Raw genomic sequence first — 144,179 nt, 5'->3', positions numbered from 1 at the left:
AAACCCAATATAGAAAAAGAGAGAAAGCCTAGCTGCTCTGATGAAGGGTGAGGGGGCTGGACAATGCTTCTGGTCCTCCTGGCACAGGTGGGCCCTCACTGGCCAAGTTCAACCTTCCCAGGTGATGGTTGTCCACCTTTGCCTTGATCACCTGTAGCAATCAAAGCTTCTTTACCACTAAGCTACTTCCATTTTCAGTATAGCTCAAAGCTTTTCAAATAGTCTTCTTTCCTTTGAGCCCAAATCTGCCTTCCTATCACCTCTTACCACTAGTAATAGTCATTTTCTTGGTGCTGAAGAGAGGAGACCTAGTTCCTTTCCCACTTGAGGACTTTCCTCATTTCATAATCAAGCCCCGCTGCCCCCTAAATAGGGGTTCTCAGCTCGACTCATCTGAGGAGCTTTTAAAACTCCTGATGTCCAGACTGCATTAGAAATCAATAATTCGGTATCTCTCCGGGTGGAACAAGGTAGAAGGACTTTTTAAAGTGTCTCAGGTAGATATGATGTGCAGCCCTGGCTGAGAGTGAGAGGGTGTGCCAGAACCTCCCCTGCCCAGGCAAACGCAGCCACGTCTTCTACCTGATCCTCAGTTGACACCGTTTTATAGCTTCTCACCATCCTCTTTGCTTTCTTTTCAGAGCACTGCATTGTCCGGATCCAAACAAGTCATGATAGAACAACGGTTTGTATCAGCTGTTTCTGTAGACCAACTGTAGAAACTGTTAAGTGTAGGGCTGATATACTATCAAATGCTTCCTTGCCCAAGGAAATTAAAATAAAAGGTGTCTACTGCTTCATAACTCAACCAATTAAGTCCTACCCACCTGTTTCCCCTTCCCCTGAACAGGAAAGATCAGACGAGCCCTCCTACCTTTCTCTAAGCAGGCTTGGATTTGGTGAAAGGGAGCAGCCATCACCTTCACAGCTAGTATACTTGCCCTGCCTTGGTTATAGGAGAGGTAGATGGTGTGATGGCTTTTGATGAATGACCCAAGCAACTCCACCCAAATGGCCCAGTTCTTTGGTGAGGATTCCTTGCTCCTCTTCTACCCCCAAACCTATTAGCAAACGACTGAGCTGTGCAAAACACAGGCTGTATAGGATGTCAAGTTCACCAGCCTCCAAGTGATCCCTTCTGAGTCCTCTTACCCAGAATTTCCTGAATGAAGTTAAAGTCATACAGGCCAGGAGCCAAGGAGTTTTGCTAGAGAGGGTGGGGTGGAGCTCACTTAGATGAAGCTTTGAAGTATCTCAAATCTTCCAGAGCCAATGACAATTACTTGTCTCCACCAGGCTGGAGAACACATTTCAGTGGTTCCTATCTCCATCTGTGAACTCCTCTTTATTAGGTGACTCATAGCCATTAACTCCAAGGAAGCGCAAAGGGGATAACATCTACATAACCATGGGTTTCCACCAACCGCTCCAGGCTGCCAAGCATTGTTAAGACAAACATAATAATTGCGCTGAGAGCTTCATCTCAAACTCACATGCTCCATCCTCAGCTGGGCCCTCAATTCTTCCCTATAATTATTTTATTTTTTTCTTACTTAACTCACTGTGCCATGCCCTACGTCAGTGTCTCAGAACCTCCTCCCAAAGTTCCAGTTTTCTCATCTCTAACATGGGGATAATTATAGCTTCTACCTAGTAAAGCCGTTCTGAGTATTAAATGAAAATAATGATCATATGGTTATAAACACATGATATCATAAGTACCTAATAAATGCTGTTATTATTATATTATGTATATGTTATTACATATTATATGGTGTTATTCTTATGTAACAAATAATAAAGTGACAAAATAATATTCTACTCATCTCAGGGTCAAGAGACTTTTTTTAATGCCAGCTATATGCAAGTTATCATGACGGGCACTGCGACTTTTAAAAATTAGTAAGACATAGTCTTTGTTCATCACGCAGGGAGAAAGAGGCGTCGAATTTAGAGTTGACACAACATTGTGATGTATACTCTCTGAAGATCCCAGCTCCCTTCCTCTGGATTTCCCTCATCTCATGACCGTTTCCTTCTTTGCTAAGACCAGGGCAAATCAATAGAAGCCCTTCAGTATTCCTCTTGATCTCAGAATTTCTCCAAGTGTATCAGGTTCTTGGTTTTTTTGTCCTCTTGTCCCAGAAGAGCACGTCCACTCCATTTCTCAGCCTTGGCCTTTCCCAGGCTCACTGTGGTGCCCCAGAGAGGGTTTCCCCTCAGCCTCTGCTGTAAGCTCTGAACACTGCAGCCCACAGTTTAAAACTGAGTTCTTGTTGTTGAAGAGATTAGAATAGAGTTGAAGCTATGAAAGAAAGAAAGAAAGAAAGAGGGAGGGAGGGAAAGAAGGAAGGAAAGAAAGAAAGAAAGAAAGAAAGAAAGAAAGAAAGAAAGAGAAGAGAAGGAAGGAAAGAAAGAAAGAGAAAGAGAGAAAGAAAGAAGGGAAAAAAAACCCCCAACAACCTGGAGATAGCTCGTACCAAGTGCCGTCTGTATGAGTCATGCAGGAAAAGAAAAGAGGCGCCACAACCTTCAGCAGAAGAGAACCTTTGAGCTCCAGTTAAAAAATATACTATTCCCAATAGGAATAAAGTTAACTCTCCAAAACTTTGTAATCATATTCATAACACTTTAATATCTTATAGTTTTTGTTTGTTTGTTTTTTGCGGTACGCGGGCCTCTCACTGTTGTGGCCTCTCCCGTTGCGGAGCACAGGCTCCGGACGCGCAGGCTTAGTGGCCATGGCTCACGGGCCCAGCCGCTCCATGGCATGTGGGATCCTCCCGGACCGGGGCACGAACCCGCGTCCCCTGCATCGGCAGGCGGACTCGCAACCACTGCGCCACCAGGGAAGCCCTATCTTATAGTTTTTATAAAGTAATTTCACAAAAAAATTGTTTCCTTAAGCCACTTAACTCAGTGAGGAAGGTTAAGGAATATTCTGCCTATTTTATAAATGAAAAAACTGAGGCTGAGAGAGATGGGGGTGGTTAGGAGAACTGGGTCAGCTAGTAAGTGCTGGTCCCAGGACTTTCCCCTGGGTCTTGAGACCCCCCCCACCTGCTTTTCCTCCCAGGATGTTAATATTTATTAGTTTATTATGTGCTGGAAAATTAGCATTATGTTTTCTCACCTCCACTGTACAACTCTGAAAGGTAAGTCTTACCGCCTGCATTTTAGAGATCAGGGTGACCTTGTGAGGAGGGGCTGGGGAGGGAGGGAACCTATTAAATAACTTGCCCCAAATCTCACCTCCAGGAATCTAGAGTTGGCATATAAATCCAAGCGAAAAGTGAAAACTAAGTTTAGAGGAGGTGGCAGTGACAGCAGCTAGAAATGGACGAGACAACCGTGGTTAGGTAACTTGTGTGTGTGCCCGAGACTGGGCCATAGTGCAGGATGGTGAAGGGAAGACCCTCCCCGGTAATGGCCAGAAACACACAGCTATCTTCATAAGCACTAATTTCTAAGTTATTTCTGGAAAAAAAAAAAGATTTTATGTATCCCTTGGTTTTTATTGCTCTTTATGATCACATGAGATCCAGAAATTCTTCAATGACCCCGGTGCATGGCAGTAATCTACATGTCCATTCAGACCTATCACTCACATAGATAGCCTCTGAAAAATAATATGACTTATGTTTTTCAAATAAATTCCATTTTTTGCATTACATTGGACATGTAGACATCTTTTAAAAGTACCTTAATTAATTTGAAGCTTAGGACATCAGCAAAAATCTCTTTTGAAGAAAAAAACTAAGGAAGAGGCTATGAACCAATTTAAAGAATACGTGTTCAACAAAATACATTAACAACATTCCTTATAGTGCAGCAAAGTTTAAGGCAGATACTTGACGTGGCAGCCTCTTTGGAATGTTAAGTTTTGAAATATTTTAATGGGTTGGATCTCAAAATTCTAAGGCATGACTGAATAATTTTCTACTGGGTACACTGTACTTTTATGAGGATTTCATCCATTTTTCCCTTTCTGTGTTCAGGCTGACCTGGTTGGTGACTATGACTCAGATGATTGACAGGTTGTGGTTTGAAGGCTAACAGGTATCGCTTCAGAATTCTAAGCTCCTTTGTCATGGACCATCCCTGGGGATTCCAAAGTGTTACTAGCCTTAAAGGAACTCCCCTTCCTCAATAGCCACAACTCCCAACAAGAAATGAGCCACTTCTGGTAGTGAAAATGGGACATTTCAGAAGTATCAACTAATAGTAAAACCAAGTGACAAAAACTCTCTCTGAAATGCACTCTTTGCCATATTAGGAAATGAAGCATGGGAGATAGACAAAAGCTTTGTAAGAAGTAAACTGAATTAACTTTGTAAAAAGCTTATCAACCCAAGATTTTTGTTGTTATTGCTTTTTACCAATGAAATATAGTAGAGAGGAATAACCTATATAAGGGCTGAGTATCCCACTTTGGGGGATCAGACACAGAGAAAGCAATAGTTCCTTGGCATTTTTTAATCAAGTTCGGGTCTGATCAATATTTATGAATACCTACTAAATGCCACCCTGTGTTATCAGGTATTGGGAAGTTAGTAATGCAAAGTCTTTCCCTTCAAGAAGCTTACTATCCATCTATTATCAGAGTTATTAGACAATATTACCTGCTAAGAGCTTTGCTCTGTCCTCAAAATGAATACATGAGAGGACCCAAGGATATGGGAAGGCCTCACACAAAGTCCAACATACGTACTCACTATAAACTTTCATTTGTGGTCTTATTTTTCTTAATCTGTTTCAGGTAGAGACATATTCATTTATTAATAATACTAAAAGTACAATGTGTGCATCCCAGAAAATACAACATACTTATTTTCAACTCAGAAACTTAACTCTCAAGAATAAGACACTAATTGGGATCAAAAAGAGACTGATCTAAAAAGTAAAGGGGTGCTGGGAAAATCATCAGAGGGCCAAAGTTATAGTTAATTCAAGCCAGAGATTTCCCGGATGTGGCTTAGTATCAATACACTGAATGCACAGATTGAAGAGTGTAGGAGTTTGTGCAAATAGTTTTCTAGAAAGGTTATATCATACATAAAATACTTGAACTTTTCAGATTCAAAATTCCCAAGTGGAAGAAGGACTAGGGACTTTTTTAAGGGACTAAATGACTCAACTTGACTCTCCGACTTTGTTTGATGAGTGTTCAAAAGCAAACAAACAAAACAAAACACACACACACAACCTGCCTAATTCTGTCGTTAGGTAATACAGTCAAAACATCCATGGAAGTTTCTAAAGTTGTGAATTATATCAAGTGGTGGCATGTAGAGTTTGAGACTGAATTTTCTATTCCCTTTAATTCCCCCACAGTGATGATCAGTCTTACTCCCATCACGGATATTCACATTTAGTGACTATGCCCTTTGAAAGGAAGAATCAATCAATCAATCAGTGCCTCCATAGGCACAGATGTATGTGTGGATATTTAGGTGTGAGGACTTGTGGATTTTACCTTTTAAATTCCACATCAGGATATTGTAATGAACTAATTCAATGCTTTTCAAATTTGCCTGCTTCTAAGAATCGCGAGGGGCCATGTATTAAAAGTATCAATTTCCAGCTTTCTGTCCTGAAGATTCTGATATGAGAGAAATGTAGAAATCTCTACTGTTAACAAATAGCTCCTGGTGAAATTTGTTATCAAGCAGGTGTAGGATATACCAAACGAATTGACTTATGCTGCTCTGTTTATAATATTTTATTTGTCTGACTGAGGGTTTTATTTTATTCGTTTTTATCACAGGCTTTCCCAACGACCCTTTCTTTAGTCCCCACTTCTGCTTCTCCACATTTTCCTCTCTTTGAGTCTCATCTGCTTCCTTAAATGATGGCCATGCAGCCCTATCTCAATCTTTATCCCTAACCTGAATCTCTATTCCATTTCCACTTAAACAGTCACCATCGATCACACTCCCATTAGAATCCTAACTGTCAGAGTAATAAGCGTTCATTTCAACAACTTTTAAAACCCTGGAGAGAGGAAACAATTTCATCATTTCAATAGACTTTAGGAAAATTTGAAGAAAAAAAAATAAACTTGAGGAAATGAAAATGTCTGAGGTGTGAAGTCAGGGAATATACCAAAGGAATACAACCCCAAATCTCTTGTTCACACTTCCTCCAGACTCACTTGTAAATTATTTGCACATTCCTACTTCAAAGGAGGTTATTTTCTTCTTTGGCCAAAGTTTTAAGACACTGTAGATGATACTCATGTATCCTGATCATAGCTGGCTAGATATGTGAATGTGTTACTCCCCCCTAATGTGGGACCACATGAAGAAATTTACCTATTCATTCACTTTTTTCATTCATTCAATAATTTACACAATGCAAATGCGTACTCTGTGCCCCATGCTCGTATTTGAACTAGTGAGAGGAAGACTCCACCTCCAGCTAACTCACAGTTCATCGGAAAAATAGGCATATAAACAAGTAATTATGCTACAATAAGACTATTGTATTAAGGTATATATGTAAGATGCTATGAGAACACAGAAAAATATATTGTGGGTATGGAGTGGGGTCACCTTTAGAGAGGAGATGATAATTTTTTTTGCAGTTATCTATTGCTGAGGCTATTTTTAATTGTATAAATAATAACATTAAGAAGGATAGTTTTTCACCACTTTGCACATTAACATTTTTTCTTTTCCTATGTTCCCATCCAGTCTTTTTGTCTATACGTAAATAAATATATTTATGTATATACAATATACATACATATTAGAATACATAATATATATAGGTAAATATATTTATATTTATGTGTATATAATATACGTATACTAGAATACATACATTGGAAAGTTGAAATCATAACATCTGTAATTGTGTGTTCCAAAACAGTGCATACACTTGGCTGTTTGAAACCTAAAATATGTTTTCCTATAAAAACAAAATTATTAAAGGTTGTTAGCTTTCCTGGAATAGCCTATGTAATACACATCACCCTACTGCTATACTACTGTGGTTGTACAGTGGAAGAGTAATTGTGTAGTAATTAGAAAAATATATTGTTTTTCTAATACATTTCTCTAGTAAAAAAGAAAACAATAAAATAATTTTTAAATATTTTAAAATGTATTCCAAATGCTCATTCATCCCTGAGATGGGAATTTAATAGATAGCCCATGGCCAGGTAACGGAGAGATGACAACCGAATGCTAGGGGGACGGGCAGTTCTGTTTCCCTTTGATAACATTACAGCTGGGGGTATGAGCAACGGAAACCCAGAGCTAGTGAAAGAGGGCGGGAGTACAGCTTGTTTTTCTAATTTGGAGATGGATGCTCTCCCTGTGATGGGGAAAGGCTGAGCAAGCAGATTGAGGTCAGCCTCTGGCTAATTGGGAAAACTAGCTTCCTGAAAAAGCAGGGCAGGTGTTTAGCAGAGTGGACAGAGAAAAATGAAAGCAAGTGATCGGGTCCACACTTCAGATGGTTGGCTGGCACAAAAAACTGTTTGCTTTGCCTGCCTGAGACTTGGCACCTATAGCAGGGAAAATAGAATGATTGACCGCAAGGCGTCCCCCATGCTCTGGATCCTGGACCCCAGACCCCCCGAATCTGCTGACTTGGGAAAACAGTAGCCCAAGAGTAAAGTGGCTGGACAGGAATTATCATTGCTGTCGTGGTTCCCAGGCATCTGAAAAATGGTAAGCATGGAGGTCCTGGGGGGGCACCAGTCTTCCCATTTCAAAGTTAAGTATATCTTAAGGAACTTCAGTTGTGCTATGGTATAGTTGTAAATTTGATATTTCCAATACAGAGTACATCTATGGATAGGTACTTTGGGTTTATTTTTCTGAGCTATATATGTGCAAATTTACATCATTGGCGACCAAAGCTTTAAGGTAATTAAATTAAAAGGCATCTTTTTATTCCACAAATTTCCTACTATACCAGTTTAACCATGAATCAAAAAAATATACATGAGCATATACAATGAATAATCCATTTGACCAGAATACAGAGTAAGTGAAGAAAAAAGGTGGAAAGTTAGATTGGGATTATATTGTGGATGGACATGAAGGTTTAGTAAAGAAGCTTATAAACTGATTTGGTAGGCAATACAAAGAATTTCCAATTAGACTTTGATAAAATTATAATACTAAGTCATGGTCATGGTACAAAATTCAAATAGTATGATTTCTTATTAATTCTTCCAGAAGTATTCTATACAATCACAGTTTTTTGAGCAGAGACTTGAGGTGATCAGAACTGATATTTCAGAAAGATTGCTTTAGAGGTAATGTGAAGGCTGGGTTACAAAGGAAAAGAAAGGATGGAGATTAAAGGAAGAGATCTGGCAACAGGAGAATTGACAGAACTCGGCGAGTGATTAGTAGAAGGTACCATAGAGAGTGAACAGAGCTGATTCCCAGGGTGTAAATCTATCTCAGTGAGGGTGGCGGGACTGTGCTCTCATTGGCTGACAAATGGAACACAGGAAGTGTGCCGTTTATAGATTTGTTTTTGAACTGTGGTGAATATGGGGTTACCAGTAGGGCCCTCATTCGGAAATACGAAGCAGCCCAACCTGGAACTCAGGAAGAGGCTGAGGATAGAGATGCACGTTTGCAGCTCGTTCACCTGGAGATCACAGTTGAAATCTCTGGGATGGGTCGTGTAGCATTCAAAAAAACTACTTCCCAGAAAGCAAATAAGAAGTTGAATGAAGGAAGGGGAGCCAGAGAAAGACAGAGAAGGAGAGACCAGAAATGTGGGAGGAAAACCAAGTTAGTACGTTCTCCCAAAAACCAGTAATAGACTTTCTAGGAAGGTTTATCAAATGCCACAGAAATGGCAAGGCCATTGGGTTTGCTAATAAAGGAGTCACTGGCAAACTTTGAAATAGCAATTTCAGTAGAGCAGGGTGGGTTGGAAAAAATCCAGGATGGGTTGGAAAAAGCATGGGAAGTGCAGAATTCAAAAGGGGGTTGGCAGTGAAAGCAGCAGTTTCATTTATTCATTTATTCATTCACTTATCCACTCATGCATTCATTCATTCAACAGATAAATTAATTTGTGCCTTAGCACTGGGGAGCCAGACACTGGGGATAGATCTCAGCCCCCAAGGAGCTTACTTCCTAGTGTGGACAAAAGAAATGAGTTAACAAAAAAATAAATTAATAATGCTGTGATAAGGGCAATTAAGAAGATAATTCAGAAGGACCTACTGTGTCGCACAGGGAACTATTCTCAATATCTTGTAATAACCTATAATGGAAAAGAATCTGACAAAGAGTATATATATACATGTGTAAATGAATCGCTTTGCTGTACACTTGAAACTAACACAACTATACTAACTATACTACTATGTAAATTAACTATACTTCAGTAAAAAAACAAAGAAAAACAAAAAAGAAGACAATTCAGTGAATGAGAGTGGGGTCGGTGTGGGTGTGGTAGGAAAAACTATCCCAGGATGATCAGGGGAAAGTTGAGAGAGGTGGGCTTTTTGGTTTTAATAGGAGAGACAGAGCCCATTTGTAGACTGGAAGGAAAAATCAAAGTAGAAAAAGAAAAAGTGGAAGCTAGAGTAGCAACAATTTATGGAGCAAAGTACAAGAGAAATGAGACCGTCTTAGAGTTACCACTAACTGTAACCACCACTGTAGGTCAGGAACTGCACTGGGGACCAAGCAGGCCAAGTCAAGTAATACACAGAGCTTACAACTATTTTGAAGAACAGAGATCTGAAAACACATTATTGCAGCTAAGTATAATAAGTGCTCTGATAGAAAGATGCTCTTGGTGGACTGGGGGCCTGGAGGAAGGAGAGACCAGGACTACCTATGGAGAAGGGGGAGAAGGGGGCTCGGAAAAGGCTTCCTGAAACTTGTGAGCTGAATCTCAAAAAATACCAAGTCTCTGGGAAGTAAGCTGGGTGGCAAAAGACGCTCTGGGCCGAAGAGCACCTTGCCCAGAGGCACGCAACAGCACGGCGGGTTAGAGTAAGAAGGGCAAATTTGAATGGCCAGAACATGAGATTCAAGGGTGGCAGGAGGCAGGAGAAGGAGGTGGCACACCTGAAAAGAAAAGTCAGAGAGGTGGGCAGAGGCCAGGCCACAGAGGGCCCTGTTTTGTCCCTAAGGTTGGGCTTTCCTCCTGTAGGTAATGGGACTCGTTGCGAGTCCCAGTTTAAAACAAAGCAACGACAAGGTTAGATGTTAGGTCTGAGGCCATGTTGAAAAAGGATTGGAAGAATTCCAGATGAGAGGCAAGGAAACCAATTAAGACAAGGAAAGTGGTCATCTGAATTTGAGAAACAGTTATTGGGACAGAGAGAAGGAAACTGAAAAGAGAGACTAAGTTGGTACAGTTAATGGGATTTAGCCAACTGTCTGAATGTCAGAGTGAGAAAAGTATGTCCAGAGAACCCCTGGATTCCTGGCATGGGTGACTCATGGATGGGTTGCCAATCGCAGAAACGGGAAGCGAATGTGACATAAAAGCAGGCTTGGGGTTAGGAGGATAAAGTTTGAAAGTTGTTAGGAGGACTGAAATAAACAATGTACCAAAAATGGTTGTCAAGTAACACGAGGGTCAAGTAGAAGCGTGAATGAGTAGTAAGCTCACCTGGACATCACCTAGGTTTCCCAGCAAAGTTCAAGAGAGGAGCAGAGAAGGTGAGCTTATCTTTACTCTGGAGTGAGGGATGGGAATGTGAGAATCATAGAAGGCCAAGCAGAAGGATAGCGATCAGGTACTAAGAAGGATTTGGTTGAAAGTGGTTGCCCTTGAGCTCTGTGCTGGGGGATGAGACGCAGAAGTCGGAGAAGAGCCCAGTGAGTGAACAAGAGTCAGGAACAGTGAGGGGAGTGGAAGGTGCTCTGAGCTCGAACAGCAGCTCAGTGGGAGACAAAGGGATAAGCAGCCTTGGCCACACAGAGAACTTCAGGATTTAGGATGATACAGATGGAGCACTGTCAGTTAGTTGACTTTCAGTTCACGGTGTGGCCGCATTCAGCTGCAGCTTACTTGCACTGAAGTGATGCAATAAGTTTGAGGAGCTGATGTGAAATGTGGATACTGAAGTAACTGGGTCTCCTGGTGGGAGAGGGGAGGGGCAATACTGAGGGAGCAGAGCAGTGCCCTGAGAGCCCTTCTTGTGGTTTTTGAGGCCCCGTGCCCTCAGCCCCCTCCTAGTCTCTCTCCATCCTGCCCAGGCTGTGCCCTGCCACTCTGGTCCAGCTGGCCTTCTTTCAGTTCCCTGAATGCTCTGGACTCCGTTTCACCCCAGGGCCCCTACAAATATAATTTCCTCTTCTCAGAATTTCGAACCCACTTGAGCTCCTACTCTCCCTTCCTCCACTCCAATCAGATCTCTTTTTTTTTTTTTTTTTTTTTGCGGTATGCGGGCCTCTCACTCCCGTTGCGGAGCACAGGCTCCGGAGGCGCAGGCTCAGCGGCCATGGCTCACGGGCCCAGACGCTCTGCGGCATGTGGGATCTTCCCGGATTGGGGCACGAACCCGTGTCCCCTGCATCGGCAGGCAGACTCTCAACCACTGCGCCACCAGGGAAGCCCAGATCTCATTTTGAATGTCACTTCCCCCAAGAGACTTTCCCCAAGTCCTCAGGCCGTAAGTCTGCATTAGAACCCTCTCTTAGACTTCCCCATACTACCCCGCCCTTCTCAGTACTTACCACCATTGTAACTAATTATTTCTGTCATGATTTGCTTACAGCCAATCTCTCTCTCTGATAGTCAAGCTTTCTGAGGGCAAACAGTGTATCCACCCTGTCTACCAATACAACTCCACTCCTAATAGAGTACCCAGTTATTTATTTTTATCTACCCTTGGTCCAAAGGACCGGAAACAGCACAGTACAATTGTATGGAGTATTTTGATATAAAACATTGAAACAATATTGCATTAAATGAATTTAAATTACTGGATCACCTGTCTAAATGGATGTGAAGGTAATTGATTCACTGGGTGTGGAAATAGCTAATCTCCCAAATCAAGACACTAGTTTTATATAAAAAATAGAAGAAGCTTCTACCCACCCAAAGGACTACCTTTCAGTCTTTGCTGAGGTACACCACTGACAAATCAATCTTCTTTAAATACCAGTTTCATCACAGCTCTTCTCTGCTTCAAGTTTTCTCAGACTCCCTTTCCCCTCCCTAAACAAAGCTGAGGTCCTCTGGTGACTTGTGGTGGCCCCTACAATGGGACTGAGTCCAGTTTTTTTCCTACTCAACTCAGGCAAGTTTTTCCACTCTCACATTAAACTTCTGGGCTCATTTCTCACCTCCATGACTTGGCACATGTAACTCTGGCACAAGGGTCTCTGCTGGAAGGCCCTTGCCCTTCTCCAGAACCCATCTGACACCATCCCTGCTGTTTTAGACCTGACCGCCTAGAGGAGGTCATTACTTGCCTTGCTACTGTCTCCCCCTTTGAACTGGATAGAATTTGATTATTGGAATCACAAAATAACACTTAACTGTATACAGAACTGGACGGCTCGGTATAGATTTTTGGCAGCTACGCGTATCTCAGTATCTCTTAATAGATACTAATAAATTCCTCATCGTCTAACTGAAGTGAACTGAAGCTTAAAATAACCTAAATTACTTTGTATTCTCTAAACTATGATGTTGGTCAGGTTTTCTTTTTACTGAATGTCCAAACACCTGTAAAAATCATTTGCCTCAAGAATTTCTTTTCAGCTTAAAACATTTTTGGAAAATGTATTTCAGCAGCCTTTTTTTTTTTTCTGTGGTTTTTCTTTTCTAGTCTCACGTAAGCAAATATTAGTTAATGTGGTATTGGGGGGTTGGATTCTGAACAATCTCTTCCTAGAACACAAAATCAGCACTTTACTGCTGTAAGGTTGGGTTCCCAGTCACTTACTGAAGGTCATATGGTGTTTATGAGTGAGGCCAGACTGAGGCTAGAAACTCCTGGTATTCCATGTATTTTTACAATTGACTGCACTCTCAAAACATATTAAGAAATTGCTACAAAGCATGTTTAAAGCAGTTCAGGACTTCTTCTATGACTCTCATTTAACTAAACAACTTTTTTCGATGATTTTCTTGTCTGCATATTCCATAGAGATGGAATAAAATAATATAAATGGAATAAAATGCAGGCAAGCTCTGCACTTTACCCACAGAAGGAATATTTCTCATAAAACTGAAATAGATTTCATTTTTAAATCTCTAGGAATTAAATCAGTAAAAAAGAAAGCTGAAAGTCAATCTGGCATCACAAATGCCACTTATGTGTAAAGTCCTTATATTCATGATTATCATTATATTAATACAAATATTATCATGATATATAATTTTCTATGAATAAAATGTTAATTATGTGCAGGGCTAGAATTCAAGACATACCTATTACTCTACTGGAAATAATGCAGAGATATACAGTCACCTGGAAGGATTTCTTGGAGAATTTAGAGAATTTGAGAATGTTTTCTTTAGCTGAGAAAGCTGACACTAGATCATAGTCAAAGCTTATGAATACAGTCTTTTATAACCATAAAGATATACAGTTCTTTATCCTTTAAGAAAAGGTAACATAACATTTTTCGGTTCAGTGTTCTTGCCGCAAATTAAAAAATAAAAGTGGTAACGGCAATTCTGGAATATCCAGGAAATCTGATCTCACTGATGAGAAAAACTACCCAATATGGGCACATAGAGTGAGAGAATTTTCCAGTGCAAATTCTCTGAGGTATGTGGAGTTGGGAATACCCTTATTAAAAATTCCTTTTCCAAATTGAATACAGAAAGACCTGTTTGATTGTTAGAATGTAATTGATGGGAAAAAGCAATAGTCACGATGTGGGGAATCACCCAAAGTTTTCTATAGACTCACAGGATCCAAGTAATCAGAGGCACTAATTTTGGAAGACCTGGTTCAAGTGACTTTTCCTGCTGATCCACAACAGGCATCTTTCTGTTTCGTGTTGCCTGTGCACAGTCCACATTTGAGGTTAGGGTCATCACCCACACAGAAAAGAGGCAAAAATATGTGTGCCACCTCCACCCGCTTCGGGTGGAAATGAATCTACATCAAGATACAGAATAGTCTAAACTTGCACAGTACGCCTGAGACTACAGCAGGACTCTGGCTTCAGTGGTTAGTAACCGGGAAATACAAAGACAAAAGGAGTATATCAGATTTGCTCTGTGTCACACCCCCGAGGCATAAAAGAATTGTAAAAGCCCCTGACCCCGTTTGCTCCCTGGAAGAAGATTCCCCACCCCACCATATCCCTGTGCCCCGCCAAGCTAATTTCATCCAGAGACCCTAGAACTCCTGGAGTGAAAACTTCCTGCGTGGTGATCAAGAGCAAGGATGCTGGAACCCAACAATGTTGCCACTTAAACAAAGGGTGGCCTTGGGCATGTTACCTACCCTCTGCTTGTCTCAGTTTTTTAATCTGTCAAATGGGGATAATAATAGTGCCTACATTATTAAGTGATCATGAGGATTAAATAGATTACTGCTTATAAAACACTAGAATATTACCAACCACATGGTGAGTGCTGTGTCAGCTATTAATTATTATTATTATATTAATACCAAAGCACTAGAACATTACCAAGCACATGGTAAGTGCTATATCAGCTATGAATTGTTATTATTAAATTAATACCAACCATGCCAACAGTTCTCTGGAGCGTTTCCCTCGTCTGTCTTAAACAGACATCTCCATACAGGCTCTGCATTGACCTCACCCCCACTTTATATAACTGTACTTAGTTCTCGCTTCCTCTATGTGTTTTCCTCAAAATTGGACGGCCGTTTATACCCACAGTGTGATCAGCGAATTCTCTCTCACGTAATCTGAGCTGATCGGCTCTGAGGTCCAGTCAGATTCTGGTAGGTTCTTGTCCTCACATCCTGTTTCAGTCATTGATGCTAACAATGGAATTCTAACACTGTAATTCATCTCTGCTGGGTATCACAAAAGCTTTCTGTGCATTAGTTCATTTCTTTGTGTCTTCACAATAACCCGACTCTTTTGAGTCCCACTTTGCACATGAGGAAACTAGGACGCTAAGATTTCAAGGCTTTTCACCGAAAGTGACAAGGCCTGTGACAGAGGTGGATCTGACTTGCAAGGCCTTTGCTTCCCATCTCAGCTGCACATCTGCCAACTCTTGTGGTTGCTATCCATCTCTGAAAACCTCAGACCCTGGACCATCCTCCTTGGTAAGTTCTTCACCTCTGTCAGAGCAAGGCCATTACATTTCTAGACTGAATGGGAGACAGGAAACATGGCCTATGAGCTGATCATGTTTGTCACATTTTTACACGGTTGGAAGCAAATCAAAGGAAAAATAGTACTTTGTGACATATGAAAATTATGTGAAATTAGAGTCAGTCTCCATAAATCAAGGTTATTGGAACACAGCCACGTTCATTTCTTTACGTATTGTCAATGGCTGCTTTCACAGTATCCTGGCAGAGCTGCGTAGATGTGACAGAGACCACGTGGGCCACGGAGCCGAAAATATTTACTATCCAGCCACCCCTACTCTAGACCTTTGCTCCTCACTGTGTGGTTCAGAGACCAATAGCGTCAGCATCACCATGGAGCTCATCAGAAAGGCAGAGTCTTGGTCTCCATCTCAGAATCTGAACCAGAGTCTTCATTCTAACTCAGTAATCCATCCGCACATGAAAGTTTGAGCAGCATTGGTCTAGGGAAAGGACCACGTCAAAGAGGTTTGGGGAAAGATGGTGGATTCTGAGCCTGACACGACTGTTCCAGCATTTCCTGTCTATGTAGCCTTGGGCATAACATGCGACTTAACCCTCAGGTTTCTCAGCTGTAAAGTGGATCCGAGACCATCTACCTTCAAGGATTATGTAGAGGAGCAGAGCTACTGTCTATGGTGGACCTATCCCAGTGACAGTCACATAACAAGCATTTAAGTGAAACTGAATGGTAACTCCAAAGATCATGAACCCTGGATATTTGGGGCATGTGACTTACCTAAGAGCGTCCACCGTCTTGGCTCCATGGAAACTGAGGAAACTGGCAAAATTTTTCAATGTATTTGATCAGAAGTGCAGACCAATTCAGTATGTGTCCTCCACACACATTCATATGCTGAAATCTAATCCTTATTATGTTGGTAATTGGAGGCAGGGCCTTTGGGAGTTGATTAAGTCATGAGGAAAGAGCTCTCATGGATGAGATTAGTGCCCTTTATATTATAAAAGAAGCTCCAGAGAGAGCCCTTGTCCCCTCCCCCATGCGAGGACACAAACGAAAAGATGGTCATCTCTAAACCAGGAAGAGAGTCCTCACCAGACACCAACCTTGCCAGCACCTTTATCTTGGACTTAGCTGCCTCTGGGACTATGAGAAATAAACTTCTGTTGTTTATAAACTACGAGGCATTTTTTTTATCGCAGCCCAAAAGGGCTAAGGCCGTGTATTTGATCAAAAGTGAAGACCTAATAACAATGGAAAGCTGTGAAAGAATGGGTAAGAAACTGCCTGCCTACACCCCTCATCCTCCTAATTTCCCCCACCTGGACCCTTGACCACCACCTGCAGGTTCAGTCGCACCCTAGGCTCTGGGATAACCACGTCCTTAGTCACTGTACAGGTGACCCAGCATCAGGTCAATTCTACTCAGAGACCTGCTGGCACCAGGTGTCCTACATTCAGAAACAGGGTGTCTGCTTTATGAGTCATAATCACTCCACAAATACTTAGTTGAATGGCTCCTATGTGCCAAGCAGAGGGCCTCCTGAAGACTCACATACAGCTCCTAGGAACAGGTTTTCCCCTTACAACCCAGTTGGTATTAATTTCACCTGAGAACCTGCCTTGCTAAAATGCCAAATACTCCAGTTCCTGCAAGAACAAGTCCCAGACTTGATCACCCCAGTTATTCTAGGACTGAGGTCCTCTGACACCTAGTCCAGCCAGCATCTCCTGCCAATGCTGTGACCATGTGGATCTCCACTCCCACTGCTCCCGGACTCTAGGCCTTTCCTCCTGTGGGATTTCGCCAATGCTGACCTTCTCACTCAGTGGTGGTCCCCCAGCTCTAGGCCCTCCACACCTGGCAGAAGCCTCCTCTCTGACAGAGCATTCTTCTGTATGCTTTAGTGACGATCCCTCATTCTTTTTTTTTTTTTTTTTTTTTGTGGTACGCGGGCCTCTCACTGTTGTGGCCTCTCCCATTGCGGAGCACAGGCTCCGGACACGCAGGCTCAGCGGCCATGGCTCACGGGCCCAGCCGCTCTGCGGCATGTGGGATCTTCCCGGACCGGGGCACAAACCCGTGTCCCCTGCATCGGCAGGCGGACTGTCAACCACTGTGCCACCAGGGAAGCCCAATCCCTCATTCTTTACCATGACAAGCCTAACCGGCCTGTGTAGAAACAAACCTAAGCTGATCACATCAATGGAAACTATAAAAGGAACTCTGGCTTTGTTCATTCACCTTTTTTGATCATGGGACAGTCCTATGTCCTGTGACTCATGCTGAAATGCCTTGCGTGTGCTCTTCCCTTGGCAGTCAATTTCCCCTGATTCACTGGCCACATGCTTTTTCCCCCAGGGAATAAGTAATTCAATGGATCATCTTTCTTATTTGCTGAAATATTTCTTAGATGTTGGATAGGTTACCTGGGAAAGGCCAAGTGGAGGTGTGACACAAATGAATTTCATATCAAATTAAGGCATTAGAAAAAGGAAGACAAATAATTGAATAGAGTCCTCCTTGGTATTGTTTCTATGGTACATTCAGATCACATGAAAATGTGAATCTTGTTCCCTGAAAGCGAATGCAGCTGAAAAGGTCATTAATTTCCCCCAGGACTTTTTCAGGTTTATTTTCAAGAAGGACCAGGCACTGTACCCCTCAGCTGAGGTGTGATTTTATTAACAAAAAGAATACCTACACTAATAATACTTAACATGACAATGCTTCCATTCCAGATGAAGGAGCATGCTCGGACATGCAGTCAAATGGTATTTCAATTTATTTTACAGTTGGTTTTGTTTAACTTGTTCAAACTCTGCTAAATTAAGCATTGTGGTTAATAGACTTTGGATAAACAAATCTCTAGTACCGGTTTTGTCAGTTTCTAGATCTGTAAACTTGACCCTGTTATTTCATCTGGAAAATGGGGTGATCATACCCACTTGTGAAGATTAAACATGCTAAAACAAATAAAACTTTAAGCTCAATATCGAGCATAAAATGAGTGTGCCATGAAGGTGTATAAAATACATGAATATGGCGCACCAGATATCAGAAGATGATAATAAGACCCTCCATTTCATTGACAGCTGAGCAATCTTAATCAAATCCTCTACTATCCTGTGAAGGGAGATTCTGTACCTTCAAAACAGAAATAAAATCTATATAGTATTTGGCAATATTTTCTTCATCCTGCACACAGTTGTCAAGAGAGATGTGAAATGCAAGTCCTATCCAGTCACCTCTGCCTGGGTGACCTGATACCTCCTTGGATAAGCCGGCAGCCATAACCTGTTTAGTTAACTCATATCCAACAAGGATGCCACAGATGCCCCCAGGGGGACTTCTAGTCACCTTAAAAAACCTGCCACAGAGGTGAGTAGGACAGAGGAAAGAATGGCAAAGACAGGGGAATCATTTCTATTTCAGGGTAGAGCCAAGTATGAGTCATAATCATAGAAATTTCAGATTATTGAGAGACTAATTTATCTTAATAGATTAGTCGCTCCAGAGTATGGCAATAAAGTGTGCATTTGTCATATATTATCTTTTTTGAGCATGTGAAGGGCCAGGCACTGTGTATTATCTTCATTTAATCCTCACAAAAACTCTTTGAAGTAGGTACCATTATTACCCCTCTTCATATTATCTCCACTTTTTGACAGCTTTTACAGAGGGACACAAAAATAGTTAAATGGAAAAACATACCATATTCTTGAATAAAAAGTTTCAACATCATAAATATATAGTCTTTCTTTAAAAATTATAAATTTAGGGGGCTTCCCTGGTGGCGCAGTGGTTGGGAGTCCACCTGCCAATGCAGGGGATGTGGGTTCGTGCCCCAGTCCGGGGAGATCCCACGTGCTGCGGAGCGCCTGGGCCCGTGAGCCATGGCCGCTGAGACTGCACGTCCAGAGCCTGTGCTCCGCAACGGGAGAGGCCACAACAGTGAGAGGCCCGCGTACCACAAAAAAATAATAATAATAATAAATTTAATGCACTCCCCTCCCCCAAAAACTAATCAATTTTGTTGTAAGGGGAGGGACTAGATAAGTGAATTCTTCATATGAGAAAGTAAGTAAGCAAGATTAGCTAGGAAAATTCTTGGAAAAATTAGAAGATATTATTATTAGATACTCTATCAGATATTAAACATTCTAATTGTTAAAACAATGTTTTCTTTGCAAAAGACAAAAAATCAGTAAAACAGTGTAGTAAGTCCAACCATATGTTAAAATATGTACAGAAATTTAGACGATGATAAATTCAGTTGGAGATTAATGTATTATTTAATAAGTGGTTTGCAACAACAAGGTGGCCACCTAGAAAAATAAAATAAAGAATAGAATAAAATAAAATCAGAACCCCACTTCACAGCTTAAAAGAAAATAACTTTCAGATGGATCAAATATTTGAATGTGAAAAATGAAGTCACAAAATATTCTGAAGAAAGTTGGGAGATTTTAATTTTTTAATTTCAGAATGAGAAAGCCTTTCTAAATATGATTTTTTAAATCCTATATATATATATATATATACTTGCAATTCATACAACAGACAAAAGACTATTTTTCATGTACATAAACGGTTCTTTTTTTTTTTAAATAAATTTATTTATTTATTTATTTTTGCCTGCGTTGGGTCTTCATTGCTGCATGCGGGCTTTCTCTAGTTGTGGTGAGCCGGAGCTACTCTTTGTTGCGGTGCACAGGCTTCTTATCGCAGTGGCTTCTCTTGCTGTGGAGCACGGACACTAGGCACACGGGCTTGAGTAGTTGTGGCACGTGGGCTCAGTAGCTGTGGCTCACGGGCTCTAGAGTACAGGCTCAGTAGTTGTGGCACACAGGCTTAGTTGCTCCGTGGCATGTGGGGTCTTCCCAGACCAGGGCTCGAACCCATGTCCCCTGCATTGGCAGGCAGATTCCTAACCACTGTGCCACCAGGGAAGTCCACATAAACAGTTCTTATACTTTAATAAGAAGAAATCCAACACCCAAGAGAAAATGCACAAGACTTGACATTTACAGAAAGGGAAATAAAGATGGTTCTTTAAAATGTGAAAGGATGCCCACCCTTAGTCGTGACAAGAGAACATAAAACTACTATGAGATGCTATTTTTACCCAACAGTTTCACAAAGATTTCCATGGGACACAGCACTGGCAGGCACTGCTGGTGAGAATATAAAGGGACAACCAAAATGCAGAACAATTTGGCACTGTCTATCCAACTTTCAAATACAAAGATCTTTTTACCCAACATTTCTACTTATAAAAGTACATCTTACAGAGATGTATTCCTGTGTGTGCAATGGTCCATCCACACTGCAGCATTGCCTCCCAGAGCAAAAGACTGAAAGCAGCCTAAATGTCCATCAGTAGTTAAATCATGGTCCAGCTATATAATGCAATGCTGTGTAGCCATTAAAAAATTATAATAAAGTGGATCACATGTGCTGATACGGGTCAGTTCCAAGATATTTTAATCGAAAAAATATGTAAGACTGAGGAAAGAGGCTTTGTGAAATTGAGTAACTTGCCTAAAATAACCTTGCTATTATAGGGTGGTTGGTACTAGAACCCTGTTCTTTCTCAGTACAAGGCCCTGCTTAAATGTGCACTGCTGTTTTGCTGTTGTGGAAAAGTCATGTTGTTGAGAAGATGGTGAGGTTAATGGATTACATGTCTTCTGTGCCTCTATGGATCCACTGTTTCTTTGGGCACTTTTTCAAGGACGAGGGGAGAGGGTGAGGAGTGTGGAATTGACCGTAAGACTTCGCTCTAGTTAACATTGTTTCTTGAGCAGTTTGTTAAAGCTTTCCCCTTAACATCTGTCAGACATAGTAGGACTAGCAGGGAAGGTATGGCTTATTGATTTCTCTCTGGGTCTCTGGAGCAGAATTGAAGCTGAAAGCTCTAGTATTGGAAGCTGAGGGATCTAGTATTTCCTAACCCTTGGAAAGCATTTTGTACCCTGAAGTGAGCCAAGTACTTATGGCAAATCTTTTCCATTCTGAAGGGAAAAGCCTTCAGCAAACAAGGGCATTAACAGTCTTTTAAAGATAAGTGGCAACATCACAATTCAGTTTAGGAAAGGAAATGAAGGCAGAATTCTTATCTAATTAAAACAGCCTGGGGAAAGAAAGTGGGCAAGGGGTAATTACCTAACTTGGCATTTGGCCCGGAAAAGAAAGGTATTTCTCTTCTTTCAAAAACTGTCAGGAAACTTCAAATTATAATGCTTGCTTTAGAACTGTAGGGAATTTTTCATCCCTGCATCCCATGGTGCCTGACACATTTGAATTATTTGGCCCTTGGGATGCTTCCTTTAAAAAGCAATTATTCATTTTTCTATAGATTTTCCCTCTTAAATTCTAGTTCCCTTGGTTTAGTCTTTACTGCTTTTATCAAGTGGAGGAAAACCCTATTTAGTAAAAATGTGCTGGTTTCCTAGAGATACTCAAGGGTTTTCTGGTTGTTGTGTGAGAGTTTGTTTTTACTTTAATCCGTTTGAAAGTTTCCATGACCGCATGATATAGAATGTGGTCTGTTGGGCACCTGGAAACCTGGGGTTTATTTCTGGTCTGCTATTAACCTGCTATGTGTCCCTGGGCATATCACTATACCTTGTTGGGGTTCAGTTTCTTCATCTGTAAAATGAGGATATGTGCAAAGTAAGATTAATTCTTATCAGGAATTGCAATATACAAAGTAGATGGAAGCAAAGCCTTTCTGGGAAATTAGGTGTGACCATGGAGGCTCACCCTTCCTCACCCATCCTGCATGGGCTTGAGGATGACCTTCAAATCATCTCCAAGGAATTCTAAGATTCCTGGGTAGGGGGAGATCTTGGTCAAAGGGTATTAACTTTCAGTTATAAGATGAATAAGTTCTGAGGATCTAATGTACAGCATGGTGACTATAGTTGATAATACTATATTATATACTGGAAACTTGGTTAAGAGAGTAGCTGTCGGGTGCTCTCATCACCAAGAAAACCATATGTTATCTGTATACCAAAACATCATGCTGTACACCTTAAATATACACAATTTTTATTTTTTAAAGAAGTAAATTATGATGTGGACAAGAAATCAAGTCATTTACATAAAATAATTGGTCCTGATAAAAATACATTCAGTGGATTAAAAATAAGAGTATATGAATTAAAATTGGTTTACTGTACTATTTTTTTAATGAATAAAAAATTAAAATGTCTTATTGAAAAATAATTTTATATATTGGATACTTTGAAATTTGCTAAGAGAGTAGATCTTAAGTGTTGTCACCACACACACAAAATGGTGACTATGTGAGATTATGGATGTGTTAATTAGCTTGGTGTGGTAATCATTTCACACTATATACATATACTAAATCATCCCGTTTACCTTAAATATATGCTTTTTTTTTGTCAATCATACCTCGGTAAAGCTGGGTAAAAAATGTTCATTAAAAAACTAAAACATTGTCCAGAAAAAGAAAGAAAAGAAAATTATCGGTCTTGATGGTTTCAAAAGTCCCATCAAATACAAATATTCAATAGTTCTACAATTCTATATTTGTGGGAAAAAAAGTAAATGTATAAAGGAATTCTTGAACTACCTTGCAAAATAGGTAATACTCTGCCCCCAAAATATGGAAAACAAACATGAAATGCCTGTTGTACCTTTTAGTATGTTTAAGTCCAAGCAAACATTGAAATAAAACAAATTGTTCTGTCAAGATGAACAATTAATAATAACTAACATTACTATGTGCCAGTCACTGTTCTAAGCACATCACATGTATTAGTTTATTTAATGTTCATAATAATCCTAGGTCTTATTATTATCTCCAGTTTTCAAATATAGAGCTAAAGGAAAAGAAGTGAAGTAACTTGCCCAAGATCATTTGGCTATTAAGTGGCTGAGTTGAGCTTTGAACACAGCAGTGTGATTCAAACCCTGTACACACATTTCCTTATTAAATGCAACCCACTGGAATATTAGTTCATATACAGTTTTCTTGACAGAACCAAAGAAGGATCAAATGTTGGAGCTGGAATGACTCTTAGGGATTAGTGCATCCAAATTTTTCATTTTATAAATGAGCACAATGAGACCAATTTAAGAAGGTGAAAAATAATCTCTTGGCTCAGCTGAAAGTTTTAAAGTTCCTAAAGTTTCTAAAATGATTTATATCCGAAATTATGCCCCTAAAAATTTAAACTAAAAAGTAAAATAAGTGTTAACTCAGAAAATAGCAAATAGATGCTTTAAGGCTTAAAGTAAACGATCATTAGCTTAGGAGGTTATTTACATTTTCTCATAGAGAGTTTTCCATTCACATCATCTGATTTAGCTCTAGAAAGGTACTTTGAAAGCACAGCCACATGCAGAGTTCTGCAAGGATAGTTCAGTCATCATAAAGCAAACAACTATAGTTAGGGGATAAGACATAACAGGTTGTGTGTTTCTAAGCAATTATAGTTAAAATGCCCAGGGCCAAGAATTTTTCAAGCCACCCAAGCAGTACAATAATTTTCCTGAAGTTCAAAGCCAGGAACGTATATATGAATTAAGTTCTTTCATTAAAAAAAAATGTTTGTTTTTTATCTCAAATCTCACATGTGCCCAGGTTTGAATGTTTGACATCATTGAGAACAAACCAAAGACGTACTATTTGGTTAAACCAGAGAAGCCAAGAACCAACGATGAAAGCTTCAAAAATCAAGGTATTTCTTCCTAAGAATTTATTTCAGAGCTGAAATGCAACAAGTTGAGTTTGGGGGGCTGGGATTACTTCTGTAAAATACCATGAAAGTCACTTGTTCCAGGAGAAAAGTTACATTTCATTCTGAGATGAAGCATGATGCCTATCTAGCCATTTTCTCTAGAGACCTGAACGTGTCTCAAGACAGATTCAGCAGATTTATTTCAATGTGGAAAACACAGGCAGCCTCCAAAGCATATATTAAAAATATGGCAATTGTAAAATTTCCTTCTAGGTTTCTAAATCTTCTATAATGAAAACTAGAAACCAATTAAAGCTAACGTCTTAAGACTTTATGACAACAGACGCAGTTCGGAAAACAAGAGTGCTTTTTTCAGTAACATAAAACAAACAAAAGGTTAATATTTTTGCATACGATAAACTGATTTACAAATGGATTTTTAAAACTAAAGTGCATGAATAAACATTTTAAAACACCTAAACATTCATTTGGGAGACTAGTCAACTTCCCTATAATCAAGAGAATAATACACATGCATAAACATGCGCGATGAGCACACCCGGCAGAGGGTCCTTGCTCCTCTGCCCTGCTGGTGTTTACTCATTCTAATAAGAAAGAAGAGGGGACTTCCCTGGTGGTGCGGTGGTTAAGAATCCACCTGCCAATGCAGGGGACGAGGGTTCGAGCCCTGGTCCGGGAAGATCCCACATGCCGTGGCAACAAAGAGTTAGCCCCAGCTCGCCACGACTGGAGAAAGCCCGCGCGCAGCGAGGAAGACCCAACACAGCCATAAATAAATAAAATTTAAAAAAAAATAAGTAAGAAAGAAGAAAATGTCTGGCTGGTTCATCTCAGGCACATACACTTTTTTCCTGCGATGCCCCATGCACATAATATTAAAAATTAATAAATTTGTAGACCTTTTCTCCTGTTAATCTGCCTATTTTCAGTTTATTTTCAGTTCATACACCCAGCTATGGAACCTAGGAGTGTAGAGCTAAAGTTTTTCCTCCTTTACACAGGGAAGAAGAAGGGGGAATGTAATTACATCAATAAATGTAGGCTATAATCAGTGAGTAAAAGAAAGAACATGGGTACATTTAATAGGATGAGGTTGTTTGCCCCACCCGCCGTGTTGATATCAAATCCAGGGTATGCCTTGCAGCTATGGATTTTCAGAATCATGGAAATACAGCTGCTTCTCCTCCAGCCTGCTCAGGCGCTTGGCATTTCCACCTTTAAGCTCTGGGAAGTTCTGGTGTCAATAGGAATGTTTCTCAAGAAATATAACACAGTAACACGTTGCAATCTGTTTTTGAAATGGACACAAATTACCTTATTAGATTAGCCAGTCCCAGAAAACAGGCCCCTGGGAGAGAATGAACGCCAAAATCCTTTTTTATGCTGATGGGGAGTAGGTGAGGAGAGAAGGCAGGGGTGACAAGGAAGCAGGATATGGGCACCCCAAACTGGACGAAGGGAATTGAGAGACAAATGAAGGAAAAGGCAGCGCATCAAAGGCAAATTTTCACAAGGGCTTGCACTATTCCAAACAACAGGAGCTAATTTATTTCAGTTAACATCCAGCTTACTATTAAACCCAACCCCGCACACCAGCTGGTTCCTAATAAAAGCCAGTTTAGATCTTTCGGCCATCATTCATACTGGGTCATTAATAGAAGCCTCCAGAGAAATGGAAATGAAACCAAGAATTGAATATTTACATTCATAATGTAAAATAAAATTACTTTGCCAAGTGTTTCAGCCAAGTGTTGACAGAAAGTTAAACCAGAATTCATTGGGGAATGAATTTTCTGACAAGTTTCAGATTTCAGTACCCCATGCTTTCAGGCAAAGTAGGATAAAGAGGGGTTGTACTTGGCACTAAAGCAACTCCCTCCCTTCTAGTGGAGGGTCTTTGTTCCTGTTACTAGTGACTCACTGGGTTACCTCAGTTAAGTCCCTTCCCTGTAGTGGGTCTTGGTTTCTCCATTCACCCCAGATGATCCCTGTAGAGGATCTGAGGTCCCTAGATAAGAAGTAGCATTTCAGGAAAATTTGGCATCCATAGGGTGATGAAACCTGTGACATTATTATCCAGTTCTCCTTGGAGTTATAGCCCACAAAGAACTCCTATTGTCTTCTCAAAACTAGCCCCGATAACAGCCTTGAAAGTGCAAACATCACACTTCAATAACCTCAAAACCCAGCCCTGGGTTATTAAAATTTGAAGCAGGATTTAAAGCTACCCTGTAATAACTAAACTGCCGTACTTACATAAGGCTATTTCAAAATACGTTTAATATGGATTTCCCTTTTCAACAGAGAACAATGCCAGGAAAAGGGGAACAATTGTACCACAGACACAAAATGTTCGATTTTAGTTTAACCCATGATTGCCATGCCATGGAATTCCATACACTTTCAGAAATACACTGTGGCTGCTTCTTAAGAAAGACTCATGGACTGAGTTTTGAGGTGAGCCAGATACGGGTCTTCTTCCCAATTGTCACATCTGCCTCTCTTTAATCAGGTTTCTCCTGCCCCCTTCCCCACCGCCCCCCCCCACTCCAACCCCACTATCTCGGGATGCACATCTTTTTCATTATGTGCTACGGGCACACAGGCCACAGTCACAGTCCCACGGACTAACTCCAAGAGGTCATGTGTGCTCATTGTATGAAGTTCACGACATGTGAATATTGGCACCACAATGAAAATGACACATAACTTGGGAACTCACCAAAACACTCCACATAACCAGGATTCCTCTTCTCTCTTATAGGGAGACATTTTTTTTTCTCCTCTCCTATGTGTCCACACAATGTTGTTTTTTTTGTGTGTGTGTGGTACGCGGGCCTCTCACTGCCGCGGCCTCTCCCGCTGCGGAGCACAGGCTCCGGACATGCAGGCCCAGCGGCCACGGCTCACGGTCCCAGCCGCTCCACGGCACGTGGGATCCTCCCAGACCGGGGCACGAACCCGTGTCCCCTGCATTAGCAGGCGGACTCCCAACCACTGCGCCACCAGGGAAGCCCCACACAATGTTTATAAATATTCCTTTCTCTTTGCAGAGTTCTGTTCACCTTGATAAGGTCTATTGCAGAAATTAAAGTCCCTTGCAAAGCTTTTATATCTCTCTGGTTTCAATTCATTCCACAGATTTCCCCAAATTTTATATCCCCTTTCTGATAAGGAGTTTCTCCTCCTATACTCTCCCTTCCTCTTCCACTCTTTCTTTCTGATTTACCAGGAAAATTCTTATGGGTCTCGCCCATGTGTTAAGTATTAGAAAAGGAAAAGTGCACAGCCAGAGCTCTGACTTAGAAGACAGAAAGAACAGTAAAAACTAGAGAAGGGCAGGGCTAAGAATGCCTCCTCACAGAGACCATCATTCCAGTGGCAGAACTATGGAAATGGGGGTAGAGCTAAACTGAGGGTTACAGACCACTCCTGCCTCTGACTGCCATTACCTTGTCACAAATCCTAGCAGGCAAGATGGTATAGCAGCGATCTCAGGACAACTAGAAGTGGCAGATATGAGTGTGGTCTTTCAGGCTTGTTATGCCTGTTATTGCATTCCAAACTCATGAAACCGGGGAGCAGATGTAAACCAGAAAAGGGGCAATGGAAGCTACAGGAGGAGTTGAGGGGCCAGAGCCAGACCGTGAGGCATAAGAGCAGGCAAATTCTGTTTCCAAAGGAGCACAAAGGGAGAGTGGTCTGAGGATTGAGGATGTTCTTTTGCATACATCATCTTTTACCATCTCCACTAGCTCAGAAAGTTTCCTGAGGATGACACCAAGGCCCGTCTGGGTCCCAAGACCATATCCTGCCCCTGCCCAGGGTCCACGTCTGGTTAAGTGAGTGCTGTAAGTTTATGAGGCTGTGGCCAGGGTACAAACAGAGGCCCTGAGACTTTAAATTTTGTAGGATCTTTTCTGAGAGTGAGTATTTTCTGAGAGGACCTCACAGTGTGGGCTTTGGAGTAAGGCAGGCCCAGCGCCAGTCACGGCTCTGCCACTGATTGTGTAGACTTTGGGCAAATGGAGTAAGCTTCTTATACTTCAGCTTCTTCATCTGCAAAGTGGGGTTGTGAGACTTCAATGGCAGAATGCACTGCAAACACTTAGCCTACAGCCTGGCATATAGTAAGGACTTCCTAAGCATCGTCATCACCGTTACCATTATCATATTACTAGCTTGACTATCAATTGTTTGAGTGTTGGCAGCTGAAAACATTTGTGAATGAGAGGACGACAAATACCAGGGGGTTTGGAGTTGGAAGAAACTGCAGCCCCTGGTTTCACATGACCAGCACCAGCCCTGGGGCCTTGGTCACTACTGACTCTCTCTTCTAAGTGCCACCGGAAAAGTGCCGCACTCCACGCAGCCTCCAGCCCAGGCTCTGCAGGTTCTTACTGGAGAGAGGAGTATATTTTTATAATTCAAAACTTGAGATATACGGCCTGACAAGTATACCTAAGCCTACAAGGGGGCAGTGGTACAGAATACTTCAGTCTGGTTCTAGTCATTCTAGAAAATAAGCCGAGCCAAGGGGGAGACCAAGACAGCAAAAGGACCTAGAGCCCCCTCTCCACAACTCACGTTCCTGCAGAGCCAAGGTGGCTGACACCTATTTCTACAGGACACCCTCTAGGTGAAGACACTGCCCTTAGAATGCTATTTAATAAGGGGGTGTGGGGGGGGAGGGTAATAAGTATTATCAGCCATTGGCATCTTGGGGTGAACTGTCATCAGGACCTCTAAAAAGACTCCTAATAAGATCTTAGGGGGACGTGGCAAGGACAGTAAGGGACTAGAAGTGATTTCTCAACTGAAATGCTACCTCAATGGGAGGCCCCCCAGGGCCCTGGTACGCAGAAATGGAGATGGAAAATCAGTCAAGTGAAGCCCGCGGTTGATAGTGGTTCTGATTCCTAATTTTATCTGATTCCTAATTTTATCTAAGACTGGCTTTGCCCCTGCGAATTTCGAGGCTGCAGGGCCACGAGATCTGACGTCACTTCGAAACGGCATCTCACCAGCCTGGGGTCCGGGGCCGGCACGAATGCTGCGGACGGGGACCAAGGGCTGTGACTGCATATTTTTCTCGAAATCCCCCCGGGGGCCCAGAGTTGGGCGCTCCCCTACGAGCTCATCACGTGCGCAGTCCAAGCTTTGCAAATCCAGCGGAGGCCTGTGGTGGTTTTTAGGGTTTTCTTTCTTTATGATTTCCCTTCTTGTTCTCCACAGTTGATGATTTTCTGCAGAAAAACGGCTGAGAAAAAGAACCTATTTCATTTCCAGTTCCCATCACTGCGATTTCCACATGGATGTGACGTTGAGTCCAGCTTCCGAAATGCCCAGGTGACTCAAGCGGGGACACCCCGGGGCGGGGCGCAGGAGTTTCTCGGGCGTCTGGCGAGGCGGGGCGGGGCGGGGACGGGGCGGGGCGGAGCGCATCGGGCCTCCCGCGTCTCCTGCGCCCCCTAGCGGCAGGAGACCACCGGCTTCGGGCGCCCGGCCCGCGTCACGTGCCTGGAAAGTCCCTGGATGGAAATCCCCGGCTGTCCGCGGGCGGTAAAACAGAAAGGGAAAAAAGAGAACTGGCAGTCTGCAGCCTTGGCGGCGGCCAAGTGCAGCGAGCTAGGGGCCGCGGGGGCGGAGCGGCAAGAGCGGCCGTCGGGGAAACTGCGGCGGCAGCGGCGGCGGCAGCAGAGATCCGCACCCCCGGACCGGCCCGCGAACTAACCCCGAGCAGGGCGTCCATGGGGCGCCGCCTCCACCTGGCCCCGACCCCGACCGTGACCCCAGCCGGCGGCGCACGCCTGTCCTGACCTGGACTTGGAGTTTCTGCAGAGGATCGCGTGTCCCGAAGAGGTAACCCCCGTGTCCCTGTGCCGTCTCCCCCGGGCAAGGGCTGCGGGTGCGAGTTTGGCAGCGACCCGCGGGCTGGCTCCGTCGACCTGGCCTTGGTTTTGCAGCGGTTCCAGAGGGGAGTTTGTTGGCCGTTTGTACCCGTTGTAGGTTCTGAACTGCTGAGAGTTGAGGGGGCCGCGCCAGATGTTAGGGTGACAGCCGGGATTCAAGATCCAGCCAGCTGTTTCTTGCAGATAATGCAGAGAATTTGAAAGGCAGCTGCCTGCGGGGAGAGTCGCCCCCGGGGCCGCTTGGTCGCGGGTGGTCATTGGTGCTTTGCTCTTTGGCTTGTTTTTTTTGGAATCAAGCTCTGCATGCTTACGGCTACGTAGCCCTTGCAAACTGCTGTGGCCTCTTTCCAGATTGTTGTAGCACCAGCCCGAAGGTGTGGCATGTCTCAGGGGCAGCAAAACCCAGGGGGCGGGGAGCCAGGTCAGCTCAACTTCCCGGGGACGGCTTGCAGACACTGAGAGTTAAGCAGTGTCAGAGAAGTATGCGTGTAGCAGTGGGTGGTCGGCCTGCCTTTGGGGGCTCCAGCTTAGAGCATCTGCAGACCCCTATCCCCCAGTCAGACTGTCTTTGTCAGTCGGGGTCGTCCCACATCCTGCCACCTGGCCCTTCAGGAAAGCCGTGGTATTAAGTAAGGAAGGAGCTCAGAACTTGTTGAGACCGCTTTGTTTTCAGTTCTCCCTGCCTCTGATCTTCTTTCCTTGGAAAGCTGCTCTGGTCAAGTATCTCAGGGCAGCCTTCTGAGAGAACCAGTGTTATAGGGTCTTCTGGACCACAGCCCTAATGTCCCAGAGTATTAAACAGCCAGTTACTGCTTCAGTCTTGGTGGTCTAAAGTGCTTCTTTATTTTTTTTTCCAATTCTTTGTACAATTTTTGAATTTTTGGAGGGGTACTTTCTAAAAAGTCGATATTTGTTGATAAAAAGCCAGTGAGGTAACAAACATGAAAGAAATGTTACGGGTAATATTGTATGTCTTTGCATATAAGGACATTGCAATCATAGGTCAGAAATTCTTTATCACAGGTCAGATTATTCTTTAATCTTAAGTATGGAGAAGTCCAAGTCCTAGGCAGTTGGGCAGTGGGTTTTGATTTCTTTTAAGGAGGCAATTCTGCAGGCCGTGCGAGGCTGAACCTATGAGTGAAGTGACACCGGACTATCAAATATTGACATTTGCATGTCTTGCTTATGGTTCCAGCTCTCACTATTTGAGAACTTTGCTGAAAGATCTTAGGTGAAGAAGAAGATAAAAGAAGAGTCAAAAAAGCAAAAAAGAGGCTACAACTAGCTTGTTAGAAATCTTCCTCTTGCCTGTCTGTTTCCTTGTGAGGGCAGCAGGCACTCTGCAACCACAGGAGTGGTGTTCTGAGATTAGCAAGGGGCGGGTGTTGGAAGACCGGGCTTCTCAGCAAAGCCCTGCCCCTGGATGGTGTGGGACCTACCTGAGCAGGACCAGTCCTGCAGTTGCTGTAGATGGAGACTAAGGTGGTCATGCGATTTCAAGCCGGGGAATGAGGTTGTCTTTATCTTTAGCCTCAGCATCAAGCTGATGGTCAGGCAGTAGAAGTGTGTGGTCAGGCAGTGCTTGTTGAGTGACGGATGGACAAATGAATGACATCGTGAAAGAGGCATTTGCATGCCACCAAGGGGATGTGTGTGTGATCTTTTTATCCCTTCGTTGTGTCTGTGGTCCTGCCATGATTTTGCCCAAAGCCACCTGCAAGGAATATCTGACATCAAAGCAGAGATTACCATTTGACCCAGAGAATGACTTCTTCCAGGCATCATCCAGCTATCAGATAAGGAATCCTGAGCTAAATTCACCACGAGAAGACTCCTCAGAAGCAACCTCAGAGTCTTGTAGCGGCCCGTGAGAATTTAGACCATTTTATCAATGACTTTGAGAGAGCTGAGACCCACCAGGACTGGCTTCTCTGTAATCTAGGTTTCTTCTCCCTCTTACATTGGTTTAACTTCTTTCTCAGCTAGAGGCTTGCCCCGGTAAAGAGTATGACACAAGAGTGGGATTAACAAATGCAGTGAAACTTCCTAGGGGCTCTCTTCGTGCTCTGAAAATGTCTTTGTCTTCATCTTGGAAATTAGGATGGATGGCAAGGCACCCTACTAAGGGCCAATGAATGTGAGCTGGCTCTCCACAAAGCTCTGCTCTGTAAAGATCCCACGTTACATCATTCCATCATTCCATGCTGTTGGCATGGGTTGGAGATGCTGGGGTTTGCCCCCCTCCTCTTTCATTTGTCCTGAGTGGTCCCTCTGGCTGAAACTTCTTTCCTTGTCTGCTTCCAGACTTTTATTTCTTTCCACCAGTCGATTATGCTTGAAGATTTCAGGGTGAAGACAGGGTGCAAAATCCATCTGAGTGTTGGTACCTGGAGGACGATAATAAAATTTGGTTAACGGTTGAGTTGAAGTAATACAGTTAATTCTGTAATTATATAGAATATAATTCTGTACTTCTAATAGCTGCTCTTGGAAGTATAGAATTTATTATTCTATTATCGTTATTGTTATCATTATTCTATTTTTTATTCTGATGTTGTTAAGTTCAGTGGAGAGGTTCTGAAAGACCGCTGACTGTTTGCTCTTAAAATTGCAAAACATCTTGCTGGGAATAAGCTTTTTTGTTGGTTATAAAACATTCAGTTTAACTCTTTGTATATTACAATACATTTTACAAGTATACGCTTTATAAATATTTCTTTTGGGGACTAAAGAGAAGAATCCAATCAACAGACTAGGTGGCAGCATAAAATTGCAGGATTTTTCGCAAAATATTTATTGTCTTTCCAGTATAGGGAGGGAGTGCTTGAAAGAGGTAAATCAAGACTTTGCCTAAGAGCGAGGGTTGCTTGGTGGTGCTGTTAGGAAAGGAGCCAGACTTGTCAGGACTACATTGTGCCTGTAACTGGCATTCAGGGCGCCTCAAATCCAGTGGCTGCCCCAGAGCAGCATCAGGATGGAGTGGGATTTTCAGTCGGTTACGAGGCACCATACCTGTTGCTGACAGACAGGCATGGCTCCCTGACAGATGTTACTGAAAACATGGGTTATTCCCCTCCTCCTCGTTGCCCACTCCCCGCCTTCCTTCTCTTGTTTAGACTAATCTTTAAAAGTGATGTAACTTAAAACAGTCCGGTGTGAGTTCATCTTTGGGGCCAGCTAGTATCCTGGGAGTAGAGGTGACTAAGATCTTTTGCCTACCGCTTAGGGTAATGACAAGATCAAACACTGGGGTTTCCTGCAGGCAGGTATATAGGAGTCATATCAAAGCTGAGCTAACGGCATGGGGTTTTCTTTCCCTCCTCTTCAGGTGTTGGAGAGCACCATGGGTGAGCAACTCCTTCCTCTGGCTTTGTATTTGAGCAATATGCGGAAAGCTGTGAAGATAAGAGAGAGAACTCCAGAAGATATTTTTAAACCTACCAATGGAATCATTCACCATTTTAAATCCATGCACCGGTACACGCTGGAAATGTTCAGGACTTGCCAGTTTTGTCCACAGTTTCGGGAGATCATCCACAATGCTCTCATCGACAGAAACATCCAGGCCTCCCTGGAAAGCCAGAAGAAGCTCAACTGGTGCCGAGAAGTCAGGAAGCTTGTGGCGCTGAAAACAAATGGTAAGACCTGCTTTTGTCTGGGGGCAGGGGTAGCTCCCACCGGGCTGGGTGCCCATTTATTAGAAGGTAATAGCACCAGTCCAAATCGAATCTCTTAAGGCCGCAGGTACCTTAGTATAGAGATTCTATAAGGGGCACGTAACGAAAGCAAGCTTGTTTTGTGAATATTTTAATTAAGGATATTTTCTAGTGTATGTTAGACAGCAGAGCGCACTGAGGCTTTAAGAATGCATTTCTAGACACCATGCACCTATTAAGTATATGTGTATGGTATGTATGTATGACTTCTGTATGTAATTCTTGCAACTGTTTAATCATCTGTGAAATACCCTTCCCTAGCCAGTAATGGAAATATCAAAAGGCTTTAAGTTCAAAAGGAAAGCATTGTGTGAAAACTGGTGGCGTTTCCCACTGTCATTAGAAAATGCTTGTGATGATGGCCTTACACTTCTTGAATCAGTGACACATTTTATGGGTTAACCAGTGACTGTTGTCAGCTCCTCCCTTACCTGGGTTCTGTTGCCCACAGTCCCATGATACGAACTAGAAAGATACCTGAGATTTTTAGTGCAGGTTTTAGACCTCTACTTCATGTTTTTTTGGGGATTCCTAGTACTGTACTGCATTTCTTGCTGTCTGTGACTGTCTACCCAATGGCCGTTTATGACTAGTAGGTGTTTCCTGTTCTAAGCTTTACTGTTTTGTCTTTTGTTTATTTCCTTTAAGCAAGAGTATGCACATCACAGAAACATTCGAGCATACTGTTTCATGCAGGTACAAAATTCTACTTTATAAATGTAGCGAATCATTACAAGAAGCAAGTAGGCTGCTTATATTAAGTAAGGCCTTTTTCTCAAAAGGCTCCTGGCCTTAGATCAGTGACAATCGTAAACCATCCCGATCAAAATAATATGTCGAAGGGCAAAATTAGTACATCCTTGTTGACAGTGAGATGATAAGAACATCAACTTAAATAAATTGGTACATTCACTTTGGCCATTTTTGACTTGGGTAACTTGGCACGATTGAGGGGCATGTTTTTTTCCTTTGGTTCTGGGAGTTAGCATCACCTTAACATCTTGCTTTTATTTTTGAAGCATAGATTCTTAGAAACATAGAAAGAAAACTGGGGCTATGTAGTATTTATGTTGTTCTTGGCATTAAGTCAAGTGATGCTTAGAAGTAGTTAATTATGTGAAGTCATCATCAAGGGGTTTATGTTCCTGACAGTTTGTGGTTTTAACTCTCTCCCATTTGGTTACAAAAAGACGTGGGAAAGTTGGAAAGAAGAGATTCTGCCAAATTAGAAATGTGGTGGAAAGAGAAAAACCATATTATCATGAACTAAACTGAGATTTTAGGGTTAACTTGCTCTGGTTCCTTAAGAGAAAAAATTGAATATAAAAAGTAAATACTGGTTTTGCAAAGATAGGTCATTTAAATCAAGGATTCACGCTACAAACAAAACTACAAAAGCAAGTGCATTCTGATATCATTTTCTGAGAAGTAAGGATTTTTAGGCTCAGAATCCTTTTATTTCACCACTTGAAAAAAAATTCCTTAAAATTCTGGAAAAGGAAGAAAAGATATTTAGGGGAAGGAAGGAAACAAATGACTTTTCCTCTCTGATTTTATTAGCACTTTTTTTTAAGCCTTCCCCCTATAGGAGGGCTCTACAAAGTCAATGGTCTGTTTGGGGAGGGGGTGATTCACAAGTTTGCATTTGAGGTTATGAGACTGTGGTGAATGAGGAAGGGAGTAGGTGGCATAAAATTGAAACTTCATGTGAAAAATTCCAACGTCTATTGGCTGCAGCGATTTCACTTGTATAATGAGTAGCCCTATTCCAGCTCACCCTGACCACACCCACTTGGAAAGTCCAGGGTGCACTTCGCACTTTAAATGTCTACACACCAGAACAAAAAGTACAATAGCTGTTGCTCAATTGCTAGTCAAATAACTTAGCGCTGGGGAATTCCAGATGTTACTTAGGGAATTTTATGCTGGTGCATCTCAATAAAGAACTGAAAGTAAGCACAAGAAGAAAAAAAGCCTTATCTTTGCTCTAGATTTTGCAAAGGGGAAATTTCAACAGAATGCAGTTGTTGCTACATTTCTGCCAAGACACAAGCCTTGAGCGATCTTTTTGGTTCATTGCTTTGAATGTTTATTTAGCTAGTTTTTCTAAGTGTGTAAATTGAACGGATACTGGCTGTGGATACATTTTTGAGAGGTGGTTGTTGTTTTTGTTTACAGTTGACTATAATTAAGACTTGATAAAATTTCAAATGGCTTTATTGCCCCGTAGAACAATGTAAGAACACGATTGAACTTTTCTTTATAAAAACAATTATGCACTTCCCAAAAGAGACTAAGGAGTTAACTTTTTAAATATTAAACAGACCTCCAAAATGTTTATTCTTTGGAGTTCAAAAAGCAATGCAGTCTCATGAATTGTGGATTTTAACCTATAAAAGCAGCAAAGTTGATAGAATAAGATTAGACCTATCTTTTTCTCAAAAGCCTCAAAATTCTTCAAGTGCCAGCCCTAAACACTGAATTATTTTCAAATGTAGACATCGAGGCCCTCTTTAAACTCTGAAAAAGGACTCTAATTGCTAACAGGCGGGTTCACACAAGGCATTTCTGGGGGTGGGGTGGGCAGGCAGTAGGTAATTCAGTCTTCTCACTCCCACTTTACAGACCAGGAGAGGAAGCTCCCAGGCCCCAAAGGCTGTGGTGGGATGGTCAAGTCATGTACCACTGAGTCATGGCCAGGCCGTCCCTGTCTAGTAAATGGAGCCAGACCAGCTTCCTGGTTTGAGCATGTTACCCTGGGGGTTCTCTCTCAGAGTCAGAGAGCAATAGTGCCAGCGTCTTAGCCAGAAAAGCAAGGCATGTTAGAAAGGAATGGACTTCAGAGATCATAATCCAATGTCCTCATTTCCAAAGAGGAAAAATACTCGAAGGTTAAGGAATTTCCCCCCAAGGTCACCTAAACTAGTTAGGGCAGAGCCAGGCTGGAACCAAGGGCTCCTGGCTCTCACTCCCTGATTCCTTGGCTCTGTTAGTGTCATTCATTCAAAATGAGAGTTAAAAGAATGATATGTGTTTTTTCCGTTAAAGCTGTCATCACCTTGTGAAATGTTACCAGTTGGCCCTTCGACTAAGACATTAAACCACTGGCGTTTCTCACAAGCGCTATTGGGTCCCCGCATGGTAGCCGTAAGGCTAGTTTATTCTGTAAACCCCCGCTAGGCCTTAGATGTAGGTTGCCTGAATTGGCTTCCCTTCTGTCCTCAGGTGACGGAAACTGCCTCATGCACGCTGCTTCCCAGTACATGTGGGGTGTTCAGGACACAGACTTGGTCCTGAGGAAGGCGCTCTTCAGCACCCTCAAGGAGACGGACACCCGCAACTTTAAATTCCGCTGGCAGCTGGAGTCTCTGAAGTCTCAGGAATTCGTGGAAACGGGGCTTTGCTACGATACCCGGGTATGTTGTGTTTCCTCATCTAGCATCTATTGACAGAGCTCCATGGTGGCAAAACAGTACCTTCGGCCAGTCCCTGCTCTCAAGGAGCATGTGATTTGCCGGGTCACATGAACCTGGCAAAGCAGAGTCAATGGAAAACACCAGAAACCTCCTGTGGGATGGACCTGAGGCTCTTGTCACTGCTGGGAGGCTCCAGGGCAGCAGCTTCCCAGCTGGGGAGTCATTTTTGAATGATCTTTCTGATCTCGGGCTTCCCTGTGGCGTTTTCGTTGTTTTCCAGTTTGATTGCCCTTCTCGTGCTTTACTGAGCCAGCCCATCAGATTCAGACGGGCGCCTCCCCATTTTCAGTCACAAGTTTGGGATTTTTGTGCACGTTTGGATGAGGAGCGTTGACATTATGCCTCATCAGGGATTTTTTTGAAAGCAGGTGCTGTCCCCATCCTCCCCTACTTCTGAGTTTGCCTTGTAGTGGAAAAAAGTAAGGGAAGAAAACCAAAGTGGGGACAAAAGGGTGATCGTTTAAAGGATAATTTCAAGAAAGGGTAAAAGTAAGCCGAGGGATACAAGTGATAAATTATAGACTGAAGCCAGAATTGTTTTTTAGTGCAGAGTACATTCAATGATTTCTTTTCTGTCCCCTTAGAACTGGACTGATGAATGGGACAGCCTTGTCAAAATGGCATCCACGGACGTACCAGTGGCCCGCAGTGGACTTCAGTATAATTCACTGGAAGAAATACACATATTCGTCCTTTGCAACATCCTCAGAAGGCCGATCATTGTCATTTCAGGTGAGATGCCTGCTGATGGCTTATCTGTATTTAAGTGCTTTTCAGCTTTAGTGCTTTACCTCTTAGGAAAACCCATGCTACCAAAGTTACAGGAGACCATAGTTAAATGGAATCTGATGAAAGCCACGGAGGGCCTTATCTTTTCTTTCTCTTTCCTTAAACAGACAAAATGTTGAGAAGTTTGGAATCGGGTTCCAATTTCGCTCCTTTGAAGGTGGGCGGAATTTACTTGCCTCTCCATTGGCCTGCCCAGGAATGCTACAGATACCCCATCATTCTCGGCTACGACAGCCAACACTTTGTACCCCTGGTGACCATGAAGGACAGTGGACCTGGTGAGAAAACTAAGCATCTATTCACGTTTGTACTTGCTGGTAGATACTGGTACACCCCGTTCCTCCTGAACATCAGGGTTTGCTCTTTTGCTCCTTATTGAAAGTCTCATTTAAGTATATTAGTTTTATTTAGATACAGTGTTCTGTCAGCTGTTTAGCAACAGTGATGGAATAGCAGTCATCGTAATGCGCCCCCAACTTTTTGTCTATAGTTTGGGAAGCACTTTCAGCATGTTAGTGGCAAGTAGGAGATAATGTATATTACTGCTACCATTTCTTAATTAGCCCCGTAATACAGTGCCTGGCACGGGGCAGGCAAATGTCTGGCAGGTTAGGTATTATTGTAATAGCTTAATGAGGAACTAATAAGGCACTTTACAAATGCTTTGGTACATTATTTTATTTCATTTCATCTTCACGGCATCCCTGTGGATGCAGTAACCTTATAGTACAGATGAGGCACTTGAAGCTCAGAGAAGTTAAATAACTTACCTGATGTCACAGAGATGGATGTCAGGACTCGAACCCAGGTCGATCTGGTTCTGAGTGTGGGATTTGACCAGTAAGACCTCCTGCCTCCAGGCTGCTTAATGTGCTGTGGGCGTCCTGGAAACCGTGTGGGGGTTTTTTGGTTTTTTTAAATTTTATTTATTTTTGGCCGCATTGGGTCTTCGCTGCGGTGCGCGGGCTTCTCATTGCAGTGGCTTCTCTTGTTGCGGAACACGGGCTCTAGGTGCGTGGGCTCAGTAGTTGTGGCTCATAGGCTCTAGAGCGCAAGCTCAGTAGTTGTGGCGCACGGGCTTAGTTGCTCCGCGGCATGGGAGATCTTCCCGGACCAGGGCTCGAACCCGTGTCCCCTGCATTGGCAGGCGGATTTTCATCCACTGCACCACCAGGGAAGTCCCAACCGTGTGTTTTTTATTAGAGTTTAGTACAGTTTGTTTCCCCATTTGATTTTGTGGCTAGATAATACTTTTCCCCTCTGTAATTGTATCCTTTCTGCATTTTCAAAATGTAGTTGTTATATATATGGCCTCACACATAATCTCATTTAGTAGAATCATATTTTGCTGATGTGTTATTTTTTTCCCTCAGAAATCCGAGCTGTTCCACTTGTTAACAGAGAGAGAGGAAGATTCGAAGACTTAAAAGTTCACTTTTTGACAGATCCTGAGAATGAGATGAAGGAAAAGCTCCTGAAAGAGTACCTGATGGTGATGGAAATCCCTGTTCAAGGCTGGGACCACGGCACCACCCATATAATTAACGCTGCAAAGTAAGCAGTTTGTTTTTCGCTCTATGCCTTGTCATCTTTAAGCTGCTGCTACCCCAAAGACCAACAGTAAAGTTATTTGAAGCTGGTTTCCTCCAGCGTGAAACAAGTTTAGGGGCTTGTGTGTGAGTCAGAGACCATCACTTCAGGGAGCACTAACTTGGGTTTCAAATGGGAACAAGTAATTTATCCAAAATGATTTTTCTGCATATCTGGTTGCTGAGTGTCAGCCCTGTGGCTTTAAAAAGTGCGTTCACATCGAGGATGGGCTTTGTTTTGTTTTTTTTAATTGCCCTAGTGCTAGACTAGCAAGCGAAAATTCTTAGAGACAAAACACTCATTCTCCTGGCTTCTGGGTAAGGCAGACACACCAGACGCAGACTGCGCTGTAGAATGTGTTTATGTGGCAGGCGCGTGACTTGGCCGCATGGGGCGGGGAGGAGAGACCCAGAGTACAGGTTGTACAGGTATCAAAATTTTAAACACTGGCTTGATGATAAAGAGATGCCCATTTCCTAGAACTTTGAAATGCACACGACCGAGAAGGCCTAAGAGAATCGGTTTCTCAAAGTGGAGATGAACAAATTACAGAGTCAGAAGTCAGTATGTAACGCCTGATGGTGTGTCTGCCTCTTAGTTACTGCTCGTGGCAGTTACCACTAATAGAGACCAGGTGCATGTTTAAAAGTAATAAAGTAAATTGATAAAGAAAAATACAGAACACATTACAAGGTAGTTTGTACTATAAAGTAAGCTCATCCCAAATGAATACCTTGAATAACATTTCACTAGAAATTTGGTCTCTGAGAAGTTAGAAAGTAAAAGTGACTTTTTCAAAGAGGAAGAGGGTAATTAAGTGTAGAAGCAACCCCTGAGGAGCCCTTTCTTTAGAATTATCTATAATTTGGGCTGGGCCAAAATTAATTAAATAAGACTGATTCTCAAAATAATGACGTCTTCTCAACAGTATTGGACTGTGTTACGTTAGAGGTGCAAAGTCTTCATCACAGGCTGCATTTCAGTGAATGGTTATGAAGTTATTACCACAGTCCACATTTTAAAAGTTTGCTCTATGATCTAGTGGTGTAAAGTTGTGTGTGTGTGTGTGTGTGTGTGTGTGTAGTCTCATGTTTCTTTTCCTTTTGGTCTTTAGGTTGGATGAAGCTAACTTACCCAAAGAAATAAACCTGGTAGATGATTACTTTGAACTTGTCCAGCACGAGTACAAGAAGTGGCAGGAAAACAATGAGCAGGGGCGGAGAGACACGCACCCCCAGAATCCTTTGGAACCTTCCGTCCCCCAGCTTTCTCTCATGGACATCAAATGCGAAACGCCCAACTGCCCTTTCTTCATGTCCGTGAACACCCAGCCTTTGTGCCACGAGTGCTCGGAGAGGCGGCACAAGAAACAAACCAAAGCCCCAAAGCCCAACTCCAAGCCGGGCCCTGAGGCGCTGCCCCGCCTGGTGCTCGGGGCCTCCCGGGGGGAGGCCTGGAGCCCCGAGGAGCCCGCCGGGGGTCCCCACTCAGCCCCTCCGACAGCACCCAGCCTCTTCCTGTTCAGCGAGACCACGGCCATGAAGTGTAGGAGCCCCGGCTGCCCTTTCACCCTCAACGTGCAGCACAATGGCTTCTGCGAGCGATGCCACAATGCCCGGCAGCTTCCCGCGGGCCACCCCTCAGACCCTGCGCAGCATCTCGACCCCGGCAAGTGCCGAGCCTGCCTCCAGGACGTCACCAGGACGTTTAATGGGATCTGCAGTGCTTGCTTTAAAAGGACTACAGCCGAGCCCACCCCGAACCTCAGCTCGAGCAGCCCCCTCTCCTGCCACCAGCGCTCCAAGTCTGACCCCTCACAGCTCGCGCAGAGCCTCTCTCCGCATGCCTGCCGCAGAGCCGGGCCCGAGGCTCCCTCTGGCCACCGCTCCTCGGCCGCACGGACTCCAGGGGACAGGACGGGGACAAGCAAGTGCAGGAAAGCGGGCTGCATGTACTTTGGGACTCCAGAGAACAAAGGCTTCTGCACGCTGTGTTTCATCGAGTACAGAGAAAATAAACGTGAGTGAGAGGATGGGTTTCACCCGTTTCAAAACCCCTCGTAGAAGGCAGTTTGCCCCTGAAATTCAAGAAGGGAGCCCCTTCAAGAAAGGGCTGTGGCGCTGAGTGTGCCTTGCGTGGGGGGGACAGTCACGGTGGCTCTGCCGGCACACCTGGAAGCAAAAGCACAGAACAGCATGTTCCAAAACCCGCAAGAGCCCTGTGGGTAGAGTTCAGAGGATTTGTTTTTATAAGGTCATGTGGTGTAGTGTTTGTAAGGTAGAATTTAGACGAGACTTCTTTTGAAACTCTGGCATACTAGAGAAAATTCAGAACCTGATGAGTGGTAGCTGGAAAGAGAGCGGCCTTCACTGACGTCGTAAGAGTCCATTTGTGGTTTTTGAAATCTCAAATTTGAAAGAAGGATGGGCACTTAATGTCTCTGCTTGTTCTGTTCCTGTGACCGACCAGTGCGGGCTGTTCCAAAGGGAGAGATCTGTAAAGTCAAAGATGTTTTTATTACAGTATTATTTCTGTTGGTTATTTTGCTAGGTTTCTGAAAGGTTGCTCTCGTAGGTAGAGCGCAGCTGGTCTAATCTGTATTAGGAACCTGTCTGTTTTTCCCTGACGTCAGCATCTGTCCACTTGGTGAACCGTACGTGTTACTGATGAGCCTCTGCTCTCTTGTAGATTTTGTCCCTGCCTCAGGGAAAGCCAGCCCCACGGCCTCCAGGTTCCAGAACACTGTCCCCTGCCTGGGCAGGGAATGCGGCGCCCTTGGAAGCAGTGTGTTTGAAGGATACTGTCAGAAGTGCTTCATCGAAGCTCAGAACCAGAGATTTCATGAAGCGAAAAGGACTGAAGAGCAGCTGGTGAGACATCTTGAGGGACGTCCCCCTCTCCTGTGGGCCCCGCCTCCTTGCTAGAGTGATAAGCAGGCTTTCCTCCCTGCTGAGTTCCAGGGAAAAACCAGGGGAAAAGTCAGCCTGGCCCCCAGGGCTGGAAGCGCAGCAGTTCCTATTGATTTTCATGGCCTAAGTTTACTTTAGGTTCATTTTAAGAAGCAAATAAAACCAGCCGTGGAATAAAACCCGTTAAAGCCTCCGAAAAGCCAAATGGCGATCAGAGGCTTCTTGGATTTGTAGCAGAAGTGCCGACTTTCTTAAGTAATCCCCTTATTATGAGATAGAAGGAAAAGGCAGAACGTCCCAGGTGCCTCCACTTACTGGCATATAAGAAAAGCAAACATTCATGGATAGACGCCTCTCCTGCTGGTTGGAGGGTGGTAGGGGATCTGTCTAAATGAGGGCAACTTAGTATTAATCCAGACGGAAGCGAGCTGGGCCAGCCTTTGCCGGCCTCCGTGTTAGGGATGGTGATTCCACCGGGCCTCCCTGGGGCCAGATCTGTTTTCTTGGGATGGGGAGGAAAGGTCCTTGGAGGCTCCCGTCCACAGACCGCCCGCCGTCCGCTTGGTCAGGCAGGTGCCCTTCACCACACCCAGCCCTTTGTAGAACCCACACCGTCGGATGAGATGAGATGTGGGTCCCTGAACAATGAATGTGACAGTGGTTCTCTCTGCTCTCTCCACCCAGAGGGCGAGCCAGCACAGAGACTTGCCCCGAGCCACCCAGAGCACCTCCTGGTCCAAGTGCACGCGGGCCACCTGCAGGAACATGCTGGCCTGCTGCAACCAGGAGCTGTGCATGGAGTGCCAGCACCTCGGCCAGCGCGTGGCTGCCAGCGCCCGGCGGCCCGAGCCCGTCCCTGAGGAGCCCCCCACGCAGCGCTGCCGGGCCCCCGCCTGTGAGCACTTCGGCAACGCCAAGTGCAATGGCTACTGCAACGAGTGCTTTCAGTTCAAGCAGATGTACGGCTAACCTGACCCAGGGGGCCAGCCCCGGCCCGGAGGGACCTGGAGCCTTAGCCCGCGTGGCGCTGTGCTCCCAGCGCCCCGGTGCCACCCGAGGGTCCGGCCCTGCACGGTGGGCCAGGGTGTCTCTGAGCAGGGCAAGAAAGAAGCTCTCGGTCACCGGCCTGGAATCTGAGCAAAGCGTGTGACTGGCTGCGGGTTGTGTGGGCTCCAGCCCACGCCTCTCCTTCCAAGCAGGCGGCCAGGAACCTCATGGACTCAGAACGCGTGCCAGGACTGCTGCCTCATCTTTAGAGAAAAGGGAAAAGACGCAGGTCAGGCGGGCTGGGAAACTCGGAGCCAGCCCCCCTGCCCTCCATCAGCATTTCTCCGAGATGGGGAGCTGAGGCCCACAGGCCCTGTGCCGGAAGCTCGGGAAGCTCAGGGATAACGGGCAGGCTCAAAGTGCCGGTCGTTCACGGTTTCGCCCTACCTGCCTCGTTCCTTTCCCACGGACACGGCAAAAACGTCCACAGACTGTGACGCTGAGGCTGCTGGGACTGAACAAGTCCACGGTGAAAAGCACACCAGCTGCTCTTTACAATATGCACCTTGTAAGACCCAGAATATTCTCAGTGGGCAGATGTGTAACTCTTTTGGTTATCACTGTCTTTACTTCTAAAGCTTAACTTGAACTGAGGTGAGCGTACACCTGGTTACACATATAATGGCCCCTTATGTTACATATGAGGGAATTTTGTTTGTTACGTTGCGCTGCTGCCCTAGAAGTTTAAGTAAGAAGACTGACTGATAATAATAACCTATTTTCTGGTTGTTGTAGGGGCACGCACGACTCGTAGACACAGCCTGCCTGAACTCCACCAGCAGAGTCTTGTGTCTGCGTAATCACTTTATTTATTTTATTGCAAACTTTAAGGTTATTTAAGTGAAGCTGTTCCTTCTGGTCTGCAGAAATTGCTATACTGTCTTCTTGAGATAACATACTGGCTTTCGGTCATGTTATAGACACAGCAAACTCCTTACCGCAGTAGGGGAGTCGACCTTTTCCACACATTTTGGAAAGAAGAAGTCGCATCGCAAATAAATTCATTAAACTCTCACGCTTCCTCGTGAAACTTTGGTCAGAGCCACTTCCCAGCCCTCCGATGAGAAACCATTCTCCACAGTGTGTAGATGCTTCTGCGTATCCTACCTCCTTAGAGAGACGATTGGGAAGGAGCGGGGATGAGATTGGAGAAGGTCACGGGGAAATCTGGAGCCTTTGGTGATGGTTTTGTTTGCTGTGTTAATGCTGTGTGCTGGGGTGCAGGGCAGTGACCTCGTGGCCACCTTAGCATTGGGACAGCACAACCTTGTAACCATGAGTACGAGGAAATTTCTTTCTGTCCTTGGCCTGCAGTTTCTCTGTGTGTTTTGTGTTACTCTCATACTTGTTCTAGAAAAAAAAGGAAGGGAAACACATTGTCCCCAGAGGTAAAGGCTGCTATTTTTTTGCGGGGGGGGGTCTGGACTTAGAACCTGAAAAGTTTGGCAATCTGTAACTAACTCTCCATGGTCTTTACTTGTCCTATGTGATGTGTTTTCCCCTTGAGATACCATAAGCCTTTTTCCTTGCAGATCTCTTTATAATGTCTCTCTAAAGATTTCACATAAACTTCAGTGTTTTCATTTAGTTCTTTGAAAGTTGCTATTTTAATATTTTGTGTATCAATATTTTCATTCTTAATGTGAATAAATGGGATTATTTATACTTATTATAGAAGACATTTGAAATTTGCACATTTAGTTGTCTCTGATAGAAAACTGTTGACTCTCTATTGGCTTTCTTCAAGTTTTCCTAAATTTAAATGTAACTTTTCACAGAAGTCAAGATTAAAAAGTAAATTATTTAAGAACAAATGTTGATGTTTTCTGTTTACGAACGATGAAAGAAAAAGGCCCCAATATTAAGACCACACTTCCCAAACAACTTTATTTCAAGGAACACCTGGGCAGGGGGTACATCTCTCACCCATAGGTATTAAGAAAACTTACTGTTAAGGGTAAGGCATCTGGTTTAACAGGGAAGACATGGAGGCCCAGAGGGAAGTAGGCAAGATGTGCCAGTGCCTGTTACCTGTGCTCCTCTGAAGTTTCCTGCCCTCAGCCTTAAGTACAGAGAGAAAAGACAAGGGGGCGGAGCAGAGAGAGACAGGAAGGAAAGAAATCAGAGGGGAGGAAGGAGTATAAGACCTCTGGGTCAGATCTTAGAAGAGGCGACCTATGACTGTGATGGCCATGAGGACCGGCGGCACCAGAGTCCTGGGAAATTATAAACGGCCCGTTCTTCCACCCAATACAAGTGTACCTAGAGAAGATTGATGCCGAAGGACTGTGCAGCTCCTGGAATCTCTCTCTTTTTTTTTAAAGCTGCCCAGGAGATTCTGATCATCAGCCAGATTTTAGAACCATGCATTTAAAGAAATATTTATAATATTTCTAAACTCACTGTGGAAAATTGTAACATACAAGAAAACAGATAAGAGTATCATGAACCCCCATATATCTATCATCCCGTTTCAACAGTTAGAAACACCTTGCCAAATTTGTTTCATCTGTCACCTCTTTTTTTTTTCTGGATTATTTTAAAGCAAATTTCAGATATTGTGTCCTCACAGAAATACATCAGTGTGCATCTCTAATTGTTAAGAATAGGTTCTTTTTCTATAACCACCATTATTACACCCAGCTAAATTATTTTCAATACCATCCAATTAAGTTTGTATTCTAATTTCTCACATTTTCCACTATACAGAGTCCTATTGCTTTTGTTTTCTTTTGTTTTGTTTTTTTTTTTCCGGTACGCGTGCCTCTCACTGTTGTGGCCTCTCCCGTTGCGGAGCACAGGTTCCGGACGCGCAGGCTTAGCAGCCATGGCTCACGGGCCCAGCCGCTCCGCGGCATGTGGGATCTTCCCGGACCGGGGCACAAACCCGTATCCCCTGCATCAGCAGGCAGACTCTCAACCACTGCGCCACAGGGAAGCCCCCTATTGCTTTTGATTGCTAACATTTCTTAAGGCTCTTTAAGTCCGTGACACTCCCTTTTTAAGTTTTCATGCTATTTTTAAGGCGATTAGGTCATTTGTTCTGTAGAATAGCTCACATTCTGGATTTGGCAGATTGCTTTCTTCTGGTGTCATTTCACTTGTCTTTCTAGACTTCTTATTAGATCCAGGTTCAATCAGGCAAGAATCATTCACAGGTGACGCTGTGTGTGTCCCACGACACCCCATCCCATCTGAGCTGTATGAATGCTTACCCAGGGAAATCACAAAGCCTTGAATTGACCTCTTATTCTCCATTCTTCCTCCGTCTCTCACCCAACGTTAAAAATTACAGTCCTTCAATCAGCATGATGAACATAAGCATTTGACCATAAGTCATCAGGATTTCTAAAATAGGAAGTGACTTATAATTAGCAAACTATCTCTGACTCAGAGAAACGGCACATGAAATAGGGCAGGTTTGGAGGGCAGCAAGAGAGCCACTTAGGGCACATCTCCAATCTGGAGTGGCGGATGGACCTCAGGGTTGGGGACCCTCTAAAGCATATGTACAATTTTATATTGGGGTGTGTACATTTTCTTTCTGAAGTGGGGCCAGTGGCTTTCTTCAAAGTCTCAAAGAAATCGATGACTTTCCAAAAAGGCAAAGGACCTAGGCGTGGAGAGCTGAAAAATAAGACTTGGAAGGAACGGGCTTTGCTTCAGCTTGCCCAGATCTTCTAACGCTGTGGAATATCACCTTCATACCACACATGGGTGGAAGTTCAGATCATCCGAAACCAAAGGCGTAATGTTTATTCCTGCCCTCTTCCTCTCATGCACAGGCAAGGGCATAATCAGCTTTCATGCCACCTCTAGACTTTTCCCCCATCCCCCCACATCCAAACTTCTGTGAAGTGTGTCTCCAAAATGTCTCGCAAATCCATTCTTCCCCCCTTTCCTCCTGCAGTTCCAGCTTGGACCCCAGCCTCCTGCTGTCTTTTTTTTTTTGCCTCTGGTCTCTCCTTTCTAGACAGTCTCTTACTAGTTACCTATGCTTGTAAATCACAGACCTGGTAATGCTTCTCCTTTAATTAAAACTCCCCCATGGCTTTCTACTGCTCCTAAAGCCAGGTGCGTGCAACCAGGAGTTGCAGGAAGAAAACAGGAAACCTCTGAGTTCATTTTGCTGATACTTGATATACGAATTCTCCCCTTGTCAGCATCAGGGGGTCACTGTCACCCAAGCAGTCCTGAAGTAACTGTGAGTTGCTCAGCTCAGAGGGGGTAGCAATAGTGCCTTCATTCACTGACTTCCTGCATCTTGATACAAATAAAATTTGACCTATCCTTTGTTACGTGATTTTAATGATTTTATTACCGAAACTGATGTAGCTAGACACTCTCTTACCTGCACACTTAAACTTGGAAACAAAATATTCTAGTCTGGTTAAAAAGTATCCAAAGGAAGAGTTACAGGGGGTTTTGAACCTGTTTATTGGAAATCTGGGTGTATCTTTACACCTTCCCAACTAATTGAAATCAAAGAAGATTGAAATTTATTAGCTAAGTTTAGACAAAATCTTTTGCATAGTTGTAGCTGCAAATGAAATTTAATTCATTATGAATAAGGAGGCACAATGATTTTTTTTTCTCTCCATCTTCTATTGTTTCTCCATCTTCTGTAGGTATCTTTTCCAGCTCAGTCAACGATCACAACAAAGTGAATTTAGAATCAGACTTTGGAATGGCTTTGTTATAAAGCAACAGATATTTTTTTTTAAATAATAAAACATGTTTAAAAATTTTATTTCTTATTTAGAGCAGAAGGTATTTTTACCATTAATAAAAATAGTTATTTGAAAATATTGCTTGATTCATCTTTATCTGTTTTAAAATTCCTATATTTTCTGATTTTTAATATTTTATATAATAGTGTATTTTAATTAATTTAAAATAACACACATACTGTGAATGCATGCTCAAAAATGTTTTTAAAGATGGTATGAGATCAAAAGCCATTGGGGTCCAATTCCAACACGCTATGCAATGCTCTTCACAATTTGAACCAACTTAACTATTCATTCTTGTCTTCTGCCACTATATTATATATATCTCCTGGCCGTCTATACTTTCTAGAATAGGACACCTTTTTGGTGTCAGGACCCCTTTGCCTTCTTACAGATGATTAAGGACCCCAGAGATTTTTTGTGTATGTGTGTTATACCTATTTATATTTACCATTTTAGAAACTGAAACTGAAGAAACTTCTAAGCACAAAATACACAAGCAAACATCCCATTAGCTTCCAGAATGACAACATTACCACATGTCATGGAGCTTCTGGAGAATTCCACTGAACACTTATGAGAGACTAAGGGCACAAAAGGCATATAACACCTTGGTATTGTTATAAACATATTTTTTGACATCACGGAGTCCCTGACAGAGTCTTAAGGACCCCCAGAGGCCTCCAGATCACACTTTCAGAACCTCTGCTCTAGAACAATGATTCTCAACCAAGGGTTCTCATGACACTAGTAACACCGCAGAAATGTTTTGAGAATTCCCGCGTCTGTACCCCGACTCCAGCCCGGAGTTCAGAGCATCCAGTCGTCCCTCTGTATCCTCGGGGGATTGGTTCCAGGACTCCAGAAGATACCAAAATGCCGGATGCTCCAGTCCCTTGTATAAAATGGCGTCCTACTGTCAGCACTCTGTATCCACGGATGTGGAACCCACAGATAACAGAGGGAGGGCCGACTGTATTGCAGGGCAGGGGCCTGGGCAGATTGGGTTGCACCAGCCCTGGTTTAGAAGATCTTCTCTAAGCAGTGGACTCTGTACTTTTTTGACTATGTGCCCCTACCATAAAAATTTTTTGAGGGCTTTCCTGGTGGCACAGTGGTTGAGAGTCCGCCTGCCGATGCAGGGGACACGGGTTCGTGCCCCGGTCCGGGAAGATCCCACGTGCCGTGGAGCGGCTGGGCCCGCGAGCCATGGCCGCTGAGCCTGCGCGTCCCGCAACGGGAGAGGCCACAGCAGTGAGAGGCCCGCGTACCGCAAAAAAAAAAAAAAAAAAAATTTGAGCATGTACTCCCACTGTATGTGGATATGTTTCTTTATAAATTATATACATATATTACCATATCAGTGTATCCTGTGCTTTGTAAAACATGCAAAAAAACAAGAAAAAAAACTAATTAAGAGAAATCCTACCATTTTCCCGTCACGCCCCCAGTGAGTCCTCTGCACACTCTTTGGAGACAGCTGCTGGAGACCATTCTGCAAAGGTCTCTACCTTTCTGTCTTTTCTTGGGAAGTCTTTCCAGAAGCCCTTTCTGCCTTCACTTCCCTCAATCTTCTCCCTTCACCAGAATCTGGCAGAGTTCTTACCTTCTCTTCTGCATGAGCCCAGATATCATGGAAAGAACTTGATATTTTGTCAAAAAAATTTTAGGTTTAAACCCTGGCCCTATTGCCTATTAGCTATACAGACCTGAGAAAATTGCCTCATGTTTCTGAGCCTCGGGTTTCTCATCCGTATAATGCTCATTAAATGTTTTTAAAAATATATTGGGGAACTTCTCCGCCTTTCTATCAATAATCAAACTCATGGTTCTCAACCCTGGGGACATATTAGAATCACACAGACAGTATTTACACCAAGGCAATGCCCAGATATTCCCATCCTTAATTGGTCTGGGAGGGCGCTCTCGGGTTTTGCATTTTTTTAAAGTTCAGATGAATCTAATATGCAGCCAGGGGTTGGAATCACTAGTAGCCCAAAGAGTCCTATTTTCACAGAGGCAATAAGAGGGAGGGCACACAAGTACAGTTAGTGTGCAGCTGGGGCAGTTAAAGAGGAGGGTGCCTTCTTTCAGGTGGCGTCTTCTGCAGGTGACCAGCTTGTCACCTGAACCCCTACTAGGTGGCATTTCTTTTTTTTTTTTCTTTTGGCATTTCTTATCATTGTGAGTCTTCTTTGCCATGAAGTAGCATAAAAGCTCCATCTTCCAGAGGCAATATCACATTAACCAAGATCAGAGATACGCTACTGCATTGATAGTTTACATGAGAACAATTTTCTACCAAAGGCATACAAACACTTGCACCTCTGGTCAAGGCATTCCCTGCTCAGAGGCTCACTCTGTGGGAATCATTCTCATCAGGAGGCCTGGTGAGGTTGGAATTGGATCCAGGGGAGCTAGTGACTGATGTCATGCCATGACGCATTCTGCTAAATGTTGGGATATCCCTGTTTCCAGGTCTCTGACAGGTCAAGTCTTCATTCTGTGCACTGCAGGCGTTCTCCGTGATGCTGTCTCTTGCATATGGTGCTGGGATGGACCATGTCTGCTTTTGAGACCCTGCCTATTCTTTGTGTCACCACCTGTGCCTTCTGATTGGTCCATTTTCCTCTAATCATGTCAACACCTTCAGTTAGGCCACAGTCTGTCTCTTCTGGTGACTTTGTACATTTCTGAACTGCTTTATTATTTAACACACAGAGGGATATCCCATTTCCAAGATACAACCCCCTTCAGTCACTACCTAGGAATCTTGGAAAATCCTTAGAATTTATTAGAATGAGATATTCAAATATCATTGTATAGTTTACTGTATTAAAAATGGCATCTGGCTGTCAGTCTACACAAGAATCAAAGTAAGAGAAGACATCATTTACAGCATGAGGAATCATAGCAAACAGAAGCATGAATTTCCTAATATTCAGAAAAGGGGAGGGACTTCCCTGATGGTCCAGTGGTTGGGACTTCACCTTGCAATGCAGGGGGTGCAGGTTCGATCCCTGGTCAGAGAGCTAGGATCCCATGCCTCACGGCCAAAGGGCCAAAGCATGAAACGGGGACAGTGTTGTAACAAATTCAATAAAGACTTCGAAAGAAATGGTCCACATCAAAAAAAAAAATCTTAAAAAAAACGGAAGAAAAGAAAAGGGAAATATGGAGCCCTGAAATGATTTGAGAAAGGTGGAATAAATCCCTCTCTCACCATCCTCCCCCCACCTCCAACCTGCCTCCTGCCTTTAAAACAGTGCTCATCTACTTATCTGTATCCTAACATCTTCCCATCCTATGATTCAGTGAAAGTCTGTTCAGGTTTTAGGAACCTGGACTTCATTCAAGTCCTTGCCCCTGAAATCCTCCAGGTCCAGGAGGTTCCACATGCCCTCTCACCAGCAGTCTGATGAAGGTGAAATCAATGAAAATGTTGGCTGAATGTTGAATTAGTTTCACGAGCATATAATGCTTCTCTGTGAACTCCAGTTTTATAGTTAGATTTTCCAGTAGAACGATGAGTCAGAAAATAGGAAATAGCTAGCACTTCACACTTTTCATAATTATCTTGAGCAAACTTAAACTAAAAATGGTTAGCTAGAAGCCTGGTGGTTGTTTTATATCTTCTTGAGAATTTCAAGATATCATCAGGTGTGTGGTTTTTAAAACAGGCACTTTGAAGTAAAAATACTAGCTACCTGTTCCTCAAAGTATTATGTTTCCTAACTCATGCCTGAAGTTACATTTTATTTAAAACACAATATTCAGAATGGAGAATACTTTCGAAATAGGAGACTGATATTTTTATCTGAGACTGAGACCTACAGCTTTCCAATACCCATAAACAGACTGGAAAAGAAAGCATGCAAAATTATTGCTGGTAAAAAAATGTATTTAATGAGTAGATATTTAAAAGGAAAGATCTTTTTCACAGGGGAAAGAAAAAGAAAGAAAGAAAGAAAAAAAACAGGAGTCGTTTTGAGGAGCGAAAAGGAAATTGTTGACACAGAGGCTTCTGAACCTACAGAAGGATCAGCTCCATTGTCCCAGCAGAAGCTACACACCCTTAGAGGGAGCAGAATAGTCTGTGGGTCTGTGGAAAGTGTACCACAATTATTTAACCACCGAACTAGGAAACATATTACTTAGACTGACTTCATGCTTCTTTTGTCGTCTATGTGGGATTTTGTACTTTTTTTTTTTTTTTTTTTTTTTTTTTGCGGTATGCGGGCCTCTCACAGTTGCGGAGCACAGGCTCCGGACGCGCAGGCTCAGCGGCCATGGCTCATGGGCCCAGCCGCTCCGCGGCATGTGGGATCCTCCCAGACCGGGGCACGAACCCGTGTCCTCTGCATCGGCAGGCGGACTCTCAACCACTGCACCACCAGGGATGCCCGGGATTTTGTATTTTTGAAGAAAGGACAACTTGTATTCCATGTCTGAGAAAATACATTCATGTCTCTTCCATATCCAAAATACTTTAAAGATCATACCTGATTGTCAGAGAATTTACTAAAGATGTCATAATAATATGGTAGGCATATGTTCCAAACCATTAGGTAAATAGATGATATTTTAAAATATTACTTAATAACAATAAAATGAAGCAGAAATTTTTTTAATTAAAAAAAAATTTTTTTAAGAGGAGAAGAAGGGTTAAAGTCTGTTCATTTGGAAACTATCAGCTCTTCTAGGCTCCCATGCTCATCAACAGATTGCTCCTCACCTGGACCAGGACCTGTTGCTTTCAATTAGGACCCCTGCAAACCATCCTATACAGTGAAGTCAGTGGAGTCTTTGTAAATGTCCATCTAATCATGTTCCCCGCCTTGGGGCCTGTGCAACACCCTAGACCAGGAGGATTTTAGGGGCAAGGACTTGAATGAAGCTCGGCGTCCCTAAACTCTGAGCAGAATTTCACTCAACTGTAGGATTGGTTTTATATGGCCCTCCACGGGCTTTCAGCTAAGCCCGAGCTCCTTCGCGTGGCCCACAAGTCCCTTTGTGATTTGGGCCAGTGGCTTTCTGCATATAGAATCCCATATAGACTCCCACGTGCCATGAGCCTACAGCCTGCCCCTGCCATTCCCACTACCCACCCCACTCTTGTGCCCCAGCCAACTCCTAGGCAGCCCTCAGGACTCAACTCCAGATTTCCATAATCAAAGAAATGCCTTCTATCTCACACTCTCCAGTTTGAGTTAGCTGCTTTTCCTAGGTGTTCCCATTAAACTCTATGCACTTTCTGTCACTACTTTGTACTTATTGGTTAACTTATCATTAATGTGAACTTATTAAAGTAAAGAAACTTTCTTTTTCTGTGTCCCACACAATTTGGACTTTCTCTTAGAAACAAATATCGAGAGAGTATTTGAGGTCTAATTTGTTTATTAGAAATCAAAACTTCATATTTTGCCTGGGTTCAGCCCTCTGTACCTTCAACCATAAGCCAAAAAATGAAAAAAATAAAATATATGCAACTTCTCTTGTCATGATCACCATTAATGACCCTCCACGAGAAGACACATCACCACGGAGTTGAACCCTAACAAGGATGTCAATGCCAATTTACGGGATGTACAAATATTTCTGTGATAGTTTCTGGCCTTACATTTAGGTCTTTAATCCATTTTGAGCTTATTTTTGTGTATGGTGTTAGGGAGTGATCTAATCTCATACTTTTACATGTACCTGTCCAGTTGTCCCAGCACCACTTATTGAAGAGGCTGTCCTTTCTCCACTGTACATTCCTGCCTCTTTTATCAAAGATAAGGTGACCATATGTGTGTGGGTTTATCTCTGGGCTTTCTATCCTGTTCCATTGATCTATATTTCTGTTTTTGTGCCAGTACCATACTGTCTTGATGACTGTAGCTTTGTAGTATAGTCTGAAGTCAGGGAGCCTGATTCCTCCAGCTCCGTTTTTCGTTCTCAAGATTGCTTTGGCTATTCGGGATCTTTTCTGTTTCCATACAAATTGTGAAACTTTTTGTTCTAGTTCTGTGAAAAATGCCAGTGGTAGTTTGATAGGGATTGCATTGAATCTGTAGATTGCTTTGGGTAGTATAGTCATTTTCACAATGTTGATTCTTCCAATCCAAGAACATGGTATATCTCTCCATCTATTTGTATCATCTTTAATTTCTTTCATCAGTATCTTATAATTTTCTGCATACAGGTCTTTTGTCTCCTAAGGTAGGTTTATTCCTAGATGTTTTATTCTTTTTGTTGCAGTGGTAAATGGGAGTGTTTTCTTGATTTCACTTTCAGATTTTTCATCATTAGTGTATAGGAATGCCAGAGATTTCTGTGCATTAATTTTGTATCCTGCAACTTTACCAAATTCATTGATTAGCTCTAGTCGTTTTCTGGTAGCATCTTTAGGATTCTCTATGTATAGTATCATGTCATCTGCAAACAGTGACAGCTTTACTTCTTCTTTTCCGATTTGGATTCCTTTTATTTCCTTTTCTTCTCTGATTGCTGTGGCTAAAACTTCCAAAACTATGTTGAATAAGAATGGTGAGAGTGGGCAACCTTGTCTTATTCCTGATCTTAGTGGAAATGCTTTCAGTTTTTCACCACTGAGGATGATGTTGGCTGTGGCTTTGTCATATATGGCCTTTATTATGTTGAGGAAAGTTCCCTCTATGCCTACTTTCTGGAGGGTTTTTATCATAAGTGGGTGTTGAATTTTGTCAAAAGCTTTCTCTGCATCTATTGAGATGACCATATGGTTTTTCTCCTTCAACTTGTTAATATGGTGTATCACATTGATTGATTTGCGTATATTGAACAATCCTTGCATTCCTGGAATAAACCCCACTTGATCATGGTGTATGATCCTTTTAATGTGCTGTTGGATTCTGTTTGCTAGTATTTTGTTGAGGATTTTTGCATCTATGTTCATCAGTGATATTGGCCTGTAGTTTTCTTTCTTTGTGACATCCTTGTCTGGTTTTGGTATCAAGGTGATGGTGGCCTCGTAGAATGAGTTTGGAAGTGTTCCTCCCTCTGCTATATTTTGGAAGAGTTTGAGAAGGATAGGTGATAGCTCTTCTCTAAATGTTTGATAGAATTCGCCTGTGAAGCCATCTGGTCCTGGGCTTTTGTTTGTTGGAAGATTTTTAATCACAGTTTCAATTTCACTGCTTGTGATTGGTCTGTTCATATTTTCTATTTCTCCCTGATTCAGTCTTGGCAGGTTGTGCATTTCTAAGAATATGTCCATTTCTTCCAGGTTGTCCCTTTTATTGGCATAGAGTTGCTTGTAGTAATCTCTCATGATCTTTTGTATTTCTGCAGTGTCAGTTGTTACTTCTCCTTTTTCATTTCTAATTCTATTGACTTAGTCTTCTCCCTTTTTTTCTTGATGAGTCTGGCTAATGGTTTATCTATTTTGTTTATCTTCTCAAAGAACCAGCTTTTAGTTTTATTGATCTTTGCTATTGTTTCCTTCATTTCTTTTTCATTTATTTCTGATCTGATTTTTATGATTTCTTTCCTTTTGCTAACTTTGGGGGTTTTTTGTTCTTCTTTCTCTAATTGCTTTAGGTGCAAGGTTAGGCTGTTTATTCGAGATGTTTCTTGTTTCCTAAGATGGGCTTGTATTGCTATAAACTTCCCTCTTAGAACTGCTTTTGCTGCAACCCATAGGTTTTGGGTGGTCGTGTCTCCATTGTCATTTGTTTCTAGGTATTTTTTGATTTCCTCTTTGATTTCTTCAGTGATCACTTCGTTATTAAGTAGTGTATTGTTTAGCCTCCGTGTGTTTGTATTTTTTACAGATCTTTTCCTCTAATTGATATATAGTCTCATGGCGTTGTGGTCGGAAAAGATACTTGATACGATTTCAATTTTCTTAAATTTACCAAGGCTTGATTTGTGATCCAAGATATGATCTATCCTGGAGAATGTTCCATGAGCACTTGAGAAAAATGTGTATTCTGTTGTTTTTGGATGGAGTATCCTGTAAATATCAATTAAGTCCATCTTGTTTAATGTATCATTTAAAGCTTGTGTTTCCTTATTTATTTTCATTTTGGATGATCTGTCCATTGGTGAAAGTGGGGTGTTAATGTCCCCTACTATGAATGTGTTACTGTTGATTTCCCCTTTTATGGCTGTTAGTATTTGCCTTATGTATTGAGGTGCTCCTATGTTGGGTGCATAAATATTTACAATTGTTATATCTTCTTCTTGGATCGATCCCTTGATCATTATGTAGTGTCCTTCTTTGTCTCTTCTAATAGTCTTTATTTTAAAGTCTATTTTGTCTGATATGAGAATTGCTACTCCAGCTTTCTTTTGGTTTCCATTTGCATGGAATATCTTTTTCCATCCCCTTACTTTCAGTCTGTATGTGTCTCTAGGTCTGAAGTGGGTCTCTTGTAGACAGCATATATATGGGTCTTGTTTTTGTATCCATTCAGCCAATCTGTGTCTTTTGGTGGGAGCATTTAGTCCATTTACATTTAAGGTAATTATCGATATGTATGTTCCTATTCCAACTTTCTAAATTGTTTTGGGTTTGTTATTGTAGGTCTTTTCCTTCTCTTGTGTTTCTTGTCTAGAGAAGTTCCTTTAGCTTTTGTTGTAAAGCTGGTTTGGTGGGGCTGAACTCTCTCAGCTTTTGCTTGTCTGTAAAGGTTTTGACTTCTCCATCAAATCTGAATGAGATCCTTGCTGGGGAGAGTAATCTTGGTTGCAGGTTTTTCTCCTCCATCACTTTCAGTATGTCCTGCCACTCCCTTCTGGCTTGCAGAGTTTCTGCTGAGAGATCAGCTGTTAACCTTATGGGGACTCCCTTGTGTGTTATTTGTTGTTTTTCCCTTGCTGCTTTTAATATGCTTTCTTTGTATTTAATTTTTCACAGTTTGATTAGTATGTGTCTTGGCATATTTCTCCTTGGATTTATCCTGTGTGGGATTCTCTGTGCTTCCTGGACTTGATTAACTATCTCCTTTCCCATATTAGGGAAGTTTTCAACTATAATCTCTTCAAATATTTTCTCAGTCCCTTTCTTTTTCTCTTCTTCTTCTGGAACCCCTATAATTTGAATGTTGGTGCGTTTAATGTTGTCCCAGAGGTCTCTGAGACTGTCCTCAGTTCTTTTCATTCTTTTTTCTTTATTCTGCTCTGTAGTAGTTATTTCCACTATTTTATCTTCCAGCTCACTTATCCGTTCTTCTGCCTCAGTTATTCTGCTATTGATCCCACCTAGAGTATTTTTCATTTCATTTATTGTGTTGTTCATCTTTGCTTGTTTTCTCTTTAGTTTTTCTAGGTCCTCGTTAAATGTTTCTTGCATTTTCTCTATTCTATTTCCAAGATTTTGGATCATCTTTACTATCATTATTCTGAATTCTTTTTCAGGTAGACTGCCTATTTCCTCTTCATTTGTTAGGTCTGGTGGGTTTTTATCTTGCTCCTTCATCTGCTGTGTGTTTTTCTGTCTTCTCATTTTGCTTATCTTACTGTGTTTGGGGTCTCCTTTTTGCAGGCTGCAGGTTCGTAGTTCCCATTGTTTTTCATGTCTGTCCCCAGTGGCTAAGGTTGGTTCAGTGGGTTGTGTAGGCTTCCTGGTGGAGAGGACTAGTGTCTGTGTTCTGGTGGATGAGGCTGGATCTTGTCTTTCTGGTGGGCAAGTCCACGTCTGGTGGTGTGTTTTGGGGTGTCTGTGGCCTTATTATGATTTTAGGCAGCCTCTGTGCTAATGGATGGGGTTGTGTTCCTGTTTTGCTAGTTGTTTGGCATAGGGTGTCCAGCATTGTAGCTTGCTGGTTGTTGAGTGAAGCTGGGTGCTGGTGTTGAGATGGAGATCTCTGGGAGATTTTTGCCATTTGATATTATGTGGAGCTGGGAGGTCTCTTGTTGACCAGTGTCCTGAAGTTGGCTCTCCCACCTCAGAGGCACAGCACTGACTCCTGGCTGCAGCACCAAGAGCCTTTCATCCACACGGCTCAGAATAAAAGGGAGAAAAAGTAGAGAGAAAGAATTAGTAGAAGTAGGAAGAAGAAAGAAAGAAGGAAAGAAAGGAGGGAAGGAAGGAAGGAAGGAAGAAAGAAAGAAGGAAAGAAGGAAAGAAAGAAAGAAAGGGAGGGAGGGATGGTGGGAGGAAGGAAGGAAGGAAGGAAGGAGGGAAGGAAGGAATAAAGAAAGAAAGAAAGAAGATAAAGTAAAATAAAATAAAGTAAAATATAATAAAGTTATTAAATTAAAAAATAATTATTAGGAAAAAAAATTTTTTTTAAATGGATGGATAGAACCTTAGGACAAATGGTGGAAGCAAAGCTATACAGACAAAATCTCACACAGAAGCCTACACATACACACTCACAAAAAGAGGAAAAGGGGAAAAAAATCATAAATCTTGCTCTCAAAGTCCACCTCCTCAATTTTGGGATGATTTGTTGTCTAAAGGAGGGAAGGAAGGAAAGAAAGAAAGAAAGAAGATAAAGTAAAATAAAATAGTTATTAAAATTAATTATTAAGAAAAAAATTTTTAAAAAAAAGGACGGATAGAGCCCTAGGACAAATGGTGGAAGCAAATTTATACAGACAAAATCTCACATAGAAGCATACACATACACACTCACAAAAAGAGGAAAAGGGGAAAAAATAATCTATCTTGCTCCCGGTCCACCTCCTCGATTTGGGATGATTCGCTGTTTATTCATGTATTCCACAGATGCAGGTACATCAAGTTGATTGTGGAGCTTTAATCCGCTGCTTCTGAGGCTGCTGGGAGAGATTTCCCTTTCTCTTCTTTGTTCTCACAGCTCCCAGGGGCTCAGCTTTGGATTTGGCCCCGCCTCTGCATGTAGGTCGCCGGAGGGCGTCTGTTTTTTGCTCAGACAGGACGGGGTTAAAGGAGCCGCTGATTCCGGGCTCCGCCTCACTCAGGCCGCGGGGGAGGGAGGGGCGCGGAGTGCGGGGCGGGCCTGCGGCGGCAGAGGCCTGCGTGACGTTGCACCAGCCTGAGGCGCGCCGCGTTCTCCCGGGTAAGTTGTCCTTGGATCCCGGGACCCTGGCAGTGGCGGGCTGCACAGGCTCCCCGGAAGGGGGGTGTGGATAGTGACCTGTGCTCGCACACAGGCTTCTTGGTGGCGGCAGCAGCGGCCTTAGCGTCTCATGCCCGTCTCTGGGGCCCGCGCTTTTAGCCGCGGCTTGCGCCCGTCTCTGGGGTCCGCGCTTTTCACCGCGGCTCGCGCCCGTCTCTGGAGCTCCTTTAAGCAGCGCTCTTAATCCCCTCTCCTCGCGCACCAGGAAACAAAGAGGCAAGAAAAAGTCTCTTGCCTCTTCGGCAGCTCCAGACCTTTTCCTGGACTCCCTCCCGGCCAGCCGTGGTGCACTAGCCCTTTTCAGGCTGTGTTCACACCGCCAACCCCAGTCCTCTCCCGGCGCTCCGACCGAAGCCCAAGCCTCAGCTCGCAGCCCCGCCCGCCCCGGCGGGTGAGCAGACAAGCCTCTCAGGCTGGTGAGTGCCGGTCGGCACCGATCCTCTGTGCGGGAATCTCCCCGCTTTGCCCTCCACACCCCTGTGGCTGCGCTCTCCGAAGCTCCCCCCCTCCGCCACCCGCAGTCTCCGCCCGCGAAGGGGCTTCCTAGTGTGTGGAAACTTTTCCTCCTTCACAGCTCCCTCCCACTGGTGCAGGTCCCGTCCCTATTCTTTTGTCTCTGTTTTTTCTTTTTTACTTTTGCCCTACCCAGGTACGTGGGGCGTTTCTTGCCTTTTGGGAGGTCTGAGGTCTTCTGCCAGCGTTCAGTAGGTGTTCTGTAGGAGTTGTTCCACGTGTAGATGTATTTCTGGTGTATCTGTGGGGAGGCAGGTGATCTCCGCGTCTTACTCTTCCGCCGTCTTCCCCTCCGGCCTCTCTCCTTTTCTTTTGCTTTTAAATATTTATTGAGTTCTTCTCAGAGGGGCACTCTAAATAAGAAACTTGCTAGCAAGATAGGCTGGGAAATGTCATTTCTAGGCCTTCAGCCCCTATATAGAAAAGAAAGCTTGGAAGGGCCAGCAAAGATGGTAGCAGCTAACACTACCCATACACTATGTATTGGGATAACTTCTCTACTCTGAAATAGCCAAGTCATCGTAGATGCAGAAATGCAGTACAGAGCTTTCCGCGTGATAGGTCTGTGTTTAGTAGGAGCCATGTTTTCACATGGCCCTAGAGCAGGAGAAATTTAAAAGATGGTTCTCAAAGGCCCTTCACATTCATTGGTTTTTATCCTTCTAACTGTACTGTATCTGATATTTTTATCTTTTGAGGAATTATTTGGAGGTTAAAGTGCTGTCCTAAAAGGCTTGATATATTAATCTTTCATAGTGGAAAGTTGGCTGCCTCCTGAGATGAATTGTAAGGTCAGTTCAAAGTGGAGGTTAGTCATTGCCAGCCCTGTCAGGTGGAAAGAACACTGAAATAAAAGACAAAAGGTCTGTGTTCAAGTCCTAAAGAGGCCATTTATTAACTATGTAAACATAAGTCATTTGACTTCTTAAAGTCAATTTCTTCTTCATGAAACAGAAATTTAACACGCCTCCCATCCTACCTCATAGAGTTATTTTAAGATTTAAAACTAGAATGGGGAAACGGATGGGAAGATATTTTTGTAAACTATAAATGTTGTGAAGGTCAGAACCCAACAAGGCTTACTGAAAAGTCTGCCAGGACCTTGGCAAAGGGGAGATGAAGATAGGAGAGGAAGCCGGAATTGCTGGGCACTCACCTGGCTGTAGAACTATCCGAAGATGGGTGGCCAGATTTTCAAGTTATAGTGTCCGAAAGGATATAGTAAACTTGATATGGTATCACTATCCAAGAGGTCCAGTTTGGGGCAAAATAGGGCTCCAGGCAGTGGTGATTTTCAGAATCAGGTGCTTGGCAGGGTTGAGTGGGCTCTATCTGTTTGGGAATGATATCGCAGCAGTAGCACAAAGTCCAGGCAGTAGTATCACCCACACTAGCTTGGCACAGAGTAGGCAATCAATATATTTTTATCAACTTGACCAACTGACTAGCAGAATAAATGAATAAATATCTGGCAATAGGAAAGCATGTTGCCAAGGTCCCAGAAAAGCTGAATCCGGTTCATAACCTGGCTCCAGACACATATGGGGAATATCAGTGTTAATCAAGATGAGCTGCCCAGTGACATGGGATGAGCAAGCTTACTGCTGGCCGGAAGGAAGAGAAGGGATGCAGTTCAGTGGGCTAGAGATGTGGGAGCCCACCCCATGCACAGTGGCTTGGCTCCAGCAGAAATTCAAGGTGGCACCTTTGGGTGGAGTTGAGCCACCTGGCTTGGTCAGGCCAGCCGGGTCAGGGCTAGGATGGAGCTAAGGACTGGCAGGTGCCTGAAACTTAACAGGAAGTAAAGATATACATTAATGTATTGTCGTACTGAGTTTTCAAACATTAACTACTCATCTGAAAAACAATGAAAATTTCTCTCTGGGATTCACAGGGACTTTAATATGGGTTCATTTTAATAATTATCTTAATATACAGCCACTAAAATGTCTGTTTTTGAAGAAAACCTGGGAAATGCTAATGAAGTAATGAAGGAAGTAGATAAACAGGCTATGCTCCTATATTTATAATTCTGAGTGTGTGTATGTTCAACAGAATAAAAGTACACTCTCTTACCATCATACATCCTTCCTAAAAGGTATTCAAGTTATAAATATCAACAAAGTCCAATAGAGTATTTCTAAATGCAATGTTAAATCATAAGACATTTTTGTCCATTTATCCCAGTTCCAGGGATGGCTGGGAAGAATGGAATGCACAAAGATTAAATCTCAGTTTTCTTCTTCAAGTATTGTTCAATAAATGTTAACGTTATTAAGAAAAGGTTGGGGCCAATTTTCTCTTTTAACAACGGGAACATACTTGTAACTGGAAAACAGTCTATATTTAAGTAATTTACACATAGCTTCAGTGAAATGCACTTGATAGATTGGGTCATATTGATTTGTGACGTTAAAATCCAATGCAGAGGTTTCCCAGAGAAGGTAGGAAGGAGGTGAGGTGACCTCTCACTGCTGCTCTTGGTACCGAGAGCACCAAGCTCTCCTCCTCAGAGGAGGACCATAGTCCAAACACCTTTCAGCCCCAAGTCATATCTGGGGTTCCTTTATTCCTTTGTGAGTGAACAGCTTTGGGCACTTTCTAGAGTGCTCTGTCATGGGCTGGAGAATAAGAATAGTGAATTTCAAGTGATCGCAGAGAGTCGAGTTTTGAGGATTCTCTCATTCTCTGCTCGGGGAGACAAACATCCCATACAATTGTCTACGCAGCTGTGTTGTCGATACCGTAATTCACCCTCCTGAGGTTAGAGCATCCTGTGAGGTTTTAGCACAGAGTGTTGATTTTACTCTGGTGGTCTGGAAGAGTGCACACTGCCTGTTAGTGGGAAGCTCGCCCACTAGAGACATATCACCAGTGGATGCCATCCTAAGAATGTCTGTGAAAGGCTGAAAAACTAGAATCAATAGGACATCTGAGAGTCCTCAGCCCCACTACAGGCGAACAGGATTTCCTCTGGGGGGATATGTAGCTTTAAGTAAGTCTTTCAGGTTTTGAAAACCCAGAAAGCAGACATGGGGACCGGAAATTGAATTTATTATTAGACTCTTATCTTAGAAATGTATAGGGCAGGAAAGTCAGCCCAGTACCCTGGAGTTCCCATCTAGTCTGTGGATTCTTGGGGGGCACTTCCCAGAAGGTTCAGGTGCCACAGACGCCCCTGCGAAGCCACTGTGGAAAAACTCTCGCTGCTGTTCTGATGTCCAAGGGGGCCACACTGCAAGCTCCTCAGTCACAGGAGGTTTCTCATTCCAGGCCTAGATAAGGCAATTACATTGAAACGATTGCATCACCTGCTGCAGACAAGCATGATTAAATAGATCTGCTGGAAAGACAGAGGAAGGAGACTGATTACAGAGTCGAAGGAGTGTCATCTATGGTAAAACACCTTTTTCCTTTAGTTTGTAGCAAAATCAATCACAGGTGGTGGTAATTTCTACAACACGCTTTCAGTGATGGTTTGATTTCTACATTTCTAGATAGTGTGTCCCACTCTTTTCTTTCTTTCTTTCTTTTTCCTTTTTTCTTCTCTTTAAGCGACCTTAAAGAAACTTAAATAAAATTTTGACCGAGGGCGGGTAAAGGGGACATGGAGTATGATAGTCACTTTTGTTCCAGTGTTAATTTTCAAAAACTCCAGATGTCTAATACTGAAAGCTGGTCCAGAGCGCGCAGAGTTAAAGAACTCGCTACCTACCCCTCCTCGGGCTGCAGGGCTGAATCACACTGGGGGAAGGAAAGTCTGTCTCACAGAATTATTAATTCACTACTGTGATTTCTTTCTCTGTTGCTAAAGGGGAGCTGGGGGAGGGGTGTGGGAAGTCGTGTGGGCAGCCAGGAAATGTGACATTTGTCTTGGTTCCTTGCGATTGGAGGAAATTCTGTCTTCTTTTGGTTCAGAAATTTTAGCAGCTTAATTTTTTTGTTGTTTAAATGTTTGACTTTTGGCGATGGAAGCAACCCCAAGCCCACCTCTCTGGGGCTGTAAAAAATACTTTATCAAATGATGTCATTCAGATGGAGAGCTGCTAAGAAAAACCTAACCCTGCAGGAGCCAGGTCCCAGCCTGCCTCTAAATCCTTGTGTAATTTAAAGTGGCACTTGTCAGGGGAGTCTGATCAGACCTGTCGCCTTCAATCTCCTCTTTGAACTTCACCTCACTTTTCTACTTTATCTTCTTTTGATGAGAAGTGAACATCAATATGAATGATCTTGAATGCCTGCTCTCTGAAGACCCATAGTCACTAAGAAGTAGTCAGTGACCAATAGTCACTAAGATACTGGACAAAATGTAACTGCCATGTAAATAAACGTCCCTTACTAAATAGGCTGTGGAAAGTTTAGATGATGTGCAGCAACTATTTTGAGTTATTTGGATAAAACATATTCCTCAAATTTGGGCACAATATTATAAATAATACAGCACTAATTTAATATAACCTCAGTATATTTCATTTCAAAAGATTGTAATTTCTATTTCTGTTTATTTTTAAGAACTTTTTTCCATTTTTAAAGAACTTGTAATATATTTTATTTATGTATTTTATTTTTGGCTGCATTGGGCCTTCGCTGCTGCGCGAGGGCTTTCTCTAGTTGTGGCGAGCGGGGGCTACTCGTCGTTGTGGTGCGTGGGCTTCTCATTTCAGTGGCTTCCCTTGTTGCGGAGCGTGGGCTATAGGCGTGTGGGCTTCAGTAGTTCTGGCACACCAGCTCAGTAGTTGTGGCTCGCGGGCTTTAGAGAGAAGGCTCAGTATTTGTGGCGCACGGGCTTAGTTGCTCCGCAGCATGTGGGATCTTCCTGGACCAGGGCTCGAACCCGTGTCCTCTGCATTAGCAGGCAGATTCTTAACCACTGCACCACGAGGGAAGTCCCAGAACTTGTAATATATTTTAATAGTGAATTAAATAAATAAATAAAACCACACGTATTGCAAACTTATTATATGGCAGTCCATGAGCTGGGCTTAAAAAGAATATCTCATTTAATTCTAACAAAACATTATGAGTTAAGTATTATTCCAATTTGACAAACAAGAAAACTGTTGTTCAGAAATGTCACACGGCCAAGTTTAAAAATGTGGCTTATCTATCTCAAAAGAGAAATGCTACACTAAGAGGAATGTGTAATATTTTTCTCCCATTTTCAATGTTTGTATTCTTTAACAAAAGACTCTAAATAAACATTTAATACAAAAAAAGCATATTTACAACTTATGTATAAGTTCTAAAGAACAGTAATAAAATGGGTCATTGTATACCCACCTCTGGGCTGAAGAAATCAGACATTAGCAACACTTTTGAAGTCCTTTGTACCCTTCCCCAGTCCTATTTTTCTCCAACATTCCAGAGACTGATGATTTCATTCATGGGATTGAGCCATCTCCCCAGTTAGAGAGTAGGCTTCTTGAGAAAAGCACTTTGGTTTTTTGTTGTGGGTTTATGATTCTTCTGTTTTTCTTCCCAGTTTTACCACATAGGAATTTATCCCCAAACAATGTATTGCTTTATTTTGCTTGGGTCTGAACTTCAAAAAATGTCTTTTGTAACTAGCTCTCTTCATTCAAAATGCTCTATGCTGATAAGAATGGCGTGCAGTTCCTCATTTTCACTGCCACATAGTATTCAGCTGTAGGAATATACCCCATTTATTTATCCAATCTCTCCTTTATCCGCATGTGTTGTTTCTGGGTTTTGCTGTTATAAAAAATATAATAATAACGTTACTGTCTAAATCTCCTGGTACACATGTGCCATATATGTATACAGAGGAGTATAACTGGCAGGTTAAAGGCTATGTGAACGTTCAGTCTTACACGATGATGCCAAGTATTTTTTTAATATTTTGAAAAAGAAGTTTTACATTTATACTTATAGTATTTCAGATGTTCCCTTGTTCCACATTCTCATCAATGCTTGCTGTCATTAAAAGAGCTTTTGATTTTTGCCAGTCTGGTAGGTCTGAAATGATAGCTCATTCTGAATTTGGTATTAATTTCCGCAATTAGTAATGAATTTGAAATTCTTTTCATATACTTACTAATCATTTGAGTTTGCTCTTCTGTGACAAGTCTGCTCACATGTTTTGCTCATTTCCCCAATGTTTTTCTGTTGTTCTGTTTGCCATTTTCTTATTAATTTGTAGGTTGCCTTTTTATATTCTAATTACTATTTTTTCATTCGACATATATGTTGCAAATACCTTCTCCAAATTTTTGGCTGGCTTTCCACAAAGAGAAAGTCAGTTTTAAGGTTGGCAAATTTAATTTTTTTTCCCTTTGTAAGCAAAAATCTTACCTGCAAAATCTTTTTGTTTCCAGAGGTCATAAAAATGTTATCCTGTATTTTCACCTAAACATTTTAAAGCTTTTTTTCCCATATTTAAATAATTAATATCTCTGAATTTGTTTTAGGGATATAGTAAAGAATAGTGAGGAATTTTTTTTTTCCATGAATTCAAGGGAGCCACATAGTCTGAAGCAAGACCACCTGGATTCAGTAATTAAAATGTTACAGCATTCTCCATTGCATTCGTGCTCCTCCTTTGAAAATGGTATTTCCATGTACCTTATAGTTTTTATTGCTTTTATGACTACTGACTTTTTTTAAAATTTGGTTACTTTTTCTAACTTGTTTGCTCTTATATAAAAATACTATTGACTTTTATTTGTAAATTTTCTGTTTTAATAAATTCTATAGATTCTTCTGTGTTCTCTATGTAAACAGTTACATCATAAGTGTGATTTTCTATATAAAATAAACAACAAGGACCTGCTGTAGAGCACAGGGAACTACATTCAGTATCTTGTAATAACCTACAATGGAAAAGAATCTGAAAAAGTATATATATGTGTGTATATATATATATATATATATATATGTGTGTGTGTGTGTGTGTGTGTAAATATATATACATATATATTTGTATAACTGAATCACTGCTGTATACCTGAAACTAACACAATATTGTAAATCAGCTATACTTCAATAAAAAAGTATGATTTTCAAGTTGTATGTGTGTATGCGCACATGTATAAGGATACATTAAAGACTAAAATGTATCCATTATTCTATTATTTTACCACTGGAAAATTGAAGTCCTTTTGTAAATTTATTGCATCATTTGTCCATATACATAAACTTTCTATAGCATATATTTTGATATGTTTTCTCATTTTTAAATAATATCTATTCGATGAGAAAACTTAGAAAATAGGCATAACAAGAAAATCAAAATCACCCATAATTCTACCACAATTTAATAAAATTCAACAATATATACTTTAATAACCTACTTTGTATCCAAATGTAGCTATTTATTTCCTATTTTCAAAGATTTTCCTTTCTAGTGAATAGCTACTGTCAACTTTTTGATGTTCTACTCATTCGGTCCTTTTTCTAATGATAAATTCATATTTTTAACACAAATGAGGTAATATTATACATGTAATTATGTAACCTGATATATTTCATAAATAATATATGTAGCTTTTTTCACATCACTGAAAATTCTTCTGCAATATTATTTTTGATGAATGCATATTATATTCCATTATACATGGAATTATATTGCATGTATATTATATTATATTCCATTGTACATGGAATTATATGCATATTTTTGTTATAATTAATTATTTTGTTGCATACATACTGTGTTCAATTTTTGCTACTATAAATAGTTATAACTTTGCGCCGTTCTGTGATGATTTCCTCAGAAAAATTTCTGGAAGTGGAGTGCAAAATTCTAAGTTTTTAAAAAAATTGTATTGCCGAATTGCCTTCCAGAGATTATGTTCTAATATGAACGTCCACCAACAGTGCGTCTGATCCGTTCTGTAATCCTCTCTCTCTCTCTCTCTCTCTCTCTCTCACACACACACACAAACACACACACACACACACACACACACACACACACACACACACACACGTCTCAAGACTCTAAACTTGAATCATTAAATGGAACCCAAAAACTTCCTAAAATTTTCACTAAAACTACCTGGGAAAACTCCTTGCAAAATTCCCCACCCTAGATATTGTTATGCTTGCTCCCACTGAGTTTAAGGAAAAAAAAAAAAAAAAGGATTTTCTCCGGGCAGTTTTCACCAAGAAGACTAGAGTATAAAACTTGATTTTTCTTTCTAAGGTTGAGAGAAGCTTTTTATTTTAATTTGATCACATCTGATGGAATTCCTTCATGTATTTATTGCTTTGTTTCTAAATATAAGTATGACAAGCTCATCTCTGTCTGTGGTTCTGCGGGGGTTTTTGGAAACAATTTTAGCTTCGGGCATACCCCTGAACGTGGGCAGCGCCCACGCACTCTCATCTCAGCCTCCACTTACCCTTTTGGGAAATCCTGATACCCTTATGGGGAGGGGTTTTTTTTCTGCTTTTTTTCTTTTTTACCACTCTCAACTCAAAGAGGGGTTTTCTTCTATCCCCAGCCCAACTTTAACTTACACAGTTTTTTAACAGGTAGTACTATATTGAGAATGCTTGTTCTGCAATATTAGTTCAGTGTGTCTCACCCCTGGAGACACATTAAAATCACTTAGGGAGTTTTTTAAATACCCATCTCTAAGCCCTACCTCGAGATTCAGGTTGAACTTTTCTGAGGCATCAGCCCCGGTCCTTGGTGTTCTAATGTGGATTCTGTCCTCTACCACTGTCATCATCAAAATGACCTCTCCAGAAGAATGGGCTTAGAAAAGGGAAAGCAAGGAGCTGAAGAGAGGATACTCATGAAGCAGAAATGAAAGACTCTCTCTTTTTGTAGCCAAGCAAGATGTTAAAGGTGAAGAAGGTTAAATCGTGTCAGTTTAAGAAAATTAGGTAATGTAAGAATTTCATCATTTCATCATCGTGTTTGGAACATCCATTTCAGCTCGGTGATCTGCTTGATAAATCATGAGTGTCTTCCAAAAGTGTAATTTTACAGTTTATTACTTCTCATTTCCCTTCAAAGAGGGGGGAAGAAGGAAAGTATAGGGATGGGGAGGGAGGAAAGGGCAGGAGAGAGGGCACAAAAAATGTGAAGGGTAAAAATAAGGGACAGGAGAGAAAGTGTGAGTAAAACCTGTCAAGAGAGCAGAAGCGTACAAGCAAGGGAATAGCAGATCAATGGCGGATAAGAGACCCCTGTGAGGGGCAGGCAGGGAGGCTCATTAAACACTTGTCAAGTGAAAACATTCAATGGAAAAGAAGGAGGTCAAAGTAGAGGAAGATTGACGGGAAAGGAAGAGGGAAACAGGCAACACCAGTGCTTGGGGCTCACCTCAGACAGAAATACAAGGCAAAATATAGGACCCCAAGAATCGACCTTCCCATTTCCTCATATGCTCCTAGTCTTATAGTGCAAGTAGCTCTCAAAAGAAAATTCAATCCCCAATTCTTAAACAAGACAGCAGTTACTCAAGACATCATAGATGGAGATGCTATAACTTTCTTCAGTGATCTGTTTATCTTACAATTAAATTTTCCTCAATTGTTTTCTTTAATAATGTCTGTGCAGTTACAAATTAGAAATAAACATTAGTTATTATTCTCCTTCTATAAAAATTAATGTATATTTAAGTATCTTTCCTATAACTTCCATCTATCTACCTTAATTCAAGTGGTAAAAGAGAAGGACTGTGTTTACGGGCAGGGTCGAGGTGAGAAAATTTTGTTTTGTAAAGGTAGCATGTACCTTTCTTAATTCTTCTATAGGAATTAAGAATGCTTGTAGGGCTTCCCTGGTGGTGCAGTGGTTGAGAGTCCGCCTGCCGATGCAGGGGACACGGATTCGTGCCCCGGTCCGGGAGGATCCCACATGCTGCAGAGCGGCTGGAAAAAAAAAAGAATGCTTGTAACGGCACATACAGAAACACCCATGATTTCAGCTGTATTGTTTATAAGAAGCCTGGAGATAGGTACTTCCAGGGTTCAGTAAGTGTCTCAATAACTGTTAGGTTCCCAAGCGATGCGTCTGTCTGCTCAGCCAGCCTCAAGGTGTTGTCTTTGTCCTTGTGGCTTTGCTTCATCGTTGTAAGATTTTGTCCTCAACTCAACATCTCAAGCAGGTATGGGGGACGAGGGCAAGTTTCTCTCCTGTTAATTAGAAAACAAAATATCTTTCCCAAAAGTCCCTCCACAAATCTACTCAATGCTTTCTTCACCAGAAATGGACCCAATGGCCACCCTCAGTTCCAAGAGAGTGTGAGAAAGAAATTCTGTGGCTGCCATAATGGGAAGAGGGATGGGAGAAGGGGGCTGAGGGTGGCTTTGAGGAAACCCAACCACAGGAACTTCCATCTCTCACCCCTCCTTTGGCTGGGGTCCCTTTCTGTCCTCCTCTCCTGCTTCATGCCTTCAAGCACCATTTCCAAAGTCTATTCCTTTTATAGAAACACAAGCCTATGGAATTTCCACCTATTAAAATAAAACCCAGCACATGGACATGTATTTTTTAAATATTATTTTTATAATAATAACAACACTGTTTTCCTGGGGTCATTACTTACCTAATAGGTTATTTAGGTCCCTTGTCTCTTCCTTGTCATCTACCACCTTTAAAACTCCTGACTTCAAATATAACATGACTATAGCTGGTCTTGCAAGAGCTATGAACCAATCATTTGCGGGTTAATTATTGCTTTCATCAGTTAAGCCATGTATCCACAAATTCTCCAGCGTCTTTAAAATCTCCCTCCACCCCAATAATCTTATTCTTTTTAGCAACAGAAAATTGTCTGTTCCTATTTTATTTTCCTATAAATAAAGCTCAGTTGTTTTTATTCTCAAAGAGTGTTCCTTATGGGCATTCAACGCTTACTGCCCACTAAGAAATCTTCCCTGACCCTCCAAGGGTGTCAGGGCTTGAAAGCGTTGGAAACTGTGCTGTGTTCTCATAGTTTCCACATCATGTATATTATAGACACCACCGTGGACGCCGCAGTGCATGTGAGCATGCTGTATTCACTTCAGCAACCCCTGGAGCTCAGCTTAACCTCCAGATTAGAGTGGCCCCTTTTCAGAGACACTGGGCGAGTGCTGATTGAATTGAAATGAAGGGAAAGGATCTGAAATGCCCCATTTGGCCACATGACAGTCAGCTGGTTGCAGCTGATTCACCCAGACCAGGTAATGATCTGTAGAGCAAGTCCCTCCGGAGCTTCCTTCTGCCACAATCTCTCACCACGGCGTTCTTCACCAAAAAACTCCCCTCCCATCAAGTCAAACAGAAAAATAAGCAGATTTAGGCAGTGAATGGAAGTGAGGATTGATGGCTAAAGCCACACTCCTTTTTGGCATCTTCGCTGCTCATTTGTGCTGGGGAAGCACTTTTATGCTACAAAACAGGTTGATTGGCAGGAGGACAGGCAGGAAATATGTTAGGGAAACAACAGAATTCTGGAGCCAAATTGCCTCTCTCCTGCCCCTTAAGCTCTTCTTCTTTGGTGGCCATTCTTTTCATTTAAATTCATTTCCTATTTAGAGATTCTTCTTGGACAGGTCCTGAGGGCATCCTAACGAATTAGTCCAGCAAGCACAGTGGCTTCCTTTTTTGTCAGCCTGCGAGATCCGCCATCATTTTTAACTCTCTCTTAATCAAAGTCTTTGAAATCAAATTGGACTATATCCAAAAGCAGTCTTGTCTATCAGTACAATTGAAAAATGTACTTCTTGGGGACTTCCCTGGTGGCACAGTGGCTAAGAATCGACCTGCCAATGCAGGAGACATGGGTTCAAGCCCTGGTCCAGGAAGATCCCACATGCCGCGAAGCAACAAATCCCGTGTGCCACAACTACTGAGCCTGTGCTCTAGAGCCCGTGAGCCACAACTACTGAAGCCTGCATGCCACAACTACTGAAGCCCGCATGCCTAGAGCCCGTGCTCTGCAACAAAGAGAAGCCGCCATAATGAGAAGCCTGCGCACCGCAACGAAGAGTAGCCCCCCCTTGCCGCAACTAGAGAAAGCCCGCGTGCAGCAACGAAGACCCAACAGCCAATAATAAGTAAATATTAAAAAGAAAAGAAAAATGTACCTCTTGAGAGCTTGTTTGGAGGTTCTAGCAGGGGATCACAGCTACTCTTATACCCTTGACCGAAGAACGGTCCTCCTCTATGGGGAAGGTCATCATCTTGAAAGGAGCACGCAGCTTTGGGAGGGACGCACATGGTGGGGGAAGAAGGGGACACCCGCCTATCCAACGAGATCAGCCGAATCAAGCCTGGCGATCAATGGGGTGACAGATGTCGCAGCCAGATCGCCCTCACATCCAAAAAAAGTACTTCTTGGTGAAAGACTTAGTTCATTAATCTCATCTAACTTTATGATCACCCCTCAATGTACCACCTTAGCATTTATATTCCCAACGTCTCCTTCAATTTCTTATTTACTGTGAGTGAATGTTATCCCCAGTTAGAAAGTAGGCTTCTTAAAAAGAGGACTGTGTTGTGTTCTATCACGTTTTAAAATCCTTCTACTTGAAAATATTGTTCCACCTGCTAATGTGCTCATCATTCTATTGTTATGTGTGATGGATTTAACCTGCCCCTGTCATAGAAAATTCTGACCTGTAAGACACTCGGTTCAGTATAAAGTCACTTGTATTCTTAGCGAACTCATATAATGATCCGCATATTGTAAATGCTGAGCAGTCCTAACTGCCTGTTAGATATTCAAACAGGGCTGGACTTTTGCAACCAGGCTACTATATTTGCAATTAAATGAGTGAAAAGGACACTATAAAGATCAGTGCTGACCCTCGAAAAAGTTGCAAGTGAGACACTTTTCAATAAAAAACATACTTTAAATTATGTCACATCACAGGAGACTGGAGACAAGGAATCAGGCTGAAAGCAAAATCAACAACACCGGCTCTCTCTAGGTTTGAGTTCCATCATTTTTAGTTGGCTCCCTTTTGTTCTCCTGCTTTTTGGATCGTGATGAAAAATGATACCATAATGGTGAATACATGTCATTATACATTTGTCAAAACCCATAGATTATACAACACAAAGAGTGAACCCTAACGTACACTCTGGATTTTAGTTAATAATAATGTATTAATATGGGCTCATCAGTTGTAAAGAATATACCACACTAATGCAAGATGTTACTAATAGGGGAAATGGAGCAGGTGAGAGAGCATATGAGAACTCTGTAATTTCATTTCAATTTCTCTGTAAACCTAAAACATGAAGTCTATTAATTTAAAAAAACTAATGTACATTAAGTGTCTAAAACACAGGGAAGGGACTTCCCTGGTGGTCCAGTGACTAAGACTCTGAGCTCCCAATGCAGGGGGCCCGGGTTCAATCCCTGGTCGGGGAACTAGATCCCATATGCCGCAACTAAGAATTCTCGTGCCACAACTAAAGATCCCGAATGATGAAACTAAGACCCGGCGCAGCCAAATAAATAAATATGTTTAAAAAAAATAAATTAAACACAGGGAACACTCAATAAATAATAGCTATTATTATTCACCAGCTCCCTGGTGAGTATATCCATGACACAGTAACTTCCATAGCTGGCTAAGGGTACCCATTATGTTAGAGTTTCTCAACCTTGGTACACCACTGGCATTTAGACTAGATAACATTTTATTGTGAAGGGCTGTCCTGAGCACTGTAGGATTTTAGCAGCATCTATTCTCTGCTAACTAGAGAGAACCTGCTCCGCATCAACCCCCATCTTCATTCCGTGACAACAGAAAATGTCTCCAGACTGTCCAATGCCCCCTGGGGGAAACAAGTCACACCCAGTTGAAAACCACTGCATTAAGAGCTTTCGAAGAAAAATAAAAGGGCTCCAAAGATCTTAACCTGTACCTCTGTCACGTTAGATGAGAGTTTCCAAACTCTAAATATAAAACGTATGCCACTAGAAATAAATCCTATCTGCTGGGGATTTTTCATTTCATGATTTTGGCCTTGGGACCAAGATAGCTGGGGACCTAACCTGGTTTGGCATTACTTGAAAGCTGAGAGGCTATTCAGTCTCTGCTTTTGGAAGTTTCTTGTCCAAACTGATCCAAATAAAACTAAAACCGTATGGCTAGAGCAGGGGTGTGATACTTACCCTTTTTACCCTCATCCTTTCGATACAAGCACAGGAGCCGAGAGTGGCAAATATCTTTGCTGTAAGGACATTTTCAACCTGTTTTTTGTTTTGTTTTGTTTTGGGCTGCGCCGCACAGCTTGCGGAACCTTAGTTCCCCAACAGGGACTGAACCCCTGCCCTCAGCAGTGAGCGCGCAGAGTCCTAACCATTGCACCAACGGGGAATTCCCTGTTTTGTTTTGTTTAAACAATTATTTAGGACATTTTGATACATCGTGGTATTTTCCTCCCAAGAAAAAGAGTTTTCAGATTAGTAATATTTTTCATCACTAATCTCAGCCTTAGCCCCTAAACCTCAATCAAAGGGTCTGGAGAAAAGCAAAAGAGCCTGTTTGTTACTTGTTAGGTTAAAAGGGGATTTTATGGGGTCACATTAATTGGGTCGGATACCCTATGACTATCTTCTTGAAGTTTGAAAGCTGGGAGTTTCCAGGAGATATGCTAATCTTGATTTGCCTGTATGAGTTTTTATTAGGTACCAGCCAAAAGATTGTATTTATTTGTTTATTTATGTAAAAAGTGAGGGATTTCGACACTAGGCCCCAGTCCAGGGGAATTCATGGTTCAATAAAGACTAACAGCCCAGACGGGGCTAGTGCTTTCCCCACTGGGTTTCTCAGGATTCCCTATCAAAGGAAAAGAGGCCTCCTAAGAAAGAGCTTCGGATGAATAATTCCTTCTCACCAAAACTCCTTAGTATAGCCAAAAGATACTCTAGCTAGATGGGGAAGGAGGAGGGGGAAGGTGGGCAGGGGATAAGTAGGAACATGTGTGAGATGGGGGCTCAGCTGGCTCCAACCTAAGAGAAGACCCTTGGTTACTGTGCTGCCCAGCAGGCCCACTTCTAACACTGCAGAGCTTCCGTGGGGCTTGAACGGTTAGTTAAGAGTGTTTAGGGTTATGGGCTGTACGCTAGGCCAGCATGTGGCATCAGATCACAAGACACAGAGCCACGCGTATGTTATTCTTCAACAAATTTACTTTTTATGTGTGTGTGAAACACTGGGCTCTCACACACAGGAGCTAGATGATTCTTGCAGTAAATAAACACATAACATCAGTCATCTAAATCATCAAGACTCCTTACTCAGAGATTTCAGTAAAAGGGGCAAGCAGTTAATTCTGGCCAAGTATCAGAATCAACGTGTGGAATTTTTTAATACTATGGACACCCAACTTCTGCTCCAGCTCTTCTTAATGATATTCCTGGGGTAAAGTTCAAGCATCAGCATTAGTTTGAGGTTGGAAGCCAAGTTTACGTAGGCTATGTAAAAACAGTAGTTCCAGAAGGTCACCCGACTGTGTCCCATCTGGATGGCTGACGAGTATCGGTAGCACATGTCATGCCCTGTCTCTGGTGAGGATACGAAGCGGAGAACAAAGGGTGCCTGTGTTCCGTAGTTCACCTTGGATGGCCATGGCCTCAAACCTTCCGCACATATATCTTTCTCTCCATAAAACTGTTACCACAGCCAGCCTCCTGTTTGTGCTTAATAAATGAACGAATTAAGGAAGCAGCTGTCTGATTCCATTCCCCAGGTCCCTAGTTCTGTCTCATCAATCGGTACCTACATATATATTAAAAGAAGCAATAAAGGTTTGAGATTCCTGAGGGATCTGGAATAATCTCCCATGGGAAAAAATAGTTCTTACAATAGCTCATGTGTCTGAAACCTGGAGAAGCCCTGCCAGAAGGTGACATTTTTAGGGGGAAGTTGAGCACGTTCAGAATGTAAAAGGTCCTTTTATGTAGACAAACATCCTGTGTGAAGAAAGTTTTAAATTTACATTTAAAAGACTTATTGAAAATTGAATCAGAGAAATTGTATAATAAGCCAGATCCCTTTGGCCTGGTCAGGGGAGAGCTGGAGGGGCCATCTCTCAGAGCTGACAGTAGCACCAGCCAGCACAGTGACTCTCAGCCCTGCCCCGTGATGCACGATGACCTCTGGGGTTCATAACCCCATAATGCGTGGATGACCTCTTGATGCTGTCTCGTAAAAGATATGGTCTCCAATGGTGGGGCGTTCGGATTCACTACTGGGCAAACTCTGCCTCTGGTGGAGTCCTGTGCAACAGAACCTTGAGAGTTCAGCTGCAAAATTTAATTGTGACTGAAAATTATCTCAAAGGTCAAACCATAATCAGATGGGTAAGTTGTGGTTCTGCCACTAAATAACCCTCTGTGACTTCGAGGATGTTAATCAGTTCACTCATTCTTTCATTTATTGGTTTGTTTATTCATGTACTTATAAAGTACCTGTTATGTGCCAAAAGATACGTCAATAACTGGGGACACAACAATAATCAAAACAGAAAGCCTCGTGCCCTTGCCTGGTGCGGAAACAGACATAAAGCATCACATGGATATGTGTAGAGTTAGAACTTATGATAAGGATTGGAAAGGAATGGTGTAACAAGAGGACCCCGCCCCCCGTTAGGCTGAGGGGTAGGACCTCTCAGGGTCATTAAACTGAAACCTAAAGGATAATTAGGACTCAGACCAAAAGGTGTGGGAAGAGGGTACCAGACATTGACAGGGGTGAAGGCTGGTGTTCAAGGGAAAGAGTGTTTGGAGAAGTAGCCATGGGAGTTACAAATCTTTGCCTCACAGTGATGAAAATGGCAGCCCAAGGATTCTTAAGCAGACATGAAGGAAAATGAAAGAAGGAGGTGCTGAAAGAAAAGAGAGAGTGAGTGCATTGGGTCAGGCTCAAGGCTGATGAGATGGCAAACTGTTGGAGTGATGGAAGTCTAGCTTACGCGCTAAAAGGATGCGATTTTCTCCTTGGAGAAGTTCTCCTGTGAACTAGTAATAGAGGTGGTGTCCAGGACATGGCAATGGGGTACGGCTGAGGTGGAGTGCAAGAGAAATGTACCGTAATGAGGAGGTCGTAGGACAGGGCCTGTAGGATGGGCTCTACGTCAAATGGATCTGTGGGTTATTTATGTTTTTTAGGATAAAGACTAGTCCAGGTGCCAGAGTCTTCAGTGAGTGAGGACAAGTGATCAGGAGGCTTGCAGACAATCACCTCACTCCCCTGGGGGAAGCCCCTAGGCCTTTTGCAGTAAGCAGTAACAATACTCACTGGTTTTTTTTCACTCTTTCAACATAGTGAAAAACATGCTAGACTTAAAATCAGAATACCCGGGTTCAAGTTCTGGCCCTGAGACTCTCTAAATGTGCCCTTTACCTTGGACATGTCACTCTGAGCCTTTGAGTCTGGGTTTTCTCACCTGTGAATTATATAAATGACCTTCAGAAGTTTGGTGAGAGGCAGGAAAGGGATGGTGTGCCTCCCTAGGTAAGTACATCAGAATTTCCAGGGCAGTGGTTTTCAACCCTGCTTGTACATGAGAATTACCTGCATTTGGTCTAGGTTGGGCTAAGCTTTGGAATTTTTTAAAAGGTCCCCCAGTGATTCTAATGAGCAGAGTTTGGGAACCATTGCTCAAGGAAAACAGATGTCAATGTCGTTTAAAAAGCTTATTCAAGGGCTTCCCTGGTGGCACAGTGGTTGAGAATCTGCCTGCTAATGCAGGGGACATGGGTTCGAGCCCTGGTCTGGGAGGATCCCACATGCCGCGGAGCGACTAGGCCCGTGAGCCACAACTACTGAGCCTGCGCGTCTGGAGCCTGTGCTCTGCAACAAGAGAGGCCGCCATAGTGAGAGGCCCGCGCACCGCAATGAAGAGTGGCCCTCGCTTGCCGCAACTAGAGAAAGCCCTCGCACAGAAACGAAGACCCAACACAGCCAAGAATAAATAAATTAATTAATAAACTCCTACCCCCAACATCTTTAAAAAAAGACGCTTATTCAATATACACCACTAGAATATAAGCCTCATTTCCTTGTTTTGTTCACCAAAATGACCCTAGTACCCAGAATATCTGACACAGAGTGGGCACTCAATAAATTGTGTTTGGCAGTATCTTGATTATAAAGCAGAGCAGAGCACTTCCCCAGGGATACAAACAAAGTCAAAATTGCTACTGAAATTCTTATTCAGTTACTTAATTCTCTGGTCAATCCTGGCCACAGAACTGCAGGTGACCCTGTAGCCTCAAGCATAAGTCTAAAATATTAAGTAGAATTTGTTTACCTATAATTAACCTTCTGAAATGCCCCTCTCCCCACACACTGACACAAAATGTGACCTCGATCTCATGAGAAGTCTGTATTCAGGGAATTTCTTTTCATCACACCCCTGGGGAAGACTGAAGCATGTTTCTCTCTCTGCTCCCACGGCCCCTTGAACCTCATCCTCATCCCACAGCCATCACAGACTGTAAAGATGGTCTGTTTGTAAGTCTGTCACCTCCCTTTATGCAAAGTTCCCTGAAAATAGAGAATTCATATTTTCCTTGTAATTCTAACACCTATTGATGGTGATGATGATAACGGTGATGATGTCCCTGGAATCGAAACCATATAATGAATACTTTTTTTTTTTTTTTTTTTTGCGGTACGCGGGCCTCTCACTGTTGTGGCCTCTCCCGTTGTGTAGCACAGGCTCCGGACGCGCAGGCTCAGCGGCCATGGCTCACGGGCGCAGCTGCTCCGCGGCATGTGGGATCTTCCCGGACCGGGGCACAAACCCGTGTCCCCTGCATAGGCAGGCGAACTGTCAACCACTGCGCCACCAGGGAAGCCCATTAATACATTTTTATACTGTCTGGGACACTGTATTTCCCTTCTGATAGAGAAAGAACCAGGAGTAAACCACAGATGCCAACCAGAAATTTACTCTGTGATGAGCGGTGGGTTAACTTAAAAGGTTTATACTTTCCTGGGACAAAGATAAAAGGGAAGGAATGGAAGAAGTCTTTGATGGGCACCTAAGAACTGGCTGGTGGGCTCAGGTTACTGGATTTTCCCAGCCTGCTTTGGGGAGGTCAGCCAACCTTGGCAACAAAAGCACCAGGATGAAAGGAGAGCTTATTGGGGTCAGAGGTATTCCTAGCTGCAAATTCTTCTACCATGTGGTCTCCCAGAAATAACCAGAGAATGAGAATTGGGAAATTCAGTCTCCCGTCTTGTTATTAACCAGCTGAGTGATACTGAGTAAGCCACTTAAATGTTCTATGGGGGAATCTTTTCATCCATAAAAGAAATGGCTGAAAGTTGTTGCCTTACGGTGTGGTAGTGAAAACAAAAACTAGGTACTACGTGTAAAACCTCTTTACAATGAAACTCTTTAGTTGCTATACGAAGTGACGGAGTTAGCAAAGCACTGCTCATACCACGTCAGTAACTTAGGTTCCCCGGGGCTTTGCTGCATGAGCTCCAAGGGCAAGGCCCTCATGTGAGTGGCCCCTCGGTTCAGCACAGGGCCTGGGCATTAAGTGTCGCCAAGCTGTTGCCTATGTGGCCTGTCATTTGAGCTGTGAATGGTGCTATTGTCTCCCCTGAGAACAGACAAGAGCCCAAGGGAAATACAAACTTTCCAGAATACTTCAAGCTCTCCATTCCCACCCTCACCTGACCCCCCTCTCCCGCTGTAAGGTAATAATTAGAGCCTCTTTGAAAATGTTAAATTACCTGCCCAGGCCTGCTAGACCTCCTACCTGTGGATGGAGGGACAGAGCTGCCAGGGGCCCTGAAGAACTGAGCATCACCCCCAGTGGCGTCCCCATCCTTGTTTTTTGCAGTTCTTCCTCCACACCCACTTTTGCAACTTTTCCTCTTTATCCCTCTTGATAAAAATCCAAATTGCCCAGTAGCTGCTAATCCACAAGAACAGCTCCTCCTTCTTCAGAGAACCATCTTTGACCAACCAGCCGTGAAGCTAGCTGGGCTTCTGCCTACTCCCTCCTGCTAAGGCCCCATAAAATAGTCCACCGTCCTCCAAGTTAGAGAGTCTGACACCTGGCATTCTAAGTGAAGGCTTATGTTAACGGTATTCTCACTCGTTTTCTTCCTCTGCCTTTACGGCAAGTGGGTACCAGCATAGGCGAGACATGGTAGCTCTTATTTTCTGACTTCCTTTCATGGTCAGTAGAACAAAGGCATCTTTCCTTCTCTTCTTGCTGTTGTCATCATTTAGATGGGGCTGAGCCTTGTTGGGGAGAGAAAAAATTTTTTTTCTTCTACCCATCATAGGTTCTCCAGCTGGGACACTGTAAACCGGACTGACAAAAGACAGATTAACAAGAGGAAAACAAGTTTATTAACATGGGCATCGCACCTCACATGGGAACACTCGGGGATGTGTGACTGAAAGGGGTGGTTAGAACTCGGGGTCTGTATATCTTAGCTGGGCAACGGGAGGGGGAGAGAGGGCACTTACGGAAAAGCAAATTACTTTTTGGAAAGATAACTGAGCCCTTAAGAGAATAGATGGGAGATATGATTACTTGTGAGATGTCTGTCTGGATGTGGTATGGTCTTCTCTGCTCCCAAAAGAGAACATTAGTGTTGCTCCCAGGGAAAGAATTTATGACCATTGAGTTCTTTCGAGAGGTTCTGCTTTTAGGCAGATAAGGGATGTCAGGAATTCAAATGTTTTCATGTCAAAAGAATTCTTATGTCAAAGTGGCACATTTGGGGGGTGGAACATGCTGCTTCCCTCAACTTTCTAGACCAAATCACTACACGTCGTGTTATGGGATTGACTTTGAGGACTGAACAAGTCTTCAACCTTGCTTTGGGCAGGGCTGGGGCTGGGGTGCATTGACTGGAGAAAAAAATGCACCACGTGAGAGTTGTGGGTTAAGTTTTATTGGGGGCCAAATGAGGGCTAGAGCCCTGGAGACAGCCTCTCAGAGAGCTCTGAGGAGCTGCTCTGAAGAGGTGGGGGGGGGTCAGTTTATATATATGATTTGGAAAAGGGGGTACGTGCAATCATGCACGCATTTTGGCAGAAGGTTGCTGCCAGTCAGGAGGAGCAGATGCCACCATGAATGATCTTAGTGCTTTTCTAGATATGAGAAGATGTGAGAAAATGGGCTCATAAAATCTTGTCCTGAAAATATCTAACTATCTGAAGGCCTGTTCTCCTAGTTTTCCCCAGAGCACGGAGTGCCTCATTCCTGATCTCAGCCCCAAATTCCTTTCAGGGGGTGTTGAGGGTCAGCGACTGCAGTGGCAAATGACTTCATTCTTGTAGAACCAGATGGCAAGTGACAATTTTTAGTTGGCAGGTGAGACAAGTGAACACTGGCCTTGACTGCAAAATTTAGGTGGGGTAGAGGGGGCAAAACCCTATCATCAAGATAGATAGGATTTTAATGCTGTATTTTAAAAACTAAAAAGCAATGGAAAAATCCAAGGTGAACAAATAAGAAAATTTTACACTAAACTAGGATCAGTATTATTGAATACAGGCCACTGGCCAAAGGGATCTATTTTTTTTTTTTTTTTTTTTTGGCGGTACGCGGGCCTCTCACTGTTGTGGCCTCTCCGGTTGCGGAGCACAGGCTCCGGACGCGCAGACTCAGCGGCCATGGCTCACGGGCCCAGCCGCTCCGCGGCATGTGGGATCTTCCCGGACCGGGGCACGAACCCGTGTTCCCTGCGTCGGCAGACAGACTCTCAACCACTGCGCCACCAGGGAAGCCCTTCGAGGGATCTATTTCTGATACAGATTTGTGCTGACTGCTTCCTTGTATGGGAACCTACCTCCAGTGGGGATTTTCCTAAACCACAGCATCCTCAAAAGTCTCCCATGTTCTCCTCTCCTTCCTTCACCTGCGAGTCCATCCTCACGTGTTTCACACCAGCAGCCAACATTTCTCAGCCATATGCTAGGCAACGAGCCAAGATCTTCGCATTCATGATGTCAGGTGACCCTCAGCACCTGCACAAGTACTAGTAAAGCAGGTCCTGGTGTTACCCAAATTTTATGTTTTACAGTTGAAAAAGCTTCAGAGAGGTGGAACCACAGCCACAGGTGACACAGCCAGTACACAGCAGAGCAGAAACCCGACTCACCCACCCTCTGTACTGCTCCTCACAGATTAAGTCCTCCGTCTTGTCTTTTCTTCTACATGTCATTCATCAACTGCAGTCAGGATTCCCTTTCCAAGATCTCCTGACTTGTCTCTTTAGAAGCTTTATGTTGAATTAGAAGCTTCGCTGAAATTTATCTTGCCAAAACGGAAAGGCGGAAGGGGCGTTAGAGAGAAAGCATTTAATCCAAAACATTCTATTCCCTCAATTTGCAAAATAGGAAACTGAGTCCTGGAAGGGCCATGTGACTTGCCAAGTTGGCGTTTTGGTAACCCCAGGAGAACCTGCTCTGCGGCTCTGCCTTTCCTCTTCCCACCAAACGAAGGCTCCGTGTCGTACTGTCCTGTCCTGAGTTCTCCCGCCCCTGTCAGTCCACTGGGAGTTTTCCCACCAGTTTCCAGGTTGTGGGCTTTGTTCCGCAGACTGCTCTAGTTTTCTCCCCTTCAAGCCCATGTACTCCCTACTCCCCAGAAATGGCCATTGACGGCTTCCTACGTGCAAGGGGTTTTGCTGATACTTTAGGCGGCCCTCTGAAAAACAAATCAATAAACGTCTGGCGCAGAATAGAGCTTTGGGGCTTGAAAAACAAAAAGCGGGGGTTGGGTGGCGGGTGGGATCTGGTCAACCTCTTGGAATGCACCTTGGGACGGACAGGATAGATGAAAGGAAACTTTCCATGAGATGAGAGGAATCTAGTGCCTTAGAATCCCGAAATGGCCCAAGCCATTGGCAGGCTCATATGTCACCCTGGTACCGAGGGTTCCCAAATTCCATCCACAGGGGAGCTTCACCCAGAAAGGCTGCCGTCTGGGAATGTTCCCGCTTATTCTGCCAATGATTAGCAAGTTAGGGAAAAAGAACCAGAACATTCTAAAACATTCTGTAAAACCTGGGGGCAAAAATGCACCAAAACAGAAGGAATTAGTTGTTTCAAGTGGATGGTGTTCAGGTAAAGGAGACATTTTTAAATATTTGATGGAAAACTCTAACCACCAACCTGTGGACTTGGCATCACTGCTCAAGGGAAGGGACAGGAAGTGATTGGGATTTCTGGATCTTCCTTCCACTTTTTAAATGGAAGCAAAGAATCATCCTCTATGAGTCCTTGAGGGTACGGCAAAAAGAGCTTCCTCCCTCGTCCTGGTTTTGTCCCATCAGCTCCACTCTGGGGCTACTGAGAGGCATAGCACGTTACAGTTGCACAGAAAGTCCTTTGCAGGAGGGATAGGAAATAAAATAGAAACTGGATTGGACTGACCATGCACCTCCCTAAATCCAAAATTAAATCCACATCGATACATAATCTCTCTAACCTTCACCTTACTGGGTACCCAGAACACACCAAGTAAGTCCTGCTAAACTATATGTGAGAGATCACCTGAGATTCCACATAAAGCCCATCTTTGAAAACCAACCTTTCCTTATGGAGCTATTGAATTTTAAAGGGATTGTTTTGGGGGTTGTTTTTTTTTTTTTTTGCTTTTTAAAAATAAGTTTATTTTTACTTTGTGAGCAAAACTGCTCGTAATAGAATTTATTTTTTGCCTGATTCTATTTTTGCATGATGTGTAACTGATGTTCCATGTTACATGGAGATTCCTGAGGCTTGCTGGCTCCAGACCGAGTCTTCATGGCTTGGAGAGGCCCTCACCAAGGCACTGAGAGACTGCTGCCCAGATCTGGGACATCTCCTTGGTGAAAACCACAATATAGAAAATTTGAAAAGTACAGAGAAGCCTGAGGAAGAAAAAAAAAAGTCCCTTATCATTTCACCACTTTCAGCATTTTAATTAAAATATGTGCTTGTCAATGTAACAGCTCTTTCCTACGTTTTCAGAAAACATCTTGATTCCAAACAGAACCCCCGGGGTAAATCAGGCCAGAAAATTTTGAAGACTCGTGCCATGCTGCAGATGGACTTTAAAAGCCATGATGGGGCGTGGGGAGGAGAAAGCTTCTAAATATAACAAACTTCCCAAAAAGGCAAGCAACCCTAACTGAAGTCGTACTATTTTTGAAAGTGGAAATCCCCTCCTTCACCACACAAGTCAGTGGTCGAGCCGTCTAAGAATTGAATTTCTGTGCTGCTGATAGGACAGAGCATCCTTTGGTGAATGCCACGGTCACTCCTCTTCCTTCCTGCCGCCCACAGGGTCACTAACAAGCGCTATCAATTAAACGTGATACCTGGTGCCCAGGGAGCTGAATCCCATGTGTCAGTGCGGTTCCCACTTAAACAGATATTCCCTTTCAAGCATTTCATTTTAACCCTTACTTCAGTTCTGTACTAGTTTCTGGACTTCCGCCAACACTTCTCCTTGAAACGGTCTGTATTAGCTTTAAATTTTTTTTTTTTTAAAAAGAGGCTTATATTTTGGAAAATATACTTCATATACTTCTCTAACTTTAAAGAACTGACGGAGAAATGTGGCAGTTTCATTTTGCAAATTTTAAATGCAGGAGAGAGAGAGCAGTCACTTTAAAAAGAAAGTCAAGCTTGTCCACGTGGGGACACTCCCTCAAGTTCATTTCCATGTTCAGCTTGAATTGGGCTATATTTAAGGTGCCAATTAGCCTGCCCCAGACACTTTTACATTCTTGATGTTCAGGGCTACATCCTCACCAGAAACTGGTTTTAAGACAGGCCCCTGCCACGTACAGCAAAGCCCCTCACACCTTCCTCCCCGTCTGGCCTCTGAGGGACAGAGGATGAGCCCCGGACAGCCATCAGAGCAAACTGCTTCTGTCACCTACTGCCAGGCAAATTCTTTCAAAGACTTCGTTTTTTTTATCGCAGTGGTAGGTTTACAACAAAATTGAGAGGATTTACAGTGATTTCCCATACACCTTCCAGACAACGTTGAGACAGCTTTTCTTCATTTATTTTCACTCTTAAACCCTGACACAATATAATGATATCTCAAAAGCCCCTAAGTGTTCAGAGAAAATAATTAAAATCACATTTTACATAACTGAAGACAGGCAGCTCGTGGCTTAGTAATGTTCATCACTGTAATTCCTTACTTCTTAATGTGCTGTTTACTTCTGTTGATGTTAGATTGAGTTTCTGATTTTTTTCAGCCAAGGATGGGAAACAGTAGAAGTGAGGTGACCCGACAGCAGAGACCAGAGGCGGCCTCTCAGACCACCCTGTGTACTTTTAAAAATTAACTTTTTTTTCTAATGATGTAGGTAATTCATGTTTACTTAGGAAATGTTGGAAAAGATTTTAAAACATCGAGAGGGAAATTGGATTACCAGTGTGGATCGTCTCCCCCAGATTGTCACTCTAAACATTTTGGGAAATAGTTTTCTGGCATTTTTTTCTATGCCTATAAGCACATAGTGCTACCCGCACCCCTCTTATTAGGATCATGCTAGATATACTATTTCATAACATAATTTTTTCACTTGCTATGCTGTAATCATTTTCCTATCATTAAATTTATTCATCTATTGTTTTGTTTGTCATTATAAAAGGCCAGAGAAATAGCCAAGGCAGTTATTAGTCCCATTTTACAGATCAGGAAAATGAGGCACAGAACAAACAATGCCCTTCTCTCCCATCAAATTAAAAGAGTGGAGAAGCACAAATTGAGGGATCATTGCTATTCCTTTGCAAGAGATAGAGGCATTAGTGATATGTAGTTACTATACGTAATCTCCGTCCATTATTCTTTCATATTTTTTTCAGGTTCAGCTTTTTTTTTATTGAGGTATAGTTAATGTACAATATTATATAAGTTACAGGTATACAACATAGTGATTCACAATTTTTAAAGGTTATACTCCATTTATAATTATTATAAAATATTGAGTGTATTCCCTGAGTTGTACAATATATCCTTGTAGCTTATTTATTTTCTACATAATAGTTTGTACCTCTTAATCCCCCACCCATATATTGTCTCTGTTCCTCTCCCCTTCCCTCTCCGCACTGGTAACCACTAATTTGTTCTCCGTATCTGTGAGTCTGTTTCCTTTTTGTTATATTCACTAGTTTGTTGTATTTTTTAGATTCCACATATAAGTGATATCATACAATATTTGTCTTTCTCTGTCTGGCTTATTTCACTTAGCATAATGCTCTGCAAGTCCATCCACGTTGTTGCAAATGGCAAAATTTCATTATTTTTTATAGTTGAATATTTCATATTTTTTTAACTGAAATGTATTTGACATACAACATTGTGTATGTTTAAAGCATACAGCATGTTGATCTGATCCATTTATATATTACAGTATGATCGCCGTTTAGCATGAGCTAGCATCTCTATCACATTATGTAATTATGCTTTTTTGGGGGGATGGGAATAATTAATATCCAGTGTCTTAGCAAGTTTGGGGTTTATAACACAGTATTATTTATAATCACTCTACTGTACCTTTGATCTGCAGGATTCATTTATCTACTAGTTGCAAGCTTGTACTCTTACACAACATCTCTCTTACTCCACAAACGACCTGCCCTTGGTAACATCATTTTACTCTCTGTTTTTATGAGTTCAGCTTTTTGTATTCTTTATTTATGTTTCTATTTATATGTATTTATGTTTACACTAGCTGTTTCCTATGCCTGGAATTTTCTTCCACTCTACATCCAAATAGCCACTCCCTCACTTCCTTCAAGTCTTAGCTCAAACTTTCTCAGTCCAGAGCTACACAGACCCCCCTATATAAAACTGCAACCCCTACTCCCATCTCAGTATTATAGATTTTCCTTACTCTGCTGTTTTTTCTTTCCATTGTACATATCACTTTCTTTATACTATGAAATTTACTTATTTATTGTGCCTATTGTCTGTCTTTCTCCCAATAAACTATGAACTCCAGGAGAGAGATGTGTTTCTATTTTGTTCACCTCTGCATCCCTAACAGAGGGTAGGCATGCAAGAGATATTTTTCTCATGAATAAGTGAATGAAGATGGGCGATCACCCTTTCTGACAATTGTATTTAGAATTACTGTGGTTCATAGATTCTTTCCAAAAAGATTCAGTTATTTGTACTCCCAACTAGTAATATATGAGTATGCTTATTTCCCCATATTTTTATTAGCATTGCATGTTATCAGTCTTTTTAATTTTAGACTATGCAATTATAGTTAATTGATTTTTTAATTTCTGTGTTTATTAATCACTTATTTCACTTCTAGGAATTGCATGTTTATGTTATTTTGTCACTTATTTTGAATTGTCTTTTTCTAACTTAATGGGCTCTTTTATAAATTAACTTAATCCTTTATCTATCAGATATAGTCTAAATATTTAATTCCATTCTCTCTTTGTCTTTTAAACATTTGACATGAATTTGACTAGCTACTTTTCCGTTCAAAGAAATGTAAGAATATGAATGTTCTTTTTTATTATCTAGATGAAACAAAAGATGTTTATTTTATAGCTAAACTTTATGATGTCTTTTTTGCAAGAAAGACTTATTTTCAGGGATCAAGGCTCTTAACCAAATTGCGGTTGTAGTTAGCAGCAAGGACAGGAAACTGTCAGCAGATGACTTTGCACAAAGTCTTGCCTTTCAGGGAAAGGGAAAACAGAAAGATAATTGCTAGGCTAGCTTTAAATCACTTGACCTATAGCAGAATGCTTTGTAAGTCAGTGAGAAGAGACAAAGTGTGTTATTGTTGATTTTTCCTTTGTTTTTTGGTAAAACAGAAAACCCAATTAGTTCTCAGGATAACCAAGCCATGATTCTATGAGCAAACGATAATAATTTTATAAAATAGTGCATTCCATTTGTATAATGATTTATAGTTTCAATGTACTTTCATAAATATTATATGATTTGATCCTCAAAAGCAAAAGCATTTTACAGAAAGCTAATTCTGGCAACCAGTATCCCTTGTTGATTCTGTGTCAGAGCCAGACCCCACGGCTCCCAAGGAGGATTTCCTAGTCAAATGAAAGATCTAGAATTTTAATAAATTAAAATATTAAAGAAAATGATATTAGAATATGAAGTTGAACAGGTTGAACCTAAAAATAGATTATTTCTCCTTTTTGTTCTAATAAAAGTTCTTGTGTATCTCCTCCTGTCTTTCAAAACACACTGACATCTACCTGGTGCCTGTTCTCGCCCTGGGTCAGTATGTATGATTCACAGAATACAAGTCAACAGCGTCAAGAGAAAAAGGCACCTGGCAAATCTTACTCTGGTATTTTACAGTCTCTTAACTTTTGAGGACCTCCTTTCTCCATAATACACTCTTCTTGGATTCATAGGTTGAAGACAGTTTTTTAAAGATCCAAAAGAACAGCAACAACTTTTAGATAATAATCAACGCATTTTTATTTTAAAAGTGTATAAGATCACAAAGTGACACACCTATGTATCCAAAAACTCTTGCATCATATTCAAGTATATTTTATATACTTTTATTTTATATACTTTTTATTTTATATACTTTTATTTTCTCCTTAGAGAAGTCATAGTAAAGACCGTAATGAAGTTAACTAAGGGGCAGTCTGTTAAAGTCACATTTACAAATATCCCTGGTGAGGTGTCCATACACACAGGGATCCACATATTCTCCGAAACACGGGACTTCCTTAGCCGTATAAACTAAGCCTGAGTCCACATCCGGGCACATGTTCCATACTCGGCTGGCCCCTGCCATTCTTAATAACCCTGCTTGTGCCAGATATTTTTAGTCTTTTATGTCATCTGTTTCCAAACACTGTTTTTGCTAAGGCCTGGCTGAGTTACCCCTTCATTCAACAGCCCCTATATTTGCTCCTCCGTTTGTGATTGCTGTGTGTCAGAGTTTGTGTTTCAGAGATTGGTTTCATTACTTTGAGGCATAAACTCAGTAGAGGCACCAACTCTCCCCGTATTTCAAATAATTCTCGCCTTGGACACTTCCTTAGTATTTGGCCTGAGACATGAGAAGACCTTGTTCAGCCTAAAGAAAGCTGGCCAGCAAGACTGTGTATCAGCCTCAGTCTGGAGACCAACTCATATCAGCATCGCCTCATGACAATAAACAAAGGACTTCGGGCAGCCTGAGAGGGAAGCGTTCAGAGAATTACAGTATTTTTCTTGTGCCATAAGTGAAGATGGGGCTTTTGGCTTGAAACCACCTGTGGCAATGGCTCACACTGATTTGTTCCGGAATATCCATTTTTCTACCAGTAACATCCTACCAACTAAATAAAAAGAAAGATAGTAGAGGTTTCTTAGGATGCCAGCAGTTACTTGCTGTTAAGATAGGCTTCTTCTCGCATAACTTGTTTTTCTACTACTAGAGAAAATTCATTAACCCATATGTTTCTAAGTTTTAGCTTAACTCAATACGAGTCCAGAGCTGCAGAAATTTCTTTGGGGAGATAGCAAAACAAGAATGTTGAAAATAAAAGCTTGTAGCCTTGTAGCTTTCCTCAATCTAGGTCACTGTTATCTGCCTAGGATTTTATTTTCCAGACAGGGACTATCATATCTGCTTAGTTTTCCTCACCTATATCCGCCCAGGACTTAGAAATATGATGTGATGACATTATTTGAATAATTACCATTGGGCCTTGTGCTTTTTCAATTTAATGAACAGACTTCTTGTGTTAGGCAAAAAAAATGATGGAATTTATACTTTTATCTCTCCTTACAACATAATTCCCCCCCAATATTCATTATGGATTTTTGTTTTTTTTAATTTAATGAGCCCCATGATTTTCCTCTTCCCCTCACTTTTCTTTCTTACCTTATGCAAAACAAACACAAAAAAAAAACACGCATAATTCTAATATCTCCATTTCCAGGGAGGATTTTTGCCCATAATCAGGCTCATCTTCCTGGCACTAGCTGATATGTCTAGGTGGTCTCCCCGCCTCCCCCATCCCACCCACCCTAACTCGAGCATCTGTTATGTCAGGCTGGCCCCTTGTGTTCTGCTCTGGCAAACTTGAAGTCAAAATTCAAGAGACTTACATGCAATTCCTGATCCCACCTGAAACTAACTCTGCTTTAAACCCTCTAACAACTTTCCTAGCAGTTTCGCTGAGTGCGATTGCCTGTTAGAATAGAGACTGAAGTTGGGTAAATGCGCTTTCACTTTTCCTCATCATTGAAATGGATTATAGAACTTGCAGTTGACCCCATATGTGCTCATCAATAAGTCACTGGTTTTACAACTGAGACTTCTCAGTGGTTTAGGGGGACTCCTCCCACATCTTCTCTAAACTCTATTTTAGAAAAGGGGACTATAGGGGAATTCTGGTTCTAACACCCCCTCCCCCGTCTCTTCCGGAAGCTGCCAATGTACTATGTCTAGAAACCTCAGGCAAGTCTGAGAAACCCCTCATCCAACACCCTGCCCAGCTTGCAAAGGGCTTTTTAGGTCAGATCTTGGCAGAAATTTCCAGTCACTTTTTGGACTGTTTGTGCTTAAACAAAATCACTAATAAATATCAGATCATCCTCACGATGCCTTCACTTTCACAACTACACTCAAAAGAAATGAATCAGAGTTTCCAGATTCAGCTCAGATGCTCCTAAGGGAACATGAGAAGCCAGGTTCCCATGGGTAGATTTTTTCCTGACGAGAGTACAGGAACCAAGGACGTGAAGCACCCCCAATATTTAAAGATCTCTCCTTGTTGGTAGCAACTGGGTCACAAAGGGAAAACTGAAAAGGAGTAGATAAGGCTACAGAGAAAACTTTCACATACATTTGCATTTGGAAGATTTGGAAATGAGGTGTTCTATTTAGTTATTAGATGTAACTTATTAACTGGAGTATTGGTTTGACTGCAGTAACAATGAGACTCAAAATAACAGTGGCTTTTAAAACATAGACCGTTTATGTCTCTCCAGTATAAAAGGGCAAGTTGGCAATACAGCCTGTTGAGATGACCCCACGATCTTGAGGCCCTTATTTTTTTTTTACTCTTTCATCCTCAACTGGTTTCCATCTGAAGGTCTACAGTGGCTGATTCAGCTCTCACCACCACACCTTCCTCCCAGCCAGAGGAAGGAGTAGAGGGCACGGGACGGCACCCCCTGCCCTCTAAGAGCACAGCAAGCCGTGGCCCACAGCAGCTCCACTCATATTCCATTGGCCAGAACCAAGTTCATGGCCACACCTCTCTGCAAGGAAAGCTGTGAAATAAAAACTTGAACTGGGTAACCACATACTATTTTTAAAAGAAGAGAATGGATTCTACAGGACAACTACTAATTTCTGTCACAGCCTACTTTCCAAGGATCGGAATATAACATCTACAATCGATAGAGTGGCTCTGATATTAACTTCCAATCCCTTCTCACTGAAAACTTGGTGAAAAACCTAGTCTAGAGTTACCCTGTTTTCATTGCTATGACTCCAAATATTTTTCCTGATCCTCTTCTGTGGTCCACATGTTTTCACGCCATATACCTTTATACCAAATACAGATCCTTTTGAGTGTCTTGGTCTAACATTTCTAAATGTTCAATTTAAGGTAAGATTTTTCATCAACTATCTTTCTACAGTTATTGATGATCCTGATTTGTATGGCAAAGAGCCAAAAATTGTGTGAATTTTAAGGAGGCAAATCTGGAGGGATGGAAATATTGTGAAGTTGAGTCAGATTTCTCCATCAAATCTCAGCTCAACTTTTTACTAATTATCTGCTCTTAGACAAATGACTTTACCTTTCTGAGCTACATATTTCTCGGTTTTAAGTAGGGCGCTGAGAATACCTCCTTAAAGTCATTGTAAAGATTAAATCATGTGTTGCATAGCATTGCCTAGCACATAGCAGATGTGTAGTAAACAGTCATCCTTTTTCCTTTCATTCTTAATACACTTTATAAAATTCCTACCACAGCCATTCATCTGGAAATGATCTCCCCCCTCTCCGCTCTGTGTCATGAAGAGTTGAAGAGAGTCCTGACTTTGGGGTGACTCAAGCCCCACTTTAAAGTAACATATTGCCTGAAGAATTCTTTCCCAGAGTGCAGAAGGCATGTGTCCTGTGAAACTAAACCTTATCATCTCTCACAGTTCCTTCCCCAATAGTTATAGGAGAGCTGGACTTGGCCATTTAATTGTTTCGTACCTACTGTTAAGTGAGCAAGATGTGGCCAGGCAAGGTAACAGTTACTTACCAAAGTATATCATTTCTAAAGCTAAAAAGAATTCAGGCAGCTTACAAAGATACATCTAGGACAGCAAGCTAAAAAAGCAGAAGACAAAATTAGAAAAATGAAACAATGGAAAATGAAGAATGGGGCATACATGAAGCCAGGAGTGCAATCTGTGCTCAAATGCTCACACCAGAGCTCACAGGCACCTCCCTCTGTCGTTGGACTAAACATTGTATATTATTTTGCAAGGCCTGTCTCCTTGGTTTATCTCCTTGGCCATCTTCTTGCTTACACAGTGTTCTTGTGTGTGTGTGTGTGTGCAAATTTCCCTTTCTTATAAGGACGTCAGTCATATTGGATTAGAAGTCACCCAATAGGAGGGGGAAGGATAAGCTGGGACAAAGTGAGAGAGTGGCATGGACATATATACACTACCAAAGGTAAAATAGACAGCTAGTGGGAAGCAGCCGCATAGCACAGGGAGATCAGCTCGGTGCTGTGTGACCACCTAGAGGGGTGGGACAGGGAGGGTGGGAGGGAGGGAGACACAAGAGGGAGGAGATATGGGGATATGTGTATATGTATAGCTGGTTCACTTTGTTATAAAGGAGAAACTAACACACCATTGTAAAGCAATTATACTCCAATAAAGATGTTAAAAAGTTAAAAAAAAAAAAAGTCACCCAATAATGGAGCCACCCCTTAAGGACGTCACTTTGACTTGATCACCTCTGTGAAGGCCCTGTTTCCGAGGAAGTGCACATTCCTTGTTTACTGGGGGGTTAGGACTTCAACCTATGTATTTTAGGGGGACACAATTCAACCTGTAACACATTGCTTCTGATAGAACAAATTCAGAGCTTGTTGTTTTGCTTTATTATGTGTTTCATGAGCTTTTAAAAAATTGCTCAATATCTTGCTTTGGAATTTCACAGGGTCTTAGGATGAGCATTTAAACATCAGTTACTGCACAGAGGGCTAGAGAAGGCCCTGAATTACATGGGCTAAGGGATCACTGGGATTCTCTAAGAGCCAGCTTGTTGCCCTTGGATGAATTAAGCTCTGAGGGCAGCTGGTAATGGAGTCTTATTTCAGATCTGTGTCTCTTATAAGTAACATAAATAATACTTTTTTCCATAGTGTTCCATAGTACTCTCTGGAGCGCATGACTACTTCTCTATTCTAGCAGTTTCCCAGCAGTTCTGCTGAGTGCAATAATGTATCCAAATATCTGTAAAGTTGCATAAATGCTCTTTCGCTCCACCAAGAGAAATGTCAGTCAAGGATTTGTCTGAAAACCCAGAAGACAGAGAAAGGTTTTTACCTTTTAAAATTTTCTTAGTGAAAATAATGACGCCACAATCTACTCTTTGTGGCATTAATGCCTCAACATTTCTTAAGAGAGCAACAAGGAGTGAAAATCAGAATTTTAGAGCCAGAAGGCCGTAAATGTCATCTCCTCCTTCATTTTCAGGAGAAACAACAGAAGCCCAGAAAGATGAAGTCTCTCAGCTCCCAATCCAGTCATCTTTTTTTTTTTTTTTTGGAGGTACGCGGGCCTCTCACTGTTGTGGCCTCTCCCGTTGCAGAACACAGTCTCCGGACGCGCAGGCTCAGCGGCCATGGCTCACGAGCCCAGCCGCTCCGCGGCACGTGGGGTCTTCCCGGACCGGGGCACGAACCCGCATCCCCTGCATCGGCAGGCGGACTCTCAACCACTGCGCCACCAGGGAAGCCCCAGTTATCTTTTTATTAGGCTTTCTTATCATTGTCAAACCCAAATATAACTGCTTCAAACACCACCTACAGTTGGGATGTGAGAACACAGTACAGGTGTCTTTTATCTGAAACCCTTGAGGCGATATGTGTTTGTTAATTCGAAAGGTGTTTGGACTTCAGAAAGGCAGTTCAGCGCGCACGCCACATATCTCATAATATCCCCAGTGGGGTTGGGACGGCACCTTCTAATCAAACACACTCATACTTCCTAGGGAAGTGTGTGAATGTTTGCATTATGTGCAATAATAAGAATCCTGCATAGCTTCATAGCACTTCATGGGTCAGATTCTGCCACGCCAGTCAGTTATGCAAATGTTTCAGTTTTCAGAGTTTTTAGCGCTCTCTGGGTTTCAGGACTGAGGATAAAGGATTGTCGGCTCTCCTCCTCTAGAAGAGAGAGTCTCAAGCTTGGTTGTGCGGAGGAACTATTTGAGGTGCCCCAGCCCAGAAGCATTGAATCAGATTCTTTGGGTTGTGGCCTGGGAATTGGAATTTTTGACAAGCAACCCAGCTGATACTGATGCAGATGGCGCTGGGTAAGGGGGAAAGAAACAGTGCCTGGAGCACAGAGTTCGGTCGTGGGAAACAGGTGGGAACCTCGGTTAGGCTATTTTTATCACATGCCTCTCCCGACACCTCCCTTTGACATCGGTGTGACCCTGCAGTCAAGTTTCACAGAATTTTTCCGTGACACTTTGATGGGAAATGAGCATCCAAAGGGTGTATATATCCAAATATTCAAAGGAACGGGAGAGGAAAGCAAAGCCGAATGAGGAGGAGAAAATCACTACTCTAAGCATGTTCAAGCCACAATCTGGTCACCAGATTATGTCAAATGAATTCATTCATTACTTGAGTGCTTACTGTGTATCAGACACTGATTCAGACAAGTGTACAGTCACAGAATTGTTCTGTACCAGCTAACGTTGTCGTTGATATTATTATTACTGGTCATTCTCCTCTTTCCCCACACTTCTTGTTACTGACTTTTCTGAGGGGTGCGCGTCAGCCATTGACGTGCATTGAGCCCCTCCAGGCTGCAGCTCCATCTGCTGGAATACAGGGAAATTAACCCGTGTCCCACTGCTGTTTAATATAGATGATCCTTCACGTATATTAAATCATAATGCACTATTTGACTGTGCCAGTTGTGCTCATGGAAGTTATTTGTTTGTTAGCTGTAGGTAAGATATGGGAGAATAATCTGTGTAACCACATCGGAGAGCATTAGACTAATCTGCGTGGTTAAGAAGGCTTTAGTGTAAATAGGTTAACCCCAGGGAAACTTCCCCAATATAGCCTGCGCTTGCTAGGGATGAAGAATTGACCTTCCTTGTAAGCGCCTTCCTCTACGCCCAGGCTGCTGAGAAAAGCCCCAGGGTGGCTCTCACTGCCTCCCGATCTTGGCAATCGGCATGGAGCACAGATGACCGCTGGAAACTTGTTAATGGGCCTTCTGGGTTTAGCATTCCATCTGGGTGGCCTGAAATTGTTTTGCTGACCTCTCATCTACCTTCCGTCTCTCCCTAAAGTCCCTCTTCCATTTTAGTCACCAAAGCTCATGCTTTCACACCCCTTCCTCTGAGAGTCTGTTTCTCTCGATTTCTCTCTTGGTATCAGCTGACACATGGAGCTCTGATTGTCTCTGCACAGCTTTCTATGTTGATGTCTCTCACTGGAGCAGGATCTCTGTAGGCAGGAGCGGAGGTGGGCAGAGGATGTTGATGTTTAGATACATCAGCACTCACCGGTGGGAATGTAACTGATGCTATTTTTTGACTGTCTGGCTTCTATGGAAATGGAGGATTTGAATACAGGGAGGGGAGGAAAGAAGGTAAGGAGGAAGAATGAACATTTGAAGAGGTTGGAATGGATATGCCCCGTGGGCAGGCCCCTGAGAAGACTAGAACGGGGAGACCCCCCTCTCCAGTGTCAGCTCCACAAGAGCGGGGCCTTCACCTGTTTGTTATCTGGAGTCTCCTCAGGAGCTTGAAGAGGGCCTGACATGCAGCAAACGCCCGATGTTTGTTGACTGACTGAATATTATTGTTGTGATGGTTACCGTTACCTAAAACTGTGCCCTACAAGTACCTAGAACTTCGTAAGTTGTAGAGTGTGTCTTAGTCAACAAATATTTAGGAACATCTGTGGTGCCAGAAATAGTTTGGGGGAAGTAGCAATGAGTCCATTCAAGTTGGCCTTGAAGGCCAGACGAGCAGTTTTGAGGTGGAATAAGATGTTGCGGTAATTCTGGTTCTGGGGAGGAGGGTTTCTCGGTCCCGGTGGGACTCTTCACAAATCCTACATCATTCATCACAGCTCAGCTCCTTACTAACTGGATGACTTGGGACAAGATTCTCTTTTCTCATCTGTGGATTCTTCTCCTTTGCCAGACCTATAAATTATCAATGTTGGGGTGCTCAGACCTGGGGGGGCCTGCTCTTTTCTATGCATATTTTCTCCTCCAACCCAGTGGCCCTAAACACCATGTATATGCAGATAAACCCATATTTTTTCTCTCTCATCCACATTCGTATATTCAACTGTCTAACTGACCTCTTCATTTGCATGGTTCCTCTCTCTCATTTTTACACAGCCAAACTTGATTTCACGTCCATCTCTTTTTGTCAAAACCTGTTTTTACTCCAGTCCTCCCAACTCAGTTCCTGGCCCTGCCATTCACCCAGTGGCTTAAGCTAGAAACTCTTTTTAAGTCCTCCCTTTTCCTCACCTCCCTCCACATCCCTCAGCACATCACGAAGCCTCTGCCTAAAAATAGGCCCCTCGGGACTTCCCTGGTGGCGCAGTGGTTAAGAATCCACCTGCCAATGCAGGGGACACGGATTCGAGCCCTGGTCCGGGAAGATCCCACATGCCACGGAGCAACTAAGCCCGTGAGCCACAACTGCTGAGCCTGCACTCTAGAGTGCGCAAGACACAACCACTGAACCTGTGCGCCTAGAGGCCGTGCTCAGCAACAAGAGAAGCCACAGCAATGAGAAGCCTACGCACCGCAACGAAGAGGAGCCCCCACTCGCTGCAACTAGAGAAAGCCCGCGTGCAGCAACGAAGACCCAACGCAGCCAAAAATAAAATTAAAATAATAAATAAATAAATTTATATTAAAAAAAATAGGCCCCTCATCTCTTCACTTGTGTCCATCTCCACTTGTTCCTTGAGCCCAAGCTCCATCATCTCCTGCCGTGGCTCTTGGAGTAGCCGCCCTGCTGGTCTCCCAGGTTTACGTCTTGCACCCTCATCAGCCTTACATCACACTGAAGCCAGAGGGATATTTTAAATTCTAATTCAGATTAGTCTTTGCACTGCTCTCACTCTATCCAGTCTTCCCAGGGCATAGAATAAGCTCCAAACTCCTTGTCATGGTGCACAGAGTTCTCCATCCTCAGGCCTCTCCCACCTCACTTCCCTCAACACTGTCAGCCCCACTTTGCTCCAGGCCTGCCTGTCTCTAAGTCTCTTAAACATGCTAGTTCCTGCTGGTTTTGAGGCCTCTGGACTCTCCCCTCTGTCCTTTCTTGGTTAAATCCTTTCTCATCCCTTACATCTCAGCTTAAATGTCACTAGTTAGAGATGCCTTTTTTTTTTCTTTAAAGGAAATTTTTCCTTTTTGTTTTTTAAACTCATTAGGCCTTTTTTTTAACTTTATTTTATTTTGGAGTATAGTTGATTAACAATGCTGTGTTAGTTTCAGGTGTACGGCAAAGTGATTCAGTTATACATATACATGTATCTATTCTTTTTCAAATTCTTTTCCCATTTAGGTGGTTACATAATATTGAGCAGAGTTCGCTGTGCTGTGCAGTAGGTCCTTATTGGTTATACATTTTAAATATATGCCTTTTTAAATTACTCAACCCAAAGTAGGCCAACCCACCTATTAGTCGCTCTCACAAGACTCTACCTTTTACTTCTCAGGACTCTTCACAGTCTGTAATTATTTTATTTGTTGACTTAGTTAGCCCTAATTAGGATGTAAGTTCCATAAGATCAAGGATGCTGTCTTACGTACTGGAGAATCTCAAGCTCTTAGAAAAGTGTCTGGTACAGACTAGGCTTTCAGTAAACACTTGCTGAATGAATGGATGAGCTTCTGTAGGTCTCATTTTCTTATTCTGTGACCCAAAGATAAAACATACAACCCTGCTTCATAGAGTTGTTATAAGGATTAAATGAGAAAATACTAAGAGATCAACAAATATTAGTCACAATTATTATTACCAGTACTATTCTTCTATATTACTACTAATATTAATACTACTTCTAGTAGTAGTCATAGTGGTAGTACCACTATTCTTTCAACAACCCATATGAGGTAGTTAAAATTAACTACAATTTACAGATAAAGAAATGTAGATCAGAAATGCAAATAGCCTAGGTAAGGTCACTTAGCTAGCACACATTAGAGCTTGCATTTTAAGAGTGAGGAATTGGAAATAACTACAGAGCTCAATTCTGTGCGATTGGAGGAAAGGTGTTTCCAATGGCATAAATAAGTTTTGGACAGAGATGGCTCTAAAGGGAAGATGTGTTATGCTGAGCGGATAGCTGGATATCCAAGGTTTGATGAATAATAAACTATTGGAGATAGAACTCTTACTCGGGTGAGAGGTCAGGAATTTGAAATTTGTGCATCCAAAAATATAACCTCTCCACTGTGATCACAATACCATATCTAGAAAGCTGTTCACTTAGAGTCTGTTAGCAGAAACACACACACACACACTCCTTGAGGCCAAAAGACAGTGCCTGCTCCTCAGAGGGGCCTCTCCCTCTCTCTAATCTACCCACCCTCTTACCTCCCCTGCCCCCTACTGGAATTCCCTTCTGTGTTTTCTATTCCTAGATCCTTCCTCACAGCATCCTATATCCATCTTGGAGGCTCACTATGAGGGCCTCAAGCATTAACTTCAGGACTCTGAAGCAGGTCTTTGGGGGCTGAGGTAGTATCATGCTCGGGTGATGTGAATTTTTCGGAATGGAACAACAAAACAAAGTATGACACCAAAAACTCCTCTTCTTATATTGATGTCTCTAAAAAGAGCTAAAAATGATCCAGCACTTATCATATGCCAGGGACTATTCTAAACACTTTATATAAATTAACTAATTTGTTCCTTATAACAGCCTTCTAAGGTAGGTGCTATCATTTTCTTTTTCTTACAGAGGAAATTGAGACACAGAGTGGCTAACATCACAAAGCTACCTAGGAGGGCTGGGGTTCTAACCAGTGCAGTAGGGTTGCAGCATCATTGTTCTAAACCACTGACCTACACATTCTCACAGGGTGGGCTCTGTCTCTCTCTACCCCATCTTCCCAAAGATGCATTTCCCATCAGAGGTGAGGAGGAGAAAGAAGAGAGTTAGAGGAACAGCTATCCTGCCACAAAAATATAAATGTTATGCATACATCCCTGAAAAGAGATGGTGAAAGTGGGAAGAGAAAACCAGGCAGTTGAGGAAAGGGCCTGAAAATGTTTATATTAGGGAGTAAGGAAAAGAAGGGTGATGAATAGAGGAAAGAGAACAAAGAATATAAGGCTGATGAATAAAGGAGAAGATGGATGAGGTAGTGTTTTAGAAGTCAAGCACTTCAAGGAGGAGATATCCACAGTATCAAGTCTCTTCAATTCGGGGAAGAAAATTAAGTTCATACTTAACTTCAGAAAAGTGCTTCAATAGAGAACTTAGAAGCAGATTACTAGCAAAATGAGGGAGGAAGTATAAGCTGAAGGTACAGACAGTCTCTTTCACACATTTGACAGCAAACAGAAGTAGGCAAGTAGCGTGGTTGCTAGAGAAGACAGCAAGGTAAAGGGAAACATTTGCTTAATTTGGGAGACCTGTAAATATTGAAAGGTAGAATACAGGAAGCAAAAGGGGTGGGAGGAGAGTGAAGATGTGGGAAGGGAGAGAATAATGACGGGTGCAAACACCCTTCGAAGTTGAGCTGAGACCAAATAGAGCTAAAAAAGTGGTTTTTAAGCTGGGATGCATAAAGGAGTCATTTGGGAGCCTTCAAAACAGTCAAGGCCTGGATCCCACCTCCAGAGCTTCTGATTTAATTGGTCTGGGGGTGCCTGGGCAACAAAACATGTAATATTTCCTAATTGATTCTAACAGGCAGTCAAGTTTGGGAATTGCTGATCCAGGACTCAGAGACTACATCTTCTTTGAGTCTGAAAATAAGAACCAAGAAAACGATGTAAAGATAGATCATTTGAATTGAAGACAAGTTTAATTGACGAAACTCACACATGTTGACTTGGATCGTCTCAGTAAAAAAAAAAAAAAAAAAAAAAAAAAATTAAACAGGTGGTCTGATCATCTGTGGAGAGGGAAGAAGGAAGTTTGCAGACAGAGGCTCCTCAAATAGCCACTATGAGGGGAACACAGGAGAGGCTCCCGTAGCAAAGGAGTGATAGACAATATGCGATAGTGATGATGTTGTGCCTGGGTCTTGGTTGAGGCAGGACTTCACACAGATTGGTCTTCTTAAAGCTGGGCTTCATAGACTGATGGAGATGTACAGAAAGTTGATGGAGGGTGATCCATGGGCTCAGGAAGGTCAAAAGAAGAGGAAGTCAGTTGACGATGGAATCCAGTGTTGGGCTGTGGTTGGTTAGGAAACAAGTCGAGCAGATTTGGAGAGTGGGAGAGAAGACCAGTAAGGTTGTGGGTAGAGAAAGGAACATTCACAACTGAGATCCCAGTTGGAAAATAATCCTTCAGGATCTATAACTCTTAGGGCACATTAAAAATATTAAAAATGCACGTATCACGTGACCTCTAAAGTTCAAGGAAGTTTGGTGAAATGAACAGTAGACACAGATTCTCAGATCAGTCATTAGACAGAGCTCTGCCAACAACCAGTCCCTCTGTCCATCTTCAGGGCTCAGTGTACACTAGGAAGAGGCTTGCTGAGATAAATTCTCAGAACTTGTATACCTGAATCACTACATCAGCTTGTCAGGTTGCTTAGCTACACACATCACGCACCTATAAAAATATCTTTCCTTACCATGAGTTTCTTCCTGTGACTTCCCCCACCTCGAACATTTTTTTTATGTCTCCTCTCTCCTCCATACTCCCATCCCCGAAATGGCTGTAGCAATCTTGATATTAGAAGCAGGCACCTTAAGGGGAAAAACCTCAAGGTTCCCATTTGTTTTCTAGCATTAAACTAGCAAAAGAATTTACCGGTAATCTGTTTAAAGAGGTGGAGCCTTATTAAAATCAAAAACAAATGGCTCATGAGAAAGCTTTTGTGCACTTAAGTATAACTCCTTATTTGTGTCAGCCAAAAGTTGTACTGACTTATATTGTCCTGAATTTTAACCAAATTCCAGTATCACATCATCATTACCAGTTTCACAATTTGTACCCTAGAGTTTTCTTCTTCCTTTTTTCTTTTACTGAAAAGTTGAGTTTAAGGTAAAACTTCAACCTGCAAAGTGAGCAGGGCTATCTAGCCCTCTCTCAGCTGACTTGCTTGTTTCATTTGAAATGAAACTCACTTTTGCTCTTACTACTCCCTCCTTCTCTCCTCTCCCTTACTCTCATCTACTTCCTGGAAATGTCATTCAGGTCAGAGCTCTCATATGCAACATGAGATGGTTCTTATCTTCCAGACCAGGTGCCGAAGCATTTGGGACTACACAGTACGGTGACTGTAATGTTTAGACACAGGTGTGTGAGGGAGAAGAGTCTAATGACAGAATCTTCTATTTAATGCAGACTCTACAGAAATTTTGAGTTGCTTAGATACCAGTGAGTTGTATATAAGAGTAGAATATATATATGTGTACACACACACACACACATGCATACATACGTATATATACATGCATATCTCCATCACAGCAATTTGCAAATGAAATCTACTGAAATGCAAAGAAAACCTTATTTAAAAGTTACACTATTACTAACAGTAACCATCATGACGATTTATACTATTCAGTACACTTCCACATACATTTAGTATATGTTCTTCCTAGTAATCCTCAGAACTGTGCAGGAGGTGGTTGAACATTCGTTCATTCAAGTCAACCGTCCTATCTCGTGAGGGGGCAAAAGTCCAAACAGCCCCTTTGAGCCAAATGGACGGGGAATTTGAGCAAAGGCCAGGTATTTACAGAGGCTGATTGCATCCTGGGACTCAGAGGTCAAGAAGTGACATGCAAGGCACTCAGGAGTTTCTATCATAATTTAGGCAAATGATTCGCACTAGAGTGAACAGCACAAGATTTACAGAAACCTGACAGCTGGGCAGGGAGGATGCTAATTGAGAGCCGAGCCACCAGGTGGGCATCCCTGGGATTCATGACTGACAGCTTGCCGGAGCAACAGATCCTCACCTTGTCAAGGGAAAAGTATTCATGTTCAACAGCAACATATCTTGGGGACTCCCTCCCCCCATGCTAATAGTTGTCCTCTTTGTATCTGTTAATTGAGAAATACATAATGATCAAAATCAACCAGGAATCACTAAAGCGTTGAAATGGATTTATACTTCACTGATTCCAGCAGTACCGTGCCAGTTTTCAATGTATTGCCTCTCAGTTCCAAATTCCTTCCATAACTGCTCTGCGTACGTGAACTGTAACCTTTATGCATTTCTCCTTGACAGTGAGCACAATGCTAAACTTTGTTAGTGAGGGCTTGAGCTGGAATAACATTGCTGGGGGTGGGGGGGTCTTCCCGTCCTGGCTCTGGTGTGCTCAGTTCTGCTGCTTCTTGTTCCTGTTGCCTGATTGGCCTGTGGTGCCACGTGTGCCCCTGCCACATGCCCAGAGATACAGTTCCCCAGACACTATTCAGCCCCAGCCTGGGCTGTGACCTCCTTTGCACAGCCCTCCAATGTGGGCATTGCGTGCTCTGGGCCTCACAATGTCCACAGAGGCAACCTGGCTCCCTCCATGCACCTGCCAACCAGCTGCAGCTTGCCTATGTGCCAGAGGATTGCTCCCACTGTCTTCCCAACACATGCACCAAGCATTCCAGGTCTTACACTGTCTTAGTCAGTTCAGGCTGCTATAACAGAATACACAGACTGGGTGCCTTAAACAACAAACATTTATTTTTCCCAGCTCTAGAGGTTGGAAGTCTGAGATCAGGGTGCCCATGTGGTCAGATTCTTAGTGAAGTACTTCCTCCTAGTTTATGGGTGTCTAGTCTTCTGGCAGAGAAGAGAAAGAGAGGGAAAAAGAAATAGCTGTCTTCCTCTTTAAGGGTGCTAATCCCATCATGGGGCTACACCCTCATGACCTAATTACCTCCCAAAGGCCTCACCTCCAAATACCATCATATTTGGGCTTCAACATATGAATGGGGGGGGGATAAATATTCAATTCACAGCATGCACCTTCCCCACTCCTTTGCAAGCCCCCCCCCCCCAGCCTGTTCCCAGGCCCTGATCGGAGATTGCTCCCCGCTTGCCCAGGAGCTATGGACCAGCTCTGGTCCCAGCAAACAGTCGTCTTCTCCGACATCCAGTGGGCTACAAACACACCTTCTCCAGCAAAGCCTGAACCCCTCCTTCCAAGTTGTCCTCTCATGGGTACTTCCTCCGTCCTAGGATGCCCTTTAAAGTTCTTTTTACATCTTTATAGTTACTCTTCTATCATAGTTTGATAACTCTTTATGTTAAACACCCCCTGCTTTACATTACTGTGTGGTTTTTGTGTCTTGATTGAACCAAGATTGATACAAGTTCATTTGGAAAAGTAACAACACATATTTGTACGAGTTAGTCAATCTACAGACAATAGTTGCAATGTAAAAGAATTAACTTTCTTACAACTGCTACCTGAAATCTTCCAGGTATCCACAGTCACCCGGTAACCCTGGGCTAGAACTGGACAGATGGGCAGGAACAAAAGCAGAATCCCTGACATAGAAATGGAGCTGTTCAGGGAATGAGATGCATGGCCTGGGGTAGGGGGTGGGGCAACTGTGAGTGTTAGGGAACCATGCTGATTCTTGTGGTCAGCCTTGCCTCCTCTTCTTTATTGAGAATCTATGAATATCACAAAGACGAAATCTGTCTTGGATTGAAGGGGTGGGGAGAAGGGAACTGAGCCTATTCTAGGTCAGGATGGGTTCAGATGCTGGACTGGGTTGGAACACGCAGGTAGGAGAGGAGAGGCAACAGCAAACCCAAGAGTGAAGATCTGAGATAGGCCCGGGAAACGAAGGGCAGATGACACCAGCATTAATCAAGCACCTGTTTGACAGGCGAGGCTATAAAGCAGGGGGTACCAAGTGAACTGCTGGAGAGCACTCAGTTTACAGGTGAAACATGCATGATTGGAAAACAGGTCCTCTGACTCCGAAATAGGTTCCTCTTTATCACGCTGCCAATCCTATCAGAGCTTACTATTGGGAGCAGAATAGAAGGTTTCCATTATTTTCAATGATCTGGAACAGATTAAACAGCATAGAAATCATCTTTTTTTGGAAGGTATTTATGGAATTAATCTTTCAAAATATCCAAATCTGGCTTTAGGAGGATTACATTTTAGGAAATATTTTAAATTCCTCTTTGGTTTTCCACCTAATTGGTTTCTTTTGTTATTTTTTTGCTTTTTTTTTTTAAGCCATTCCTTGAGTCAATTTTGGTAATTTAAAATTCCTGCAAAAGAGCACTGATTTTATCTAAATATTCAATTTCTTTGCTTAATGTTATAAATACTATTTACTGCCTAAGTATCCTCTATATCTGTGGTTAAAACCCATTTCCCACATCAAATGGTGTTACTGTTTTCCTCCTTTTCTTCATGGTCACAGATACCAGGGATCTTTTCATAGAACCACCTCCATATTTTCCATGCCATTCCATTCCGCTGCTTGCTTGCTTTCTTTTTCTTTCATTCTTTCTTTCTTCTTTCTTTCTTTTTTTAATTTGATAGTAGGAGTGTTACAGGGAATCTCAGGTGCAGAGATAAGAGTTAATCATACTTCCTTCTTTATGACTCATTTTTACAATTGCTCTGTACAAGACTCTCTATTTCAATTCTTTTATTTATTTTTTTACTTTACTGTAATCCCTACCCCCGTTCCTTTCTCCTAAATAGACTTCTTCCAGTTCTTGGATCAGTGTGTTTTCTAGAAAAACATAATATCTTTTTTATTTATTTCACTCTGTAATTTTTAAACCTATCCATATTGTATGCTTATATTAGTTTCTTATTGCTGCCATAACAAATTATCTCAAATTCAGAAGCTTAAAACAACAAAAGTTCTTATCGTATGGTTCTGGTGATCAGAAGTTCAAAGTTAATATCAACTACCACCTTAAGTCACTGGGCTAACGTCAAAGCGTTGCCGGGGTTGGTTTTTTCAAAGGCTCTGAGGGAAGAATCTTGTGTCCTTGACTTTTTCGGCTTCCAGAGGCCACCTGCATTCCTGGGCTCATGACCCCTTCCTTACTTCATGCCAGCTTCTTGCTTCCTTCATTACATCTCCTACTCCTGTGATCCTACTGCCTTCCTCTGTTAAGGACTCCTGTTATTGCACTGGGCCCACCTGGGTAATCCAGGATACTCTTCCCCCACCTCAAGACCCTTAACATTACTTAATCACATCTGCACAGGTTCTGGGGATTAGAACGTGGCCATCCTTAGAGGACCATTATTCAGCCTACAACAGTCCTCATCTAATTCATCTCTTCTAACAGGTGTGTAGTATTCCATGTCATATATGCACCATCCTTAACTTATCCATGCCCCTAGGGATGGACACCTGCTAACATGGACATCTCTTCAATGAATATCCTCTAACACATCCCCTTAAGAATCTGTGTGAGACTTTCTCAATGCTATACAGAAGGAAAATGAGGGGTGGGAGGAGCTGATACAAATTACCAACCATCTGGAAGGGTACAAGGGCCTAGTGTGATATCAGTACAAATCCCATGTAAAGGTGTTTGCGGAAGTCCACCCTTGATAGGAGACCCGAAAACAATTTTCCCTAAAGGGCCAAAATTCCATGCCATAGCCCTGAGTTATACCCAGAAATGTTGCTAATTGCAGTATGTAGACAGGCCATTTCTCCAATATGTCTAGGTTGCTCTCCACCTGCAGTGCAAGGAGGTTCTTATTTCCCACACATCCCTGCTAACATGGTAATATCTGCGTATAGTCAGGCCATTCAAGATGGCTGTTCTCTTGCTCTGTGTACATCTCCTGCTCAACTGGCCCTGCTTGACACACATGACTATCCAATACTCTTTTATTTTTTTTTTTCCCCTGGCCGTGCCATGCAGCATGCGGGATCTTAGCTCCGCAACCAGGGAACGAACCCTCACGCCCTGAATTGGAAGCGCGGAGTCTTAACCACCGGACCGCCAATACGCTTGATTACAGGGCTTAATTAGTCACTGCCTACATGCTTGCCCCTGCCTCAGCTGCTGGTTTCCCTGGTAATTGATGGGCCAATCAGATGTCAATTCCGCCTATAAATGGTAGCCTCCTTCTCCCCCAGATAGTGCAAATGGTTGCCATGTTCTGCCTGGCGGTCTGCCGTTCACAGTGGGATGTCGCTCCAGGACCCTTCTGCTTCAGACCGGTAAGACCCTTGTCCAATGAACTGTTGCTGTCTTTGTCGCCATCTCTGGTCTCTTTCTTCAGTCTCAAGGCTGGGCAACTATAAGGCGTGCAAGCCTGCGGGGTGCGGCCCAACAACCTGATTTTCTAATTATTTACTTTTCTTAAGGGAGCTAATGTTTTCTCATTATTTTCATCAAGTTCCTATCGTGAGGTTAACCGTCTGTTGATATGCTTGTTATCCATTCTGCTTTCTATTTCTAGGAATCTTTACTCATTTTCTTCCAGGGTATTTCATTTGTGGTGGTGGTTGATGTTGCTGTTTTTATCCATTTGCAGGAATTCCTTGTGTTTTCTAGATTTATTACTTGTCAGTTATAAATATTGCAAATACCTTCTCTCAATATACTGTGCATCTCAGCTTTTCTATGTTGCCTTTTATTTAGCAGGAGTCTTTAATTTTGACATAGTCAAGCTCATTAGCTTTTTACCTTAGAGTATGAGTACTTGCCTTCTAACTCACTAATTTCTACATTTATTTTCATTTCTTCCTTTCCCTTGTTTTTTGTTTGCTCTGTCTTTTTTTCTCGAGTATCTTGAGCTAAATGTCTACATAATTTTCATCTTTCAGTTTTTTAATTTAATCAGTGGATATTAGTTAATATTCCTTTGGTGAGAGATGTTTTTGAACTTGACAAATTTTCAAGTAAATTTTTAATGTATTTTGCTTCAATCTTTAACCAAAATATTTTTCTGCTTTGAGCTATTTCCCATCCAGTACTTTGTAGATGTTAGGTGCATTCACAAAAAAGGTATATTTTATTATAGCTGGACTAAATTAAATATATTACTGGAAATTGCAGTCTGCATGTCATAAAGAGGAAAAGTAAGGTATCCATTAGCAAGTGAAAAGAAACTGCAAGCGCAAACCAAGCCCAGCCCTTCCTATCTTAATTTCCTTCTCTCAGCTGTTAAATTTTAAAACTTGGGATTGTTTTGAGATGTTGATTTTTACTTTACTTGTTTGTATGACGATGGTGATTTGCGGGAACACTTGAAATGCTTTGTTATGGAAACAGTAAGATTAGAAAGGGAAATTGAAAGTCATTTTGTCAGTTCATTATTATCATACAATTTTTTAATTATTGCAATGAGGATAAACTAATTTATACAGAACCTATATTTTCAGCCAGTGCAGCATATACAAACTGCAACTTTAGAAAGCAAAAGAAATATAGAAGCTGAACTATATTTTATTCACTTGTTCAACAAATGTTAAAGGCCTACCACGTGACACTGTTCTGAACACTGGGAATACACCAGTTAACAGGGTAGACTAGATCCGCAGTCTAATGGAGCTTTTGAGTGAGAGAGGCTGTGATAAAGAAATAAACAAGGTAATTTTAATACAGGTATTTCCCAGGAAAAAGATAAAACATGATGGCATATGAGCCAATAACTTACCTGATAAGAAGCAGGCACCCATCCACATGGAGGTCACCTCGTGGAACATCTGGGTGGAGCCACAGCAAATGCATATGAGCCCAACGACGCCCTTCTCTTCTTCCTCCAAAATGCAGCAAGAATCAGGCTTATTAGCGTGGACAGCTAGAAATGAGAGAAACTGTTCCACATGCCTGTTCATCACAAAATTCATCGCACAAACAGGATTGAGTGTTACACTCTTCTCTTGTGATGAGACATGCAACAGGGAGAAGTCATCCTTTTGCAGGAAGGCTAATTTTGGAAAAATGTTTATGGATTGTTTTCTTGGAGAAGAGTGGGGAGAAATAGGTTCAGATATCCATAAGGATAGACTTCTCAGCCAGTAACCACCATTTCACAGGGAAGTCAGAAGGGTAACCACAGCCCAGCTCTCAACACACAAATTCAAACATCCCAATTCAGCATGTTTCTTCCACCCCAAACTTTTCATCCAACCAGAGGAGTTCCTTCTCAGTCCTTCCCCCTCCAATTTCCATCCCAGGTAGCTCTAGGCTTTCACATTCCAGGATATTTCCCCAGGCATCTATATCTCTTCTGTTTCTTACCAGAACAATTGATATCCACCCTATCCAACATCCTCTTAACTCCTAGGCTTACATCGAGACCTCAGCAAAAGAGACGGCCCCTTCAGATACTAAGGGCACCCATTAGAAGGCAATGACAAGGACTTCCCTGGTGGTCCAGTGGTTAAGACTCTGCTTCCACTGCAATGGCTGTGGGTCTGATCCCTGGTTGGGGAACTAGGATCCTGCATACCACGTGGTGTGGCCAAAAAAAAAAAAAAAAAAACACAGGCAGTGACAAGTTATAAATGAGACCAAGACCCCTTTAAAATTCTGTCTCCTATTGTGATTTGGCATTCTACCATTTTCAATAACAATTGTTTTGTGTTGTGTGTTGTATGTGTTGTTCAGGTTTTAGAAGCTACATAACCAGCATGTATTACAGTAACTTCATGGTACTGACAAGCGTCTGTACAAATTTCGTTAACTGAACTGGTTCTGAAGCTGATTCATTGTGGCTTTCCTTGACTGACCTTATAAATTACTTAATTTCAACATATAGTCTGTCTCACGGTGCTTCCTAATTTCTTAAGACAACTAGTCTGAAGATAAGATGGAAAAGAAGACCATATTTACAGTAGCATCTAAAAAGATAAAATACCTAGAAAAAGATGTTTTAAATGTGCAACTTCATGTGAGGAAAATTGTAAAGCCCTCCTGAAGAACCTAACAATAGACTTTGCAGGGGTTCAGAGCATACCACCCTAAAATATGCCACTCTGATGTAAGGATTATTCTGAACTAAAGGCAATTGAAAAGAAGCAGACACACACACACACACACACACACAAAACATTTCTGCCCTCCCTTCCTCTACCAAGAAAGGCAGGACAATTTTTTTTTTTTTTTTTTGCGGTACACGTGCCTCTCACTGTTGTGGCCTCTCCCGCTGCGGAGCACAGGCTCCGGACGCGCAGGCTCAGCGGCCATGGCTCACCGGCCCAGCCGCTCCGCGGCATGTGGGATCTTCCCAGACCGGGGCACAAACCCGTGTCCCCTGTATCGGCAGGCGGACTCTCAACCACTGTGCCTCTAGGGAACCCCAGGGCAGGACAATTCTCAATCAACAGAGACAACTTTAGACTCTTATCAGCCCAGAGAAATCTACATAACAAATCTTACTAACTAGTCCTCATCTTCCATTGGTTTCACACATGTATCTACCTTCCCACAGTTTACAAGCCCTTAAAAACCTAAACCCCTTATCCTTTGTCTTGTCACTTCTTAACAAATGTATTGCTCTTTTGCTAAGATACTATGTAAGCCCCAGTTCTAACCACCTCTTTGAGTTATTCATCACTGATGAGTACAGCATGTGTTAATAAAGCGTTTTTTCGGGCTTCCCTGGTGGCGCAGTGGTTGAGAGTCTGCCTGCTAATGCAGGGGACACGGGTTCGAGCCCCGGTCTGGGAGGATCCCACATGCCGCGGAGCAACTAGGCCCGTGAGCCACAACTACTGAGCCTGCGCGTCTGGAGCCTGTGCTCCACAACAGTAGAGGCCACGATAGTGAGAGACCCGCGCACCACGATGAAAAGTGGCCCCCGCTTGCCACAACTAGAGAAAGCCCTCGCACAGAAACGAAGACCCAACGCAGCAAAAATAAATTAATTAATTACTAAACTCCTACCCCCAACATCTTCTTAAAACTAATAATAATAATTGGAAGAAATCTTATAACTACATCAGCCACCTAGAAATTCAAGAACTTCCTCAAATATTAAAAATAAATAAATAAAAAATAAAGTGTTTTTTCTCTTGTTAGTCTTTTGTCGGTCTCATTGCAGGGCCCCAGCTGAAGAACCTGGCAGTTAGAGGGGAGTAGTTTTTCCTCCCCTAGAACTTCAACGTATATAAAGACATATCTTAGATATCATGGATAGAAAGACTCAATAAGGAAGAGGTGCCAGTTCTCCCAAAGTTAACTTCTAAATATGGCGTTATCTGCCCCAAATAACACCATAAAGTTCATGTGGAAAAATAAATTTAAATAGCTAGATAAACTAAAAGAAGAAAGAATGTGGGAGATTCAGTTTACCAGATATTAAAACTCACCACAGAGTCTTAATAACTACATGTCTGGTTGGTACATAAATAGACCCGTAGATTTGAAGAAAATTTTAAAAGTAGACACACATTCAGTAATATAGTGTATGATAAAGATGACATCTATATCAATAGAAAAAAGATGGCTCTTTAAATTAATGGGACAACTTGTCCACCTAAAGAAAAGATAAAATAAAATTGGATCTATACCTCACATTATACATAGGGATAAACCTTCAATTAGAGCAAGTATTTAAAAGTATAATGAAGTTTTTAAAAATCACAGAAGACAACGTAAGTGAATTCCTTGCTAACCTTGGAGTAGGGAAGTCCCTTATATGACTGAAAATTCATGTCATAAAATCAAAGACGATAAACTACATATGTATTTTAAAATCCATTAGCATGACAAATACACCATAAGCAAAGTAAATGACAAAATAGTAAGCTGGAAAAAAATTGCAAATCCTATAAATGACTAATACTGTTCTCCTGAATAGATACTGAACTCCTAAGGAGCTCCCAGGAATAAAGAAGATTAGGAAGAACCCAACAGAAAAACAGGCAAAGCACATGAACAGACATTTCATAGAAAAATATTCATAGCCAAATGGAATACAAATTAATATGAGAAATACAAATAAAAATGCCATTACTTTACCATGAAGAGAAAAATGGTGCAGGCCCTGTGCAGGGGACTCTGGCACTACTTGCCAACATGACAGGTTCTGTGATCCTTAGACCTGGCAATCCCACACCTGAGCATCTTTCTTACAGTTACATCTGCACACATAGTAAATGAAAACGTGCAAGACTACTTATTGTGACGGAGTTTGGATAGGACCCAAACAAAACATGGCATATTTACAAAATCAATCCTATGCAGCTGTAAAAAAATAATGAGCAACTTTTCTGCACTGATGTACAGAGGCATTTGGGCTGTCCTGTTAAGCAGAGAAAACAGCATGCAAAACTCAATACGACGTGGGCTGCATTTTTGTGTAACAAAATGAGGAGGATGGGTAACAGTATATTTTGTTCTATCTGCGTATGTAAAAAGACCTGTTGGAAAGGTAAATACGCCAACAAACCAAAAGTAGTGCAAAGAGTGGGAAGTGAGAGAGGATAGGACAGATGGGAAGGAACAGATGTGAAGTGGACTTCTTTGTGTGTACCTTTTATATCATTTTGATTTTGAACAGTCTAAATGTATTAGCAACTTGGAAAAAAATAGAGTGTTATTTGAAACAAGAGGGTTTTTCATTGCAAATGAGACAGTTCTTTAGTTTCCATACTTTACAACATGACTTTTCAGCTGTTTTTTTCTTTATGGCAAGAGTCATGGTGGATAATTACACTTAATCTCAAAATATCCCCCTCCCTACACACTCATGCTGTATCCCCGCCAGTCTCTCCGCCTGCCCACCATGTCCCCACTCAATCGATGAGGGCCTTCACCTCCCAGCCTCTGACGCCAGCTGTGTTCACTCCTTCATCAGATTTGTGTTCAGTTTGCAGCAAGCTGGGTCCAAAGCATTAAAAGCCGTCACTCCCATATATGTCCATGATATGATGAAAAAGAAAAGAAAGCTTCAGTGTAACCAAAATACTTCGACAGTGACTTAGAATAAAATTGTGAAGTGAGGATTGTCCTTGATTCACTTCTCTCTCCCATTCTAAGGACCACCTGCCACACTGCGCTGTCTTCTTCCCTGGGATGCTCAGCTCCTACCTGGTACCCAGCGCCTTCCCATGAAGAAGAGCTCCAATGGGTTGAGCCCCACATAAGGTAGCTGTTATTTATCATGTACTCATTTATTCTCTCCCTACCTTATTCCAGCTAGTGCTTTAGAAAGATGGTAGGATTACTTTCCACTTTTTTATGGAAATAGAACCTGAGGCCCGGAGAACTAAGTAAATTCCCATTATCCCAAGAACTTCAAGTAGCGAAATCAGGACTGGAATCTAGGTACACCTCATGCCTAAACTTGCCTCTCTTGCCTGACCTGTATACACACTATCCCTGTGTCTTCCTCATGGAGCAAGGAAGATTTCTCTCTCTCTCCCTCTGTCCTGTCCAATATTCCTAGGGAGCTATCGCTGTGGAAATCAATCTGATAAATTAAATGTGCTCTAATGATAAGGGCCAATAAGGGTTAATAATAGCCTGTCATACATAATACCTAAGGTTTATTGAGCACTTACTGTGGGCTAGTTAGTCACTGAGCAAAATGCTTTATTTATGCAACATTATAATCTTTACTAGATTTTTAAGAAGTGGACATTACTATTCCCTTCATTTTACAGATGAAGACATTTAGACTTAGAGGACAGGGACGTTCCCAGATTATTGTTAAGAAGTGGCAGAGCCTGGATGGGACCAGATAGGACATTTTGAAACTGGGTGCTTGGCCATCACACAGGTCTGCCTCTCTTGTTCATCCCTCCAGAGACACTTGTAACTGAAGGAAACAGTCTTGGCTGAAGCACAGATTTAATCGCAAGAAATAAATCTGAAATAGTGACCTCCTAATGTCCAGCTGGGAGATACTTGATACATGAAGGAGCTTTCTTAAGGACTTTCCCAGCTCTTCCAAATATGCATACTTCCTCTGTAGGCCAGTCTTGGCTCCCCTGAAATCAACCCGAGTTGAGTTTTTATACTGAATCAAAATAAGACTATGTTTCTCCTTAGGTCTCAAGGGATTCGTGGTATATGCGTCCAAAGAAATCACATCCACAACTCAACAAGTTGCATCCCTACAACATCTGGCCAGTCGGCAGCTTCCAGGGCCAGTTACTCTAATTTTTCAGCCCCAAACCCTTTCTTCCAGCTCTAAGTGTATTCTCCCGTAGTCAGAGAGGGAAGGCGAAACGCATTCCCAGGCAAGCATTTTCTCAAGAATGTTCCGGGGAACTTTATGTCCATAAGATGCTTTGTCCCCTCCCCAAAGTGTGAGTTAAGCCGTTTGGGAACGATGGACCTGCACCACACATACATTTTTTCTCACTGGAATTAAACTACACTTACCTCACACACAAAAAAAGGAAGGAGTGGTGGGAGAATCCTTTATATCCTCTATTTCTCTTCCTCCATTTCAAACTAGACTTGGTCTCCACCATCAAAAGAATAGAGAGGGGCTTCCCTGGTGGCACAGTGGTTGAGAGTCCGCCTGCCGATGCAGGGGGCGCGGGTTTGTGCCCGGGTCCGGGAGGATCCCGCATGCCGTGGAGCGGCTGGGCTCGTGGGCCATGGCCGCTGGGCCTGCGCATCCAGGGCCTGTGCTCCGCAACAGGAGAGGCCACAACAGTGAGAGGCCCACATACCGCAAAAAAAAAAAAAAAAAAAAAAAGAATAGAGAGAATAGAGAAACAAAGACATTAATTCTCTACTGTTGTGATTCCATAAGCCCAGCAATATTGTTAAAGGTAGTTTCCCTCCTTACAAGCAACTACTGTTATTTGAAGGGTCATTGTGACTGTATACTGTTTTTTGCCTTTTTCAAGTCTCTTTAGAACAAACCATTCTCCTGTATGGTTTTATTGTTTATATATCACCTATATATAAACACATCATCTACGGCTGCTTTCATGGTACAACAATAGAGTTGAGTAATTGGGACAGACACCATATGGCTCACAAAGCCAAAAATATTTACTATCTGGCCCTTCACCCAAAAAAGTTGACCAACCCCTGCTTTAGAACTTCACTGCCTGCAAGACATAACCCCACTCTAGTGGTTAAGGATTTTATGCTGGAGTCAAAGCAAGAATTCCAACGAGAATTCAGTGCCGCAGCTTTGTTGGTCGTGCTCTTAGCCAAGTTTCTTAACTTCTTCTAAACGTCAGCTTCTTTATCTATAGAACAATATCTGTAAGAACAGCACCGGCTCCTGGGGTTGTAAGGATTTCGTGAACTACCCACCACATGTAGACACAAACTATAGTACTTGACACGAAGCAAGTCCTCTAAAGGTATTAGCTATTATTATCAATATTATGGTTGATATGATTATTGATATTCTGGTTAAGATTTACAGGCCTGTGAGCATAATTAAGAATCTGAGAAGAATTTTAGGAATAGAAAATTTTTCTTTGTTTACCATTTCTCAGATTTCTATGACCAGAGAGTGCCTTGTCAGAGACAATGCCCGACCTTAAGGCATTCGTACGAAGAGTCTGTCCTCCTTCAGGTCCTGCCTCTCCTCCCTTACATCTCTCACCTCTCACTCTTTTTCCTTCTGTGGTCTGGATCTACCTGTGAAGTGCTTAATGCTTCAAACCTCAGCGTTTCCTCACCCCTCATTTCCAGCAAACTGTACTTATCCTGCCACTCCATTCGTTGGGGATCCAGCTCTCAGCTAATTGAAAGCCAGCCAGTGCGATAGATGAGCTGGTCCTTGCTAACATATTAGTGTCTGAGGATGTTACCTCTTTGCATTCTAATGGGGCCTTTGGACATGTAATGCCTTGCCCAAAGCAATCATTCTAATCAATCTGGGAACTTCAGGCACTGGGACAGTCAGCTAAGGAAGAGATGTTAGGGCAAGGAACCATTTGGCACTCTTCCAATTCACAGTGTATATCTGTTGTCTATAAATAAAATGAGTCTAGGATAATTGCCAAAGGAATACTTGGGCATTTGTTCTGGTTAGGGCAGCTAGGGAAGAGATCTGGAAACAAACACTCATCCTCACACAGATGCTAATGACACTTCACCAAGCCTCCCTGAACTGGATCACTGGCTTCATCGTTATCTCACCCATGCTTTTCTCCCCAGCATCATGTTCCATCCTGAGGTTGCAGGCCCTGGAAGGGAGCCAAGATCTGGGATGGGAAGAGGAGACAGCTTCCCTCTGCAGTCAACTCTTGGCGTTCTAGACATAAGAACACCTAATCCAAGCTGGGCTTTCTTCCGGGAATTTGAGCTTTGGTGGTAATCCCAGGTATGGACGTTCCAGAGATGAGGAAACCAAAACTCGGAAAAATTAAGTATCTGCTCAAGTTTCAACAGGCAGTAAAGTGGTAAGTCTTGAATTCAAATTCAAATCTCTTAGACTCCAAAGCCCCTTCTCTGTCTACTACACACACTACCTCTTGAAAAAGACGGTTTTAGCCACCACTGAGAAGTAATGAGGCTCTTTCACCACCTCAAAAATAGAATTTAATAACATAGGCAGAATAAAAAAAAAAGAAAAAAGAAAAACAAATAATAACATAGGCACTTCTTTAAAGTGGGCCATGCTCATCCAATTAATTCAACACTTTATTATAAAAATCTTACCCAATTCTTATAGCACGCACTGCTCTAGAATGAGCAAAGAGAATGGACATGCCTGCCTGTCCTGCATCAGAATACTTTATAAGTTCATCTTTCCACATCTGTGCACCTATGCTAGATGGAGACCTCCTTTGCCCCTGGAGCTTCCAGACTCTGAAAGCGCAGCCTGGGCCATATTTTCTTTCCTTCTCTCCTATAGGTGAGCAAGTAAACTATTTCTGTTTACATAAAATTTCTCTTATGTGTCCTTGTTGGATGGGCCTGACCTAGGTTTTTAAAATAACATAGTCTGAAAGAGGGGGATGATAGATATCAAATGATATGGTACTTGTTTTCCATTGGATAGATTTTAAAAAGTGATGTTTTAAAAATCTATTGTTTATAATATGTAAGAAATTACATCCCTTGCCACTGTTTAAGCTTGTGATGACAAATTTCAGAATGTCAAGCTGAAAATATGCATGGCAGTAGTTAGTTTTTCAAGTAATTTTAAGGGATCAAAGTAAAGATGTTTGAAGATCAATACTGTAAGAGGATGGATACCTATGTTAACCCCCAGGACTGGGCAAGGGAACGAGGAGGAGTAGTCAGAGGATTGGCTGGAGGAGGTGGTGGGTAGGAAGTCTTGAAGGGCTAGGAGTAAGGGTGGTCACCACAGTGGAGAGGGGAAGAAGTTTCTGGGGAGGGTGGGGGAGGGACCAGTATGTGCCAAGGCTCAAAGACAGGAGAGAGCCTGGCGTATCTGGATATGACTGGCACGCAGTTTCAACATAGGCAAGTGGTAAAAAAATGAGACTCAGAAGGATGGTGGGGATTCACATAAGGAAAAAAAAACCTACCCTAGCAATACCTTTTTATGCACTTCCTTTGTCATGATTCTGGGCTCTGGGTAACGGTTGAAATGGACTTGAGTCCAATGAACCTGGCACTGAATCCCAGCTCCACTCCTCTTACCTGTGAGAAGTTGGACAAATGATCCTCTAGGTCTTTGCTTCAGTATTTGTAAAAAAGAAAATTAAGAGTACTTACCTCATAGAGCTGCTTTTAAAATTAAGTAAGATACACATGTAAAACATGTGGTACAATGTCTGATATATAATAAGCACTAATAAATATTGGCTATTATTTATATTATTATTTCTAAAACTGTACTTAAGTCTGATCCAATCATTCCCCTGCTTAAAATCCTTGGGTTCTTTCCTTTTGCCTTCAGGATAAAAGTCCAAACTCTCTAAAGCTATCTGAAGCTTCCCCCTCCCTGTGTCTCAGTGGCAACACCTACGCAGGTCACTCCCCAGAACCGGAGTGAGAGAAGTAATAAAGTAATATCACCATGAGCAACTTAAGCTGTCACAGATAATGTGGAACTAAAGGACCTAGTGATGCCCTCTAGTCCAGGAAGTCAGGGAATCTATCCCCGCGTTCAGCTCTGTCCCCCACCATCACCCTGCTGTCCCAGCTCTGTCCCCACCACCTCTCTACTGTCCTAGCTCATGCTTCTACAGTGTGGTTAGTGCCTCAGGGTGTCAAATATCTGATGAACCTATATTAAAATGATGCAGAGAAGAGGCAACACACTCCAGTTCTCAAATGTCAAGCCTTTGTGGAGGGATACTCAGTACAGTGAAATTGAGAGAGGGAAGTTAACCAGTGATTTTGAAATATGTGGTGGGAATTGCCCCAATCTAAATATCTTTTAGTTCCTTTTTATCACTTTTTTTCTATTTTATTTTATACTGTTTGAAAGAGAAGTTTCTCGGATGGGAGCGGGAGGCTTGGGAGGGGGGCCATCATCACGGGCTGTATCCTAGTTTTCAGCGCTCCCTCCCCGATGTCTTGTCTCTGCTGGCAGGGAGGAGGTTAGCAGGTTTGTGTCACCAATGGCTAGAAGGCCTGGAAGCTAGCATTTGCAATGTTCTGACTCTGATCACAGCTCTGTGTGTATTCCCTCAGGGGGCAGAACTCATTACTTCTGCCCCAAAAGCCTCATATCTCACCCATGACCCCTAGACTATGACACAAAAAAATGGAGAGATAGAAAACACATTTCAAATACATCTTATATAACTTATCGAAAGAAACGACTATCTGATTAACTGAGACAGGTAAGGGAAAAAGAGATATCTAGGAAAATTCCCATACCTCTAGCTTCCATGACTAAGTGGATGGCTATACCATTCACTGAGATAGGAGTTACGAGTTAAGGGTTTTAACTTATAAGCTTTAGGTCCCCGTGAGATGGTTAAATGGAGATGGTCAGTAGGCAGCTAGGTCTACGGGTCTGAAGACCAACGTGAGATCAGGGCTGGAGGTATAGACAAGGTTGTAATTAAAGCTGCTGGCTACTAATGAGCTTGCCCAGGTAAAATAAACAATGCTAAGAAAAGAAGAACAAAGGCAGACCCCTAGGAAATTGCATCATTTAAAGATAAGAGGCCACAAAACAACTGACAGAGGGTTAGAATGAAAACCAAAGAGAATGTTATCTGAGCAACTAATGGAAGACTTTTTTTTTTTAAAGGAGGACATGGTTAACTGAGTTGCATGTAAAAGAGGTCACAGACAGGACTCACTCATTCATTCACTCATTCATTCAACAGATATTGAATGTCTAATCTGTGCCATAGATTGTTCTAGACGCTGGGCACAAAGGTAACTATGAAACCCTCTTGCTGGCAGGGAACTTAGTGTATTGAGTGAGACAGAAAAGAAAATAGACAATTACAGGGCTTCCCTGGTGGCGCAGTGGTTGAGAGTCCGCCTGCCGATGCAGGGGACACGGGTTCGTGCCCCGGTCCGGGAGGATCCCACGTGCCGCGGAGCGGCCGGGCCCGTGAGCCATGACCACTGAGCCTGCGTGTCCGGAGCCTGTGCTCCTCAACAGGTGAGGCCACAACAGTGAGAGGCCCGCATACAGCAAAAAAAAAAAATAAAAATAAAAATAGACAATTACAACATCAAATATAATAAATAAGTGGGGGTGTTATGAGGTGACATGGATGCATCAGGGCCTTAGGGACATCACTTTCAGTGGAGAGACAGAGACAGATACAAGGCTGTGCAGATGTGGCATTCAAGGGACTTGGTTCTCAGCAAACAAGAGACCTAGGGTGATAACAGCAGATGGACAGGGATGGGGAGAGGTGTTATTTTTGAAGATAGAAACAATTTGGGTTTATTCAAGAAAGGGAGAGATTAGAGATCAGAAATAAAAAGGGATTCACTGGTCTGCAAGGTGTCTGGGGAGAGTGAGGAGGCCGAGAGAAGGGTTTTGTGGGGTGGGAAGGACTGGAGTCCAGAGTCAGGTGGACAAAGTAAATTTGTAGATAAGGAAAGCCTGTCTTTCATGGAGATAGCTATCAAGAAGAGGACGAGGGGGCTTCCCTGGTGGCGCAGTGGTTGAGAGTCCGCCTGCCGATGCAGGAGACACGGGTTCGTGCCCCGGTCCGGGAAAATCCCACATGCCGCGGAGCGGCTGGGCCCGTGAGCCATGGCTGCTGAGCCTGGGTGTCCAGAGCCTGTGCTCCTCAACGGGAGAGGCCACAACAGTGAGAGGCCCGCGAACCGCAAATAAATAAATAAAAGTAAAGAAAATAAATTTAAAAAAAAAAAGAAGAGGACAAATGGATGGAGGGATGCATGCAGGGATAGAAGTGCAGATAAACTTTGGAACCAGAATGACAGATTTTTAAGTACTAGAAATGATCAATTAGCAGAGAGGATTATTAATCTCATCTTTCCTTCCACACATATACAAACAAAATAGTAAGTAAAAGGATTTACTTGAGTGAGCAACCTCAAAGGCCTTTCAAAGAATCTGGTAGATTTTGCTGGAAATATTTTAATCATCAGCCTAATACATGGGAACTGGGTTTGTGGGGCTCTGCTGGGAAGTGCTCGAAGCCTGGGCCACAGTCCACAGAGGAGAGGGGAGCGCTTTCTGACATCAACAGCTGTGAGGCACAAAGGTCACCAGGCCCTCGGAAGCAGTACATCCATTTCCTCCCCACAGTTTCCTCTGTAACACTACACTCAGCCTCTGCCCTGGCTGCTTCACTGAAACCTGTCCCTGAAGGTCACCAATGACATCTTTATTGCTAATTCAAATGGCCTTTTCTTCCACCTTTTTGTCATCATCCCCCAGAGTCTATTGTTTATCAAAGTCCTTTCAGTGACGGCTGCCACAGTTGACCTCTTTCGGAAACTCTCTCCGGCTTCCATGACACTGCACTACAGTGATTTCCCCCCCTCTGTGTGAGTAAAGGGTAATTCCTAGAGGATGGAAAAATAGAGTTGACGGTGTAATTTGGCGAAGGATGGATCTGTGTTAGTATTACAGACAAAGTTCTCACAATGGGCATCAGGCCCAGCAAAATCTGCCCTCCTACCCTGCGCACGTCCACTCACCCACTCACCCCACCCCAGCCACCCTGTTCCTGCCGTTCCAGAAACACACCAGGCACAGCTCCCCTTCGCCACTACTCTCCCCAGGCTGTTCTTCCCTTTGGTGTCCTCCTGGCTAACTCCTTCACCTCCGTAACGTGTGATTACTACATTTGAGAATATTCAGTTCTGCTCTCAAAGATGGGAAAAACAGTGGGATGGATAAAACTCCTAAGATATGTTAAATACGCTAAGTAAATATCCTATGAGATATGCTAAAGCTAGACGTAATGAGTGAAATATATGATTTTCAAAGCATGGAATCATCAAGAGTGTTATTTCTATAAAGAAAGGGATGGAAGGACTAAGCAGTAGGTCCTGATCGTGCCACCTCCAGGCTGACAGCCGTGTTATCTCAAATTGACGACCCCACTCTGACTCCACGTGTTTTCCGCCCAAGAGAACCAGGAAAAGCTTGTGCTGTTCAACAGGCTTATTATATGAGCTGCAGCTTTAGACCAAGAGTGCTTGGCCTTGAGTCTCTCTGATAGAGCAAGCGTGTGTTGGTCCCCAGGCTTCTTCTCTCTGCTGAGCTTCTGGGTTAGGTTCAAGTCTGGTCCTATAACTTTACTATCAGTGAGAAGGCTGGTGTTTGTGTGTGTGTATGTGAGAGAGAGAGAGAGAGAATATATTAACGTTGCACAACTCGGGATTCATCTAACGTGAGCCTTCTACCTGCTTATACAACATCCTAAGTATGTTAACCTATACCATCTCTTTCCTCTTGCTACTCTCCCTGTGTTATGTTGATTTAATAATCTGCATGATTTGAGTATCTTAATTTGGCCTGTGAGCCTTTCTGTTCCATAACAGAAGAGCTTGACTGGTACTTGGATGTTCCTACGGCATTAAGGTCATTTCCCACAGCAACCTCTTTCAAGTCTTTGTTTAAATGCCACCTTCTCAAAGAGGCCTACGCTGAACACTCTACTGAAAATTGCAATCCCCATTGCCAGCCCCCTAACTCCACTCTATTGTTTTTTTTCCTTAGCAGATATCGTTTTCAAACACATATAATTTACTTATGTTTTCTGTTCATTGCTTACTGTCTATCTCTGCCACTAGAATATAAATCCTCCTGCTCTTTTTCTGTTAGTGATAGTCGACATTCATTAACACAGTGCCTAGAACATAGTGGAAATATCAGTTGCTGGGTTGAGGTGTCACAGACTAGGCACAAGTAGAAGAGGTGGCAGCAGTGCTGGGGTACACAGGTTGGTGCTCACAGTTTACAAAGATGTGAAAGTCCACATCAACTCCAGCACTGAACAGCAACAACGGTGGAAGGTTTATCGTGCACGGCTCCTGGAGAAAGCTACACAACTAGGGGTGATCACAGTGGGGAAGACAGGAAGGAAAGGACACTTTAATAATAGTCCTTGGATATATGGAAAGATGTCGAATGGAGGATTAGCTCTTGTCTCCCATTTCTAGTGGATTGTTAGAAGAAAAAGTCAATTTTCATTGGTTTTATCAGATTAAATTTTGAGAACACCCTTTTCTAAATTTAGGTGCAAATTCCACTGCTGAGAGGGGCTAAGCAGATAATTAGGTGAAGCAAGAGGAGGTAATAGATTAGGGTGTGGTGTGGGTTTTGCTGAACTGGAGAGCCCAGAGCCCATTAAAGACAGCGACCCCTCCTTGGCTTCAGCAAAGGGTTGAGATACAGGAATGTAGACTCAAAGTCACCACATTCAAGAATGTTAGAAATTCAGCTTTTCCCAAATTTCTCAATTTTCAGAACTCTGAACCAAAGTTATTATGTTGGCCTGCCAGTTTATTATTTCTGGATTATATTCAAGGCCCTGTGTCATTTGTTGCCAGCCACCCTTTCCAACCTGTATTACCTCTCCTTCTCAGCACAGCTCTTCCATTCCATTTAGCCTTTGTACCCTATGCTCTCAACACCCTTACACAGTTTTACCGCTTCTCAGAAGATTGCCCTTTTATAGAATGGAACCTACACTTGCCCATCTTTCTAATCTACGTCTCTAATCTTCTATTCTTTAAGGACACACAGATCAAGACCCATCACACTCTATTTCTCAGATCACTCTAGTCTATAGCAATGTGTCCTGTAATTTTTTTGGAATAGATATGACATTAGACGTTATGACATTAGACACCTTTCCCGTGTACATGCATTGTTCCCCTAACCAGACTGTAATCTCCTCAAGGGTTAGTGTTTGGGACTAGAGCATACACAGTCCTTGGTGTTAGGAAGACTGGCCCTTGTCACCTACCATGAATGTGGCATTGAGCTAGTGACTGAACTTTTCTCAACCTCAGTTTCTTCACCTATAAAATGCAAATAATATTTCTTCATAGAGAGCTTGCAAAGTTGAAAGGAGATGAATAGAAGACGCATATTCACAATGGACAGAAAAAGTGTCTGGCACATAATAAGGATTCGACCAGCAGTAATTGTTTTCACTTCTATAAAAATTCTTTTACTGTTTTGTATGCCCTACGGTGCCTGGCATAAGTCTTTGCTCAACAAAACATTCATAATAAATATTTGTTGATTTGTTTCATATAGAGAACATTACTCTGACTCTAACAAAGGCATTTATGTCCAATTTCATCCTTAGAAAACACATTTGAAAAACACACGTTTCTCTGTGGACTCAATATGAGTTTTGCCCATGAACAGGACAGCAAGATAAACAAAACTTTCAGGATTTTCTTCAGTTAGTTAGAGTTTATCTAAAGCAGTGGTACTCAAATGGGGAGGTGGAGATAAGTTTGTTCCCTAGGAGACCCTTGGCAACGTCTGGAGACAATTTGGATGTCACAGCTTGGGGTGGAGGTGTTCCAGGCATTTGGTGGTATGTGCCAAAGATGCTGCTAAATTTCCTACCATGGGAAGGACAGCCCTTCACCACCCCCCACGAGAAAAGGAATTGTCTGGCCCCAAATGTCATTAGTGCCAAGGTTAAAAAAACTCAATCTCAAGATGAAGCAATCAGCATTAAAATCTCTCCCTTTCTTGAACTTTCTGCTATTCCAAATTCATGAGACGGGGGACAGAGCAAGTAGCCAGAAGAGATTAACGACAGTAGGTCAAGTAAGTGGTGGGTGGTCCATAGAGAATCAAAGAGCCAATGCTGAAAGAATTCTGCTCAGCTCAGGGGCTTCCAGGACCACTGAACTGGTGGCACCCTTTCTATTTCCAACATATCAAGGCATTGCTGCCAGTGTGTGTCTAATTATCCTCTTCTTGAATAATGTATCCTATTTCCCCACACAATTAAACATGGAAACCAACGTGTAAGACCTCTATGAAGGGTACTAGATAAAATAAGTCTTGAATCCAAGCTGATCTTTATGCTAACGTAAGACTGACTTAACTGGACCAGAACACTTTGTAAATGTAAATTCATTCTCATAGTTTCCCAGAGACACAACTGCTTTTATAAGAAGGTCAAATGTCTATCTTATACTCACACATCGAGGCTGTGAGTAAATGTGGTTATAACACTGGTTTCCTCTCTCGGAAATTTCCTACATCGGTGGCTTGGTTCTTTTCTTTCGTTAAATGTAATCTAGCTGAATGTTTGTGAAATGTTTTTTCTCCGTTCTTTTACTTTGCTTTTTCATTGCCACCTCTCCCTCCTGCACCCCACTTTCTTTTCTTTTTACCTCTGTTACTTCCTTCCATATTTCTTTCTTCCTTTCTTTCCAACTATAGGAACAAGAAGAAAAGTTCTCAGTTATGGTTTCCTTTCGAAGTCCTCTTTCTACGCGAGCTCTAGAAAGTCACCTACTTTTAAAAATTAACTTCGTGCTGCCATCTTGTGGTGAATTGAGATATTCAGCCAGTCAAATGCAGAGTTCTGAATTATTGAAATACCTGAAAATGCACAACCCTAGTTAACTAAGAATCAATGTCATCTCACCTTATGATTTAAGATCCAGGGCCCAAAGCTAAGGCCCCCTCAAGCCCTACGATCCTCCCTCCTCCCAGAACCTGTGATTTCTCCCAGGAGAGGAGGCAAACATTGTTACCAAATTGAGTCTTGAAAACCCTTGAGTATAGAAGAAGAAACCCTTTACATAGGCCTGTAGCACCTGTTAGCACTTTAGAAGGAACTTCTCAGTTTTTGAGCATTCAGAATTCTTTTGTCTCAAGTCATCCATGTAGATTCAAGATCTACAATGTTGACATAGGGGAATTGCCTGAAGTCATAACATTGATGTTAACCTAGATAAGTAACCAAAAGTCAAATACTTTGGGACAGGCAGAAAATAACACAAAAAAGTTAGGGAGAGATTTTTAAAGGTCAAAATAGAATTTATTCAATGAAACAGTACAAATGTCTGTTGCCTTGTTGTAGCAATAGACAAAGTTGCTACACAAAATACAAAGTTGATATTTGATGAAAGCTCTAAAGAGTCTGGGTCCCTCAGGTGATGCTAGGACCTCAAACTGAGCAGATCCAAAATGAAATTCACTCATCTCTTTCCCCAGCCTTCCCACACCCATCACACACACACACACACACACACACACACACACACACACACACGCATGCACGCACATGGTCTCCATACTACAGCCATACTGTATCTCTTTAAAATTCTTATCTGATCATATAATTATCCTTAATGTCCTTCATTCGTCCCCCTTGTCCTCAGATTAAAGTCTGAAATCCCCAATGCAGATCTGATTCCCTGTCCACTTCCCCAGTCCCCTGTGTTCCATCTGTATTTACCTTCTGATTCAAGCACTGTGCGTTCTCTCACTAGGTGGGTTTCCCTGTCTACATGCACCTGTACTTCTCCTTTTGTAACAAACCTCTTGCTGATAATTCATTTTTTCATCTCTGTTTTTCCTGTTACAAGAGGGTAGGGGCTCTGGTGCATTTTCCTTGCTACATAGTGAACGCTCAGAAATATTGATTTAACCTGCCTCTGAACATGCTTCTCAGCAACAGATAAGATCGCATTTTAGAGTGAGGAAGACTATAGGGCCCCTGCCATGGTTTCCAGATAAGAAACAGGCCCGGCCAGCCAGGGTGACCCTCTGGCTTGTCCTAAGGAAGCCCTGGAATCAGAATCCCATTAATCTGACAAACAATTCCAAGGATTCTCTGGGAAGAGAGATGGAGAGACGGATGCTCCCTTTGGCATAAACATCGGATGTGATAAGGGTTTGGGGGATGAGTGTGAGTCTGGTCACTGATGCTTCGCTTAGTGAAAGCATCTGCTTTCTCCCTGTGCTTTGGGAGTTTACCCTGAGTTCTGTGGTTCTCTTTGTTCAGAAGCTTTAAATGTCCAACTCTATGACTTTGTGGTTTGGGGAAGGCCATTCAGAGTGATCTTGGTGTTCTCTGAAGAAAGGAAAAGGGAAAGAAAACTAACCTTTATGTTCCCAGCTTTTATGCCCACTCTATAAATCATCTGTTACTCTCCCTAATTCAAAATGAGGAAGTCTAGGTTCAGAGAAGTTAAGCAAGGGGGCCTGTGGGGAAATGAGCTCTGATGACTGAGGTCCTCAGCAGTGCCAATCTCGATCTCCAGGGAGGGGGTGCGTCAGCCCTCAGAGTTGGAAGGAGGGGCTCTTAGGAGATACTGGGGAGGCAGAAGACATTCCTATTGTTGATGGGGAATTCAGCCTTGGGAACTAGCTAAAGGCAGAAGTTTCCGCCCCCCAGCTGTGATATTGTGATTTTATTATATAAGAAGAAATAGATATTTGGGCTTTGTCCTGGTTCCTGACACAGAGCTCCTGAAACCCCCGTAGATTCCTCAGTGATAGAGAATCAGGAGCAGCTTTTGTTCTAATGGGGCAACTCTGGTTGGGCTCCTGGATGGGGCTGGTCACCAGAAAGACCAAATCATTATTAGATGCTCGGAACTTTCAGCCTCATTCCCCCAACCCCCACCACTCTAGAGAGTGGAGAGGGGCTGGAAATGGACTTCAGGATCCATCATGCCTACGTGATGAAGCCTCCATAAAGTCCCAATAGTAGGAGGTTCAGAGAACTTCCAGGTGGGCGAACACATCCCTGTACCAGGCTGGTGATGCGTCCTAACTCCACAGGGACGAAGCTCCTGTATCCAGGAGCCTTCCAGAACTCACCCTGGGTATCTCTTTATCAGGCTGTTCATCTGTATCCTTTAATAAACTAGTAAACATAAGTGTTTCTCTGAGTGCTCTGAGCTGCTCTAGCAAACAATCGAATCCAAGGGGGAGAAGATCATGTATGTAGCCACATCTGACAGGGGTTGTAGGTAACCTGGGGACCTTCCTTCTACTTGCATTTGGCGTCTGATGTAGGAGAGGGGCAGGCTCTCGGGACTGCGCCCTTACCCCGTGGGGTCTGATGCTGACTCCAGGTAGATAGTGTCAGAATTGAGTTACGTTGTAGGACACCCACCCGGTGTCACAGAAAATCACTCAGTGTGGGAAAACCCCACAAACATTTGGTGAAGAAAAGTGTCAGAAGTGCTGTGAGCATGGTAGTCATGTGAGAGTAAAGGAGAGACACAGGAGGGAAGACTTGATGGTTTTCTAAGTCACTCTCCCAGACCAGAGCCCACACCATACATTGAACCATAGTTATACCAACTGTGTTGGGATTCTAGAAACTCTGTATTATGCCAATTTTAGTTATCTGTGATCTATTTGTTGTCTTATATATTGGTGATATGCAATAAATCTTTTAAAATCCAAAGGGCCTGGGGACTTATCTTCAGAGATGAGTAGGGAGGGAGGGGGCAGGGGAGGGGGTAGCGGGCCCGGCCCTCAGGGGACAAGAAGGGTCCCGGAAAGCAGGCTGAGTCACCGCAGCCTGCAGTAAAGGAAGAACAAATCAAAAGACCCCAGAGGTGTGTGCTTGACAAGAGGCCGTAAGCTGACTAAGAAGTAGAGAACCGGACAAAGTCCTCTGACAGGTTCAGGGCTGGAGAGGGAGGAACCGGGCCTCACACCTGGGTGGGAACAACTAATCAGCCAGTTGAAACCTGTTTCCCATAAAGGGGGGGACTGGTGCTTCCGGGCTGGCTCTGTGAATGGTGTGTACTGACTGTAAAGGGTGAGGGCCGGGCTCATAGAGAGCATGCTTGTTTCAAGACCCCAGGGACAGTGACATCTGAGAAAGTTATAGCCACCTGTCGCTGGTTCTCGGTGGATTAGTGATTACCAACCTGGGCAACTAGTTCAAAGGTGAGTCACAGTCAGCAAAGGCACTAGACTTTATTTCAGAGATGAGTCTTGCACTCTGTGTGTTTATTGCACCATACGCTGTACCTTTAAAGGAAATGACTTTTGAGGCCCTCCAGTCCCAACCTGCAGGAAAGAGTGAGGACTGGGTCCCACAGCCCTCTGCCTCTGTCTGTAGATAAACTCCGCTGCATCCACCCTCCATGCCCACACCGCTTCTGCTCTTTCTTACACTTGCCTGGCCAACCCCCATCCTGGTTAAGTCCAACCCTCTATCACCCTATGCCTGAAACCCTACCACTGCGCATGGTTGGAAAACCCACCCCACCATGGCAGCTGCTCTTATTTTAAACTGATGGCAGCAAATGTCTAAGATTCTCCTAGGCCCATAGTAGCCCCAGCAGTCCTGCCATACTTCCCCAGGCAGCTCATTCCTGTGACCTTGTAGATGACCGTCATGCACCTCCTCCTCTCCAACTGCCCATCACATCCCCCCGCTTCCTGACTCTCAGCTAAACATTTTCTTCCCACTTCGTGATGAAAGTTGAAGCAACCAGAAGAAAAATTCTATCCCCTGCCACCTCCATGTTCACCCACCCGCGCCACCTGCCTCTGTAAAGATAATTTGCCTTCCCTCCTGTAACTCTGGCTAAACAGCCCATGATCTAATCTAAGAACGATTTGTACACTGTGTCCCATCCCTTTTCATCTACTCAAAGACACCATTATCCCCTTGATCTCAGGCATCATTCATTGCCCTCCTCTACTGGACCAGTCTCATCATGCTGTAATAGCTCCCATGTTACACACCACATCTTTTGAAATCCACTTTCCTCTATAGCTATTTTCCTATTTGTCCTCTTTCTTTTTCTTTTTTTTTTTTCTGTACGCAGGCCTCTCACTGTTGTGGCCTCTCCCGTTGCAGAGCACAGGCTCTGGACGCGCAGGCTCACGGGCCCAGCCGCTCCGCGGCATGTGGGATCTTCCTGGACCAGGGCACGAACCCGTGTCCCCTGCATCGGCAGGTGGACTCTCAACCACTGCACCACCAGGGAAGCCCTGTCCTCTTTCTTTTATAGCAAAATGCCTTAAAGAGTTTTTAATCCTTTGTGATCTCCACTTCCTCTCTTCCCATGCTCTCTGGAACCCACTCCAACTGGGCTTCTGCCTGACATTCCGCTGCAACGGTTCTGGTCAAAGTCAGCAACCTGCATGTGGTCATGCTCAATGGTCACTCCACACTCTTTTTGTCTGGTCCATCAGCAGTATCTATTGTTCCTCTCTGCCTTCCTGAAACACTAACTTCATTTGGCTTGTAGGGCGTGACTTCCTCGTGGTTTTCCTCTGAATCCATTGGCCTCCTGTAAACATCCACTGAACGTCACCCTCACCTGATCTCTGGATGTTGGAGGGCCCCAGGGTACAGTCCTCTGACCTTTTTGATGCTCAACCTACATTCCCCTCCTAAGTGAACTTAGTTTTCAATGTCCCTACAGGCCAGCAACTCCCATAACGACGTCTCTAACCGGACCTCTCCCCTGAATTCTAGGATCCTGAATCTATCTGCTGGCCATCTGTGATAACCCGTAGATCACAGTGGTTCAGCATTTGGCCTCCAGAATCTACTTGTGATGGAAGCATAGCTCTTCTACTTAGCGGATGCATGTGCAGAAAAGTATTGACATATCAAGTGTGACTGCTGGTCTTAAAAAGGCCTCCTTGCAAGGTTGGTCTTTGGTTGGCATCCGGGAACTTGGTTTTCAAGAGCATTCACTCCACTTCCCAAATTGATAAGAGTAACTCCCTGTGTCTGAACTGGGCAAACAATACGATTCATGCTGAAAACCTGCTTGCCTTCTGGGAGTCTGGAATTTTGATACATGCTGGGCAGAGGTTGCCTGCGTGGCCAGCCTCCAATAAAAACCCCAGGCATTGAGTCACTAATAAGCTTCCCTGGGAGTCACTTTGCACATGTGTTGTCGCCACTCATTTCTGGGGAAATTAAGTGCATCCTGGGTGACTGTACCGGGAGAGGACTCTTGGAAGCTTGTGCCTGGTTTCCCCTCAACTTTGTCCCATGTGCCTTTTCCCTTTGCTCATTTTGCTTGGTATCTTTTCGCTGTAATAAATCACAACCATGAGGACGACTGCATGCTGGGTCCTGTAAGTCGTCCTAGCAAATCACTCAACCTGGGGGGGGGTCTCAGGGATGCACGACACACATGTATCTCTGAACAAGTCGCTTCATCTTTCTGTCCTTTGCTTTCCTCATCTGTAGAGTGGGAATAATAATGGCATCCAACTCATAGGGCTGTTGTGAGGATTAAATGGGTTAATAAATGTGAAAAACTTAGAACAGTGCCTGGCTCATGGTAAACACCCAATAAATATTATGTTATCTCAAACATAATTGTCTAAGAATGTACAGTTAGATAATAAAGGAGTCAGGGTAAGAACCTGAATATCCCTGAGTTTTTGGTTTTACTGTGAACATTATACTCTTGTCATGTCTCAAACATTTAAGTTACTTGGGACTCTATATTTAAATACCTGTCTGGAATAATTCAATTCTGTAAGCCATGTATTAGTTTACCTATAGAGAAAAAGTGATGAGAAGTTCATCAGTCAGTTTGTTTCCTTGAATAGTCACATAAACACATATGACAAATTCAATCTGTTAGAATATAATTGCAAGACACTTGACTAAGATTTATTGAACATTTTTATCCTGGAGGGCCTCGTGCTATGGACAGAGCTCAGAGACAGCTGTTTAAAAGGTGACACGTTCACAACGGAGCCCTCAGTTTCTCTCGCTAAGCATTGTGAAGCTCCTCTGCAGAGCTCTATAAAGGCACAGTGTTGCTAAGAAACATCATTTAGCATTTCAGACAGTGACCATCACTGACCTTGCCACTTAGCAATGGGAGCAACAGAGGGGCTGTCCGTCACACACCACACAGCTTCCTCCAGACTGCAGGAAATTCTAGACAGGACTTTGAGCTCATTTCACACACCCACATACCCCCCAGCACACACAAAGCAAGGCAGTGAGGCTCCTGATGAAGTGTGCACTTGGCACTCCTCACATTATCTCTCCCAGGTCTCTCTCCAGGGCTCTCTCACCTCCTCAGCCAGGACCAGGCATGTCACAATCTACATGGCCCCTCAGCTCACTTCTCTGAGACTGTTCACTCTGTGACTCCTCTCTCCATGACACCCTTCTGTGATTGGGGAACCTACCAGTACAGCCCAACCAGACTCAAAAAGGGAATTCACCAGGGAAGCCCTGTGAATATGGTTATTTGTTCATGCCTCTAAAATAAGGATCCCAGCCTATGACACTGGAAGACAGGTGGCTTGGTGCAGGGAACCTGGGCTCTGAAATCAGCATGCCAGAGCCCTTCAGTTCTGATTGCGGTCAGTAGGGGATGCCTGTGAGGTGAGGAGAGGAGGGTAGGCACCAACCAACCAGCGGACCACCTGTTTACAGAACAGGACAGTTATCTTGAGAAGCAAGACGCCACTGAGGTTTGAGTTTAGAATACAGTGTTTTGAGTCATGAATCAAAGACAACTTCACCTGGTCCTAGCAGATCCTGTTTCTTGTCCTCCCCCATCTCTTCTCCGCATAAGAAGATGATCCTTTAATGATCCTTTAAAAACATTAAGTCCCAACGTGTCACATCTGTGTTCAAAGACTTGCAGTGGCTCCCCTATTACTCTGAGTAAAAGCCAAAGGCTTTGGGTGGCCTATAGCCCCTGCATGACCTGTCCCCACTTTACTCTCCGACCTCATCTCCTCTTGTTCACTCTGCTGCAGCCCGTGCTGTTCCCCATACACACCAGGCACGTTCCTGCCTCTGTTTTCGTTCCGGCTGCTCACTCCTCCAGAGTCTCCTTCCTCAAAACAAACGTAGAGGCTCCCTCACCTCTTAAGATCTGTGCTCAGGCCCTGACACCTCTGATTCGCTTCCTCCTGCTTTATTTTTCTGCACAGCGCTTGTCACCATCAGACATACTATATACTTGATTATTTGCTTATGGTCACTCTTCTCCACTAGAATGTCGGACCTAGATGGGGAGGGACTTGAGCTGCTTTATTCATTGTTTAGTCCCCAGTACCTGGAACTCTGCAGGGTCCATGACGGTGCTCAGGAAATCTTTACTATATGAATGAATAAATGAACAAGTGTTCAAACACTTACACAATTTAATTCCTGTGCCCAAGTGTCTTCTTAGTTGCAAATTGATTTCCAAGCATTGAATATCCAAAACAAGAGAAGAAACAAGTCAGTGAAAAGACTGGAGGAAAATAGACATTCCTTGAGAATGACTTTGCACACAGAATTTTAAATAGCTTTCAAAACGGAGCTGGTAACCGAGAATGACAAAGGATCCTGAAATGACTGCAATGGGTCAGTTGCCAATCTAGGGAGATCCAGCTTTACGTAGGTAGCAGGTGCTGATGCCAGAAATTCTGAGTGTGCATTGTTTTCAGTGAAGGTAGTCTCTCCTGGAAAAATCCAGCTTACATTTTAGTTCAGGTCAAGGATTCATATAAGTAGCACAGATTTCAAATATGTTCTCCCATTGTGCCCATATTTGTCAGATAAAGGACCCCAATTTTTGTTTCACAAATAAGCTGGTCATAATTGCAACGTGAACATGACTTTGAGGATAGGTTTTGTCGGGACTTGATGTTGTACATTCTATGGGTTTTGACAAGTGTGTAATGACATGTATCCATCATTATGGTATCAAATAGAGTAACTTTACTGCCCTAAAAGTCCCCTGTGCTCTGCCTGTTCATCCCTCTGCTCATCCCTCCCTTCCCCACACTTTGGGGGACTATTTTTTAAATTTTTTTTTTTTTACTGTTCCCTTAGTTTTGTTATTTACAGGATGTCATACAGTTGGAATCATACAGCATGTAGCCCTTTCAGATTGGCTTCTTTCACTTAGTAATATACAATTAAGATTCCTCCATATCTTTTCATGGCTTGATAGCTCATTTCTTTTTAGCACTGAAGAATGGTCCATTGCTTGATATACCACAGTTTATTTATTCATTCACCAATTGCAGGACATCTTGGTTGCTTCCAAATTTTGGCAATCATGAACAAAGCGGCTATAGACACCAGGTGCAGGTTTTTTTGTGGACATGAACTTTCAGATCATTTGGGTAAATACTAAGATGTGCCATTGCTCAGTTGTACGGAATGTCCTTCTTTTTAAAGAAAAAAAAAAATTGTTGCCCTCCACCTTCCCAGGGCTGGGCATTTATCATTGAATTTAGATACATCTTCAAACTAACATATACATAATTACATTAGGGAGGAGTGAGAAATATCTTTCTCATTTATCTTTCTCATTTTAAATATTTCTCCAGTTTAGACTTCTAGTGAAAATTATAGTTAATATAATAATAATTCTTATAAATATCCTGATTGACAGTCTTTTCTATAATAGCTCAATCACAAAATCTCAAATTACCACTACCAACTGAGCCTTCAGTACATCTTCTAGACTTGTATTTTAATGTTCACAGTGATTACCGAGGCAGTAACGATGCAAAGGTGACTTCTAGTCATCAAGAAAAGATTCCATTACACTTAATATACCATCAATTATATTTGATATGTCCTGATTCTTTGAAAATTGGTATACCATGCGTTTAACATGATAAATTTTTATTAATTGGTATATTTAGTAAACCAAAATACTGATTTTTCTATCATATTGGAAAATCATATTTAATATCTCTAATGCATAATAAAGTAGAAGATGATGACATTGTTATGTCATAGATAGTGGTGAGTCCCACTTTCTGTCAAGAAAGGAGGGTCAAGAATTTCCAAGAGACTGTCCCTGAACCACAATGACAGAGTAGAAGGATGTGCTCTCACTCCTTCTTGTGAGAACACCAGAATCACAACTAGCTGCTGGACAATCATCAACAGGAAGACACTGGAACTCACCAGAAAAGATACCCCACATCCAAAGACAAAGGAGAACCACAATGAGACGGTAGGAGGGGCGCAATCACAGTAAAATCAAATCCCATAACTGCTCGGTGGGTGACTCACAAACTGGAGAACACTTATACCACAGAAGCCCACCCACTGGAGTGAAGGTTCTGAGCCCCATGTAAGGCTTCTGAACCTGGGGGTCCGGCAATGGGAGGAGGAATTCCTAGAGAATCAGACTTTGAAAGCTAGTGGGAATTGACTGCAGGACTTTGACAGGACTGGGGGAAACAGAGACTCCACTCTTGGAGGGCACACACAAAGTAGTGTGTGCATCAGGACCCAGGGGAAGGAGGAGTGACCCCATAGGAGACTGAACCAGACCTACCTGCTAGTGTTGGAGGGTCTCCTGCAGGGGTGGGGGGTGGCTCTGTCTCACTGTGAGGACAAGGACACTGGCAGCAGAAGTTCTGGGAAGTACTCCTTGGCGTGAGCCCTCCCAGAGTCTGCCATTAGCCCCACCAAAGAGCCTGGCCAAACAACCAACAGGGAGGGAACCCAGCCCCACCCATCAGCAGTCAATCGGATTAAAGTTTTACTGAGCTCTGCCTACCAGAGCAACAGTCAGCTCTACCCACCAGCAGTCCCTCCCATCAGGAAACTTGCACAAGCCTCATAGATAGCCTCATCCACCAGAGGGCAGACAGCAGAAGCAAGAAGAACTACAGTCCTGCAGCCTGTGGAACAAAAACCACATTCACAGAAAGATAGACAAGATGAAAAGACAGAGGGCTATGTACCAGATGAAGGAACAAGATAAAACCCAAGAAAAACAATTAAATGAAGTGGAGATAGGCAACCTTCCAGAAAAAGAATTCAGAATAATGATAGTGAAGATGATCCAGGACCTCGGAAAAAGAATGGAGGCAAAGATCGAGAAGATGCAAGAAATGTTTAACAAACACCTAGAAGAATTAAAGAACAAACAAACAGAGATGAAAAGTACAATAACTGAAATGAAAAATACACTAGAAGGAATCAATAGCAGAATAACTGAGGCAGAAGAACAGATAAGTGACCTGGAAGACAGAATGGTGGAATTCACTGCTGCGGAACAGAATAAAGAAAAAAAAAAATGAAAAGAAATGAAGAGAGCCTAAGAGACTTCTGGGACAACATTAAACGCAACAACATTTGCATTATAGGGGTCCCAGAAGGAGAAGAGAGAGAGAAAGGACCAGAGAAAATATTTGCAGAGATTATAGTCGAAAACTTCTCTAATATGGGAAAGGAAATAGCCACCCAAGTCCAGGAAGTGCAGTGAGTCCCATACATGATAAACCCAAGGAGAAGCATGCCAAGACACACAGTAATCAAATTGGCACTAATTAAAGACAAAGAAAAATTATTGAAAGCAGCAAGGGAAAAATGACAACATAGAAGGGAACTCCCATAATGTTAATAGCTTATTTCTCAGCAGAAACTCTGCAAGCCAGAAGGGAGTGGCGTGATATACTTAAAGTGATGAACAGGAAGAACCTACAACCAAGATTACTCAACCCGGCAAGGATCTCATGCAGATTCAATGGAGAAATCCAAAGTTTTACAGACAAGCAAAAGCTAAGAGAATTCAGCACCACCAAACCAGCTCTACAACAAATGCTAAAGGAACTTCTCTAAGTGGGAAACACAAGAGAAGAAAAGGATCTACAAAAGCAAACCCAAAACAATTAAGAAAATGGTAATAGGAACACACATATGGATAATTACTGTAAACGAAAATGGATTAAATGCTCCAACCAAAAGACTCAGGCTTGCTGAATGGATACAAAAACAAGACTCAGGGCTTCGCTGGTGGTGCAGTGGTTGAGAGTCTGCCTGCCAATGCAGGGGACACGGGTTCATGCCCCAGTCCGGGAGGATCCCACATGCCACGGAGCGGCTGGGCCCGTGGGCCATGGCCACTGGGCCTCCGCGTCCGGGGCCTGTGCTCCACAATGGGAGAGGCCACAACAGTGAGAGGCCAGCATACCGCCAAAAAAAAAAACAAAAAAAACCATATATATGCTCTCTACAAGAGACCCACTTCAGACCTAGGGACACATACAGACTGAAAGTGAGAGGATGGAAAAGGATATTACATGCAAATGGAAATCAAAAGAAAGCTGGAATAACAATACTCATATCAGATAAAATAGACTTTAAAATAAAGAATGTTACAAGAGACAAGGAAGGAGACTACATAATGATCAAGGGATCAATCCAAGAAGAAGATATAACAATTATAAATATATATGCACCCACCATAGGAGTACCTCAATACATAAGGCAACTGCTAACAGCTATAAAAGAGGAAATCGACAGTAACACAACAGTAGTGGGGAACTTTAACACCTCACTTACACCATTGGACAGATCATTCAAAATGAAAATAAATAAGGAAACAGAAGCTTTAAATGACACAATAGACCAGATAGATTCAATTGATATTTATAGGACATTCCATCCAAAAACAGCAGATTACACTTTCTTCTCAAGTGTGCATGGAACATTCTCCAGGATAGATCACATCTTGGGTCACAAATCAAGCCTCAGTAAATTAAGAAAATTGAAATCATATCAAGCATCTTTTCTCGCCGCAGCGTTATGAGATTCGAAATGAATTACAGGGAAAAAAATGTAAAACACAGAAACACATGGAGGCCAAACAACACATTACTAAATAACCAAGAGATCACTGAAGAAATCAAAGAGGAAATCAAAAAATACCTAGAGACAAATGGCAATGAAAACATGACGATCCAAAACCTATGGGATGCAGCAAAAGCAGTTCTAAGAGGGAAGTTTATAGCTATACAAGCCTACCTGAAGAAACAAGAACAATCTCAAATAAACAATCTAACACTACACCTAAAAGCACTAGAGAAAGAAAAACAAAACCCAATGTTAGCAGAAGGAAAGAAATTATAAAGATCAGAGCAGAAATAAATGAAATAGAAACAAAGAAAACAATAGCAAAGATCAGTAAAACTAAAAGCTGCTTCTTTGAGAAGATAAACAAAATTGATAAACCATTAGCCAGACTCATCAAGAAACAGGAGAGGACTCAAATCAATAAAATTAGAAATGAAAATGGAGAAGTTACAACAGACACCACAGAAATGCGAAGCATCCTAAGAGACTACTACAAGCAACTCTATGCCAATAAAATGGACAACCTGGAAGAAATGGACAAATTCTTAGAAAGGTATAACCTTCCAAGACTGAACCAGGAAGAAGTAGAAAATATGACCAGAGCAATCACAAGTAGTGAAATTGAAACTGTGATTAAAAATCTTCCAACAAACAAAAGTCCAGGACGAGATGGCTTCACAGGTGAATTCTATCAAACATTTAGAGAAGAGCTAACACCCATCCTTCTCAAACTCTTCCAAAAAATTGCAGAGGGAGGAACACTCCCAAGCTCATTCTATGAGGCCACCATCACCCTGATACCAAAACCAGGCAAAGATACTACAAAAAAAGAAAATTACAGACCAATATTACTCATGAATATAGGTGTAAAAATCCTCAACAAAATACTAGCAAAGAGAATCCAACAACACATTAAAAGGATCATACACCATGATCAAGTAGCATTTATCCCAGGAATGCAAGGATTCTTCAATATACGCAAATCAATCAATGTGATAAACCATATTAACATTGAAGAATAAAAACCATATGATCATCTCAATAGATGCAGAAAAACCTTTTGACAAAATTCAATACCCATTTATGATAAAAACTCTCCAGAAAGTGGGCATAGAGGGAACCTACCTCAACAGAATAAAGGCCATATATGACAAACCCACAGCAAACATCATTCTCCATGGTGAAAAACTGAAAACATTTCCTCTAAGATCAGGAACAAGACAATGATGTCCACTCTCACCACTACTATTCAACATAGTTTTGGAAGTCCTAGCCACAGCAATCAGAGAAGAAAAAGGAATAAGAGGAATACAAATTGGAAAAGAAGAAGTAAAACTGTCACTGTTTACAGATGACATGATACTATACATAGAGAATCCTAAAGATGCCACCAGAAAACTACTAGAGCTAATCAATGAATTTGGTAAATTTGCAGGATACAAAATTAATGCACAGAAATCTCTTGCATTCCTATACCCGAATGATGAAAAATCTGAAAGAGAAATTAAGGAAACACTTCCATTTACCATTGCAACAAAAACAATAAAATACCTAGGAATAAACCTACCTAGAGAGACAAAAGACATGTATGCAGAAAACTATAAGACACTGATGAAAGAAATTAAAGATGATACCAACAGATGGAGAGATGTACCATGTTCTTGGATTGGAAGAATCAATATTGTGAAAATGACTATACTACCCAAAGCAATCTACAGAGTCAATGCAATCCCCATCAAATTACCAATGGCATTTTTTACGGAGCTAGATCAAAAAATCTTAAAATTTGTATGGAGACACAAAAGACCCCAAATAGCCAAAGCAATCTTGAGGGGAAAAAAATGGAGCTGGAGGACTCAGACTCCCTGACTTCAGACTATACTACAAAGCTACAGTAATCAAGACAATATGGTACTGGCACAACAACAGAAACATAGATCAATGGAACAGGATAGAAAGCCCAGAGATAAACCCACGCACCTATGGTCAACTAATCTGTGACAAAGGAGGCAAGGATATACAATGGAGAAAAGACAGTCTCTTCAATAAGTGGTGCTGGGAAAACTGGACAGCTACATGTAAAAGAATGAAATATGAACACTCCCTAACACCATACACAAAAAATAAACTCAAAATGGATTAGAGACCTAAATGTAAGACCGGACACTGTAAAACTCTTAGAGGAAAACATAGGAAGAACACTCTTTGACATAAATCACAGCAAGATCTTTTTTGAGCCACCTCCTAGAGTAATGGAAATAAAAACAAAATTAAACAAATGGGACCTAATGAAACTTAAAAGCTTTTGCACAGCAAAGGAAACCATAAACAAGACAAAAAGACAGCCCTCAGAATGGGAGAAAATATTTGCAAACGAATCAACGGACAAAGGATTAATCTCCAAAATATATAAACAGCTCATGCAGCTCAATATTAAAAAAACATACAACCCAATCCAAAAATGGGCAGAAGACCTAAATAGACATTTCTCCAAAGAAGACATACAGATGGCCAAGAAGCACATGAAAACCTGCTGAACACCACTAATTATTAGAGAAATGCAAATCAAAACTACAATGAGGTATCACCTCACACCTGTTAGAATGGGCATCATCAGAAAATCTACAAACAACAAATGCTGGAGAGGGTGTGGAGAAAAGGGAACCCTGTTGCACTGTTGGTGGGAATGTAAACTGATACAGCCACTATGGAGAACAGTATGGAGGTTCCTTAAAAAACTAAATATAGAATTACCATATGATCCAGCAATCCCACTACTGGACATATACCCAGAGAAAACCATTATTCAAAAAGATACATGCACCCCAGTGTTCATTGCAGCACTATTTACAATAGCCAGGTCATGGAAGCAACCTAAATGCCCATCTACTGATGAATGGATAAAGAAGATGTGCTACATATATACAATGGAATATTACTAGCCATAAAAAGGAATGAAGTTGGGTCATTTGTTGAGACGTGGATGGATCTAGAGACTGTCATACAGAGTGAAGTAAGTCAGAAAGAGAAAAACAAATATCGTATATTAATGCATATATGTGGAACCTAGAAAAATGGTACAGATGAACTGGTTTGAAGGGCAGAAATAGAGGCACAAATGTAGAGAACAGACGTATGGACACCAAGGGGGGAAAGTGGAGGGGCGTGTGGGTGTGGGTCGATGAATTGGGCGATTGGGATTGACATGTATACACTGATGTGTATAAAACTGATGACTAATAACAACCTGCTGTATAAATAAATTTTAAAAATTAAAAAAAAAAAAGAATTTCCTAGGTTTCAAACAGAGTGCATTTGGAGTTGTTGCTCCAGTTACAGACTCACCTGTAGTGGTTTCTCCAGTTATACTCTTGTTTTGTGTCCTCTGCGTGGCGCCAGCCTGTCTCCAGGTGGCGCCAGAGTACAGAAGATGTCTACCAACGTGGGCAGCAAGTTGAATCAAAATGGTACGTGATAACACATATATAGCAAAATACTAATTGTAGAATCTAGGTTATAGGTATATGGGTGTTCACTGTACAATTTTTAACTTTTCTGTATGTTTGAAATTTTTTATAATAAAACATTGGGGAGAAAAAAATTGGGTTTTCCTGACAAAAGGGCTGTGTGTAAAGTGCAGTTACCTACATAGAGATGTAAATTGTGGTTTATTCATCTCTGTGTTATTTTTATCATCTTTAAAATTTTCATTTTATATATTCAGTACTTTGCCTCTTTAATGAAATTTTAAGAGTAAGGAATTGTGAATTGTGATGTTTTCCTGACAATAACTTCTTTCAGTACTGGCTATTCACATACATATGTCTTACAGTCCAAGCTAAAATACAGACTCCTTGAGGGCAGGTTCCATTCCTCTTTGTATATTTCCCCAGCTCCTAGCTAAATATACTAAGTGCCCAGGAAACCCCTGATTCATTATTTATTTGTTTATTTAATTTTATTTATTTATTTATTTGCTGCGTTGGGTCTTCGTTGCTGCACGTGGGCTTTCTCTAGTTGCGGTGAGCGGGGGCTACTCATCGTTGCAGTGCGCGGGTTTCTCATTGCGGTGGCTTCTCTTGTTGCGGAGCACGGGCTCTAGGCTTGTGGGCTTCAGTAGTTGCGGCTCGCAGGCACTAGAGCGCAGGCTCAGTAGTTGTGGTGCATGGGCTTAGTTGCTCCGCGTCATGTGGGATCTTCCTGGACTAGGGCTCGAACCCATGTCCCCTGCATTTGCAGGCGGATTCTCAACGACTGCGCCACCAGGGAAGCCCCCTGATTAACTTTAAATGATGCAGAGAAGTAGCACAGTTTAAAACTGAAAAGCCAGGGGCTTAGTGATTATTGAGACTTTAGCACAGTGAAATACAGAGGAGAGGTTCCTTAATGAATTTGAAATGTGTAGATGGAATTGTCTAATTAAAAATGCCCTTGACGTCTTGGTGGTCCTTGTATTTCATTTTAAAATGCCATTGTATAGCAATAATGTCTCTTCCGCACTTCTAGGAGCCCACTTTCTAATTGCTAGGAAAAATCCAGAAACGTGTAGATGTACATCGCACATGTTATACTTCGACAGTGCCTAGTGATGAGCAGATCCTCAATATTTAGTATATGAATGAATGAAAGAATGAATGATGAACAGCTAGAGGAAGTCTTCAGTGGTAGTTTGAACTAGGGAGTTAAGTTCTTAAACAAGTTGCCAAGCATCTTCCCTTATGAATTGTTATATATATACTAATCTAATTTTTGTATTTCTGAATTCTTATGTTACCAAATGTGGCTCTTTCTGTTACATTACATTCTATTACATTTACCCCAAAGTTACACACTCTCTACTCTCATGTGGTTCATATTTTCTCAAAGGTCATACAATTAATGAGACTTTGGAAGAATTCAGGCCTACTACTTAAAGAATAATTTTTACTATATATTGGAGTGTATCATAAAATGTTCACAGTTTAACAAATTATGCAAACATATAAATTACACTGTATGTGGAACTGTATTTAAACATATTGTATCTGACCAAGTGCATTTAGAAAAATCTATGACATATTCCTTTATGTTGAGCATATTCTCTTAACTCATGAAATCCCTGAAGGATGATTGGCTACTGGCCAGCTAGGGCGTGAAGTTAATCAAATAAAAAACTATGAATCAGACCCACATTAGCTAAGTTTTTCTTTCTATAGCAACTTCAGGTTTACGCTGTGTTCAGCAAATATGGATCCAGTTGCCTTCAAATGCTAAATATCCTCTGGGATGGGACCCTAAGAAGCACTGGTGACCATGGTCACACAGGTTCAAAAATGAAAGAAAATTAGCCCTGAAATTTGGGGTGGGGTGGGAACAGTAATGGAATGCCTTATACGTGAAATTCCGTCGGGTGGGACCCTTGGGAAGGCATTGATTGCTCCTGGAGAGAAATGCATCGTAATGAGAGGAATGAAGAGGCTGTTCAGAGTCATTTTGTCTTCAAATATAACAACAGTACTCTTATTTGCACTAGTTTCAGCAAATGCCTGAATAATGGAGTCAAATTCAGGTAGAATCATATAAAAGGATCTAGAGAATATATTCTCTAATGAACCTTTGTATAATTTGATATTTTAATATTACAGTCTTTTATTACTGCTATATAAAAATATATACATATAAACATAGAGATCCATAGTCTTGCTTTAGAAAAAATATCCTGTTACTAAGTCCTGCTCAAAACGAAGACAGCCTCACAGGGTTTTTCCAAAGACATATCTCCCACAAATTGTCTTGCTCCTCCCCAAGCAAGGGTTACTACAAACCAAAAAAAAGAATAAACAGTCTTGAAAATGATGGGGAAAGACCGACACCCATTGGTGGAGGGGATTTCATTTCTTACTTTGTAGTGATGGGTGAGATCATTGTGTACATTGTGGGTATTTCCTCTAGAAGAGCCGTCCCCAACCTTTTTGGCACCAGGGACCGGTTTCATGGAGGACAGTTTTTCCACGGACCCAGGATGGGGTGGGGGTGGGGCGGGGGGATGGCTTCGGGATGATTCAAGTGCTTTACATTTATTGTAAATAAATAAATAAACTTTATTTCTATTATTACTACATCAGCCCCACCTCAGATCATCAGGCATTAGACCCCGGGGGTTGGGGACCCCTGCTCTAGAAAATATGGTTTTTATTTAAGGCTCAGGGCCACTGAAAGTCTGATTAGTCACAAAAAAAGTACATTCTTCACCTGAAAGATTTTTTTAATTGATCATTAGAATTCAAGTGTAAATACAGAAGTTCCCAGAGAACATGAGAAACTGCAGTTTTCTTCCTTCTCTAGACTCTTGTGCTGTTTTTTTGACACACACCCCAGCTCCCACTGCAGCCTTGTTCTCAACCTTGCCCTTTTCTCAGTAGGTACAGACAGTGGATCTCCAACTAGAAGGTGTCCAGCCATTTTCAGGGTACCTGTTATAGAGGTAGAAGACTGACCCTGCCCCAGACCTATAGAGAGGGAAGTTCTGGGAGTGGGGCTGGAATCTTCACTTTAAATAAGCCACAGGCTCACCTCTGACCTGTGAATATACTAGCTAGAGCCCCGTTTTTCCTTGTACTCTTCATTCCTCTGTCAACTCCCCTTGACACAGGAAGGAGTGATTTACAGGGGCACTGCTCAAATTTTATTGCAAATTGACTCACCTGGGAATCTTGTTCAAAATACAGATTTTGGTTCAGTTGGTCTACTTTGCATTTCAGATGAGTTCCCAGCTGATACTGATGCTGCTGGTCTAAGGACCACATTTTGAGTAGCAAGGATTTAACGCAGGAAATCTGTGACCTTTACAGAATGCTCCTCCCCTCCCCCCACTTCATTCCCACTGGGGAAAATGCCCCTCCTTGGGCCTCTTTAAATTGTGGGTTTGCTTCTTCAGCAATAAACCCTGAAGGCTGAACAGGCATTTACAGTCCACTACTCTAATCAAATAAAATCCACAGCGAAATTAGCAATCATTTCACAATGCACCGTCAGTAATGTCCTGCATGGTAACTGGGCATAACTTCCAGCAGGCCACGTAATTGCCATAATTAATATTGCCTCAACACAAATGTCATCTGTAGAATTTCTCTTCTCATTTGATCACGTTCCTCCCAATACATAATCATGTTCTCACTCACCCAGTGATGTGAATAAAGCTTAAGCTGTAGTATGGATGATTTTACGATGCCATTTTGTGTTGATGTGGAAAATAGTTTAGGAAAATAGGAAGGCTTTTGAAAGGTAAATCTTTAAAGAAAAGAAAGTAGAGTCAGAAAAAGTTTAAAATCAAGACTTCCCAGATTTATAATCTTTTTTTTTTTTTTTTGGCTGCGTTGGGTCTTCATTGCTGCGTGCGGGTTTTCTCTAGCTGTGGCGAGTGGGGGCTACTCTTCATTGAGGTAGGCGGGTTCTAGGCGCACAGGCTTCAGTAGCTGTGGCACGCGAACTCAGTAGTTGTGGCTCGTGGGCTTTAGAGCACAGGCTCAGTAATTGTGGCACACGGGCTTAGTTGCTCCACAGCATGTGGAATCTTCCTGGACCAGGGATCAAACCCATGTGCCCTGCATTGACAGGTGGATTCTTAACCACTACTCCACGAGGAAAGTCCCAGATTTATAATCTTGTCTAGGCTGACTTTCTCTTCATGAGCCCATTGAACGACAAAGCTACATGCATGATAAATGGCTACTTGGAACATCTTCAGAAAGTCGGGGAGTAAACAGATTTTGACACCTGCTGCTGACAGAGAGTAGGGAACAGGACAAGGGTTGGTAAAAAAAAAAAAAAAGTATTGATGGTGAAACACCTATATGAAAAGAAACTTTGTTCAAATATAATTTATGTTTTACATGGATGTTTAAGGTTGGGAGGTGAGAAGGGAGAAAAGTGGTCTCAGAAACAAAGCTTCTAGGTTCTGCCTAGACCTACAGTGGATCAAGGGATGAAAGGATTCAGACACATCACTGCTGGGGAAGGAGACGTTTAAGTAACCAAAAAAAGAAATAAAATAGTAATCTTTATTTGTACTATTTTCTTCTCACGATTCTATTTCAGCTACTCTAGCCAGCAGATGAGAGCAAGAAGAAATGAATGATTTATCCATTTAAGGGTAGGAGAATATGCCACTTGAGCATATTGATTAGTTTGAGCTAAAGGCAATTGAGAAGAAGTAGGTACAGGGAAGCTCTCTGCCCTCCCCGATTTGCCTAAAAGCAGGACATAAATCTGTGTCCCCGATTGCCCCCAGCCCCTCTTTACCAGGAAGGACAAG

At 42.4% G+C, this 144,179-nt stretch overlaps 1 protein-coding gene and 1 long non-coding RNA gene across 6 annotated transcripts; one reads left to right on the top strand and one right to left on the bottom strand.

Moving 5' to 3' along the window:
- Nucleotides 1-26,541: 26,541 nt before the first annotated feature.
- On the top strand, nt 26,542-45,212 carry TNFAIP3 (TNF alpha induced protein 3). Of its 3 annotated transcripts, none has more exons than XM_060029901.1 (9): nt 26,542-29,828; nt 33,210-33,519; nt 36,823-37,013; nt 37,658-37,805; nt 37,970-38,140; nt 39,236-39,416; nt 40,567-41,471; nt 42,141-42,322; nt 43,046-45,212. In XM_060029901.1, exons 2-9 carry the CDS (start codon nt 33,225-33,227, stop codon nt 43,328-43,330), a joined length of 2,358 nt encoding a protein of 785 aa, XP_059885884.1. In that variant the 5' UTR covers nt 26,542-29,828; nt 33,210-33,224; the 3' UTR covers nt 43,331-45,212. The 3 variants fall into 3 exon arrangements, with proteins under 3 accessions (XP_059885884.1, XP_059885885.1, XP_059885886.1); XM_060029902.1 differs by lacking the exon at nt 26,542-29,828 and adding an exon at nt 32,510-33,108; XM_060029903.1 differs by lacking the exon at nt 26,542-29,828 and adding an exon at nt 33,064-33,078.
- Nucleotides 45,213-69,686: 24,474 nt separating this feature from the next.
- Nucleotides 69,687-133,752, bottom strand: LOC132437252 (uncharacterized). 3 transcript variants are annotated; one of them, XR_009521988.1, is made up of 3 exons: nt 133,581-133,752; nt 107,686-107,829; nt 69,687-69,833 (listed from the first exon to the last, which is right to left on the bottom strand). It is a non-coding gene; the product is annotated as an uncharacterized lncRNA (long non-coding RNA). The 3 variants fall into 3 exon arrangements; XR_009521987.1 differs by having other exon boundaries at nt 107,686-107,788; XR_009521989.1 differs by lacking the exon at nt 69,687-69,833 and adding an exon at nt 99,901-100,288 and having other exon boundaries at nt 107,686-107,788.
- Between the last annotated feature and the right edge of the window lie 10,427 nt (nt 133,753-144,179).

This window comes from Delphinus delphis, chromosome 14 (genome assembly GCF_949987515.2).
Source record: "Delphinus delphis chromosome 14, mDelDel1.2, whole genome shotgun sequence".
NCBI classification, from domain to species: Eukaryota; Metazoa; Chordata; class Mammalia; order Artiodactyla; family Delphinidae; genus Delphinus; species Delphinus delphis.
The sequence above is the reverse complement of the archived record's forward strand: the minus strand, read 5'-3'. Positions and strand labels throughout refer to the sequence as shown.

Coding starts and splice junctions, on each gene's coding strand:
- TNFAIP3 (XM_060029901.1), top strand. CDS start 33,225: ATGGGTGAGCAACTCCTTCCTCTGGCTTTGTATTTGAGCAATATGCGG. Junction 38,141..39,235: donor CATGAAGGACAGTGGACCTG/GTGAGAAAACTA, acceptor TTTTTCCCTCAG/AAATCCGAGCTGTTCCACTT. Junction 42,323..43,045: donor AAAGGACTGAAGAGCAGCTG/GTGAGACATCTT, acceptor CTCTCCACCCAG/AGGGCGAGCCAGCACAGAGA.